General features: G+C 42.3%; 5 protein-coding genes, 3 long non-coding RNA genes and 2 pseudogenes across 9 annotated transcripts in view; 7 read left to right on the top strand and 3 right to left on the bottom strand.

The window, feature by feature from the left end:
- Positions 1-26,399: 26,399 nt before the first annotated feature.
- LOC110125401 (clathrin light chain A pseudogene) lies at positions 26,400-27,441 on the bottom strand (annotated as a pseudogene).
- Positions 27,442-39,578: 12,137 nt separating this feature from the next.
- On the top strand, positions 39,579-52,207 carry LOC110125400 (zinc finger protein 91-like). The gene is made up of 2 exons (XM_070463058.1): positions 39,579-39,703; positions 46,104-52,207. Exon 2 carries the CDS (start codon positions 46,710-46,712, stop codon positions 49,119-49,121), a length of 2,412 nt encoding a protein of 803 aa, XP_070319159.1. The 5' UTR covers positions 39,579-39,703; positions 46,104-46,709; the 3' UTR covers positions 49,122-52,207.
- Positions 52,208-55,781: 3,574 nt separating this feature from the next.
- On the top strand, positions 55,782-72,389 carry LOC139033637 (uncharacterized). Its single transcript, XR_011486164.1, has 3 exons — positions 55,782-55,877; positions 64,686-64,812; positions 67,535-72,389. It is a non-coding gene; the product is annotated as an uncharacterized lncRNA (long non-coding RNA).
- On the top strand, positions 57,591-58,448 carry LOC139033641 (histone H3.3A). The gene has a single exon (XM_070463089.1). It carries the CDS (start codon positions 57,693-57,695, stop codon positions 58,101-58,103), a length of 411 nt encoding a protein of 136 aa, XP_070319190.1. The 5' UTR covers positions 57,591-57,692; the 3' UTR covers positions 58,104-58,448.
- Positions 72,390-78,917: 6,528 nt separating the features above from the next.
- On the top strand, positions 78,918-96,680 carry LOC110121866 (zinc finger protein 665-like). The gene is made up of 4 exons (XM_070463060.1): positions 78,918-79,000; positions 83,033-83,118; positions 88,192-88,318; positions 93,611-96,680. Exons 2-4 carry the CDS (start codon positions 83,080-83,082, stop codon positions 95,365-95,367), a joined length of 1,923 nt encoding a protein of 640 aa, XP_070319161.1. The 5' UTR covers positions 78,918-79,000; positions 83,033-83,079; the 3' UTR covers positions 95,368-96,680.
- Positions 94,533-101,391, bottom strand: LOC139033638 (uncharacterized). The gene is made up of 2 exons (XR_011486165.1): positions 100,280-101,391; positions 94,533-94,684 (listed from the first exon to the last, which is right to left on the bottom strand). It is a non-coding gene; the product is annotated as an uncharacterized lncRNA (long non-coding RNA).
- On the top strand, positions 96,896-99,426 carry LOC110125405 (uncharacterized). Its single transcript, XR_002310044.2, has 2 exons — positions 96,896-98,365; positions 99,205-99,426. It is a non-coding gene; the product is annotated as an uncharacterized lncRNA (long non-coding RNA).
- An 11,846-nt stretch (positions 101,392-113,237) lies between the features above and the next one.
- LOC110125407 (glutaredoxin-1 pseudogene) lies at positions 113,238-114,054 on the top strand (annotated as a pseudogene).
- Positions 114,055-125,748: 11,694 nt separating this feature from the next.
- Positions 125,749-126,302, top strand: LOC139033633 (V-type proton ATPase subunit G 1). The gene has a single exon (XM_070463074.1). The coding sequence runs from the start codon at positions 125,822-125,824 to the stop codon at positions 126,176-126,178; it is 357 nt and encodes a 118-aa protein (XP_070319175.1). The 5' UTR covers positions 125,749-125,821; the 3' UTR covers positions 126,179-126,302.
- Positions 126,303-138,693: 12,391 nt separating this feature from the next.
- LOC110123532 (zinc finger protein 347-like) overlaps positions 138,694-144,179 on the bottom strand; it is a 10,832-nt gene continuing 5,346 nt past the window's right edge. For both annotated transcript variants that reach the window (XM_070463062.1, XM_070463063.1), the window contains exon 2: positions 138,694-142,312. In XM_070463062.1, the coding sequence (XP_070319163.1) occupies positions 140,904-142,312 (1,409 nt within the window). In that variant the 3' untranslated portion in view covers positions 138,694-140,903. The remainder of the gene's footprint in view (positions 142,313-144,179) is intronic.

Here is a 144,179-nt window from a genome sequence, read left to right as displayed (position 1 = left end):
AGATATACCAAGGAAGAAGATCAATGGGCTCTAAATGAGGGAGGAATAAAAGAAAAGGAGGGCTGGTGGAAGCTCCCAGACCAAAGACTCTTTGTCCCCAGCAATATAGCAATCCAGCTGGTAAAACAACATCATGAGACAACTCATTTAGGAAAAACTGTGCTGGAGAGTTACTGAGCCACTACTATTTCATTCCTAAGCTCCCAACCCTGTGTGCCCAGATCAGTGCTAGATGTGTGACTTGTGTGCAAAACAATGCCAGCCAAGGACCAAGACCCAACCCAGGGGTGCAGACAGTTGGGACACTGCCCTTTGAAGATCTAGAAGTGGACTTTACTGAAGTCAAGCCCTATAGGGGCTACAAGTATTTGTAGTATGGTAGTCCTTGTGGTAGTCTACACCTACTCGAGTTGGGCTGAAGCCTACCCCACACGCACTGAACAGGCACGAGAAGTGGCCAAGGCCTTACTAAGAGACATGATCCTGAGATATGGGCTGCCTCTCTCTCCATAGGGTCTGACAATGGGCCAGCTTTTGTGTCTGAGATAATCCAAACTTTATCCAGGACACTGGGAATCAAGTGGAAGCTTCACACTGCTTACAGGCCACAGAGATCAGAGAAAGTTGAACGCATGAATTGTACACTCAGGACTACATTACCTAAACTCAGTCAAGAGACCAGTTATCTTGGATCGACATGTTACCCCCAGCCTTACTCCAAGCCCGATGCACCCTGAGTCCTCAGGCTATTCTCCCTTTGAGATCTTATATGGGAGAACACCCCCAGTGATAGGAAAACTCAAGGGAAACCCCCAACAACTAGCTGACCTGGAGATGTCCCAACACCTCCAGGCCCTGGGAAAAGTCTTCCACCATATTGCCTGAGAAACCTTAGAAAGGACACCCATTCCTTTGGGCAATTGGGTTCATCCCTATCAGCCAGGAGATGAGGTATGGGTTAAAGATTGGAAAAAAGAACCACTTCAGCCAGTTTGGACAGGCCCTCACACGGTTGTCCTGGCAACCCCTACTGCTGTTAAAGTTATAGGCATCATCCCTTGGATCCACCACACCAGAGTCAAGAAGGCAGCAGCTTCCTGTAATGAGGACACCTGGAAAACAGTTTGGGACCCCGAAAATCCCCTCAAGGTCTGGTTCCAAGAACAATGGCACTCACACACAAAATATGCTGAGCCCTGCTCTAGTCACTTCAGAAGCTGACTAGTCCATGCAAGGCAGAAACTTGAGGATTCTTCAGCCTTGCTCCAGCCACACTCTGGCAGCTGGCTGGTCAACGCATGGCAGAAGCTTGAGGATCTGGCTATCAAAATATCAATGGATTTTCATTGTCAACCCTGGCCTCTATCCCTGATTGGTATTATTGCTGTGCTCTTTGCTACAGGACTAGCTTCAGTCACACCCCAGGACTGGGATTTGGGTCAGAAGCTGCGGTTAGCTGTCTGTTATCTCACTGTAGTGGGAAGCCTCATTCTTATTAGATGTCTCTTATGATCATTTCTCCCTACTAACTAAATTGCTCCACAGTATAGCTGACCCCCCTTCATGATAGGCTCAGTTGCTATAGCCATGACAACCCAAAGATGGGGAGAAAACCTTTTACTAGTGTTCAGTTATCTGTTATGTGCAGGCTGCTTTGCAGCCTTTTGGTGTCCCTTGCTGTAACAGATGGTGCCGTTCCTTATCCATCATGCACCTGTCAACATTACAGTCAACCCTTGGAAAATCGCTTACTTAACCATCAGCTAGAACAATGTATAGATAGCCAATCCTATAGGCCAATCACTTCAGCCAGGGAATCTAGTTGGTCCTGTAAGGCCACTAAAGATTTGGCTACTCTCTCAATGTCATCTGTGAAGTCCTTGGATAGTGTGGTGCTTGGTTTCTCGAGTACTGGTTTCTGCAACAAAACCACACAAATGAAATTTATATGACAAAGCCTGCAGTCACAAGGGATGACTTTTCAGATTATCTGAGAATCAATACTGCAGTGAAAACTTACAAATGTAGTGAATGCAGTAAAGTATATGAAGTTTTTGGCCTTCAGAAAAGTCAAACTGGAGGAAAACTGTGCTCTGAATGTATGGATTCTCACCAGTATGTATTTTCTCATGTTTTGTAAAAAACTGAATGCCTTCCAAAAGCCTTACCACATGCATTACGAGGGTAAGATTTCAATTCAGAATTACCTGAGGATTAGTTAGGTCTGAATACAGAATCAAGGCTTCGCCACATCTACCACACTCAGAGAGTTGGAAAACTCAGGTTTATTACGTCGGCGGGCCCAGAGGTTTTAACACTCTTAGCTTTGAGCCCTGAACAAAGGGGTTAGAGTTTTTCTACATGGACAGGCATGATTAAGTAGGTTTGCAGGGGCTAGGGCAATTGCAAAGAGCAGGACAAGGGTGAGAGAGATAAGCTCCAGTTCCTAGTACTGTAAGTCTCCACTTTCTGAGACCTACATGATGTACACTTTGCAAGGAGCAAGCTGAGTTACAAAGGCAGGAGGAGAAAGAGGTAAAATTTTAACTTTTCCTCTTCATTCCCCCCTCTTGATGCTTCTATCACTCATTGTAGAAAGCATCATCTCATGTTTGGTAGGACATTCAGAGCTCTCCATCGTTTAGGGGGGCTATATTGAGCTATTACCATTTGTAACTTTATGGATTCAATCCAAGAGGTTATGAACTGGGTAATTGCATTGAGAATACAAGGGCCAAACAAGAGCACCACAAAGAACATGAAGAGAGGACTGGTTAAAGGGAGAAGCCACGATGCCCAGCTCCAGATATTGTTCCAGTTACCCCAGGAATTTGCTAGTTCCTCTCTCCTTTTATGATTCATTCCCTTAGCTGTTGGGCCATGTCCCTGACTATTCCTGATTGGTTTACATAAAAGCAGCATTCTTCATTCAAGAAGAGGCAGAGTCCTCCCTGAGAATCAATACTGCAGTGAAAACTTACAAATGTAGTGAATGCAGTAAAGTATATGAAGTTTTTGGCCTTCAGAAAAGTCAAACTGGAGGAAAACTGTGGTAGATGTGGCGAAGCCTTGATTCTGTATTCAGACCTAACTAATCCTCAGGTAATTCTGAATTGAAATCTTACCCTCGTAATGCATGTGGTAAGGCTTTTGGAAGGCATTCAGTTTTTTACAAAACATGAGAAAATACATACTGGTGAGAATCCATACATTCAGAGCACAGTTAATCACTCCAGTGGAGGAAATCATATAATGTGTGTGGCCAGAATTTCGGTAATGGGCTAATCATCCCCATCATCAGAGAATTCATAATGCAGAGAAACCTTAAAAATATGAGTGTGGCAAATCCTTCAGGTGGCATTCAGGCGTCAAAAGACATCGGGTGACCCATACACCAGAAACCTTGCAAATGTAAGCAATGTGGCCAGGTTTCTTGTTTACACCTTAGGCTTCTCGAGAATATTCACACTAGATAAAAATTGTATCAATGTAATAAGTGTGTTGGGTTTTTAGAGAACAATCCGAAGTCAGGCTTCAGTAAAGAAGTCATTTTGGAGAGAAAGCTTACAAGTGACATGAGTATGTAAAACCTTTACTTGAGGTCACATCTCACCAACCATCAGATCATCCATACTAGAGAGAACCTTACCAGTGTAGAATATGTGGCAAGGCTTTTAGGTACTCCCTGTGTCTCAGTGTTCACCAAATGCTTTATACTTAGAAATGCAACTATTATGGCAGTTTTCACAATTACTGCTCACTCTTTAGGTATCTAAGAATATATATCCTGGAGATAAACCACACTAATATAATATTTGTGGAAAGAATTTTACCCAAACATCAAAGTTGGGAAAGATTCTGGAGCAAGGCTTTACAAATGCAGTGGAGGTGGAGAAAGTTTCAGCTTGAGATGAAGTATTAGACAGCAAGGCTCCATAGTAAAGAGGAGTCTTGAAATTGGATGGAGAAGAGCTTTCTGCAGGCTTCAGAGTGCACTTTCTGCAGACTTCAGAATATATGTCTTTCAGAGAAACCACACAGAAGTAATGTGCAAGCTAAAGCTTTAACCCAAAGATCAAAATGATGGAACGTGAGAGGTTTTATATGGAGGGCAAGCTTACACAGGTAATCAATTTTTTTCATGAGATATTCACACTTTGGGCATAATGAGGTGATTTATGCAGGTCAGAAACTACAGATACACTGAATTTGGAAACACATTTAAGAAAACGTATTTCCTCAAAATTCCACCCAAGATTTATATTGGGGAGAATCCTTAGAATTGTAATGACTTTCATAAAATTTTGGGACAGTTCTTACAACAGATCACATGAGATGATTCATTTTAGGAATAAATAAATCTTTAATTTTCCAACAATTAACCCACTGTGTTCTGGCAGTATAATTATGTTAAGTATGCTGAAACTTCATGACCTGTGGAAATGACCCCTAATCTTCAGTATGTATTTAATTACTTGAGTTTTCTTGAGAAGGCAGCATTATTTTTTATGCCATTTCCACAAGGTTTGAAAACTTAGAGAATTTCACGATGGTTTCTGCAAAGAAATCAGTAAGATGAGGGTCAGACTTCATTAGATGTGGTTCATTAATATCCATCTTTCATGGGTAAACAGGGACACTAAAATATCAAATTCAGTGGAGTGTGAATTAGGATCAGTGAGGGACTGTGAACCATGTCAAACCATGACATGACTCAGCATGCTCATTATGTTCAGGGTGCCCTTCTGTACACAGGCCACCATGGTAATAGGACTGAATGGTACCATCTGACCATGCAAAGAGCAGGCTGGACATTAAGGAACTTCAGCTTTTCATGGGAGGAGAGTTGACAGCTTACTGGGGACTGATTATATGGGAGAAATTGTACCAGAAAAAATGTTGGTCATTTTCTCCCTTGACTGGCAATTGCTGTTGCATATAAATGATTAATTGAAACTTATTCTTGGAAATTGAAGTGAGCTGTTTTCTCGAAAAAAATTGTAGTCAAAAGAACCAGAAAAGTATGAGTGTGTATCTGCTTCATCATTAACTGCTGCCATTTATGTTGTGCCTCTGTTTTGTTCAGAATGTAGCTTAAGTCTTGTGCTCTAATAAAATTTGTATCATTTTTCCATAACACTGAATAGATTTAAATGATATCTCTTTTTGATCTTGGAGCATTCTGAATTAAATTATTTATTTTTTATTATTCATTTATTATTGGTCGAATAGTTGTGGCTCACAGGATAATTCCACAGCATGTGGGAATTTCCCAGACCAGGGACTTCTCCCATGTCTCCTCCTTGGCAGGCGGATTCACCAAGGAAGCCCCAGAAATAGTTTAGAATCCACACTATATGATGGGAATTCTTTTTGCTTGACCTTCTAGAACTCACACCCAAAAAAAGGTGTCGTTTTCATTACAGGGGACTGGAATGCAAAAGTAGGAAGTCAAGAAATACCTGGAGTAACAAGCAAATTTGGCCTTGGAGTACAAAATGAAGCAGGGCAAAAGCTAACAGAGTTTTGCCAAGAGAACACACTGGTCATAGCAAACACCCTCTTCCAACAACACAAAGAGAAGACTCTACACATGGACATCACCAGATGGTCAATACCAAAATCAGATTGATTGTATTCTTTGCAGCCAAAGATGGAGAAGCTCTATACAGTCAGCAAAAACAAGACCGGGAGCTGACTGTGGCTCAGATTAAGAATTCCTTATTGCCAAATTCAGACTGAAATTGAAAAAAGTAGGGAAAACCATTAAAGCCTTCAGGTATGACCTAAATAAAATCCCTTATGATTATAGTGAAAGTGAGAAATATAGTTTTAAGGGACTAGATCTAATAGACAGAGTGCCTGAAGAATTATGGATGGAGGTTCGTGACATTGAACTGGAGGCAGGGATCAGGACCATCCCCAAGAAAAAGAAATGCAAAAAGCCAAAATTGTTGTCTGAGGAGGGCTTACAAACAGCCATTAAAAGAAGAGAAGCAAAAGGCAAAAGAGAAAAGGAAAGATATATCCATTTGAATGCAGAGTTCAAAAGAATAACAAGATGATACCATCCTCAGTGTTCAATGCAAAGAAATAGAGGAAAACAATAGAATGGGAAAGACTAGAGATCTTTTCAAGAAAATCAGAGATACCAAGGAATATTTTCATGCAAAGATGGGCACAATAAAGGACAGAAATGATATGGACCTAACAGAAGCAGAAGATATTAAGAGGTGGCAAGAATACACAGAACTATACAAAAAAGATCTTCATGACCCAGATAACCACGATGGTGTGATCACTCACCTAGAGTCAGACATCCTGGAATGTGAAGTCAAATGGGCCTTAGGAAGCATCACTACAAACAAAGCTAATGGAGGTGATGGAATTCCAGTTGAGCTATTTCAGAGTCTAAAACATGATGCTGTAAAAGTGCTGCACTCACTATGCCAGAAAATTTGGAAAACTCAGCATTGGCCATAGGACGGGGAAAGGTCTGTTTTCATTCCAAACCCAAAGAAAGACAATGCCAAAGTATGCTCAAAACTACTGCACAATTGCACTCATCTCACATGCTAGCAAAGTAATGCTCAAAATTCTCCAAGCCAGGCTTCAACAGTACGTGAACTGTGAACTTCCAGATGTTCAAGCTGGATTTAGAAAAGGCAGAGGAACCAGAGATCAAATTGCCAACATCTGTTGGATCATTGAAAAAGCAAGAGAGTTCCAGAAAAACATCTACTTCTGCTTTATTGACAATGCCAAAGCCTTTGACTGTGTGGATCACAACAAACTGGAAAATTCTTCAAGAGATGGGAATACCAGACTACCTGACCTGCCTCCTGAGAAATCTGTATGCAGGTCAAGAAGCAACAGTTAGAACTGGACATGGAACAACAGACTGTTCCAAATTGGGAAATGAGTACATCAAGGCTGAATATTGTCACCCTGCTCATTTAACGTATGTGCAGAGTACATCATGTGAAATGCCAGGCTGAATGAAGCACAAACTGGAATCAAGATTGCCGAGAGAAATATCAGTACCCTCAGATATGCAGGTAACACCACCCTTATGGCAGAAAGTGTAGAAGAACTAAAGAGTCTCTTGATGAAAGTAAAAGAGGAGAGCAAAAAAGTTGGCTTAAAACTCAACATTCAGAAAACTAAGATCATGTCATCTGGTCCCATCATTTAATCTCAAATAGATGGGGAAACAATGGAATCAGTGACAGATTTTATGTTTTGGGGCTCAAAAATCACTGTAGATGGTTCCTGCAGCCATGAAATTAAGAGATGCTTACTCCTTGGAAGAAAAGTTATGACCAATCTAGACAGGATATTAAAAAGCAGAGACATTACTTTGCCAACAAAGGTCCATCCGGTCAAGGCTATGGTTTTTCGAGTAGTCATGTATGGATGTGAGAGTTGGACTATAAAGAAAGTTGAGGGCTGAAGAATTGATGCTTTTGAACTGTGGTGTTGAAGAAAACTCTTGAGAGTCTCTTGGATTGCAAGGAGATCCAATCAGTCCATCCTAAAGGAAATCAGTCCTGAATAGTCATTGGAAGAACTGATGCTGAAGCTGAAACTCCAATACTTTGGCCACCGGTTGAGAAGAACTGACTCACTGGAGAATACCCTGATGGTTGGAAAGCTTGAAGGTGGGAGGAGAAGGGGAAGACAGAGGATGAACTGATTGGATGGCATCACCAACTTGATGCACATGAGTTTGGGTAAGCTCCAGGAGTTGGTGATGTGCCGGGGTCCAGCCTCGGCAGGATCCAGGGGGTACCCTCAGGATGAACGGCATCAGCGAGAGAGAGAGAGAAGACACGTGAGACCAGCCTTGATAGGGCCAAGTCTGCGAGGGAGAGAGAGAGAAAGAGAGAGAGAGAGAGTGACCAGACGGGGGTGTGCAGCAGAGTCTGGCAATGCTTTATTTTTTACCGTAGCTTTTATACCCTAAGTTAGTACATTTCTAAGGGGAAGATAGTTTAACATTACGTCAGCTTGTCCTTCACGAAACCAGGGTGTTTTCTGCATACTTCTTTGTTTATGAGGGTCTTGTACATTATCTTCTGGCCTTGGGGCCTATTAACATTTTATGCAGGTCAGGTGAATGTAAACCTATTTTCTGTTTCTATGGTGACCTTAACTGAAAGGTAGCAGTCTCATAGGGCAACAGTACAGAGTAGAAGTATAACCTTGTTAACACAAAAATTAATCCTTCTGCAGAAGTTGTCAGTTGCGTTTATCTAAGAAGTTTACCCCACACTGACTCTGCGACTTTGGTGAGGCAGCTTCTGCCTAGCACTCCTGGCTGACAATTAACAACCATCTCATTGTTACCACACTAGGGCTAAGTTCTTATTTCTCTAGATCTTTAACTATATTAACAATGGTTTCTATAACACAACCTTAGCACATTAAAAGCAAAAACACAGCAAGCAAATGTTAACCCAATAACCACCTTTAGAATAATTTTTCTTATGTTTTCTAATAGGACTCCTTCACCCCCCAAAAAGGCTCTATGTCTATTAGGGCCTTTATATGATCAGGTTCTTTATGCTGTTTTATGATTAGGGTATTATGAGCAGTCATGCATATTAGTACCAAGGGCATAAACGCATTTGCCAAACAAACTAAAATACCAGCAAAGGAGTTTAAATTAAAACACTCCTTTCACCCTGGATAATCTCATAAAATACCACCACCCGGGAAACTTATTGATTAAAGTTCTAAATTGATTCTTATTTGGAAAGAGATCAGGGAAGGCCTTCTGCCTGTGTCACAGTCTATGAGAGCAAGCATCAGAAAGACAGATATCATCTTTAAGGTGAGCGCCGGGGGCAGCTTTTCGGAATCCCTGAAAACCTGATCCGCCTTGCCTGTCAGGTTTTCTCCTCATGACCTTGTCATGGGTGGGATCTCGTGAGCTGGCCTTTTTGAAACCCCTGAAAACCTGATCCGCCTTGCCTGTCAGGTTTTCTCCCTCATGACCTTGTCATGGGTGGGATCTCGTGTGCCGGCTCCCGGCAGTGATGGACAGGGAAACCTGGTGTTCTGCAGTCCATGGGGTCGCAAAGAGTTGAACACAACTGAGCGACTGAACTGTACTGAAAAAGTAAATAATTTCCTTGCTAAAGACTATTAAGGGGGACACTCTCTACCCCCTTCCGACGTCTATGTCTGAGGCTTTCTCTGTCCCTGTTTATACTTTAATAAAACTCTGTTGCACAAAAGCTCTTGAGTGAATAAGCCTCGTCTGGGATCTTCAGGACAAGGTAAGAACACTCAGAGCTCTAGCCTCTCTGCTTTCTCAGTATACACATTTTCTGCTTTACTTTACTAACTCTACAAGTGTGCTTGTGTGAATGAATGACACACCCTGTGCAAAGCAAAGTGATGAGCCCTGCTCTGTGGTTTCGTGGTGCCTCGTAATGACTGAAGGCAGCCCCCAAAAGGGGAGCCTTGTCAGGGTTTATACCGACCTGCCAATGCCAAGAGACACCCAACATCCCTGTGAGGGGCGAGTGCCAGAGATGGACAAAGCATGTGGACTGAAAGTTGCTAGGAGCACATATGGAGCAAGGTGGAACTCTAGCTCCAGGAATGTCTCTAAGGCTAGAGGTCACTCTCTTGCCTGACTGCTTAAGGGGCCAGCGACCTGAAAGTGAGTCTTTGTCATGGCTGTGCCTCCTATCTATGTGGATAGAAGCACTGCTGGTGACCATGAGGTTTTTGAGGACACAGATCGGGAATTGCAGGATCTGGTCAGATTGGAAGTGCAATGGGCTTCTTCCTTCGGTAGTGGTAACTGTTAGTGGATCAGAGGAGGCTCTCTGGTGGCTTTTGTCTCAACTCCCTAGATATTCCTTTTGTGGAATCTGTGGGAATGAACTGGAAGGATTGGCCCTAGTAGCTTGAGGACAAAAATCACTTTTTCCTCACTGGCCAACCCTCCACCACCTCTTTTGCTATCACATATACTGGCGTGGTGACACTCAGAAGGGACATCTTGGTTGTTGTTCATCCCTTTATGACTCACCACTTCTACTGTGGTCAGGACTGTACTCAGGAATGTGCATGGGCACATGTAAGATGGATGCTTCCCCTAGTAGTCCTGGCTTGGGAAACATTCTGGGAAACTACTCTGGCAAATCAAAGAACGGTCTTGGTGGTAAGGAACTGAAAATCAGTCTGGGATGCCATCAGGTCTACCCCTAGTGCATCTCCACCCCCCTCGGTGGTAGAACTGGGAGGGACGAGTAAGACGCCTGCGTCAATAAGGGACAGACTAAGTCCGACCACGGAAGGAAAGCTTCAGTGGAGAGTCTGTCTCCAACCCCATCTAGAGCAGGGAGGGACGCCTCTGGTGGAAAGAAGCCACGGCTGTGGATGCTGCTTTTTTCTCTCTTACAGATGGGAGCTAACAGTTCCAGAACCACTCCTTTAAAATGTATTTTTAAAAACTGGGACAAGTTTGATCCCCAGAGTTTAAAAAAGACATGCCTGATCTTCTGTGATACTGAATGGCCACAGTATCCTTTGGAAGATGGGGAACACTGGCCTGTTGAAGGGTCTCTTAATTATGATACTGTTTTACAACTAGACCGGTTCTGTAGAAAACAAGAGAAATGGGTAGAAGTGCCATATGTGTTGCTCTTTATCTCTCTGCGAGACATGCCAGACTTATGTCCTAAGGGTGCAGATTTGGGTGTGAAACCTTCAGCTCCCTCCTGTCCTCTTACTTTGCCCCTGTATCTGGGGCTCCCAACTGAACAGGCTGAGAATCAGGGCACCCTTCCAGGAGGGGTTGCCTCAGTCTTGGTAGAAATTCAAACAGTACCAATTGCAGTCAAGACTATTTAGAGGATCCAAAAAGTACATAGAAGCCTTTATGGGACTAACTTTACTTTATGAGCTTACTTGGAGAGATGTAATATATGTCTTGGGACAGACACTGACTCCTGACTTGAAAACTTGAGTTTTGGGGGAAGCTACTACTTTTGGAGATGAATGGCTTGAACATGAGACAAGGGGAAAGAGGGAACATGAAATAGCTCTCCTTCCTACTAGGAGCCAAGCAGTTCCTATAACAGAGCCACTTTGTCAGATGTATTCTTGAAGGACTCAAGCAAGCACGTGCTAAGACTGGCATATGCTAAGTTGTTTGACATAGAACAGAGAGAGAAAGAAAGTCCTGGTAAATTCCTAGATAGACTAATGGGAAGCTCTCCACAAGTTTAGTGATGTTGATCTCGAAATTACAGAGTGGGAAATGATCTTAAAAGATAGATTTCTCACTCAGTCAGCTCCAGATATCTGCTGTAATTTATGAAAACAGGCATATGGACCAAATCAGTCTTTAGATAATCTGTTGCAACTGGCTCAGACGGTATATTATGGTAGAGAATACGAGGAGGAAAATAGGAGGAAAAAAGAACCAGGCAAAAGAGTGAAGCTCCAGCAATGGCTGTTCAATCTGCTCTGAAATAGCTTGAGAAAAATGCCCAGAGGGGTCCAGGTGGAAAGAGGTGGGCTTGTTATTACTATGGGAAGGAGTGGCATCTCAAGTGGGATTGCCACCAGCTCCATGTCCAGTCTGCAAGGGACCACACTGGAGAAGAGACTGCTCTCCCAGGTTTAGGTCCCAGGGGTCGGACTCTCAAGACAACCGGGACCGAAGGTGCCCAGGGGTCCCCACACAAGCTCCCAACCTATTAACACCTGAGGAACCCCGGGTATTAATAACTGTAGAGGGCCAATCAGTCGATTTTCTTTTGGACACCAGGGCAACTTTCTGCTCATTAAAGCCCCTGGTCTGCTTTCCTCCTGATCCACTACTGTAATGGGGCTGTCTGGACTAGCCAAATATTTTTCAATCATTGATTTGAAGGATGCTTTCTAGAGTTAAACCTATATTAAATCATCCTCTACCTATGACTTTAAGACAATTGAGAGGATTCTTGGGCATTACAGGCTATTGCCACATTTGGATTCTGGGTTATGGGGAACTTGCCCGGCCTTTATATAAACTTATAACGGACTCAGCAGGCCCAAACCAACAAGCTGGTTTGGTCCCTAGAGACTCAAAAGGCTTTTAAGTCTCTTTAAACTGCTCTCTTGCAGGCTGTCACTTTGAGCTTGCCCACAGGATCAGAGATTGTTACTGAAAAAAAAAAACAGGCTATGGCCACATGGCTTAAGGGTAATTGTTACTATTGTTTTGCTAATGCCTAAAGCTCATAAGTTTACTAATGGGTGAAATTTTACTGTACTGACTTCTCATGATGTAAGTGGGATCTTAAACTCTAAAGTTCAGAGCAACAATGCTCCATCTTTAAAGCTGCTGTAACTCAAGGGGTGTCAAAAGCTCTAGGAATAGAATATCACTTACACTGTTCCTGGAGACCCCAATCTTCAGAAAAAGTTGAAAAGGCTAATGACATTATTAAGAGGCATCTGTGTAAGCTAACTCAGGAAACACAAGACAGTTGGTTTAAAGTTTGACCCATAGCTTTAATGAGGGCTTGAACTGCCCCTAAGAAGGTACTGTCTCTATGACAGACTGTTTTTATGCACAGATCCTGAGACCTTAAAATTAACTATGTGACTCAGCTTTTAGCTTTTCAACAGACATTACCAGGAGGTTAACTCCTGACCCAGCCTTTGAGTCAAACTAGCCACTGTTTGAGCCAGGAACCAAGATGGGCCTGAGAATCTAGGTGGGCTTGCTTCTGCTGACTCCAAAAGTCCTGAGTCTGCCTTTGACCCTCAAGACAACACCTTCCTGTCCTGGACTCATTCCTATCCTGCATTCCACAATCTGTCTAATTGCTGGGTCTGCAGAGCACTTCTCTCCTCATCAATTGAAGTCTTCCCATGGTGGGTTTCTCTACTTCAAGGAAAGGATTTCTTCAACTCTGTGATGACATCTAACAAGCCTAAGATGGACTGGTATAACATATTGTGCCTTAACTATGGGCATAATGTGACTTTCAACTTTGATTATACATTACCTTGGTTTAATGATTATTTTGCTGCACATAAGAAAGTAAATGGGTCTATATCTGGTGGTTTTCTACCTGGTGTTTATCAAATATAGGATGAGGTCATATGGTTAACTCCTAAAAACGAATGCCTACTATCTAATGCTCCCATATGCAGGGAACAAATAGAGCCAACCCCAGAAGTTAGCCAACAACTTAATTATAATCATTAGAAACAATTGGGATTTTTTTTCTCAAGAAAAATCCTGTGTTTTCCAATCCCAGTTCAGGTCCTCCTTTTGCCTGGCCAGGCCCTGATTGGGACTGGATCCCTCAGTCACGCTGGCTTGTACCAAATAGGACCTACCGGATATGTGGCTCTTACCAATGGACGTGGCTTCCCCCTGGCTGGACAGGTGTCAGGGTCCGGGACCCGGTTGGAAAAGAATTTCCAGACACGAGACAGAATGAGAGAAGAATAAAGTTTATTAGAGTGGGAGACACTGTTAGAACAGCAGGCCAACTCAAGGGAGAACCAACGTTGAATGTTGAATGGGGGTCCTTAGTCCACTTTTATACCCAGGGTACAAGGAGTGGGATAGGGGTCTTGCAGGTCATTTGCTGACTGGATGAGGCACGTATACTGGGTGGGGGGAAGAGTAAGGCAAATACCTTCTCCCTATGGAGTAGGAGGGGAGACAGTTTATACTGTTCCATTAATAGTTACAACATGGGGGAGGGAAGGACGATAAGGGTCTGGTTTTTCCATTCCTGCATTCCAAGACCCTCCTTGGTTTTATCTGCTCTTTTGTCCTTGGGTCACCACATTCCTCCCTCTCTTTATTTTTAGGGCCAATTCTTTGGCCCCTTTTGATACCCTGCTCATGTCTAACTATCTACCTATTTCCCTTCTCAGGCATTTGGGAACCCAGTCTCAGGGGAAAAGGGGCGATGACCACTCTGGCTTCTTCAGGCTGTACAGGGGCATCATGGGGCTCTGGGTTCCCTTTGCCTGCTCTCTGTCAGGGTGCATTTACAGAGGGAGATGAGAGTCCATGGAATGATAAGGTTGTTTCAGCATTGTCTGGGTGTTGGCCAGGGAATATTCTTGTCAAACTATCACTTGGAGATTTGTTGTATTCTAGAAGAAACAAACTTAACAAGAAAGTTAAAGGTACATGGCCCAAAGATTAATAGAAATAGAAAAGCTGCTCAGGGGCTAGTAAGGAGAATCAGGACTACATTGGTTTGTGACATTAGTGTTTCTCTAGGTATGAGAAGATGCAAGAATTTGGGCTCATAAAATCTTTACCTGAAAACATCTGACTATCTGAAGGCCGGTTCTTCTGGGTTTTTCCCAGAGCACAGAGTGCCTTATTTCTGATCTCCACCCTGAACTCCTTTCAGGGGATGTTGAAGGTCAGCAGCTTGCAGTGGTCATGATGTAATCTTTGTAGAGGCAGCTGGCAAGTGCCAACTTCCAGTCAGCAGGGTCCCTTCACACATATTTGACCATGCTTTGGGGGCATTTCATGGCCATTGTGTCCCGTGGTGCTGGGAAGGCTCATTCCCAGGTCTAACGAAGATTCCATTGACAGGCCACTCAGTGTGCTGTTACTGGACCAGGCCTTGCGAGTAGCAAAAGTCTCTGGACCATACCTGTCTTACTAGCCTCTTGGTCCAGGAAAATATTCCCTCTTGCTTCTTCCTATATCTAGAGTTACATTATTACAATCATTGATAGCATATGGAACTGCATATCAACATTTTATCACAGGCTCAGTCACACATTTGGTAATGTAAGAAACAATCTTCTGAAACAAGTGACATAGAAAATAATATAGCTATAGCTAGCAGTTATTAGTAAGGTCATAAGTAAGAATGATAAGTCAAGAACTTTCATTAGGTAGAGCCCAGTATACCCCAGGTCATCTGACTTCATTTGTTAAATGACTATACCCTGGTGTTTGAACTGTGGTGTTGGAGAAGACTCTTGAGAGTCCCTTGGACTGCAAGGAGATCAAACCAGTCCATCCTAAAGGAAATCAGTCCTGAATGTTCATTGGAAGGAGTGATGTTGAAGCTGAAACTCCAATACTTGTTGGCCACCTGATGCGAAGAGCTGACTCATTTGAAAAGATCCTGATGCTGGGAAAGATTGAGGGCAGAAGGAGAAGGGGACAACAGAGGATAAGATGGTTGGATGGCATCATCGACTCAGTGGACATGAGTTTGGGTAAGTTCTGGGAGTTGGTGATGGACAGGGAGGCCTGGCATGCTGCGGTTCATGGGGTCGCAAAGAGTTGGACATGACTGAGCAACTGAACTGAACTGAACTGGTGTTAATCTCCTGGTTGTACATCATGGAGCATCTGATCTTTATCTGAAGATTGGTTACTGAGATAAGCTTTAGAAACAAACTTAGAGTGTCCTTTTTAATAACTTAATTAAATCTTTTAGCAATATAACATAACAAGGAACTATCTCAGAAGTGAGTCTTAGTAAACACTAGACCTTAATTTAACAAAACTAGAAACTTAGTTTAACAATTAACAAAGCTTAATATTCAGTGAAACATAATTTTTTCATTATGAGAGCATTAACCCTGTAGCCAGGGAAGGCTTTAACCCATCAAAAAAAAAAATGAGGTTTGTCAGGGAACTGGGAAAATCCAAGCGGCCATCTTTGGATTTCCCATAGCCCTGACTCTTTGATTATAGCTCTTGTTCACCCATTTTTAATGCCCAACTTAGGAGTAGACTGTTGCTGTGTTTTCAGGACATCAGGATAGCAAAAGTCTATCCGTGAGGGCTTATTTTTTTTTTTTTTGTAATTTCTAGGATATCTATATAAGTAACACCAGCCATAAAATATAATATGAAGCTGAAACTCAAATACTTTGGCCACCTCATGCGAAGAGTTGACTCATTGGAAAAGACCCTGATGCTGGAAGGGATTGGGGGCAGGAGGAGAAGGGGACGACAGAGGATGAGATGGCTGGATGGCATCACCAACTCGATGGACATGAGTTTGAGTAAACTCCGGAAGTTGGTGATGGACAGGGAGGCCTGGCGTGCTGCAAGAAGATTCATCACTCCTCCAACAATACTTCCCATGTAATTTAACATGTCAAATGAACTCAGGTAGTTTAATATCTCTCTTTGGGTTGTTTCAGGGGCCCTCTGAAGCATCCCAAAGTTAGCTAGAAGTCAAATGATTTAGGAAGTGTTTTCAATAAATATCAAAAGGGTTTATAACACTCAGTCAGATAGAATCATATAGATCACTGTGAAACAATATATTCACTTAGCCAAAGTAACAAAGAAGATTTCAAAGGTAAACATAGAACAGATCACTTCAGAGGTAAAGAAACTTAAAATCCATTATCAAAGGCAGTTCAACATCTCAAGAAAACTTGTATTTATGCACAAAACTCTTCCCTTGGGGTCCACTTTCCATAAAACCTTCTTATCACTTTCTGTACCCATTACTTTGTTCTCCCATCCTGAAACAGCCACCTGTAAGTCAGACCTACTTCCTTTTCCCTTCATAAAATGTAATTTCATTCCTCATACCTTCTTTACTGAAAACACACATCCTACTCTTCCTTAAGCAACCAAGAACTGACCTTTATATTAGCATTCTATAGATTGGTGAACATAAATACCAGTGATAATTTCTAAAAAAAAAAAAAAAAATTCTTATAGAGAACATCTCAGGATGGCATCAAACATTATTCATTAATAGTCCAAAATCTTTAGTTTCTCTGTAAGAGGAAGTTAGTGTTCAGTAATTAATGTTTCAAAATCTTATTTTATTTGGAAATGACCTAGCTATTCAATAAACTTTCATCACTTAGTTTAGCACAACCCTAGAAATTTCAGGTTACCAAAATCTAGAGAGGCTGTTTTAGACAGACATTTCTAAAGTATAATTATTCTTAATAGAGTTTATTTAAAAGCTCTTATCTCATTTACATTTTTTTGAAGTTTCTTCACTCAAGGTACTTTCCTTGCTGACAAACTTGTAACAGATATAACAATATAACAGTATTTAACTTATAATAAACCTAGGCACAATGAAAATATTATGCTTAATGTTAATGACTCTTCAGTTCAGTTCAGTTTAGTCGCTCAGTTGTGTCTGACTCTTTGCGACTCCATGAATTGCAGCACGCCAGGCCTCCCTGTCCATCACCAACTCCCGGAGTTTACTCAAACTCATGTCCATCGAGTTGGTGATGCCATCCATCCATCTCATCCTCTGTCGTCCCCTTCTCCTCCTGCCCCCAATCCCTTCCAGCATCAGGGTCTTTTCCAATGAGTCAACTCGTCGCATGAGGTGGCCAAAGTATTTGAGTTTCAGCTTCATCGTCAGTCCTTCCAATGAACACCCAGGACTGATCTCCTTTAGGATGGACTGGTTGGATCTCCTTGCAGTCCAAGGGACTCTCCAACACCACAATTGGTGTCTTCTCCAACACCACAGTTCAAAAGCATCAATTTTTTGGAGCTCAGCTTTCTTCACAGTCCAACTCTCACATCCATACATGACTACTGGAAAAACCATAGCCTTGACTAGACGGACCTTTGTTGGCAAAATTAATGTCTCTGCTTTTTAATATGCTGTCTAGGTTGGTCATAACTTTCCTTCCAAGGAGTAAGCATCTTTTAATTTCATGGCTGCAATCACCATCTGCAGTGATTTTGGAGTCCCCAAAAATAAAGTCTGACACTGTTTCCACTGTTTCCCCATCTATTTCCCATGAAGTGATGGGACCAGATACCATAATCTTAGTTTTCTGAATGTTGAGCTTTAAGCCAACTTTTTCACTCTCCTCTTTCACTTTTATCAAGAGGCTCTTTAGTTCGTCTGCACTTTCTGCCATAAGGGTGGTGTCATCTGCATACCTGAGGTTATTGATATTTCTCCCGTCAATCTTGATTCCAGCTTGTGCTTCTTTCAGCCCAGCGTTTCTCATGATGTACTCTGCATATAAGTTAAATAAGCAGGGTGACAATATACAGCCTTGACATACTCCTTTTCCTATTTGGAACCAGTCTGTTGTTCCATGTCCAGTTCTAACTGTTGCTTCCTGACCTGCATATAGGTTTCTCAAGAGGCAGGTCAGGTGGTCTGGTATGCCCATCTCTTTCAGAATTTTCCACAGTTTATTGTGATCCACACAGTCAAAGGCTTTGGCATAGTCAATAAAGCAGAAATAGATGTTTTTCTGGAGCTCTCTTGCTTTTTCGATGATCCAGCGGATGTTGGCAATTTGATCTCTGGTTCCTCTGCCTTTTCTAAAACCAGCTTGAACATCTGGAAGTTCACAGTCCATGTATTGCTGAAGCCTGGCTTGGAGAATTTTGAGCATTACTTTACTAGTGTGTGAGATGAGTGCAATTGTGCGGTAGTTTGAGCATTCTTTGGCATTGCCTTTCTTTGGGATTGGAATGAAAACGGACCTTTTCCAGTCCTGTGGCCACTGCTGAGTTTTCCAAATTTGCTGGCATATTGAGTGCAGCACTTTCACAGCATCATCTTTTAGGATTTGAAATAGCTCAACTGGAATTCTATCACCTCCGCTAGCTTTGTTCATAGTGATGCTTTCTAAGGTGTCTATATTCAATTAGCAAGCAAACATTAATACTAGATATTTAATATTGACTATTTCTCAGTTCACATGAATCTGATATTCATTTAGGTTAATTTCTCTTGTATTTAGAATTGTCTGATTTGTAAGCACTTACTTTTCTTTAGGCCAACTAAATTAGAACTCATTTACAACTTCATCAATATTAAAAAAAAAAAAAAAGCTAAAGACACACACTGAGGCATACATAAATCCAGATAGACAGACAGATCTCATAGTTTTCTGCTTGACATTAAACGTTTCCGTTTAAACGTTTGTTGCCCCCCCCCCCCCCCGCTTTTTTTTTTTTTTTTTTTTTGGCTTGAAGTTCTAATTTGCCCTAAGCTGAGGTCTCAGGCAAAATGGGCAATGTATTTCAAGGACATGGAAAGGGTTAACAACAAGCTTTTCCCTAGGAAGGCATTTTAACAAGCTAGTTGTTTTTAATTGCATATGCAAAAAGAACCGGTTTTGCAGTTTCCAAGAAAAAAAAATTTCATTTTAACCAGTTTTCTCCGGAGTCTAAAGAATATCATGGCCATCCTGTGTCAAAAAGTCATCTTTCCTTTCTGTAGTCATAGTTTTATAGCTAAAATATAGACCAAATAGTGCTCAAATTGACTCTGATATCAGGGGCAGATCAGCTGATAAAAATCTTGGATTGTCCCTCTGGTGGGAAGTGAGGTCTTTGTCCCATCAGAAGAATCTGAAGGGTTAAGGGAATTTGCAGGAGTGGGGGAAGCTTGTTCCTTCCCCACCCTGAGAAGGGAATTCTTTAGGATGTTTGGGAGTGGGGGAAGTCTGGTTCCCTCTCCACCTGAGAGATAAGCATAGTTAGAAGGGGATTCTTTAGAATGTTAGGAGAGTTTTGATCCTTCAGGCTTTTGAATATAGGAGAAAGACCTGGACCAAAGGGAACCTCAGAATCCTTTCCTAGAGATCATGTGGATATGAAAGGTCGAGTAGGGGTCATCTAGGAAATCTGATGGAGAGAGACAGAGGGGGACAGGAGACAGGGAGGCAACAGAAAGACATGGGACACGAGTCCCTCAAACCCGGATTCTGACTGAGGGCCACGAAGGACTGAATGTAAGGCAATTCTGAGTCCTCAGCCTGCTTTTGACAAAAGCTGGTGTGCCATTCAGAGGCCAGGTTTTTTTGGTGGGGTGGGGGGGGAATCCCCCAGTTTGTATTGTGGCCAGGCCTTTTGCAGGGTCAAAATTTTCCAGTTTCTGAGAATATAGCCAAGGGGTGAGTCTGAGAGAGGCTTTGAGGATGTACCAGAAGCCATCCTTTGCCTGTATGCCATGGACTGGGGGCACTGAGAGTCACCAACTGGCAAAAAGGCGTCCCTTTTTGTCTCAGTGATGTCTCCGTGCAACTAATGGCACAAAATGGCCAACCGTCCCAACAGTCGCATCCAACAGTGAGAGGTGACCCCTGAGAACTGTGCAGCTGAGGCACCATGTGACCCAGGCAGGGAAAGACAGAGATTCCTGGGAGCAACCAGGTGACTCACCATTTGGCGATTCCCTGAAACATGGAAGGCACTCTTGGGATGGCTCAGAGGCAACATCTTCAGTTCACTTCAGTTCAGTCGTTCAGTTATGTCTTTGTGACCCCATAGACTGCAGCACGCCAGGCCTCCCTGTTCATCACCAACTCCCAGAGTTTACTCAAACTCATGTCCATTGAGTCAGTGATGCCATCCAACCATCTCATCCTCTGTTGTCCCCTTCTCCTCTCACCTTCAATCTTTCCCAGCATCAGGGTCTTTTCAAATGAGTCAGCTCTTCGCATCAGGTGGCCAAAGTATTGGAGTTTCAGTTTCAACATCAGTCCTTCCAATGAATATTCAGGACTGATTTCCTTTAGGATGAACTGGTTGGATCTCCTTGCAGTCCAAGAGACTCTCAAGAGTCTTCTCCAACACCACAGTTCAAAAGCATCAATTCTTCAGCGCTCAGCTTTCTTCTATAGTCCAACTCTCACATCCATACATGACTACTGGAAAAACCATAGCCTTGACTATATGGACCTTTGTTGGCAAAGTAATGTCTCTGCTTTTTAATATGCTGTCTAGGTTGGTCATAACTTTCCTTCCAAGGAGTAAGCGTCTTTTTATTTCATGGCTGCAATCACCATCTGCAGTGATTTTGGAGCCCAAAAGAATAAACTCAGCCACTGTTTCCACTGTTTCTCCATCTATTTGCCATGAAGTGATGGGACCGGATGCCATGATCTTTGTTTTCTGAATGTTGAGCTTTAAGCCAACTTTTTCATTCTCCTCTTTCACTTTCATCAAGAGGCTCTTTAGTTCTCTTCACTTTCTGCCATAAGGGTGGTGTCATCTGCATATCTGAGGTTATTGATATTTCTCCCAGCAATCTTGATTCCAGCTTGTGTTTCATCCAGCCCAGTGTTTCTCATGATATACTCTGTATATACGTTAAATAAGCAAGGTGACAATGTACAGCCTTGACGTATTCCTTTTCCTATTTTGAGGCAACATCTAGGCTCCTGTAAATCAGTCCTGACTGAAAGGGAAAGAAGTGAAAGTGACAGGAAAGAAGTCTGAGGAATTTGCCTTACAATCCTATTGGGGAGGTGGTGGCCAGGGGGCGTTGGTCTCTGTTTTGCTTCAACCATTATGTGCCTTACACGGTGCCCAGAAGTTATCTTGCTGGCGGCGACCCTCATCCGACCCTGTGGCCCAATTCATTCCGTGTCCCCCTTATCCTCACATGGGAGTCTTCATGTGGCAGGCGCCCTAATGGCTTTTAAGTGCCTGACCCGTGCCCACACAATATTGGTTGGCCTAGTCCTCAGTTGGAAAGAAGACAAAGGAGAGACCCTCACCCGTTCGGGCGGCAGCTGCTTTTAGCCCACTGTGAGCAGTGGGGCCTTTGGAACACACCAGAGGGTAACCCTGGCCAGAGTTCCTCAGTTGCTTCCACAGCACTTGCCTGTTCGCAGAGGGTCCCTATGAGAAAGGAGAAGTGAGGAGGTGGGGAAGAGACCCCAAGGTCCCCATATGGGCCACCAAAAATGTCATGGTCTGGGCGCGGGTTGGAAAAGAATTTCCAGACATGAGACAGAATGAAAGAATAATAAAGTTTATTAGAGTGGGAGACACTGTTAGAACAGCAGGCCAGCTCAAGGGAGAACCGACGTTGAATGGGGGTCCTTAGTCCACTTTTATACCCAGGGTACAAGGAGTGGGATAGGGGTCTTGTGGGTCATTTGCTGATTGGATGAGGCACGTATACTGGGTGGGGGAAGAGTAAGGCAAATACCTCCTCCCTATGGGGTAGGAGGGGAGACAGGTTATACTGTTCCATTAATAGTTACAACATTGGGGATGGGAGTGAAGGATGATAAGGGTCTGGTTTTTCCATTCCTGCATTCCAAGACCCTCCTTGGTTATTTACTTGTTCGTCTTTGGGTCACAACATGGCTGGATAGGGAGATGTGCCCTAGGTCTAGCTTTTACCCTTGGCTTCATATTTTCAGAGCTTCCAGAGAAGCCTACTAATCTGCCAAACCTTAAAACTCACGGGGCAAAATATATATTTCACTGGTATGATTACCTGGCTGCAATAGTGGTTCCCTGACTTCACTTTCACTTTTATGCATTGGAGAAGGAAATGGCAAACCACTCCAGTGTTCTTGCCTGGAGAATCCCAAGGATGGGATCGCAGAGAGTCAGACACGACTGAAGTGACTTAGCAGTAGCTCTGGGAACTACAGATCAGATGTTATGCTAAGAGCTGATACTCTGGCTAACTTTCAGCCCTTAATGCTGAACAAATACAAATTAGAAAGGTGGTTTTACAAAACAGATTGGCCTTAGATATTCTAAGGGCTGCACAAGGAGGAACTTGTGCCATTATTTATACCCAATATGAGCACTAATGTTACTCACTTTACTAAACACATGAACAAGATGATTCAGGCTATGGATTCTCCTGAAGCCTCAGTCACCTCACTTTGGGAAACATTAACTAGCTCCCCATGGTGGAAAACTATCTTAATCATAATAATTCTAATTGTTCTGTTTTTACTGTTTGCTCCCTGCATCTGTAACTGTGTAACTGGATTTGTTTCTAACCATTTGAAAGCTTTTAAGTTACAAATGGTTGTCCAGGCTCCTATGAGTGCCACAGACTCCTCCAACTATTACTTGGGGCACTGGATCAGAGACCCTCAATATAAGGTTTCGGAGAATATGTTGCCTCAACAATTTAGGGGCAGTGCCCCATCACAGCAGGAAGTAGTTATGGAATGAAAACGATGCCCATACCCTTGGCAACATAATTCTCCTAAAAGAAAAGAGGGGAATGAAAGAGTCAATTCCTAGGCAGGTTGATAAGAAGTCTGGGGTCCCCGAGGAGGAGAAAGGGGTCTGGGGCTCTCAAGGAGGAGATAGGGGTCTGGAATTCTCAAGGAGGAGGAAAGGACAAACTTTTTTCCTCCCTCTACGTTCCTTAGTCTTAGTCACATAAAGTGGCTTTTTTTCTTTAAGCCTGGAACTGATGATTACACAACTCAGTTTAAACTCTGTACTAAGGATTATATAACAACAATGTATCCTGCTTGAGGACAGTTTCTCCTTCCTGAAAACCTTCTGACTAATCCTGATATTTTAGAATGTATATTATGGGAGTGGGTCTGGTAGGATCTTTCTATTGTTAAGTTCTAATCCTGTTATCCTAAAATGTAAATTGTGGGAGTGGGTCTGGTAAAATTTTCACAACTTGAGACATTCTTTTGATTTATTGTAATAACTAATTAAAAAGTATATATAGTTCCCTTGCTAAGACTAATGAGGGGGACACTCTCTGCCCCCTTCTGATGTCTATATCAGAGGCTTTCTCTGTCCCTTTCAGACTTTAATAAAATTCTGCTACACAAAAGCTCTTGAGTGATCAAGCCTGGTCCCTGGTCCCAAAGCTAAATCTTCTTCAGAGATCAAGAATCCTACACCATAAGCTATTACTGTGACCCAGGTTTAATGTCTAATTTACATTTCTTCCCTACCTTAGGCTATCAAATACATTAGTCTGTGGGTTATTTTGAGACCTGTAAGATTAAAATGTACATAAGACAATCACAGGGGACATAGTACGTGCCCTATAAATATGAACAAATTTCCATCAGGACATGAGTTCAGTCAGCTAATACACATAGAAATATTTATAAGTGGTGCAAAGTTGATAATTTTAGTGAAAATAAACTTTGTCTTCTCAAGACTTTCTATTTTACAGTCTGCTTTGTTGTCCACATCTGACAGAGCTTTCTGAAACAACAAAGAAAAGGAAGAAAATATATTCAAATTTTTAAACAAAGAATAAACTGCCTAATTACCATCAAATCCAGTAATTTGACGTTCCATTCCATTAAAGAAGTATTGACTTAAGTTAAATATATTATGATGTAAACAAGTTTTTCTCAAACGCATTTGAAGCTATGTCATCACAAGCATGGAACAGAAACACTTTTTATAAAGAAGAATGTAGTTCTCTTTACAGGAAATTTTTTCTCTCTTCTTTAATAATTTTTTAAACTTATTTTTGGCTGTGCTAGGTCTTCGTTATTGTGCTGGCTTTTCTCTCTTTGCTGTGAGCAGGGGCTATGAATTCTGTACATAAAATACATAAACCTGGCTGCGGCTTGGTTGGAGACAGGAGTCCTGCTGCTCCTTGTTTTGGTCAGTCCACAACATTCAATATCTTTTTTTTTTTTTTTTGGCTATGTTGATTTGCTTTTGCTGCACGTGGACTTTCTCTAGTTGGAGCCAGCAGGAGCTACTCTCTAGATGCTGTGTGCAGGCTTCTCACTGCTGTAGCTACTCTTGTTGCAGAACGCAGGCTTTAGAGCACAGGCTCAGTACTTGTGTTGCACAGGCTTGTTGCTCCTAGACACGTGGTATCCTCACAGACCAGTGATCAAACCCTTGTCCAGTGCTTTGGCAGGTGGATTCTTTACCACTGGACTACCAGGGAGGTGCCACTAAGTGTCTTTCAACTGAGGAAATCCGTGTCTTTCAACCAGGATTCTCTTGTATCTTTTAACGGGGGGGGGGAGGCGGGGAGGGGGGCTATGTAAATATAGTGCCAAATAAAATTTGGTGTCCTCAACAAATAACTGGGTGATCTGAAACCAGGAGTGAAAGTGAAGTCGCTCAGTCGTGTCCGACTCTTTGCGACCCGGTGGACTGTAGCCCACCAGGCTCCTCCCTCCATGGGATTCTCCAGGCAAGAATACTGGAGTGGGTTGCCATTTCCCCCAAACATCGATACCTGCTGAGGAGGAGGATGGGCCCAAGCGGCCCTTCCTGGTCTAACAAGGCCAGAATGTCCAAACCACAGAAAGCTGACTGCTTTACTCCGTCCTGCATTCCCCTCAGGGTGCACTGTCGCTGGGCCACTGCAGTGACTAATAACCTTTATCCTTGAAGAAGTGGAATATCAAGATATTTTTCTCCCTAAAAGTGTTAGTATGAAGTAGCCCTTTCTAAGAGTTGTGTGCTTTATATTCTAGCTTGTCATTCACACAAATCCAGCTCTTCTTTTCTTAAACGACTTCAATTAATTCTAATCTCAGGAATATTCCTGGGTCCAGCCACCATCCCACATCAACCCCCACCCCACCCCCACGACCGCCTCACATCAACCCTCACGCACCCCCCAGCCGTGCGGCCACACCAGATTTCAGCTTCCAGACCTCTGAATCGCTTCAGCCTCATCGCAGGAATCCTATTGTTAAGAGGCGACCTTCTTCGTTTCAAACGTAATTACCCGACAGAATTTTACGCTTTTACTTTAAAACTGTTACAGTTATTTAACTAATAAAGAAACTATGGTGCAACCCAAGACGTGTAAAACCCTCTGTGGGCGTGTGTGAGTGCTTAGTCGCTCAGTCGTGCCAGACTCCTTGGGACGCTATGGACTTGAGTCCGCCATGCTCCTGTCTATCGGATTCTCCAGGCAAGAACAGAAGTGGATGATCATACCCTCCTTCAGGGGATCTTCCCAGCCCAGGTCTCCTTCATTGCAGACGGATTCTTTTCCAGTCTGACCCACCAGAAAGCCCTCAAGTACTTCTCAACACTGACAAGATAACTCGGGAACCAAACGTAGAAGCGCGCGGGTATCCTCTTGGCCCCGCTCAGTCCAGCTGGCCCCTGCTCGGTCCATTTCGGCCCAGTTCGGCCTCGCTTGGCTCCGCCCCTCGCAACCCCAGACACAGGCGTGTCCTACGCCCCGCCCCTCACGCCCTAGACGCACGCCTGTCCTACGCCCCGCCCCTCACACGCCCAGAGGCAGGCGAGTGTCGTACGCTCCGCCCCTCGCTGGGCTTTCGTCTCGTACCTAGGGCAGAGGAGTCTGTTGCGTCTCTACACGACGCAGGCGAGTTTACAGCAAATTCCGAAGCCGACTCTTGGTAGGTGCGGTCGCCCTGGGAATCGTGAGGTGGTTTTATGTTTTATTTTTCTTAACCTGCGCCTGCGGTATCGCCCTCTCCTCCATATCCGTGGTCTCGGGTCACCTTGGACCTTCCTGTTCCCCTACCCGTTCCTCCACCCCAAGTCAATTCAGATGTGGCCGTGAGAGGCCCAGGGTGTGATTTCCTTTAGGTGTAAAATCCTGAGGTAACGCATATAGTGTACAAAATACCTAGTAATTTATAGGGGAAAAGTCATTTTGTTTATGACATGGCACCTGATAATTTTGTAAATATCTGAAAACACGTGTTCAGGAACTAGTTTATTTATTTATTTTTATTTCTTGGAACAGAAATTTATTCTCAGAATAATGCACAAAAGCATAGGTTGAGGCTGCCGTTGGGAGGCCTCCCATCCTTCCTCTGCCGCCACCTCCCCTCCTCTTTGAATGCCAGGGAGAGCACAGTTGAAGGAAACATGCAATCACAGTGATCAACTCTAAAGACAAAAGGTTTGGTCCAAAAGAAATCAACATAATTAATCCAGTTACCGTGAAGAGCTTCACTGAGTAGGATTAAGATGCTGCAGATGTAGTGTTTCACAGGGAGGCTCTTCAGTGCACCAGGGGGGCCTGCTTGAGGGAGATGAGGACAGAACGCATGCGGGAGACGTCTTTGGCCTGCTTGCTGGACTTGGGGTTAAAGTCACACAGCCGGGCCACCCGTTCCCACTCAGTGCCTGGGGACGACTCCTCAATGGCATTTACAAAGGCTTCTTCTGCTGCCCTGTTGTTGGCTTTTGTCTTCTGGAGCTGCTCGTCCTGCCTTGCATACCACTCGTCCAGCTCTTTATTGCTTTTTCTTTCCACTCCGCTTCCTGCTTCCGAGAATTGGCATCAAGGGCTTCCAAGCTTTGCTCGGTTTGCTCTTCTCTCCATTTACGGATACTTTCAGGCTCTGACTGCAGTCGATCCACTTGTGAAATAGCTGCGTAACTGTCTGTCCTCCCATTACTCTCCTGACAGCATTCTCCATTCATCAAGCCATTAACAGCATCTGGAACCCCCTGCGGCTCGCCGTAAGGCTGGTGTCCGGGGGCGCCGCCGTCCGGGATGGCGAAGGCCTAGTCGCTCTCGATGCCCGCAGTCTCGCTCTCCTGCTGCTACAAGAAGGCCGCATCAGGGTCCTCTTCGCCGGCCACTCCGTTCCCCAGGGCGGGACCGCCAGCGGGGACGCCGAACGGATCTAACTCAGCCATGGCGGGAAGTTCGACGGCACCGGCTTTCAGAGAAACACCAACCGAACAGCAGACACGGCGTCCGGCAGCGGCCGCTGTGCTTGCGCCTGCTATCAAACACAAGCTGGAGGAGGGAGAGCAGGAACTAGTTTAGAATTTCAGCTTTGGGACTGCTGGTGGAGCTGGAATTTTTTCTCACTGTTAGGGAGCCATATTACTGTCCCTTTCTGGTTTATATGACCAGGGTACTAAATCGACTACAACGGCCCTTCATTTTAGTAAATTATTTTCAGTGTTGCTACTTACTGGTATGAGCACTAGACTCAAAGAGAAATAGAAATCTTCTCTATGGTCAGTCTTGTCTGACTCTTTGGGATCCCATGGAGTGTAGCCGGCCAGGCTCCTCAGTCCATGGGATTTCCCAGGCAAGAATACTGGAGTGGGTTGCTATTTCCTAATGGTGGGGATGTTCCGACTCCCGGATGGATCCTCCTTTTCTTGCATCTCCTTCATTGGCAGGCGGATTTTTTACCACTGAGCCACCTGGGGAGCCCCTTTGGTCTGATACTAGTGTAGGCAGTTTTCTTTGAATTAAAGAAGTGGGTTTTGGTTGCATGTTTTCCAGTGATATGAAACCCAGTGGGGATAATGCTGACTTTTGGATTGCTGACAAGCGTGGTGAAAAGTGATGTATAATAGTAGGAAAATATCCTAAGAGACTGGAGAATTCCGAAGACATTTGAGGGATAATTTCAGATTTTGTGTATTTTAGGTTGACTGTCAGTGCTAGACTCAAGCCTGATATGATTACGTGGGGCAGGGGGCAAAGGAGCAGTTATCTTCAAGTAATGAGGCCCAGTTATTTGTGGGACTGTTGTAGGTGGAATATTGTCAGAGATAAGAAATGGGTTGAAAATGCTTCCAGCTAATAGAGCTTTGATGGAGTTGAGTAGGAGTGGGTTGTCTTCATTAATTAAAATTGGAGAAGGGAGGTTTTCCTAGAATTGGGATGATAACAGGAGTGCTGTACACAGTTGTATGGGATGTAGAGACAGGGTTATGAATAGGCTCAGGTCTTGGTTTGCAACATGTGGGCGGATTGAATAAAAGATCTGTAGAGTAGAAGCCTGTTGAGGAATGGTATTCCTGTTAATGGGAGACTTCATATGAGGGCTGTTGTGGGGAAATGCATTATTTCCAGCAGTTTATCTGCTCAGAGTGGAGGATACTGATTTTACTGTGGTTAGAGTGGCCAGAAGCTTTGGAATCTAAGGGGGTATAAAGGAGACCCCCCCCCAACATCCTTAAAGAACTGGGGTATCTTCCATTTAGCTCTGAGTGGGGGAGGACACTGGGCAGTGATATTGGGGCCTCTCTCTCTTTGTGACTTCTTCACTGAGCTCAATCCAACCAAATCTCAGGGGCCTAAACTTTGAGATGTCCCCAGTTGCTGGCAGGTTTTCCCAGGAGGATCAGCTTCTTGGTCTCTGTACTGAGTGCCCAGTGTCCTTGGAGTTGCAGCTTGTGTGTTTCTGTTGCAATGCCCATGCCCAGTGCTCTCTGCCGTGTAGCCCTATTGCTCAACTGCACATGAAAACTGGTGAAAATGGGAGAATTTGGAGGGGAGTGTTGGGTCTGCAGGAGAGTTGTGGGAAGCAGCAAGTGAGAGCTTCTGCTTGAGCCGCACACGTGGCGTATGGGTGTGTTCCAAGTTTAGTGGTGTGACCGAATTCAAGCTCACTCTGTCCCTCGTAAGACAGGCCAGTGCTTCAGAGTGACTGTCATGGTCCGTGCACAGCTTGAAAAAGGATTTCCAGACACGAGGCCGAAAGGGAAGAGAATAAAGTTTATTAGACTGGATGACAGTGTTAGCACAGTGGGTCAGCTCAAGGGAGAGTGGAATGCTTTCCCAGGCTTGCAGCCAAGTTTTATAGCCCTAAGACAGAAAATTGCTACTGGAATGGTGGCATTAGGTGATTGCTTATGATGCTGTTGTTCAGTTGCTCAGTCATGGCCCACACTTTGCAACCCCATGACTGCAACAAGCCAGGTTTCCCTGTCCTCCACCATCACCCCAGAACTTGCTCAAAATCTTGTGCATTGAGTCAGTTTTGCCATCTAACCATCTCATCCTCTGTCGTCCCCTCCTGCCTTCAGTCTTTACCAGCATCACGGCCTTTTCTAATGAGTCAGCTCTTCGCATCAAGTGGCTAAAGTATTGGAGTTTCAGCTTCAACATCAGTCCTTCTAATGAATATTCAGGACTGATTTCCTTTAGGATGGACTGGTTGGATCTTTTTGCAGTCCAAGGTACTCACAACAGTCTTCTCCAACATACAGTTCAAAAGCATCAATTCCTCGGCGCTCATCTTTCTGTATATCTCAACTCTCCTATCTGTATATGAATACTGGAGAAACTATATCTTTGACTATACTGACCTTTGTCGGCAGTATAATGACTCTGCTTTTTAATACTCTGTCTAGGTTTGTCATAGCTTTTCTTCCAGTGAGCAAGCATCTTTGAATTTCATGGCTGTGGTCACCATCTACAGTGATTTTGGAGCCAAGAAAATAAAGTCTGTCACTGTTTCCACGTTTCCCCTTTTATTTGCCATGAAGTCATGGGAACTGATGCAGTCAAATCAAAAAATGTTTTTAAAAAAGAACTCAGAAATGTGCGTTAGACGCTGAGTCTGTGGTTCTTTTGTTCTAACCAGTAGGTGGTTGAGCCTTTCTCTTGTGTGTCATGGGGGTCTGGGAGACTTCAGCTTTTCTATCAACAAGAGACAGAAGAGAAAGACATATATCATATGGTATCACTTATCTGTGGAATCTAAACAAAGGGTACAAATGAACTTCTCTACAAACAGGAATAGAGGTGCTGACATAGAAAACAAGGTATGGTTATCAGGGCATGAGAGGAGGTGGAATAAACTGGGAGATGTGGATTAACATACCTTTCACTTCATGTCACTACTATGCATAAAGTCAGTAAGTAATGAGGACCTACTAGATAGCACAGGGAATCCTACTAGATACTCTATAATGAGCTATATGGGGGAAAATGGGGAAAAGACCTTAAAAAGAATGGATATATGTATATGTATTCTGCTGTTCCCTCGCTCAGTGGTGTCCACCTGTTTGCACCCTGATGGACTGTGGTATGCCAGGCTTCCCTGTCCTTCACTGTCTCCTGGACTTTGCTCAAATTTATGTCCATTGAGTCAGTGATGCTATCCAACCATCCTCTGTCACCCCCTTCTCCTCTTGCCCTAAATCTTTCCAGCATCATGGTCTTTTCCAATGAGTCCGATATTTGCATCAATTGGCCAAAGTATTGGAGCTTCAGCATCAATCCTTCCAGTGAATATTCAGGGTTGATTTCCTTTAGGATTGACTGGTTGATCTCCTTGTTGTCCAAGGGACTCTCAAGAGTCTTCTCTATCACCACAATTCAAAAGCATCAATTCTGTGGTCAGCCTTGTTTATGGACCAGCTCTCACATCCCTACCTGTTACTGGAAAAATAACACTTTTGACATTAGGGACCTTCGTTGGCAAAGTGATGCCTTTGCTTTAAAATACACTGTCTACTTTTATGATACCTTTCCTCTCATGGAGCAGGCCGTCTTTTCATTTCCTGACTGCAGCCACCTTCAGCAGTGAGGCCCCGGCCGCCTCACCCTCCCACTGTCCCCACGCAGGCCTGACTTCTCTCCGGCCCGCGCCCCGGACCGCTGGGCTCCGCTCGGGCCCCGCCTCCAGGCCGTTCCGCTTTTTCACTGCGCGTGCGCACAGCGTCACACACCCGGAAGCGGAGAGCGGCGAGCGGAGGTGTCAGCGCAAAGTGAGTTTCTCTTTTTCTGGTCACGTCTTCCCCTCTGTAGTTGTCTTTCCTCTGTAATGTGGGTTGAGGGTCGCTACTGAATCGAAATCTTCGCGCCCATCCCACCACCTCCAGCAAATTCAGATGTTCCTGTGTGGCGAAGAGGCGCCTCCATTTTGCTTTAAATTCGCTGTGAAGCGGATGCCTGCCTTTGATCCCTGAGATGCTTCGTTTTGCACGTCATTGCTGCTGAAAACCAACTTCTGAGTTCACTGATCCCTCTGCCCTTCCTGCACCGCGTGAAATTCTCTTGGGCGATGTGGGTTTATTCGCTCCGAGGTCCCCAGGCTCGCGCTTTCGACCCCTGGAGGCCGCGCCGGCCCCCGCTCCCTGAGAGGCCCGGTTCTCTCCCCGGTCCTGGGATTCTGGAGAGCCCGCCTCCCTCCTGAGACTCCCAGCCGCTCAGTCGTCGCTTCTCCTCAGGCCGGTAGTTCTGCCCTTCAGGCATTCGAATTTGGCTCTTGCCGCTGGGGGCTTCTTATTCAGTCGCCATTCCTGCAAATAGGAGGCCAGGAGGGTCAGGAGAAGCAGAGACAGCGACTCCGAGAGAAATAGAAAATTGAAAATAGCATGAGGGAAAAGCGATGGCAATGAAGAGGATTGGTGAGGAACTTGCGAAGAGGTAGCAACAGGAAACAGCCTTGAAGGTAATGGTGGGTAAAGGAGAGACGTTTAGAGAAAAGCAGGGTCTCCGGAAAGTTAAAGGTGAACAACATATGGAGGTGGTGTTGTTGAGTCTGAGTCTTTGCGACCCCTGTATCTCCTAGAGTCAGCTCAAATTCATGTCCAGGGATGCTATCTAACCATCTCGTCCTCTGACGCCCCCTTCTATAGCCTTCAAGAGAGACGGGCTGTGAATTACCGGTCCCAAAGAGGGCGATAGGGGAGAGACAGTTCACACAGAGAGCTGACAAAGAGGATACAAGAGTTGGAACCTTGACCTGCAGACAGTATCATGCTGGCAGAGAAAGGGTACTACTAGTGAACAGAAACAGTGACAGACTTTATTTTCCTGGGCTCCAAAATCACTGCAGATGGTGACTGCAACTATTAGATTAAAAGATGCTTGCTCCTTGGTAGAAAAACCATGACCAACCTAGACAGCGTATTAAAAAGTAGAGACATTACTTTGCCGACAAAAGTCTATAGACAAAGCTATGGTTTTTCCAGTAGTTACGTGTGCATGTGAGAGTTGGACCATAAAGAAAGCTGAGCGCCAAAGGGTTGATGGTTTTGAACTGTGGTGTTGGAAAAGACTCTCGGGAGTCCCTTAGACTGCAAGGAGACCAAGCGGCTCAATTCTGATGGAAATCTGTCCTGAATTTTCATTGGAAGGGCTGATGCTCAAGCTGAAGGTTCAATACTTTGGGTTCCTGATGAGAACTACATCATTGGAAAAGACTGATGCTGGATAAGATTGAAGGTGGGAGGAGAAGGGGCCGGCATCACTGACTGGATAGACATGAGTTTGAGCAAACTCCGGGAGTTGGTGATGGACAGGGAAGACTGGCATGCCGCAGTCCATGGGATGCCAAAGAGTCTCACTTGACTGAGCAACTGAACTGAGTGATTGGAGGAGCTGAGAAAGAAAGTGAGCTGAAAGGAACCATTGCACTTGGAGGTGCCAGAGAGTTGGGAGGAAGGGAGGGCAGAGCTGGAGGAAGAAAGGGAGAAATATATGGAGATTTTGGATTATCAGGGAGGTTGGAGAGGAAAGCATCTTTATGGGGAACAGATGACAGAGAGAGGCCGGATAGGAGTCAGGGAAGAAGTAAGACAGGAGGACAGGCACAGCAGGAGAGCAGAGGGGAAGAGGAAGGGAGACAGAGAAAGAAATAGGGAAACAGATAAACCCAATGAAGTGGAAACAAGTAGTGTGCAGGTGGTGGTGGGGACTAGATCCAGAAGAGTGCTGAGTCAATTGGATAAAGAATTAAGATGTGATACATTGATTTTTAGCTTTACAGTCTAATAAATTTAAATCTTGCTCCTTTAAATTATACAAAGGGTGAGAATTGCAGTACTTCTGTCTATAAGGCTTGTGGTGGTTGTAATTATTTGTATTGAAAGGTAGCATCCATGTGCAGAGTCTGTTGAATTTGGGGGTAAGGCAGTGACTTGACTCTCAGAGGTGGGTCACCCGCTTCCCTTTTCCTGGTGTGGAGTAGAGGTTGTGGGAGAGGAGAAATGGTTAAAGAATTGACAGACTGTTACTACATGGTACCTTTTCAAGGAACTTTAAACGTGTTCTTAGTGATGGTTTTCCTTTTTGCTTTCTCCTTTGTTTACATTTAATTCTTTTTTTAGCTTGGGATAAAGATTAGTTCATTTCAATATTTGCTTTCTTGTAAACAGCTATTGACATCTGAAAAGATTTGGTGGTCTCCTGAAATTAGTTCATGTTATTCTTTTGGAAATTTGCTATATTATCCATTGATTTTTATTTTTTTCCACTTTGCATCAGAGTTTTTCAATGAAAAAATTTTTAATAAGCTGATTAACTTAGGTTTGTTTCACATTTATTTGAAGCCCATTTTCTGTCTTCTCTTTGTGTTATATCTTGGAAACATTTTTTGGTAACTAGTAAATAGTTGTAAACTATTTTGATGAGTACTTAGTAAGGATGTCAGTGATCCTTTTTATTGAATCAAGACCTAATTTAAGCAGTTAATATGATGGTCCATTTTCCTCTCTTTTATGTGATCCAGTAACTAGTGAGCTATGAGTTGATCTGATGATGCTTCCTCAGGTCCAGAAGCTGAGCAACAGTGAACCCTGAAATGATTGGCCAAATTGGGTGTGTGACTGTGTGTGGCAGTTTTTCTTGGAGGGAGTTCCCACTTGTTACTAGAATTTGAAATGAATCCCAGTTTTCCAGAATTCAAAGGACAACTGTAGGATGGAGGTGGGAACATAGGCTCAGAGTCAGAGAGACAGTCATGAGCCGTCTTCTATGAATAAGGGTCAATATGCAGGGAGGCCTCCCACCTCCGCTGGTTTCCCCATGTCCTCAGGGCAGCATGCTGACTCCTCAGGTGGCTCCACAGCCCTTTGTCATCCTCAGGTCGCTGCCAGGGTCTCCAGCCTCATCCTGGGAGTCGACCCCGTTCTCTTAGTCAGTCTGTCCTGCTCACATTCACTTAGTCCTTGTTCATAAACAGCAAAACCTTCTCTGTCTCAGATCTTAGGTTTTTCTCCTACCTTTGGTCATTAAATAGTGACCATGGCTCTCGCTCTTTCTGTTCCTTAGCCTCTAGGCCAGCGAGGTCTCCACTTTTTCTTCTGATATTCGCTGTCAAGTTAGCCACGTTTACTGCCTCTGTATCACTCTCATCAGAGATGCCCTTCTCCTTTAATTATTTGGAGTGGTTTCTGTTTTCTCTTCATGGAGGGTGCACTGTATTCCTGTTCCTCCCAGGATGCTTTCAGCATCTCACTCTCAGGGTGAGGACTAGGACTGTGGGTTGGTCACATACTTCTTATTCTAGCTCCACCTTACTGCAGCAGGGGTCAAAATAAAGCCTTCCCTGAATTTCTCCTTTGATCTCTTAACTAATGCTGTTGATTAAAGAGCCCAGGTTCTAGGTCAGTAACATACACCCAAGCGAACACACACATATGTAATGACATATTGTGCACCCATAAAAATGGCGATTTTTGTCACTTGTGTCAATTGGATGAATGTAGAAAACATTGTGCTAAGTGAATCAAGACAGACAGGGAAAGACTGATACTATATGTGCTTCCATTATGTGGAATGTGAAAAAGTGAAAACCACTAGTACCAGACAGTGGGATGGTGGTTATCTGGGGCTCGGAGGTGGGGAAGATGGGGAGATGTTGGTCAAAAGGTAGAGATTTGAGATGTAAAATGAGTACATACTGGGGAGGTATGTGCAGCATGCTGACTGTAGTTAATCCTGTGTTATGGAAATTTGACAGGAGAATAAAGTGTCGATGTTGTCACCACACACAAACCATGGGAATTTGAAGGTGATGGATGTGCTGGTTTGTGGTTAGTGATAAATATTTCACAGTGTACACATGTGTCACATGGACACAACGTGCATGGAATGTATACACAACACCTTCTTGATAGGCCGTTCTATGTCAGTAATGCTGGAAAAGAAGAAAGTGGGAGGTAGGTTGGACTTGACTCCTTGAGTGGTGTTCAACACAGGCTTCACATGAGATCATGAGGCATTTTGCCAGGGCATGTTTTGTACCCCTCCCCCATCAGACACGCTCCTCAGGATCTCGTGTGGGGCCTCGCCCCAGGAATGTGCACAGGCCGCAGATGATTCCGATCTGGATCCTGCATTGAGCACCAGGGCTCTTAGCCTCCACTTCTGAGACTGCAGATCAGACCCTGGGGGAGGGGAGGGTGCTCTGCTCTGAGTGGGGCTGGACCAGGGCCTGCTGTGTGACCTGAGGGGATCGTGGGGTGAGCGGAGGTGCCCCCTGCTGCTGTGTGCATGAGGCCTCACCAGGAGGGGAGTGTGATCCAAGGGAAAGTGTGGGAAAGTCCCGTGTTGGACTCTGTGTGGGAGTTGACTGTCCTGAGTCCCTCCTGAGACAGTGGGCACAGGGGACTGTCTGTTCCACATGGTGAGGGCTTCCCTGTGTGTGTGGTTGGGGCTCAGGAAAGGGGTGTGTTGACTCTAAGCATTAAATAACATGTTTTCCACCTTCTTGACACTCCTCTGAAGACTCGTGTTAGCTGAGGAAGAAGTCCAGAAGAGGAGGAAGGTGAAAGAAAACGTGTCAGGAATGGCTCTTTCTAAGGTAAGGTCATATTCTCAGTGGATTCTCACACTGCCTTCCTGAAATGCCCTTCTCTGGACTCGCTAATCGTGTCTGACTCTGGAGTATCCTCTCTGACTCCTATACATACGCACTTACCCGGAACCTTCCCTCAGCGTCTGTCGTCTCCACTTAGATCCCATGTCCCCATGACCCGGTGACCTGGCCCTTGTGAGGAGGCTCCCCTGGACACCGTCCTGGGCAGGGCTTCTCACCCACGGGTTGCAAATGGGGTCTCAGTGCTGTTGGGCAGCAGGGATTGCTTAGGGCCCATCTGGATGCTCTGTCTGCTCTCTGTCAACCGGGGTAAAGAAGCTGCACGTAGATGTGAGGTATTTATTAACATGCACAGTACGTGCTGGAATCTGGAAAAGAAGCCAATGAGAGGGAATCAGTCCTGACTTCTTATAGTACATTTAAAACTAAATTAGGACCTCCTTGAAAATTTTAAGTGTTTCGGAGTGAAATGGAAAGTTCAGAAACAGACCTCAGGGATAGAGAGTGTTTCATTACAGCGTCTAATTTAAACTATGAAATATAGTTTGCTGATGATTTATTCTTCCTTTTTGGCTGCACGATGCAGCTTGCAGAGTCTTAGTTCCTTGAGGAGGCATTGAACCTGAAACCCTGTGGTGGAAGTGCGAGATCTTAAACCCTGGACTGACAGGGAATTCCCCCAACTTTGCTAATCTTGATGGCAATATTTGCTCATGGAATAAAAAGATAAACTTTGGATTTTGTTAATAACTACATACCTATCATTAATGATAATATCATATTATTATATTTAAATATACTTTTCTGCTGTACTGGCTCCTCATTGCTTCAGTGGCTTTTACCTAGTTCTGGCGAGTGGGGGCCACTCTCTAGTTGTGGTGTGCGGGCTTCTCATTGTGGTGGCTTCTCTCATCTTGAAGCACAGGCTCTAGAGTGCGCTGGCTTCAGTAGTTTCACCTACTGGACTCTAGAGCTCTGGCTTAGAAATTGAGGCTCAGGGGCTTAGTTGCCCCTTGGCATGTGGGCTCTTACTGGTCCAGATAGCAAACCTGGGTCTCTTGCACTGGCCAGTGGATTCTTTACCACTGAGCCACCAGGGAAGCCCTTATATTATTTGTAAATACAGGTATTTTTATACTGATTAGAATAAATCTTCTGTATATTATTTTCTGCTTGTTTTTCATTTTTTTAAACTAGTATAAGATAATGTTGAGTATTTCCCTGGTGATACAGTGGATAACAATGTGCCTGCCAATGTACAGTGCACGGGTCCCATCCCAGGTCTAGGAAGATGCCTCAGAGCAACTAAGCCCATGCACCACAACTACTGAGTGTGAGCTCTGGAGCCTGGGAGCCATAACTACTGAAACCCACATACTCTAGACCCTGTCCTACAAAACAAGAGAAGCCACTGCAATAAGAAGCCTGTGCACTGTAGCTGCAAATACAGAAAGCCTCCTCACAGCAACAAAGGCCCAGGAAAACCAAAATAATTAACTTTTAAAAAATTAGAATGTGGACAAATTACTGAAGTACAATTGATTCATTTTTAATGTCCCAAAGATTATGAAATACATATGAATAAAAGCAAATGGGAGTATCATCCCAGAATGTGTCAAAAGGCATCTCCTTGAAGTAGGAAATGGCTACTCACTCCAATATTCTTGCCTGAAAATCCCGTGAATGAACAGAGGAGCATGGTGGGAAACCATGAGGTTGCAAAAATCTGACATGACTGAGTGACTAAGCAACAACAACCTCCACACACAGCAGAGTGAGCTCTGAAAAACAAATCTAAACCTCTGATTGACCTCCTGCAGATTCTTCAGTGACTTCCAGTTACTTTTGGAATAAAGTCCTAAATCCAAAGACCTTGTAGAAAGCAGCCTCTACCTGGCATCACCCCTCTTTGTTCCCTGTGTCCCAGTCAGACTGGCTGGTTTTCTGTTCACTAAATATCTTCCTGCCTCAGAGCCAGCACTCAAGCTGTTCTTTCTGCTTGCAGCACTCTTCCATTTCCCACTTTGCCAATCAAAGTGTTTCTTCTTCGTGGAGACCTTGTTTGATTTCTTGATGTACGTCAAGACTTTCCGATAAATCTTGTAGCATCAGGCCTGTTTCAGAGCACATATTGCAATAGTAATGTTAAAATTATGGATGTAATTGGGTGGCTGGCTGCTAGACCATAAGCTCCATTATGTTCACTACTGTATTCCCAGCTTGGGACCCAGACTTGACGCTCAGTAAATTTTGATTGAAAGATAAAAATAAACACAGTTCTTCCTTGTTTCAACCAGTTGTATGTTTACATTTGCATGCATGAGTGCATGGGTCTAATTCCATGCTTTTATTACAGAACATCATCTCATAAACATGTGTTATGCTTTGTAGCAGTTGCACTTGTATCTTAAGTGTTTTCCATTTCCTTAAGTTTTTTTCTACCTCATCACGTGAATGATGGAAATTGTAGTAAGAGTATTGACATTGTGTGGTTGGTGGGAAGAGGGGGTGACCCTGTACAGGTGACCATTTATCCTATAGTCATATCTGACTCTTTGCAACCCAGTGGGCCATAGCCCTTCAGGCTCCTCTGTTCCTGGAATTCTCCAGGCAAGAATATGGGAGTGGGTTGCCCTGCCCTCCTCCAGGGGGATCTTCCCCCCAGAGATATCAACACCATGTCCCCTGCATTGCAGGTAGATTCTTTACTGCTGAGCCTCAGGGCAACCCAGATACCTACTTATGATACTGCATATTATAGTGTTCCCTGTGCATTCAGAAGGAGGTAGATAGTAAATTAATTTGTGAATATTTTTCTGTCCATCTGTCATGTCCATCTTTCCTTGGCTGACAAAAGATCTGGGATTCTACAGCTCCATTGCACTTCAGCTTTCTTGAACTTATTTCAGGTATTCTCACGGAACTCTCTGTGGATGCACTTTTCTGCTCTGGTACTTAACTCACTGATTCCTTAGGTTCAGTTGTCAGTCCCAACAACCTTACCTCAGGTGCTGTTGCCTCATTTCTTAACTGTTTGATCTGCACGAATTCTTAGAATGAGTTTTCTCCCCAGTCAGATGGACACAGAGCTTCTCTAACATACTGTCATGTTGATGATAGGTTCATCTGTTTAAAGTCTTTAGAGTAATGCTTAGTGTGTCTGAAGTGCTGAAACACCTGTGTGATGTCATAATCATCACAGTGTGTGTTCTTTTAAAGCCGCTGTGGACTTTGTCATCTCTGAAGACAGCAGTCTCTTGCTGTAACTCATCTAGATAGTGAATGTTCCTCAGTGTGTACAGTGTAACACTTCTGCATAGACTACTCACTGTATGAGTTTTATTTGTATATTCTTCATGTGTTGTCCACACAAGTGACAAATTCATATTGATTGGAAGATGTCATAGTCTTATGAAACAACTTGGAAATTAGAGACCCACAGTTTGTTCCAAATAGCTTTTAATGGATCTATCAGAATATTACATTACCTGAATTGATCCTTACCCCTCTCACCTCTTCTCATTTCGTGTGAAAATAAGAATCCTCCTCACCACCTGTTAATGAAATGTGCTTTCATTTCAGACACAGTTGACCATCGAGGATGTGGACATTAAGTTCACTCCAGAGGAGTGGGAATGCCTCGACCCTGCTCAGAGGGCCTTGTACTGGGATGTGATGGAGGAGACCTACAGGAACCTGCTGTCTGTGGGTGAGGATCACTTCCCTGTGAAGTTGGAATCTGGTTTGGGGTATCTCTGCATTTTCCCTCTGTGTCTCTTGGGTGCCCCTGTAGTGCTTGACTAAGTTCATAGCCTTGTTGATTCAGACTTGAAAAAACTTTGTGATTGGCATCAGGAGTTTAAGCTCGTCCTTTCTTCAGGTGATCTGCGCACTGTGTGATACACAAGTTTTTCCACAGCTTGAGTATTTATAAAGCTGATTTCGAAGTTTAAAATATCCAATTCCCTGTTTTTTACACCTGTGTTCTTGGTTCACTAGTTCTTGGAAAGGAACTATGCATGCATACCTGTGTGCTCAGTTGCTACAATCGTGCCTAACTCTTTGCGACCCAGTAGCCCTCCTGGCTCCTTTGTCCATGGAATTCTCCCAGCAAGAGTATTGGAGTAGGTTCCCATGCCCTCGTGCAGGGGGATCTTCCCCCGAAGGGGTCAAACCCATGTCTCCTGGGTGGCAGGTGGATACTTTACCTTTGAGCCCTGGGGAAGCCCAGATATCTGCATATTATACTGTATATTATACTGTTTCCTGTGCATTCAGAAGGACACAGATAGTAAATTAATTTGTGAATATTTTTCTGTCTGTCCAAAATGTCCATCACTTCTTGGATGACAAAAGAGATGGGATTCTTCACCTGGCAATGCAGGAGGCACAGGGTCTAGGTCCTCTCTAAAGCAGGCCTCTGAGTTTGCTTCTAACCTGCCTGGACACTGCCCTGACTGTGAGTGCCCTGACTGCTTGATGTGAGTGCAAGGCTTGCAACACCAGAGATAAGATAAGGGACACATCTTGAGGTTGTCGAGCCCTTGGAGGTGCCCTGGCTTACTCAGCCCCAGGCTTAGCAACATTATAGGTTTTTTAGGACAAATAGCATTAACAGAAAAACAGATGTGCTATTTGCTCACAGATTGCTGATGATAACAGATAGCATCCTGGGATTTAAAGGGGAACCCCAAACTGCCTTCTTTGAAGTCTCACCCAAGACCCTAACACACTGCCTGGGACCTTTTCCCCACTTAGTCTCCAGATGGGCTGTCCTGGGACTTCGCAGCGCTGTTTGAGTTTTCAGAACCCAATTTGGTGATGTATCTTCTGCTGTTTCCACTTCTCTTTGCTTTTATTGTTAGCATATTGAAAGTGAGCTCGATAATTCTATGATAAGTATTTGTATTATTTATTTACAGAACAAGTCGCTAATTTTGTTAAGAAATCTTTGAACCTGAGACAAAAGTGACAACTTTTACAAAACTTTAATTGGCCCTGTGAGCAGTATTTGTGAGACAAAATGCCACTCTGTAAGAAGAAAGAGGTTAAGGTTGATGAAGTTTTTATTCCCTTATGTGAAGACTCGCCTTTCTACTAGTTAGCTGATACATGGGACGTCTTCACTGGATGGTGTGAGAATTGGAACCTTAAATTAAAGAGGGCTGTACCTTTAGAAGTTACTGGATGTTTGTGACTCTCACCCGTTGAGAAAGGATAAGAATCTGTCCTGCTGGATCCTGTCTGAATCCTTCTCTCTCCTGCCATGAGGTACATAAAATGAAAGGGAAACTCGCTCAGTCCTGTTGAATTCTTTGCAACCCCATGGAATATAGAGTCCATGGAATTCTGCAGGCCAGAATACTGGAGTGGTTTATCTTTTCCTTCAGGGGATCTTCCCAACCCAGGGATTGAACCTAGGTGTCCCCTTCATTGCAGGAGGATTCTTTACCAGCTGAGCCACCAGGGAAGTAACATGAGGTACATAAAGGTAAATTAAAATTGTCTGAAAAGAAGTTGCACCTGGAAACAGAATTGTGCAATTAGTGAGGATGATTGTCTATATATACAATGTCAAATTATATTTCAGCTGATTAGCTCCTCACTTTTTAAGTGGGCTGTCTGTTGAGCTGGCCCACAGCTCTAACAGTGTCTGCCACTGCCCTTTGTGTCTCCGTTATCTTTGTCCTGTTGTGGCCTTTAACCCTTCTCAACTCCTCTGTCTCCCTCTCCATCAGCTAGTCCCCTGATGGAGCTAACTTCCCCTGTCTCTCGGTGGTGGGTGGGGGGCAGCTTCCTCCACTGCTGTCCCCACTCTGGCAGATTTATTTATCCTTTCAGATTCTTCTGATCAAGTGAAGACCCCCATCTACCCAGAGTGACAATCCAAGATTTTCATCATCCATGTGCCCCTGTTATCACAGTCAATTTGAGAACTATTTGATCTGTATTTTAGATATAAAACTGTGACTATAGAAAAGGAGGATAATGTTTTTGACACAGGGATTGCTGTGATATTCTTTAGAGTCTGGAGAATACTGGTTAAAATGATTTTTTTTTTTTTTTAGAGTACAAACCATTTCTTTTTGCATATGGAATAAAAACAGCTAGCTTCTTAAAAAGCCCTGCCTACAGAAAATCTTGAAGTTAACCTTTACCAGTGATCCCAGATGACTCTAGTGGTAAAGAAGCTGCCTGCCAGTGTGAGAGATGTAGGAGTTGTGGATTCAATCCCTGGCTAGGGAAGATCCCCTGGAGGAGGCAATTGCAATCAACTCCAGTAGCATCAGAGAGACATTTTAAATCTGTCTGGATTTATGCATGTCTCAGTGTGTGTCTTTGATTTTGGATAATATTGCTGAGGTTTATTTGTAAATGAGCTCTTACTCAATTGGCTTTAAAAGAAAGTAAGCACTTAGCTTACCATCTTAGTGGTAAAGCATCCACCTGCCAGTGCAGAAGATGGGTTCAATCCCTGGTCTGGAAAGATCGCACATGCTGCAGAGCAACTAAGCCTGTGCAGCACCACCAATGAACCACCCATGCTCTAGCACTTGTGGTCCACAAGAGAAGTAACTACAATGAGAAGCTCGTGTACCACAACTCAAGAGTAGTCCCCGCTCAACACAAGGAGAGAAAGATGGATCGGCGACAATGATCTGTTGAAGCCAAAAATAACAAATAAAATTTTTTTAGAAACAGTAAGTGCATACAAATCAGGTCACATGAATTGAGAAATATTCAGTATTAAATATCTAGTATTAATGTTTGCTCATCTAATTAAGACATGTCTTCAGTCATCTACATTGTGTAATACTTCTATTGTATTACACTGAGGGATTTAGGACTATTGATGAGTATCCTGAGATGCTGTCTATAAGAAAGCAAATGTTTTTAGAAGCTATCACTGGTATTTTTGTTCACCAATCTAGAAAATGCTAATAGAAAGCACAGTTCATGGTTGCTTAAGGAAAGTAAGGTGGATGTTTTCAGTAAAAAAAGGTATGAGAAATGAAATTGAGTTTAGATGCTCATAGCAGTGAGTGGAAGTGAGCGGAAGCTGGAAGCAATGTCTTTGTTTCCCAGACCAAGAGTCCTCACCATTGGACCACAGCAGCCAACAGATAGGGTTAAGGTCCCTAATCTTGACTGCCTAGTCAAGAATGAATTCAGATGAAGAGGCACAAAATAAAGAGTAAAGGAAAAAGTTTATTGAAAGGAAACATAATGCGGAAAGGCGCATGGGCTAGCTCAGAGAGAGAGCCCCACCTTTGGGAAGTGTCAGTTCTTCAAAAAGGTACAGTTTTCCAGGTCTTCTTGTCCCTTTGGGCCAGTCACCTTCCTTTGTACCCTCTGGTTAATTTGTCTCAGCACTCTCCCCTGGGGTGCGGACGCATACCCTAGCCAAGATGAATCTCGAAGTGAAGGCTTCTGGGAGTTCCAAGACTCATTATGGCCTGGAATCATCCTCTGACTTGACCTCAACTAACCTTTCTGCACATGTGTAGTGTCTCCCTTAATAGACAGGGTTTTTTCCTTTCTTTGTCCTTGCCATGATTATTCCCTTGAGGTAAGAGACAAAGACTGGCTATTTACCCTGTTTTTGTTATAGATTCCTATAGATTCCTCAGCTGGAGGCTAGCTATCTCTTATCTCAGCAAATGCAGAGACGAGGAGACTGATTGTAGATATTCAACCTGTAGCCCATGTGAAAATTGTCTGAATCCTACATGAAAATTATATTTTATTAGGGAGAAAGATTAGGTTTGATTTACAAGTGGCTGTTTATAAATGAAAAAAGTGATTTAAGGGGGAAAAAAAGGAATGAGAGGTTTATGGAAATTGGATTCCAAGGAAAAAAGTCCCAAAGGGTAGTTTTTATATGATCTTTAGCAGTGTGTCGTTTGACTCCTGTTAATGTTGTTGCTTCACTTTGGGGAGCATGTAATGAGGTGTTTCAAAGGGATCTGTTTCCTCTTTGTCCCCCTTCTGTGCTGGAGTCCATGGGATGTCCACTTTTTGGTCCATGTAGAGCAACAGTAACACCTCCAGAGCCATAATCCTTGGAGCCAGCCTGGTTCTCTTCCTATTTGCTGCACTTAGGAGACCTCATTGGAAGAAGGGAAAAGACTGGCAGCTCTTCGATTGCATTTGGTGTCTCAGACCCTACACAGAGCTGCCTTCAACCTGTCTTCCTGTTCAGAGCCCTCAGCTATTCCTGTTGTTACTTCTTTTGCCACATCCTTCAGGGGTGTGTATAATAGGAATGTGGTTTGGATCTTCTATGATTGTAACTCAGGAAACCTGTAAGGACAGTGGACATTGAGGTCCTCTCTTGGATCCCCAGTCTTGTACGTGATGCATATATGAATCAGGCTGCATGTTCCCTCCTTGCTCATACTGTACAAAATGACCCATGCTCATCCACTGAAGCACATTTTCAGGACACGACCTGAATTGATATGTGGGGGGTGGTACCTCGGAAACCATTCATAGGTGAGATGGCTGAGTAAGGCTGTTAGTTACGCAGATCAGTTCATGTGTCTCACTTGACCTTATCTTTTTAAACTCCTAGAGTTTGTTGTAACCTTTTGTAATCTGCTCTGCCCAAGTGGGCCCTGGTGGTTAACATGTATGAATCTGTAGGTCTGGGTTTCAGTCCTGCTTGCTCATTCCTTTCATGTACCATGGGGTTGTGTACATGAACCCTGTGAATCCACTACCTTTATTTTAAAAATTGAGTTAATTCATGCTCTTAGGTGTCATAGAATTTTGACTGTTTTACTGGAAAAGTCAGAAGTTACTTTTTTTTTTTCCTGAACAATGTGGCAGAAGCGAACGTAGTTCACCATTCAGGGATGGAATCTGTAACCCTACAGTATAAGCACGTAATGCTATCCACTGGACCATCAAGAAATTTGTCTCAAAGGTTACTTTTGCATAAAATGTATATTTACTTCATGTCATGGTTATTGTGACATGTCCCTTTGTCTGCATTACATATTGTATATCGTTAGTTTATATTTCCTTCCCAAGAGTTTGTCTCTGACTCTAGTTAATAAGTTTTCGAATAATATTCCTTTTTTATAGCGGATTCTTTGCCTCTAAGCCATGAGGAAGTCCCCAAAGCTTGCTCTTTTACATGTATTTTGGAGCTCATGAACCGAGTAAGTTAAGGATTCTGTATAGATAGGCAATTGCTATATTGAATGACTGTTACTTAAGTAGAGAATTTTCATTTATTAATTCTTTGTGATTTAAAGATGATGGTCTTTATGTTTTACACAGTATAACTGACATGAACCACTTCTTGTTATAAAATGTCTGTATGTCTGTTTGCTTATAGATTTATAGGAGGTATTTAGAAAAGTGTTCTTTTTTGTAAAAATTATTTTAGGGAATTCCCTGACAGTCCAGTGGACAGCATTCAGCACTTTCACTGCAGTGATCCTGGGTTTATTCCATGGTCAAGGAAGTAAGATCTCATAAGCCCTGTGATGGGGAGTGAGGGGGTGGGTGGTGGAGCTGTTTTAACAGATTCTTTATTTTCACTATGCAGTGCTTGTTGAACTGTTGTCAACTGCCATTTATGTTTTACAATATTTGTTAGAATGCTTCCTTTGGATTATTTACCACTACAGGGTATTGCCTTTTTGATCCTTGCTGCTTAGTCCCTCTGAGTCCTGTCTGAGTCTTTGTGATCTCATGGAGTGTAACCTGCAATCTCCCCGTCCATGGATTGTTAGTGTTTTGTCTCCTCAATTATGAGACAGAAGTGTGTTTACTGCCAAGTAGAATGAGCTTTGAGGTCATGGTGGGAAAATACCTTTTCTTTTGTGACTTGACATGAGTTTGCATAAAATGAATATTTTCCTGATTGCATCTTTGAAACTTGGCTACGCTAAAATTAATTTGAATTATGTGTGATTACTTTTTTTGTTAACGAGTTCTATTTCTTTGTAAATGTTCCTTATATTTCTAAGTTCATCATCGGGAAGATTCTTAATTCTGTTCAGAATGGGTTGAGTTTTGGTATAATATGTGTTCAATATGAAAGAATTTATTTATGAATTGTAATTAATAGGATACCTATGGTTTATATCTTGTAGATGTGTCTCATATACATATGACCAAGAAATTACAAGCAAAAGGAAACAGTGGAAAAGGAGAAATTCTGCAAAGAGAGATGTTTAGAAGAACTGAAACCCATGAAACCAAAGATTTTTTCCTCAGGAAGATACAGGAAACTGTGCATGGTTTTGAGAGTCTGTGGACAGATGATGAAAGAAGTGACAATGGAATATCTATATCCCATAACAAAAATCTCACTGATGGAAAAGATCATCAGAGTAGAAATGATGCAGGAGATAAGCCTGTTGAAAGACTCGGATCAAGCTTTCATGAAGAATTGCAGATGCTTCAGTCTGAAGGGACGATTTTTGAGTGTAATCAAGTTGTGACAAATATTAACAGTAGCCCCTCAGGTTTGCCACCTCAGAGAACTCATAGTGTCCGCAAAGGCATTTGTCATAAACGTGAGAGTGCTGTTATGCATCCCTCAGAACAGGCCCCAGACCAGAAAGGACCCAAGAAAAAATCTTACAAAAGTAATGAGTGTGGCATAACCTTTCTTCAGCACTCAGAACTCACTAGACATCAAAGAATCCATACAGGAAGAAAACCATATAAATGTAACATATGTTGCAAGGCTTTTAATGATAATGTTGAGCCTTGTAGTTCATCAGAGAAATCATACTGGAGAGAAACCATATAAATGTGATGTCTGTGGCCACTGCTTTAAACAGAACACAGCGCTTCAAATTCATCTGAGAGTTCATACTGGAGAGAGACCATATAAATGTGATGTATGTGGCCACTGCTTTAAGCACAATGCACACCTTCAAAATCATGGGAGAACTCATACTGGAGAGAAACCATATACATGTGATGTGTGTGGAAAGGCCTTTACTCGAAAAGAAAGCTGTGCACTTCATCAGATCCTTCATACTGGAGAGAAACCATATAAATGTGATGTATGTGGCCATGGCTATACTCGAAAGTCACAACTTGGAATTCATCGGAGAGTTCATACTGGAGAGAAGCCATATACATGTGATGTGTGTGGAAAGGCCTTTTCTCGCAAGGAAGGATGTGCACTTCATCAGATCCTTCATACTGGAGAGAAACCATTTAAGTGTGATGTCTGTGGCCGCGGCTATATTCGAAAGTCACAACTTGAAATTCATCAGAGGGTTCACACTGGAGAGAAGCCATATAAATGTGATGTCTGTGGAAAGGCTTTTACTCGCAAAGAAAGCCATGCACTTCATCAGATCCTTCATACTGGAGAAAAACCATATAAATGTGATCTCTGTGGACAGGCCTTTACTCGCAAAGAAAGCCACACAGTTCATCAGATCCTTCATACTGGAGAGAAACCATATAAATGTGATGTATGTGGCCGTGGCTATACTCGAAGCAGACAACTTGCAATTCATTGGAGACTTCATACTGGAGAGAAACCATATAAATGTGATGTGTGTGGCCATGGCTATCCTCAAAAGTCACAACTTGTAATTCATCAGAGAATTCATACTGGAGAGACTCCTTATAAATGTGATGTATGTGGCTGTGGCTTTACTGGAAAGAGACAACTTAGAATTCATCAGAGTATTCATACTGAAGTGAAATCTTACAAATGTAACAATTGTGGCAAACGTTTTTTTGCACTGTTTTCCTTAAATAAACATCAAACAATTCAAACAGGTGAGAAAGCATGTAAATGTAATTTGTGTGGCAAAATGTTCAGTTCCAGGTGTTATTTAGCAGTTCATCAGAGAACTCATACTGGAGAAAAACCATATAAATGTGATGTGTGCGGAAAGGCCTTTACTCGCAAACAAAGCCGTTCACTTCATCAGATTCTTCATACTGGAGAGAAACCATATAAATGTGATGTGTGTGGCCATGGATATACTCGAAAGTCACGACTTGTAATTCATCACAGAGTTCATACTGGAGAGAACCCTTATAAATGTGATGTATGTGGCTGTGACTTGACTGGGAAGAGACAACTTAGAACTCATCGGAGAATTCATACTGAAGTGAAATCTTACAAATGTAACAGCTGTGGCAAAAGATTTTTTGCACTGTCATCCTTAAATAAACATCAGGCAGTTCCAACAGATGAGAAAGCATCCAAATGTAATTTGTGTGGCAAAATGTTCAGTTCTAGGTGTTACTTAGCAGTTCATCAGAGAACTCATACTGGAGAGAAACCATATAAATGTGATTTATGTGGCCATGGCTATCCTCGAAAGTCACAACTTGTAATTCATCAGAGAATACATACTGGAGAGAATCCTTATAAATGTGATGTTTGTGGCTGTGGTTTTACTGGAAAGAGACAACTTAGAACTCATCGGAGAATTCATACTGAAGTGAAATCTTACAAGTGTAACAACTGTGGCAAACGTTTTTTTGCACTGTCGTCCTTAAGTAAACATCAGGCAGTTCAAATAGATGAGAAAGCATGTAAATGTAATTTGTGTGGCAAAATGTTCAGTTCCAGGTGTTGCTTAGCAGTTCATCAGAGAATTCATATTGGAGAGAAACCATATAAATGTATTGTGTGTGGCTGTGGCTATACTCGAAAGTCACAACTTGGAATTCATCAGAAAGTTCATACCGGAGAGAAGCCATATAAATGTGATGTATGTGACTGTGAATTTACTGGAAAGAAACAACTTAGAACTCATCGGAGAATTCATACTGAGGTGAAATCTTACAAGTGTAACAGCTGTGGCAAACTTTTTTTTGCACTGTCATCATTAAATAAACATCAGGCAGTTCAATCAGATGAGACAGCATATAAATGTAATTTGTGTGGCAAAATGTTCAGTTCCAGGTGTTGTTTAGCAGTTCATCAAAGAAGTCATACTGGAGAGAAACCATATAAATGTGATGTGTGTGGAAAGGCCTTTACTCGAAAAGAAAGCCATGCACTTCATCAGATCCTTCATACTGGAGAGAAACCATATAAATGTGATGTATGTGGCCGTGGCTATACTCGAAAGTTCACAACTTGGAATTCATCAGAGAGTTCATACTGGAGAGAAACCATATAAATGTGATGTGTGTGGAAAGGCCTTTACTCGCAAAGAAAGCCATGCACTTCATCAGATCCTTCATACTGGAGAGAAACCATATAAATGTGATGTATGTGGCCGTGGTTATATTCGAAAGTCAAAGCTTGGAATTCATCAGAGAATTCATACTGGAGAGAATTCATATAAATGTGATGTATGTGGCCGTGGCTTTACCGGAAACAGACAACTTGGAATTCATCGGAGAATTCATACTGAAGTGAAACCTTTCAAATGTAACAGCTGTGACAAACGTTTTTTTACTCGGGCGTCCTTAAAAATACATGAAGTAGTTCATACAGATGAAAAAGCACGTAAATGTACTTTATGTGGCAAAGTCTTCAGTTCCAGGTGTTACCTTACAGTTCATCAGAGAACTCATACTGGAGAGAAACCATATAAATGTGATGTGTGTGGGCAGGCGTTTACTCGCAAAGAAAGCCATGCAGTTCATCAGATCCTCCATACTGGAGAGAAACCGTATAAATGTGATGTATGTGGCCGTGGCTATACTCGAAGCACACAACTCGCAGTTCATCAGAGAGTTCATACTGGAGAGAAACCATATAAATGTGATGTATGTGGCAAGGCCTTTAGAGTAAATGGCAGCCTTACATCTCATCGGAAAATTCATTGCCGAGAGAAACCATATAAATGTGATGTATGTGGCAAGGCCTTTAGTGTAAACGGAAGCCTTAGAACTCATCAGAAAATTCATACTGGAGAGAAACCATATAAATGCGATGTATGTGGCAAGGCCTTTAGAGTAAACGGGACCCTTACATCGCATCAGAAAATTCATACTGGAGAGAAACCGTATAAATGTGATGTATGTGGTAAGGCCTTTACTATAAACGGAAGCCTTACAACTCATCGGAAAATTCATACTGGAGAGAAACCATATAAATGTGATGTATGTGGCAAGGCCTTTAGTTTAAATGGAAGCCTCACATATCATCAGAAAATTCATTCCAACGAGAAACCATACAAATGTGATGTATGTGGCAAGGCCTTCAGAGTAAAAGGAAGCCTTACATCTCATCAGAAAATTCATACTGGATAGAAGGCATATAAATGTGATGCATGTGGCAAGGTCTTTAGTTTCAAATCAACCCTTGCATTTCATCAAAGAATTTATACTGCAGAGAAACGTTACAAATTAACAATGGTGACAGAGCTTTTAGTGGACAGTCATCCTTATCTCTCCATCAGGCAGTTCATACAGGAGAGAAAGCATAGAAATGTATCTTATGTGGCAAAGTCTTCAATTCCAGCTGTTACTTTGCAGTTCATTGGAGAACTCATATTTGAGAGAAACCATATAAATGTTTGTATGTGGCAAGGCCTTTAGTCAAACTGCAAACCTTGCAATTCATCAGAGAATTCATACTGGAGAGAAAGCATATGAATGGGTTGTCTGGCAAGGCCTTTAGTCATATTGGTAAGCTTGCAGTTTATCCAGAATTCATACTGGAGAGAAACCGTATAAATGTGTTGTGTGTGGCTGATGCTTTACTTGATGTGCACAACTTGGAATTCATCAGAGAATTCATACTGGAGAGAAAACATATAAATGTGATCTCAGTGTCAAGGCTTGTAATCTAAATGCAAACCTTACAGTTCATCAGAGAATTCATGTTGGAGAGAAACCTTACAATTGAAACAATGGTGACAAAGGTTTTAGTGCACAGCCAGTCTTAACTCACCATCAGGCAGTTCATACAGGAAAGAACGCATAGAAATGTGATGTATGTGGCCAATGGTTTACTTGAAATGACCATCATAAGAAGCATCAGATAATTCATAGTGGAGAAAACTGTTAAAAATGGGACAATTGTGAGAAGCATTTTAGTGCAACTGTAATGAATATGGCAAAGCCCCTAATCTGAGTTCAGGCCTTATAATTCATCAGAATTCATACTGTATAGAAAGCGTCAAGATGAATATGGCAAAGTTTGTAATTCACTTTCAGCTGTAACTGACCATTTGGCAGTTCATACAGCAGAGAAACCACATAAATGGGATTTTTACGATGAAGCCTGCAGTCACACAGAATGACTTTGCAGATCATCTGAGAGTCAGTGCAGTGAAAACTTCTAAATGTAGTGAATGAAGAAAGTATATGAAGTTTTGGGCCTTCAGAAAAGTCTGACTGGAGGAAAATTGCATGAATGTGGTAGATATGGTAAAGCTTTGAATCTATATTCAGACCTAACTGATCCTCAGGTAATTAATGTGAATTGAAATCTTACCCACATAGTGCATGTGGTAAGTCTTTTGGAAGGTGTTCATTTTTTACAAAACATGAGAAAATACCTACTGGCAAGAATCCATACATTCAGAGCAGTCAGTCCCTCCAGTGAAGGAAATCATAATGTCTGTGGCTAGGATTTCAATAACAGGCAGATCATTCCCTTCATCAGGAAAATTCATTATTCCTTCAGGTGCCATTCAGGCCTAAAGACATCAGGTGACACAAACTTGAGAGACCTTCCAAATGTTATCAATGTGGCCAGGGTTTTTGTTTACACCTTAAGCTTCTTGAGAATATTCACACTAGATAAAAACTGTATCATTGTAATAATAAATGTGTCAGTTTTTAGGCAACAATCTGAAGTCAGGCTTCAGTAAACAAGTCACTTTGGAGAGAAAGCTTACAAGTGACATGAGTATGTAAACCTTAACTCAGGATCACAACTCACCATCCATCAGATCATCCATACTAGAGAGAACCTTACCAGTGTAGAATATGTGGCAAGGCTTTTAGGTACTCCCTGTTATCTCAGTGTTCACCAAATACTTTATACTTAGAAATGCAAATATTATGGCAGTTGTGACAATTACTGCTCACTCTTTAGGAATCTAAGAACATATATGCTGGAGATAAACCACACTAATACAATGTTTGTGGAAAGCTATTGTGAAGAAACTTGAGTCAAAAGAACCAGAAAGTATGCGTGTGTATCTGTTTCATCATTGATTGCTGCCATTTCTGTTGTACCGTTGTTTTCTGCAGAATGTACCATAAGTCTTGTGCTCTAATAAAATTTGTATAATTTTTCCCATAACCCTGAATGGATGATGTTTCTTCCAACAACAGAGTTTTTGCCACCTCAGTACTTCATAACAGAAACTAGCAACACACCAAAGGCTCTCAAGGTTGAAAGAATGTAGAATTTCTTTTCATGATGAAATCAAGCAATAGATAATTTTGGGATTATATGCTAATAATTTGCACTTGAGTTATTCTTTCCACACTCTGTACATAATGGTGCAGTTATATTTCCTGAGTCCTCTTGTGCCGAAATGAAACTAATAGCATGTGCCTAATTTACATGAAGTGAAAATAGGAATAATAAATGTGCAAAAATTAGGAAATAAAAAACTTTGGAAATAAGGTTAAAAGTGATAGCTCTTTTTGAGCTGGGAGCATTCTGAAATAAATTATTTTTTATTATTCACTTGTTATTGGTCATATAGTTGTGGCTCACGGGATATCTACAAAGCATGTAGGAATTTCCCAGACCAGGGATCTGTCCCATGTCTCCTCCTTGGCAGGCGGATTCCTTACCACTGAGCACCAGGGAAGACCCGGAGATAGTTTAGAATCCACACTATATGATGGGAATTTTTTTGTTTGATAAACTAAAAATTTCATATATTCAGTCCCCAAAATGTTGGTTCTTGTTACTTTGCAGTCACTGAAAGAACAAGGTGGAACCAAACCCAAAGTTTGGTTTGAATATTGAGACAGATGAATCCATATGTTGAAGTCTTAGGAAAATGTTAACTGCTGAAGCTTTCTAGTTGAATCAAGGTACACTTCCAAGCTGTTCCGTTTAGTTGCTCAGTCGTGTCCGACTCTGCGACCCCATGGACTGCAGCATGCCAGGCTTCCCTGTCCATCACCAACTCTTGGAGCTTGCTCAAACTCATGGCCATCAAGTCGGTGGTGCCATCCAACCATCTCATCCTCTGACATCCCCTCCTCCTCCTGCCTTCAATTGTTCCCAGCATCAGAGTCTCTTCAAATGAGTCCGTTCTTCTCATCAGGTGGCCACAGTATTGGACTTTCAGAATCAGCATCAATCCTTCCAATGAATATTTAGGTCTGGTTTTCTTTAGGATGGACTCGTTGGATCTCCTTGCATTCCAAGGGACTCTCTCGAGTTTTCTTCAACACCACAGTTCAAAGCATCGTTCTTGGGCGCTCAGTGTTCTTTATAGTCCAAATCTCACATCCATAGATGACTACTGGAAAAATCATAGCTTTGACTAGGCAGATCTTTGTTGGCAAAGTAACATCTCTGCTTTTTAATAATGCTGTTTAAGTTGGTCATAACTTTTCTTCCAGGAAGCAAGCGTCTGTTAATTTCATGGCTGCAGTCACCATCTGCAGTGATTTTGGAGACGAGGAATATAAAGTTTGTCACTGTTTGCAATGTTTCCCCACCTGTTTGCGCTGAAGTGATGGGACCAGATGCCATGATCTTAGTTTTCTGAACGTTGAGTTTAAGCCAACTTTTTCACTCCTCTTTCACTTTTCATCAAAAGCCTCTTTAGTTCTTCGCTTTCTGACATAAGGCTGCTATCATCTGCATATCTGAGATTATTGATATTTCTCCTGGCATTTGGAGGAGGCAGTGGCAACGCGCTTCAGTACTCTTGCCTGGAAAATACCATGGACGGAGGAGCCTGTTAGGCTGCAGTCCATGGGGTCTCGAAGAGTTGGACACGACTGAGTGACTTCACTTTCACGCATTGGAGAAGGAATGGCTACCCATTACAGTGTTCTTGCCTGGAGAATCCCAGGGACGGGGGGGGGGGACGGACCTGGTGGGCTGCCGTCTGTGGGGTCACACAGTCGTACACGACTGAAGTGACTCACCTGCAGCAGCAGCTCCCAGCAATCTTGATTCCAGCTTGTGCTTCATCCACCCCAGGATTTCTCATGATGTACTCTGCATATAAGTTAAGTAAGCAGGGTGACAATATACAGTCTTCACATACTCCTTTCCCTATTTGAAACCAGTCTGTTGTTCCATGTCCAGTTCTAACTGTTGCTTCCTGGCCTGCATACAGATTTCTCAAGAGGCAGGTCAGGATGGTATTCCCATCTCTTTCAGAATTTTCCACAGTTTATTGTGATCCACACAATCAAAGGCTTTGGCATAGTCAATAAAGCAGAAGTAAATATTTTTCTGGAACTCTCTTGCTTTTACAATGATCCAACAGTTCAGTTCAATCGCTCAGTTGTGTCCGACTCTTTGTGACCCCATGAACCGCAGAACTCAGGGCCTCCCTTTACATCACCGACTCCCGGAGTTTACCCAAACTCATGTCTATGAGTCGGTAATGCCATCCAACCATCTCATCCTTTGTCATCCCCTTCTCCTGCCCTCAATCTTTCCCAGCATCAGGGTCTTTTCAAATGAGTCAGCTCTTAGCATCAGGTGGCCAGAGTATTGGGAGTTTCAGCTTCAACATCAGTCCTTCCAATGAACACCCAGGACTGAACTCGCAGTCCAAGGGACTGTCAAGATTCTCTATCACCACAATCTAAAAGCAATTCTTTGGTCAACTTTGTTTATGGACCGACTCTCACATCTCTACCTGCTACTGGAAAAACAATAGCTTTGACATTAGGGACCTTCGTTTGCAAAGTGATGCCTTTGCTTTAAAATACACTGCCTACTTTTATGATAACCTTTCCTCTCAAGGAGCAGGCCGTCTCTTCATTTCCTGACTGCAGCCACCTTCAGCAGTGAGGCCCCGGCCACTTCACCCTCCCATTGTCCCTATGCAGGCCTGACTTCTCTCAGTCACTCGCCCCTGACCGCTGGGCTCCGCTCGGCCCCGCCTCCAAGAAGCTCCGTCTTTTCACTGCGCGTGCACACAGCGTCACACACCCGGAAGCACAGAGCGGCGAGCGGAGGTCTCAACGCAAAGTGAATTTCTTTCTTGTCAAATTTTCTTCTGATAATTAGCTTTCCTCTGTAATGTGAGTTGAGGGTCGCTATTGAATCTAGATTCCCGCGGCCGTTCCACCACCCCCAGCAAATTCAGATGTTCCTGTGTGGCGAAGAGGCGCCTCCATTTTGCTTTAAAGTCGCTCTGAAGCGGATGCTTGCGTTTGGTCCCTGAGACGCTTCGTTTCGCACCTCTTTGCTGCTGAAAACCAATTTCTGAGTTCACTGACCCCTCTGCCCTTCCTGCACCACGTGAAATTCTCTTGGGCGATGTGGGTTTATTCGCTCCGCGGTCCCCAGGCTCGCGCTCTCGACCCCTGGAGGCCGCGCCGGCCCCCGCTCCCGGAGAGGCCCGGTTCTCTCCCCGGTCCTGGGATTCTGGAGAGCCCGTCCCGCTCCTGAGACCCCCCAGGCTCCCAGCCGCTCAGTCGTCGCTTCTTCTCAGGCCGGTAGTTCTGCCCCTCAGGCATTCCTTTCTTAGAGCGTTACCCCGACTCCGTGTGGGGGGAGGTGGCCTGGCCCAGCCACGTGACACCCATGGTTCTGTATCCCAAATACAACCCCCTGGAATTTGGCTCTTGCGGGTGGGTGCTTCTTATTCAGTCGCCATCCCTGCAAATAGGAGGCCAGGAGGGTCAGGAGAAGCAGAGAGAGAGACTCCGAGAGAATTAGAAATTGAAGAAAGCATGATGGAGAAACGATGGCAATGAAGAGGATTGGTGAGGAACTTGGGAAGAGATAGCAACATGAAAGAGCATAGGCCTTGAAGGTAACCGTGGTTTAAGGAGAGAAGTTTAGAGAAAATCAAGGTCTCCAGTATGTGTGCAACATAGGGAGGTGGTGTTGAGGCCAGGGATGCTATCTCACTATCTAATCCTCTGCCGCCCTTTTCTGTAGCCTTCAAGGAGGAGGGGCTGTAAATCTGCGGCCTCAAAGAGGGGAACAGGGGAGAGGCAGTTCACACGGAGACCCCGGAAAGGGGATACAAGTGTTGGAACCTTGATCTACAGACAATATCCTGCTGGCAGAGAAAGGGGACTACTAGTGAATGGAACCAGCGATGCACTTTATTTTCCTGGGCTCCAAAATCACTGCAGATGGTGACTGCAGCCATGAAATTAAAAGACACTTATTCCTTGAAAGAGAAGCTATGACCAACCTAGACAGCATATCAAAACGTAGAGACATTAATTTGCTGACAAAGGTTTATATAGTCAAAGCCATGGTTTTTCCAGTAAGGTATGTATGGATGTGAGAGTTGGATCATAAGGAAAGCTGAGCGAGGAGGAATTGATGCTTTTGAACTCTGGTGTTGGAGAAGACTCTTGAGAGTCCCTTGGACTGCAAGGAGATAAAAACCACTCAATCCTAATGGAAATCAATCCTGAATATTCGTTTGAAGAATTGATGCTGAGCTGAAGCTCGAATATTTTAGCCAGTTGATACAAAGAGCTGACTCTTTAGAAAAGACCCTGATGCTGGGAGAGACTGAAGGCGGGAGGAGAACGGGACGACAGAGGATGCGATGGTTGGATGGCATCATTGAGTGGGTGCATATGAGTTTGAGCAAACTCTGGGAGTTGGTGATGGATAGGGAAGCCTGGCATGCTACACTCCATGGGGTCGCAAAGAGTCCGACACGACTGAGCAATTGAACTGAACTGAATAATTCGAGGAGCTGAGAAAGAAATTGAGCTGAAAGAAAGCATTGCATTTGGAGGTACCAGAGAGTTGGGAGGAAGGGAGGGCAGAGATGGAGGAAGAAAGGCAAAATTACATGGAGATTTTAGATTATTAGGGAGATTGGAGAGTAAGCATCTTTATGGGGAACAGATGGCAGAGAGAGGCAGAATGGGAGTCAGGGAAGAACTAGACAGGAGGACAGGCACAGCAGGAGAGCAGAGGGGAGGAGGAAGGGAGATGGAGAAAGAAATAGGGAAACAGATAAACCCAATGAAGTGGAAACTAGTGTGCAGGTGGGGGAGGGGACTAGATCCAGAAGAGTGCTGAATCGATTGGATAAGGATTATTAAGTCATGATACATTGATTTTTAGCTTTACAGTCAAATAAATTTAAATCTTCTTCCTTTAAATTGTACAGAGGAAGATGAGAATTTCTAAACCGTCTGTAAGGCTTATGGGCTTATTTGTATTGAAGGATAAAATCCATGTGCAGAGTCTGTTGAACTGGGGGGTAAGGCAGTGACTTGACTCTCAGAGGTGGGTCACCTGCTTCCCTTTTCTGGTGTGGAGTACAGGTTGTGGGAGAGAAGTGGTACAAGAATTGACAGACTCTGTTACTACATTGTACCGTTTCAAGGAACTTTAAACATGTTCTTAGTGGTGGTTTTCCTTTTTGCTTTCTCCTTTGTTTACATTTAATTCTTTTTGTAGCTTGGGTTAAAGATTAGTTCATTTGGTACCTACTTTCTTGTCAACTATTTGCTTCTGATAAGCGCAGAGCAGTTTGGTGGTTCGTTGGAAGGGGTGCTTCCCCTGTCTCAGCTCCTGCGGCTCTTTGGGCAGCAGCGGCTGCGCGGTGGTCGGAGAAGCGGCCTATAACTTCTGCATTAGGTAAAAGAAAATGGCCCGAACCAAGCAGACTGCTCGTAAGTCAACGGGTGGGAAAGCGCCCCGCAAGCAGCTGGCCACCAAAGCGGCCAGGAAAAGCGCCCCCTCTACCGGCGGGGTGAAAAAACCTCATCGCTACAGGCCCGGGACTGTTGCGCTTCGAGAAATCCGTCGTTACCAGAAATCCACCGAGCTTCTGATCCGGAAACTGCCTTTCCAGAGGTTGGTGAGGGAGATCGCCCAGGATTTCAAAACCGACTTGAGGTTCCAGAGTGCCGCCATCGGCGCGCTGCAGGAGGCTAGCGAAGCGTACCTGGTGGGTTTGTTTGAAGATACTAATCTGTGTGCCATCCACGCTAAGAGAGTCACCATCATGCCCAAAGACATCCAATTGGCTCGCCGGATACGGGGAGAGAGAGCTTAAGTGAAGGCAGTTTTTATGGTGTTTTGTAGTAAATTCTGTAAAATACTTCGGTTTAATTTGTGACTTTTTTTGTAAGAAATTGTTTATAATATGTTGCATTTGTACTTAAGTCATTCCATCTTTCACTCAGGATGAATGCGAAAAGTGACTGTTCACAGACCTCAGTGATGTGAGCACTGTTGCTCAGGAGTGACAAGTTGCTAATATGCAGAAGGGATGGGTGATATTTCTTGCTTCTCATGATGCATGTTTCTGTATGTTAATGACTTGTTGGGTAGCTATTAAGGTACTAGAATTGATAAATGTGTACAGGGTCCTTTTGCAATAAAACTGGTTATGACTTGATCCAAGTGTTTAACAATTGGGGCTGTTAAGTCTGACCATACATCACTGTGATAGAATGTGGGCTTTTTCAAGGGTGAAGATACAAGTCTTAACCACAGTGTAACTTACAGTTTCCTTAAAAAAAAAAGTAAACCTGGCAGCTATAGAATACACTATGTGCATTTATAATAGCTATTTTATATATTGTAGTGTCAACATTTTTAAATTAAATGTTTTACATTGACATGTGGTGGGGAGTGTTGTCTTTAAGGTGTGTGTAATTTAGAGTTCGATTGGTTTTCTCCTGAGTAGACTGCACTTGTTTACGTAGCAAAATGCTTGGCGCGTTATACCTTGCATAAGTCCTCATTCTACCACATGTTAAACTAACCCTCTAGCTGATAATGCAAACACTAACGGGGAGGGGGATTTATTTATAAGGGCTCTAGACTATAATACAAGTTATTCACACCAGCATCGTCTGTTACTAATACAGTAGTTAGTGCAGCTTTTCTTTGTGTTGTGATTGGTCTCATAACTAGGTTGAACTTTTCTCTACCAAGAGGAAACAATACCGAACTTTTTTTCCTTGTGGGGTTTGTATTATAATTGTTAGGGTAAACTTGCTGTGGGGGAGGGACACAGCTTCAGCTTATGGAACCTCTGCCAGTTAAAATGGTGTTCATGTGGCATCGGTTCTGGGAAAATCACTTCATAGAGACGGCTTTCCAAGTGGTTTTAAAATTTATCCTTCTATTGAAGTTTTTAGGCCAATTATGTATGTTGACTAAATTTACAAATAAACTTGTTTATTCAACTAAGTGTCAAAAAAAAAAAAAGATTTCTTGGTCTCCTATAATTAGTTCAAGTCATTCTTTTCTAAATATGCTACATTAACAGTTTTTTCTTTCACTTTTAATCGACATTTTTCTATGAAAAAAATTTTAATAAGCTGATTAACTTTAGGTTTGTTACACATTTATTTGAGGCCCTTTTGCTGTCTTCTTTTTACATTATATCTTGGAAATGTTTTTTGATAACTAATAAATAGTTATAGACTGTTTTGATGAGTACTTAGTAAGGATGTCAGTGATCTTTTTTATTGAATCAAGACCTAATTTAAGCAGGTAGTATGATAGTCCATTTTCCTCTCTTTCATGTGGTCTGGTAACTAGTGAGCTATGAGTTGATCTGATGATATTTACTCAGGTCCAGAAGGTGAGCAACAGTGACCCCTGAAATGATTGGCCAAATTGGGTGTGTGACTATGTGTGGCAGTTCTTTGAGGGAGTTGCCACTTGTCATTAGAATTTGAAATGCATCAGTTTTCCACAATGCAACAAGGACAACAGTGGGATTGAGGCAGGAACATAAGCTCAGAGTCAGAATCATGAGCCGTCTTCTGTGAATAAAGATCAATGTGAAGCAATGCCTCCCACATCCGCTGGCTTCCCTGTGTCCTCAGGGCAGCATCCTGACTCCTCAGGTCACTGCCAGTGTCTCCAGCCTCATCCTGGGAGCCGACCCCATTCTCATGGTCAGTCTGTCCTGCTCACATTCACTTAGTCCTTGTTTTTAGACACTGAAACCTTCTCTGTCTCGGATCTTAGTTTTTTCTCCTACCTTTGGTCGTTACATCACTGTGGCTCTTGCTCTTTCTGTTCCTTCAGGTCTGGGCCAGAGAGGTCTCCGCATCTCCTTCTGATATTTGATGTGGCGTTAACCAGATTAACTGCCTCTATATTAATCACCTTCATCAGAGATGCCCTTCTCCTTTGATTATTTGGAATGTTTCCTCTTTTCCCTTCACTGAAGGATGTCCCATGTACCTTTTCCTCCCTGGATGCTTGGAGCATCTTACTCTGGGGGTGAGGACCGGGACTGTGGGTTGGGCTGAAGAATTCTCAGGGGAGTCAGAGAGGACAGGGTAGGTGATGATGGTTCCCATATCTGTTCTGGACATTTCAACTCTTAATTGATCCTTACCCCATGTGGTCACTTCATTACTCAAAAACAAAAAGATTGAAGAAACCTGAAAAGCCCGATAGATTTAGTGTCTTGAGGTATCACCTTGTTTTAGTCCGCAGTGTCACTGCTCACTGCAGCCCCCAGGTCTACTAAGCTCTGTCCACCCAGGGACCAGTTGCTATCTTGGACAGCAGCTCTGCCTTCCAGCAGTTCATGTGCTCATGTGCTCAGAGCAGGGTATGATGAGTTTACTGTATTTAGAGTGGCCAGAAGGTTTGGAAGTTAAGTGTATATGAAGGAGACACCTCCCCATCTGACAACCGCACACCCCCATAATGACCTGAAGTATCTGCCAGTTAGCTGTGAGCACAGAGAAAAGGAGCTAGTGAGATGGGACCTCTCTCTTGTGACTTCTTTACCAACCATCCCTCAACTGCATAAAGTCCGCAGCAGCTGACAGGTTTTCCCAAGAGAACCAAGTTCTTGTCTCCATTCTGAATGCTCAGTGTTCTTGGATTTACAGCTCGGGCAGGTTTCTGTTGCGATGCCCACGCCCAGTAGTCTCTGCTCTTTAGCCTTCTTGTTCAGCCGTGCCAGGAGAAGAGGCAGTGAATAGAGCGTCGGGTTAGCTGAGGTGCCCCCTTCTGCGATGTACATGAGGCCTTACCAGGAGGGGAGGGTGATGCCAGGGAAAGTGTGGGAAAGTGCCCGTGTTGTTCTCTGTGCTGGAGTTGACCATCCTGAGTCCCTCCTGAGACAGTGGGCACAGAGGACTGTCTGTTCCACGTGGTGAGGTCCTCCCTGTGTGTGTGGTTGGGACACAGGAAGGGGCTGTGTTGACTCTAAGCATTAAACAGCATGTTTTCCACTTTCTTGACACCCCTCTGAAGACTCCTGTTGCCTGAGGATGCCCAGAAGAGGAGGGAGGGGAAAAAGCAGGAGTCAGGAATGGCTGTTTCTCAGGTAAGAAATATTTCCTACCGTATTTTCAGTTGATTCTGTCTGTCCTTCCTGAAATACCTGTCTTTGGACTCGCTAATCGTGTCTGACTCTGGAGTGTCCTGTCTGACTCCTGTACACGCACACTCACCCAGGGCCTTCCCTCAGGGCCTGTCGTCTCCACTTAGATCCCATCTCCCCATGACCCGGTGACCTGGCCCTTGTGAGGAGGCTCCCCTGGGCACTGTCCTGGGCAGGGCTTCTCACCCACGGGTTGGAGACGGGGTCTCAGTGCTGTTGGGCAGCAGGGATTGCTTAGGGCCCATCTGGATGCAATGTCTGCTCTGTAAACCGGGGTAAGGAAGCTGCAGCTGGATGTCAGGTATTAACATGCACAGTATATTGTAAAATAGGGATAGAGGCCACTAAGGCGAAATCAGTTCTGACTTTGTGTAGTACATTTAAAAGTAATTGAGCCTCCTTGAAGTGTAGTACATTTAAAAGTAATTGAGCCTCCCTTGAAAATCTTACGAATTTGGGAATGGAATGGAAAGTTCAGAAAGAGACTTCGAGGCTAGGGTGTGTTTCATTATACCATCTAAATGAAACTATGAAATCAACATTTTTAAAAAATTTATTTTCTGGACACACGATGCAGCTAGTGGAGTCTTAGTTCCCTGAGTAGGAATTGAACCTGAAGCCCTGCAATAGAATATGAATACTTAACCACTTGACCTCCAGGAAATTCCCCAACTTTCCTAATCTCAATGCAATATTTTGTTCATGGAATAAAAAGATAAACTTTGGCTTTTGTTAATAACTGGATACCTAACTTTAAGGATTAAATCATTTTACTATTTTTTAAATATATTTATTTGTTGTACTGGCTCTTTATTGAGGCAGTGGCTTTTATCTAGTTCTGTGTGATGGCCACTCTCTAGTTGCAGTGTGCGGGCATTGTGGTGGCTTCTCTCATCTTGCAGCACAGGCTCTAGAGGAGGCTGGTTTCAGTAGTTTCACCTTCTGGGCTCTAGAGCCTGGCTCAGAAATTGAAGCTCATGGACTTAGTTACCCCTTGACATATGGGATCATACCGGAGCAGGAATCAAAGCCATGTCTCTTGTGCTGGTCAGTGGATTCTTTACCACTTTGCTACCAGGGAAGCCCTCATTATTATCTTTAAATATAGGTATGTTACAAAGATTGTAGTTGGAGTCTTTTGTATGTTACTTTATGCTTATACTACTTTTTATTATTTTGAACTAGTATAAAATAATGTTGAGGAGTCCTCCTAGTACAGTGGGGAAGAATGTGCCTGCCAAAGTAGGGTGCACCGTTCCACCCTATGTCCAGGAAGATCCCTCAAAGCAACTAAGCCCATGTGGCACAAATACTGAGCCTGTGCTCTAGAGCCCGGGACCATCACTCCTGAAGCCCGCACACTCTAGAGCCTGTGCTCCAAAACAAGAGAAAGCACTGCTTAGAAGCCCGTACACTGCAGCCTCAACTCGAGAAAGCCCGCTCACAGCAACGAAGACCCAGCATAACCAAAATAAATAAGCTTTAGGGAAGAAATAGAATGTTGACATACTTACTGAAGTGCAATTGATTCACTTTTAATGTCCCAGAGATGCAGAAATATACATGATTAAAATGTAAATGGGAGTGTCATCCCAGAATGTGTCAAAAGGCAACTGTTTCCAGAGAGAATGGCCACCCACTCCACTATTCTTGCCTGGGAAATCCTGTGGACAGAGGAGGCTGGCGCCTACAGTCCATGGGGTTGCAGACTTTGACACGACTGAGCAACTGATCAGCAACCTCCACACTCAGCCAAGTGAGCTCTTAAAAACCAATCTAAGTGTCTTAACTTTCCTCCGGCAGATTCTTCAGTGGCTTCCAGTAGCTTTTGGAATAAAGTCCTAAATCTATAGACCTTGCAGAACCTTTCAGAAATCAGCCTCTACCTGGCATCACCCCTCTTTATTCCCTACATTGCAGTCACACTGGCTGACTTTCTGTTCACTGACTATCTTCCTGCCTCAGAGTCAGCACACAGGCTGTTTTCTCTGCTTGCCTCACTTTTCTATTTCCCATGTTGCTAATCCTAAGTGTTTCTTCCTCACAGAGACCTTGTCTGACTTCTCGATGCAGGTCAAGACTTTCTGTTAAATCTTCCCTTAGCACCAGGCCTTTTTCAGAGCACTTATTACAATAGTAATATTAAAATTATGGCTGTAATTGGCTGACTGGCTGGCAGATTGTAAGCTCCACCATGTTCACTGCTGTATTCCAAGTTTGGGGCACAGAGTTGTTGCTCAGTAAATTTTGATTCAATGAAAGAAAAAACTATAAAGACCAGTCTTCCTTGTTTCAACCAGTTGTGTGTTTACATGTGCATGCATGAGTGCATGGTTATGTAACTCCATGGTTTTATTACAAAGCATCATGTCTTAAATATGTTTTATGCTTTGTAGCAGTTGTGCTTGTATCTTAAGTGTATTCCATGACCTTAAGTTTTTTCCACCTCATCACCTGATTGATGGAAATAGTAGTAAGATTATTGACATGTGGGTTCAGTGGGAGAGGGCGACCCTATACAGTGACTATTTATACTGTTCCATTACATTTCAGTTTTCTTTAACTTGTTTAAGGTATTTTCAGGGAACTCTTTGTGGATGCACTTTCCTGCTCTGTTACTTAGCTTTTTATTCTTTGTCAGACTTAACCACCTGACCTCAAGGGCTGTTGCCTCATTTTTTAACTTGTTGATGAGTGATTTCTTAGAGTGACTGAGTTTTGTCCCCAGAAGATGGACACAGATCTTTCTCTAATGTGGCTTTATGTTGATGACAAGATCATATGTGTAAAGTGCTTAGAATGATGTTTAGTGTGTAGGATGTGTTGAAACCCCTTATAGTCAGTGTGATAGTGTCATCATCTTCACATGTAAGATCTGGTGTTCTTTTAAAGCCACTGTGGACTTTGTTATCTCTAAAGATACCATTCTTGTTGTAACTCAGCTAGATATTAAATGTCACCCAATGTGTAAAATGTAACCCTTCTACAGGGGCAACTCATTGTTACAGGGGCAACTCATTGTTGAATGTTATTTGTATGTTTTTCCTGTATAGTCCACACAAATGACAAGTTCATGTCGATTGGAGTATATCATAGTCTTAAGAGAAAACAGGAAATTAGAGACCAACAGTGTGTTCCAAATAGCTTTTAATAGATCTATCAGAATATTACTTCCACTGAATTGATCCTTATCGCTCTCACTTATTCTCCTTTTGTGTAAAAATAAGAAGCCTCCTCAGCACCTGTTAGTGAAATGCGCTTTCATTTCAGACACAGTTGACCATCGAGGATGTGGACATCAGGTTCACTCCAGAGGAGTGGGAGTGCCTGGATCCTGCTCAGAGGGCCTTGTACTGGGATGTGATGGGGGAGACCTACAGGAACCTGCTGTCTGTGGGTGAGGATCACTTCCCTGTGAAGTTGGAATCTGGTTTGGGGTATCTCTGCGTTTTCCCTGTGTCTCTTGGGAGCCCCTGTTTTGCTTGACTGACTTCACAGCCTTGTAGATTCAGAGGTGGAAAAGCTTCGTGATTGGCATCAGGAGTATAAGCTTGTCCTTTCTTCAGGTGCTCTGCCCACTGTGATACACAAGGAGTTTTTCCACAGCTTGAGCATTTGTAAGTAACCCTGATTTCAAACTTTGAAATATCCAAATCGCTTTTCCTTCCCCTCTGTTCTTGGTTCACTAGTTCTTCGAAAGTAATTACATATCTGCATGTGTATGTGCTCAGTCACTCCAGTCATATCTGACTCTTTGGGACCCAATGACCATAGCTCTCTAGGCTCTTTTGTCTGTGGAATTCTCCAGACAAGAATACTGGAGTGGGTTGCCATCCCCTCATTCACGGGGGTCTTCCCCATGCAGGGAACGACTGCATATTCATGTATATTATGCTTTACCCTGTGCATTCAGAAGAAGGCTGATAGTAAATTAATTTGTGAAGAGTTTTTCTGTCTATAATGTTCTTACTTCTTGGCTGATAAAAGAGCTGGGATTCTACCCCTGCCATTTCAGGAGACAGGATTCAATCCCTGGTCTGGGAAGATCCCACATGTCACAGAGCAGTAAGCTAGTGTGCCACAGCTACTGAACCAGCACTCTAGAGACCAGAAGCTACAAGTACTGTGCCCACAGGGGACAGCTTCTGAAGGCCATGCACCCAAGAGAAGCCACAGCAAATGAGAAGTGGAGTACTGTAACTGGAGAGTAACCCCCACTTGCCAAACCTCGAGTAATGCCCAAGCAGCAATGAGCACTCACCATAACCAATATAAATAAATGAATAAACAGAAGTGTTGAAAGTAACATACATTTAGTTAAAAAGGAGAGGTTGGATTTTGGAAGAAGCCACAGTACATGGCATTTCTTCTGAGAAAGAATTTCTGTATCTGATCTGAATCTCACCTCTATTTTTGTAGCAGAGGAAGATCCCTGGATTGTGTAGAATGAGGTGCAAATGTCCGGAAACCAGATGAGTTGTAAGGTATCAACAGTGTGATCGGAGGTCAGATCTCACAAGGACAAGAGAAGAAGCCAGACCATTCATAGTGTTTGGGAAGCTCCAAACGGGAAGTTCTGTGAGAAAACAGATGTTTAGTGTTTGTGAACTCTAACAGGAGACTATTCTTCTCCCCAGCTTCCTCCTACATTCTTTAACGTGTGAAATGTATACCACCTTCCAGTGGTGCTGTGTCACCCAAAGACCCAAAGGCAGGGTCTTTTCTTTTTGGCTGTACTGGGTCTTTATTGCTTTGCATTCTTTTCTCAATTTGAGGTGAGCAGCAGCTACTCTCTAGTTGCAGGGCACATGGCTTATCATTGCAGTGGCTTCTCTTGCTGTGAAGCATGGGCTCTAGCCTGTCCATCACCAACTCCCAGAGCTTGTTTAAAGTCGTGTCCATCGAGTTGGTGATGCCATCGAACCATCTCATCCTCTGTCGTCCCCTTTTCCCACCTTCAGTCTTTCCCAGCTTGAGGGTCTGTTCCAGTGAGTCACTTCTTTGTGTTAGGTGGCCAAACTATTGGAGCTTCAGCTTCAGCATCAGTCCTTCCAATGGATATTCAGGACTGATTTCCTTTAGGATTGTCTGGTTTGATTCTCTGTCCAAGGGAATCTCAAAGAGTCTTCTCCAACACCACAGTTCAAAAGCATCAATTCTTCGGCGCTCAGCTTTCTTTATGGTCCAAATCTCACATCCATACGTGACTACTGGAAAAACCATGGCTTTGCCAAGAAAGGTCTGTCTAGTCAAAGCTATACTTGGACCTTTATTGGAAAAGTAATGTCTTTTCTTTTTAATATGCTGTCTAAACTGGGGATGGTCTTGATCACTGCCTCCTGTACAATGTAACGAACCTCAGTCCTTAGTTCTTTTGCACTCTATCAGATCTAATCCCTTGAATCTCTTTGTCACTTCCACTGTATAATCGTGAGGATTTGATTTAGGTCATACCTGAATGGTCTCATGGTTTTCCCTAGTTTTTTCAATTTAAGTTTGAATTTGGCAATAAGGAGTTCATGATCTGAGCCACAGTTCGCTCCCGGTCTTGTTTTTGCTGACCACATGTAGAGCGTCTCCTTCCTCGGCTGCACAGGATATAATCTATCTGATTTTGGTACTGACCATCTGGTGATGTCCATGTGTAAAGTCGTCTCTCCTGTTGTTGGAACAGGGTGTTTGCTGTGACCAGTGCCTTTTCTTGGCAAAACTCTGTTAGCTCTTGCCCTGCTTCATTCTGTACTCCAAGTCCAGACTTTCCTGTCACTCCAGGTATCTCCTGACTTCCTGCTTTTGCATTCCAGTCCCCTATGGTGCAAGGGAAATTCATTTTTAGTGTTAGTTCTCAAAGGTCTTGTAGGTCTTCATAGAACCTTTCAACTTCAGCTTCTTCGGTATTAATGGTTGGGGCATTGACTTGGATAACAGCTATTTTGAATGATTTGCCTTGGAAAGAACAGAGATCAATGCCTTTATTGTTTCTTATGTTTTAAAGATCATGTTTGGGAATATTCATAATTTTGTCAGGATGGGTATGAGTTTTGGTATGTGTTCAACATAAAATTATTTATTTATGAATTGTAATTAGTAGGATACCTGCAGTTCTTTGTATCTTGTAGATATGTCTCAAATGCATATGGTCAATAAATTACAAGGAACAAGAAACAGTGGAAAAGGAGAAATTACTCAAAAAGTGATGTTGGGAAGAGCTGAAAGCCATGAAATCAAAGATGACTTCCTCGGGAAGATACAGGAAGCTATGCATGATTTTGAGAGTCTGTGGACAGGTAATGAAAGAAATGACAAAGGAATGTCTATATCCCATAATAGAAATCTCACTGATAGAAGAGATCATCAGAGTAGAAATAATACAGGAAATAAGTCTGTTGAAAGGCGTGAATCAAGCTTTCAAGATGAATTGCAGATAGTTCAATCTGAAGGAACAATTTTTGAATGTAGTCAAGTTGTGACGAATATCAACAGTAGCGCCTCAGGTTTGCCACCTCAGAGAACTCGTAGTGTCCACAGAGGCATTTCTCATAAACATGAGAGTGCTGTCACGCATCCCTCAGAACAGGCACCAGACCAGGAAGCACACAAGAAAAACCCTAATAAGTGTGACCCAACCTTTCTTCAGGACTCAAAACTCCCTAGACAGGAAAGAATCCATATAAAAGGAAGGAAACCATATAAAAGTGACATATATGGCAAGGCCTTTAATGATATGCAACCCATGCAGTTCATCGGAGAAATAATACAGGAGAGAAACCATATAAATGTGATGTATTTGGCCACTGCTTTAAACAGAATATACACCTTCAAAATCAGTGGATAATTCACACTGGAGAGAAACCATATAAATGTGATGTGTGTGGCTGCTGCTTTAAACGAAATACATCTCTTCAAGTTCATCAAAGAGTTCATACTGGAGAGAGACCATATAAATGTAATGTTTATGGCCACTGCTTTAAACAGAATACACACCTTCAAAATCATCAGATAATTCACACTGGAGAGAAACCATATAAATGTGATGTGTGTGGAAAGGCCTTTAGTCGAAAAGCAAGGCGTACAGTTCATCAGACCCTTCATACTGGAGAGAAACCTATATACATGTGAAGTATGTGGCTGTGGCTATACTCGAAAGGAACGACTTGAAATTCATCAGGGAGTTCATACTAGAGAGAATCCATGTACATGTGGTATATGTGGAAAAGCATTTAGTGTAAATGCAAGCCTTGCAGTTCATCAGAAAATTCATATTGGAGAGAAGCCATATAAATATGATGTGTGTGGCAAGGCCTTTACTTGAAAATCAAGCCATACAGTTCATCAGACCCTTCATACTGGAGAGAAACCATATACATGTGAAGTATGTGGCCATGGCTATACTCAAAAGTCAAAACTTGTAATTCATTGGAGAGTTCATATTGGCGAGAAGCCATATAAATGTGATGTGTGTGGCAAGGCCTTTGGTGTAAATGCAGGCCTTTCAGTTCATCGAAGAATTCATACTGGAGAGAATCCTTATAAATGTGATGTATGTGGCCGTGGCTTTACTGAAAAGGGATATGTTAGAATTCATCAGAGAGTTCATACTAGGCAGAAACCTTACAAATATAACAATTGTGGCAAAAGTTTCAGTATACGGTCATCCTTAACTAAACATCAGGCAGTTCATACAGGAGAGAAAGCATGTAAATGTACTTTGTGTGACAGAGTCTTCAGTTCCAGGCATTACTTTGCAGTTCATCAGAGAACTCATACTGCACAGAGACCATGTAAATGTGATGTGTGTGGAAAGGCCTTTTCTCTTTCTCTCTCTCTAGTTGGAAAGCAAGCCATGCACTTCGTCAGATTCTTCATACTGGCGATAAACCATATAAATGTGATGTATGTGGCCATGGTTATAGTCGAAGCACACAACTTAAAATTCATCAGAGGGTTCACACTGGAGACAAACCATATCAATGTGATGGATGTGGCAAGGTCTTTAGTATAAATGGAAACCTTCCACTTGATTGGGAAATTCATACTGGAGAGAAACCTTACAAATGTAACAATTGTGACAAACATTTTAGTGCATCATCATCCTTAACTCACCATTAGGCAGTTCATATAAGAGAGAAAGCATAGAAATGTAATTTTGTGGAAGAGTCTTCAGTTCCAGCTCTTACTTTGCAGTTCATCAGAGAACTCATATTGGAGAGAGCCCATGTAAATGTATATGACAAGACATTTAATCAAACTGCAAAACTTGGAATTCATCAGAGAATTCATACTGGGGAGAAACCATGTAAATGTGATATGTGTTGCAAGGCTTTTAGTCATACTGGAAGCCTTGAAGTTCATCCTAGAATTCATTCTTGGGAGAAACTTTAGAAATGTAAAAATTATGACAAACATCTTAGTGAACAGTCAGCTTTAACTCACTGCCATGTAGGAGAGAAAGCATAGAAATGTGATGTATGTGGCGAGTGCTACATTTGAAACACTGTCTTAGAAGTCATCAGATAATTCTTAGTGGAGAAAAATGTATGGATGGAACATTGTGATAAACATTTAGTGCGAATGTAATGAGTGTGACAACACCTTTAATCTGAGTTCAGGCATTATAATTCATCAAAGAATTCATACTGTATAGAAAGCATACAAATGAAATGAATGTGGCAAAGCTTCTAGTGCTTGCTCAGCCTTAACTGACCGTTAGGTGGTTCCTAGAGGAGATAAACTACATAAATGTAATTTATGTGACAAACCCTTCAGTCACAAGGAATGACTTTGCAGATCGTCTGAGAATCCATGTCAATGAAACCTTACAAGTGTAGTAAATGCAGTAAAGTATATCAACTTTTTGACACTCAGAAAAGTCAAATGAAATGTGCAAGGTGTGGCAAAGCTTTGATTCTGTGTTCAGACGTAACTAACCATCAGGTAATTAATTAGAACTAATTCTTACCCACGTAGTGCGTGTTTTATGTGTTTTGGAAGACATTTGGTTTTTACAAAATTGATCCTGGTGAGAAGCTGTACATTTAGATCTCAGTCAGTCACTCCAGTCTAGATTGGAGGGGGTCATATAATGCGTGTGGCCAGAGCTTCAGTAATGGGCTGATCATTCCCATCATCAGATTATTCATAATATAGAGAGACCTTACAAGTGTACAAGGGTGGCAAATCCTTTACGTGGCAATCAGGCCTAAAAAGACATCAGGTGATCCATACTGGAGAGAATATCTGAATGCAATCAATGTGGCCAGGCTTTTCAGGTGTTTACACTTTTGGCTTCTTGAGAATATTCCCTAGGTAGATGCTGTATCAATGAAATGAATGCATCAGGGTTTTTAGACAATCTGAAGTTAGGATTCAGTAAAGAAGTCATTCTGGAGAGAAAGTTTACAAGTGACATGAGGGTGTAGAACCTTTACTCAGGGCTCACATCTCACCAACCATCAGATGATCCATCCTAGAGAGAACTTTCCAGTGTACAGAATGTGGCAAGGCCTCTCGGTACTGCTTCAGACTCAGGGTTCACCAAACACTTTACTTAGAAATGCAATGACTATGATCGTTGTCAAAATTGCCTCTCACTCTTTAGGTATCTGAAAATATATATTCTGGTATTAAATCACACAAATAGAGTATTTGTGAAAAGGATTTTACTCAAACGTCTAAGTTGGGGAACATAACTGGAGGAGTGCTTTACAAATGCAACGGGAGTGGAAAAAGTTTCACCTTGGATTGAAGTATTAGGTAAGAGTCCATAGTGAAGAGGAGTCTTGGAAATGGATGGGCAAGGGCTTTCTCTAGGGTTCAGAGTGCACTAGACTTCAGAATATATGTATTTCAGAGAAACCACACAAAATGTGCACACTGAAGCTTTAACCCAAAGATCAAAACTGTGAAACGTGAGTGGTTTTATATGGAGAGCAAGCTTGCACAGGTAATGAATATTGTGCAGTTTTTTTCCATCAAATATTCACTCCTTGGACATAATGAAGTGATTCATGCAAGTCAGAAACTGTACAGTTACACCAAATTTGGAAACACATTAAAGAAAACCATATTTCCTCAAGATTCCCCCCAAAATTCATATCAGGGAGAATCCGTACAGCTGTGATGAATTTGGTAAAATTTTCGACAGTTCTTACAACAGATCACATAAGAGATAATTCATTTTAGGAATAAATAAGTCCTTAGTTTTCCAACAATTAACCTACTATATTATTACAGATTAAGTATGTTTCTAACTTAATAACATGTGTGGAAATGACCCATTATCTTCAGTGTGTGTTTAATTACTTTAGTTTTCTTGAGAAGTTGACATTATTTTTTATGGCATTTCTGCAAGGTTTGAAAGCTTTTATAGCTTTCTTTGAGACTTTCATAATGGTCTCTGCAAAGAAATGAGTAAGATGAAGGGGCAGACTTCCTTAGCTGTGTTTCATTCATATCTGTCTTTCATGGGTAAACAGGGCCACTAAAATATAAAATGCAGTGGTGTGTGAATTAAAATAAGTGAGGGACAGAGAATCATATAAAAAGCTAAGACATCATTCTTAAAATGTTCAGGGTGCCCTTCCATAGATAGGCCACCTTGGGTTATAGGACTGAATGCTGTACCATTTGACCATGAAAAGGGTAGGCTAGACATTACAGGACTTGGGCTTTTCTTGGGAGGAGGGTTGACAGGTTATTGGGGACTGATTATGCGGGAGAAGTTATACCAGGGAAATGCTGGTCATTTTCTCCCTTAACTGGGAATTGCTGTTGTATATAAATGATCAGTGGAAACTTATTCTTTGAAATTGAAGAGAGCAATTTTCTTGAAGAAAATTTAGTAAAAAGGACCAGAAAAGTATGTGTGTGTATCTGCTTCAGATTAATTGCTGCCATTTACGTTGTGCCTCTGTTTTATTCAGAATGTATCATAAGTCTTGTGCTCTAATAAAGTTTGTATCATTTGTTCCATAACTCTGAATGGATCATGTTTCTTACAACTACAAAGCTTTTTTTTTTTTTTTTTTTTTTACAACTACAAAGCTTTATGCCATCTCAGTTCTTCATAACAGAAACTAGCAAGGTACCAAAGACTCTCCAAGGTTGAAAGAAGGTAGAAGAATTTCTTTTCATGATGAAATCAAAGAACAGACAATTTTGGGATTATATACTAATAATTGGCTCTTGAGTTATTCTCTCCACACTGTCCATAGTGGAGCAATTATATTTCCTGATGTCCTCTTTTGTGCCCAGATGAAACTAATAGCATGTGCCTAATTTACATGAGGTTATTGATATTTCTCCCGGCAGTCTTGATTCCAGCTTGTGCTTCTTCCAGCCCAGCGTTTCTCATGATGTACTCTACATATAAGTTAAATAAGCAGGGTGACAATATACAGCCTTGACGTACTCCTTTTCCTATTTGGAACCAGTCTGTTGTTCCATGTCCAGTTCTAACTTGCTTCCTGACCTGCATATAGGTTTCTCAAGAGGCAGGTCAGGTGGTCTGGTATGCCCATCTCTTTCAGAATTTTCCACAGTTTATTGTGATCTACACAGTCAAAGGCTTTGGCATTATCAATAAAGCAGAAATAGATGTTTTTCTGGAACGGTCTTGCTTTTTCGATGATCCAGCGGATGTTGGCAATTTGATCTCTGGTTCCTCTACCTTTTTTGAAACCAGCTTGAACACCTGGAGGAAGTTCATGGTTCACATCTAGTCAAGGCTATGGTTTTTCCAGTGGTCATGTATGGATGTAAGAGTTGGACTGTGAAGAAAGCTGAGTGCCGAAAAATTGATGCTTTTGAACTGTGGTGTTGGAGGAGACTCTTGAGAGTCCCCTGAACAAGGAGATCCAACCAGTCCCTCCTAAAGGAGATCAGTCCTGGGTGTTCACTGGAAGGACTGATGCTGAAGCTGAAACTCCCAATAGTTTGGCCTCCTCATGCGAGGAGTTGAATCATTGGAGAAGACCCTGATGCTGGGAGGGATTGGGGGCAGGACGAGAAGGGGACGACAAAGGATGAGATGGCTGGATGGCATCACCGACTCGATGGACATGAGTTTGAGTAAACTCCGGGAGTTGGTGATGGACAGGGAGGCCTGGCATGCTGTGATTCATGGGGTCGCAAAGAGTCAGACATGACTGAGCGACTGAACTGAACTGAATTTACATGAAGTGAAAATAAGAATAATAAATGGGCAAAAATTAGGAAATAAAAAACTTTGGAAATAAAGTTAAAAGTGATAGCTCTTTTTGAGCTTGGAGCATTCTGAAAGTTTTTTTTTTCTTTTTTTGATTATTTGTTTATCATTGGCCGAATAGTTGTGGCTCACAGGGTCAGTAACTCCACAGCATGTGGGAATTTCCCCAACCATGTCTCCTGCATTCGAGACATGCAACTGGAGTATTGGAGTCCCATGTTTCCTGCATTGGCAGGGAGATTGCTTACCACTGGGCCACCAGGAAAGCCGTGGAAATAATTAGAATCCACATTATGTGATGGGAATTTTTTTTTGTTTGAAAAACTGGAAATTTCTTATATTCAGTTCCCAATGTATTGGTTCTTGTTACTTTGCTGTCACCCACTGGAACAGGATGGAACCAACCCAAAGTTTGGTTTGGATATTGAGACAGATATAGCCATATGCTAAAATGTTATGAGAATGTTAACTGCTGAAGCTTTCTAGTGGGAACAGGGTAGACTTCCAAGCTGTTGGGGGAGAAAGCTTGACTAACAAGGAATGGTGACATTCGTGGAGTGTTAAGATGATTACTGATGGCAAGGAGGAGAAGGTACCTGCTCTGGTGAGTTACCACTTGGTATCAAAGGAAGGAGACCTTAGTCTTTTTTTCTCAGCCTGCCCAGAGAGGCAGCACAGGAAGCGGTGGTTTTTAAAGTCTAAAGGAGTCAGTAGTCAAACATCGGAAAAAACAGTGAGACTGTTTAAGAAAACACTGAATGTTTACTCATGCTATGAATTTGTTACATTCCTTTTCCTGCTGTACCCATATGTTCCATTGTTCTATACAGTTTTTGAAGATGGTAGTAGCTTACCATTTATCTATCTTACTAAACTAATTACTAGTTACTAATTACTGTCTCTTGCCTAAGGTATTTTTACAATAGCCTAATGAACATTAATGTTTGGAAATATTTATTAGGTAATAAATACTAAATAGAAGTCCAGTTTTCCAGAGGATATTAAAGTGCTGATGTCACATTATAGAAATAAGTAATATGCTCCATGGTTCATTGTCAGCTGTAGTAAAATTCCTGCTGTTTTTTTTTTTTTAACAATATTGTGATGGTTTTTGCCACACATCAACGTGAATCAGCTGTAGGCATACATAGGTTCCCTCCCTCCTAAACCCACTTCCCTCCCCAGCCCATCTCTCCAGGTCTTCACAGAGCAGTGGCTCTGGTGCCGTGTCATACATCAAACTCCCACTGTGTGTCTGTTCAGTATATGGTAATATACATGTTTGAGTGCTAGTCTCTCAAATCATGCTACCCTATTTCTTTTGTTTTCTCAATAGTTTTTCCTTAGCATTCTTTTTGTCTGTCCACATGTTTTGACCTAGATTTACTGTTTAATTTCTATTTCTTCCCTGCTTTATACTAACAAATACATTAGTCTATAGGTTATTTTGAGACTTGTAAGATTAAAATGCACATAAGGTAATGACAGGGGACATAGTACATGCCTTACAAATATGAAGAAAGTTTCTTTAGGACTTGAGTTCAGTCAGTTAATACATGTAGAAGTATTTATAAATAGTGCAAAGTTGATAATTTTGGTGAAAATAAACTTCTCAAGACTATATTTTACAGTCTTCTTTGTTGTCCACATCTGACAGCTTGCTGGAACAACAGAAGAAAGAAAATATATTACAATGTTTAAACAAAATGTAAACTACCTAATTACCATCAAATGATTATCTAGTAATTTGGCTGACATTCCCTTCTATTGAGGAAGTATTGATATAAGTATTATATATTATGATGTATACAAGTTTTTCTCAAAAATATTTGAAGCTATGTCATGAAAAGCATGGAACAGAAACACTTTTTATAGAGACGAATGCAGTTCTCATTAAAGGGCTTTTTTTTTTCTCTTTAATACTTTTTTAAAAAATTTTATATTTATTGGTTGTGCCAGGTCTTAGTTGTGGCATGTAAACTCTTACTTGCAGCATGTGGGATCTAGTTCCCTGACCAGGAATTGAACCCAGCCCCCTGCATTTGGAGCATGGAGTCTTAGCCACTGGACCACCAGGGAAGTCCCTCTTTAATAATTTTTAAATGTATTTCTGGCTGTGGTGGGTCATCATTGCTGCACTGGCTTTTCTCTCCTTGCAGTGAGCAGGGGCTATGAATTCTGTACATAAAATACATAAACTTGGCAGGGGCTTGCTTGCAGACAGGAGTCCTGACCCTCCTTGTTTTGGTCAGTGCACAGTACTCAATGTCTTTTCTGTTTCCCCCTGTGCTGATTTGCTTTTGCTGCACGTGGACTTTGTCTAGTTGCAGCCAGCAGGAGCTACTCTCTAGTTGCTGTGTGCAGGCTTCTCACTGCTGTAGCTACTCTTGTTGCAGAACGCAAGCTTTAGAGCACAGGCTCAGTACTTGTGTTATACAGGCTTGTTCCTCCTGTAAATGTGGTATCCTCCCAGACCAGGGATCAAACCCTTGTCCAGTGCATTGGCAGGTGGATTTTTTACCATTGGACCACCAGGGAGGTGCCACTAAGTGTCTTTCAACTGAGGAAATCCCAGTATCTTTCAACCAGGATTTGCGTGTATCTTTTAACTGGGGGGCTATGTATGTTAATATAGTGCCATATAAAATTTGGTGTCCTCAACCAATAACTGGGTGATCTGAAACCAGGAGAGAATCCCCCAAACTTATTTTGACCTGCTGAGGAGGATGATGGGCCCAAGCGGCCCTTCCTGGTCTACCAAGGCCAGAATGTCCAAAGCACAGAACCGTGCCTGCTTTTCTCCATCTTGCATTCCCCCAGGGTGCACTGTCGCTGGGCCACTGCAGTGACTGATAAGCTTTATCCTTGAAGAAATGGAATGTCAAGACATTTTTCTCCTTAGAACTGTTAGTATGAAGTAGCCCATTCTAAGAGTTGTGTGGTTTATATTCTAGCTTGTCATTCCCACACAAAGCTAGTTCTTATTTACTTAAACTGTTAAATAATTCTAATTCCTGGAATATTCCTGGGTCCAGCCACCACCCTACATTAACCCCCACCCCACTGCCACCTACCCCCAGCCCTGTGACCACACCAGGTTTTAGTTCCCAGGCCTCTGAATTGCTTCAGCCTCATGAGCAGGAAACCTTACTTTTGATGGTTATTATCCCACAGAATTTCCAGCTTTTATTTTGAAACTGTTACAGATAGTTACTGAAACTAATGATGAATCAGTGGTGGAACTCAAGACCTGAAACACTGTATGTGTGGTTCGTCACTCAGTCATGTTAACTCTTTGGGTCCCCATGAACTGGGGCCTGCCAACTTCCTCTGTCGATGGGTTTCTCCAGGCAAAAAGACAGGAGTGAGTTGCTGTGCCCTCCTCAAGGGGATGTTCCCACCCCAGGGAGTGGACCCAGACTCCTGCATTCTGGGTGGATTCCTTTAGCATCTGAGCCACCCGTGAAGCACCAAGTACTTCTAAACCCTGACAAAATGCCTCGGCAACCAAAGGATGGAACATGCTGGTATCTGCTCTGGCCCACTTGGGCCCGCCCCTCATGCCCAGAAGTGGAGTTTACAGCAAATGTTTTTTGTTTTTGGTACTGTTTTTTGTTTTTACAGTACTGTTTTTTGTTCTTTTTATCTTGTTAAACTGTGCCTCTGCTCCCTATCCATGGTCTCGAGTCACTTTGGACCTTCCTACTCATCCACCCGTTCCTCCACCCCAAGTAAATTTAGTGGTGGACATTAGAGGCCCAGGGTTTGAGTCCTTTCCATGTAAAATCCTGACACAAATAGTGCACAAAATACATAGTAGTTTATAGAGGGAAAGTAATTTTAATTAAAACATGACACTTTATAATTTTATAAATATCCTGTAACAAGTGTTCAGGAACTAGATTAGAATTTCGACTTTGGGGACTAGTGATAGAGCTGCAGTTTCTTCTCGAGTGTTAGGGAGGCTTATTACTGTCCTTTTCTGGTTTATATGACCAGAGTAATAAATTGACTACAAAGACTCTTCATTTTAGAAGATTATTTTCAGTAATGCTAGTTACTTGTATCAGCACTAGAATCATTGTATCAGCACTAGAGTGAAAGAGAAATATAGAATGGTCACTGTGCTCTGTCGCCTCTGACTCTGAAACCCCATGGAGCGTAGCCTGCCAGGCTCCGCTGTCCATGGGATTTTCCAAGCAAGAATCCTGGGGTGGGTTGCATTTCCTAATCCTGGGGATCTTCGACTCAGGGAGTGAAGCCCCATCTCTTGCATCTATTATTGGCAGGCAAATTCCCACTGAGCCACCTGGGGAGCCCCTATGGTCTGATACTAGTGTAGAAATTTTTCTTTGAATTAAGTGGGTTTTTGTTGGATGTTTTCCAGTCCAATGAAAGCCAGCGGGGAGAGGGCTGAATTTTGGATTGCTGACATGTGCTGTGGGTAGTGCTGTGTAATAGTGGCAAAAGATCCTAAGAGATTGGAGAATCTGAAGACATTTGAGGGATAATTTTACATTTTGTGCATTAAGGTTGATTGCCAGTGCTAGACTCAAGCCTGAGATGATCATGGGACGGGTGGGGCGAGGAGCAGTTATTGTTAAGTACCTCAGCCTTGTTGGGCTCTTGGCGACCCCATGGACTAAAGCAACCAGGCTTCCCATCCTTCTGCATCTCTTGGAGTGTGCTGAAACTTGTCCATCCAGTCGGTGATGCCATCCAACCATCTCGTCCTCTGTTGTCCCCTTCTCCTCCTTCCTTCAGTCTTTTCCAGCATCAGGGACTTCTCTGAGTCAGGTTTTCCCATCAGGTGGCCAAAGTACGGAGCTTCAGCTTCAGCCTCACTCCTTCCAGTGAACATTCAGGACTGATTTCCTTTAGGATTGACTGGTTTGATCTCTGTGCAGTCCAGGGGACCCTCAAGACTCTTCTCCAGCACCACAATCCAAAAGCATCAGTTCTATGCTGAGCCTTCTTTATGGACCAACTCACATCCCTACCTGACTACTGCCAAGAACCATAGCTTTGAGTATAGGGACCTTTGTTGGCAAAGTAATGCCTTTTGTTTCTAACACAGTGTCTGGTTTTTATCATAACTTTCCTTGCAAGGAGCAGGCCTGTTTTAATATTCTGACTGCAGTCAGCTTCAGAGGTGATTACAGTAATGAATTATTTCTCCCCGCCGCCCCGCCCACTGCGCCCGGAAGCCTATCCTCTGGCTCCCGCTGTCCCCCTGCGTGTTCGCTCAACGCCCCCGCCCCCGATGACCAGGTTCTCTGAGTCCCCGCCTCCAGGCCGCTCCGCTCTTTCACTGCGCGTGCGCGCAGCGTCCCGCAAACCCGGAAGTGAAGCGCGGCAAGTGACGGTCTCTCAGCTCAGCGTGAGTTTCTCTCTTTCTAATCATACCTGCGGCCTGCAGTCTCCTTTCCTCAGTATCCCGAGCCTCAGCTTCGCTAGTGACTCTAAATCCCTGCGCCCTTCCCACCATCCCCAGCAAGTTCAGACGTCTTGATGAGCGGCAAAGGGGCGCCTCCATTTTGTTTTAAAGTCGCTCTGAAGCCGCTTCCAGCTTTTCGTCCACAGAGACGCTGCGTTTCGCTCCTCTTTCCTGCTTCAAACCATGTACTGACCTCACTGATCCCTCTGCCCTTCCTACACCACATACAATTCTCTTCGGCGAGGTGGGTTTATTAGCTCCCCGGCCCCAGCCTCGTCCTCTTGGCACCTGGCCGCGCCGACCACCCCGCTCCCGGAGAGGCCGCCTTGTCTCCCGGGTCCTGGGATTCTGGAGAGCCCTCCCCGCTTCAGAGACCCCCTCCCTGCCAGCCCTTCTGTCCTCGCGTCTCCTCAGGCCGGCGTTTCTGCCCCACAGGCCTTGCCTTCCTAAGGACGTAGCCCTGACCCGTGTCGGGGGAGGTGACCTGCGACAGCCACGTGACACCCGAGGTTCTTACGTCCCAAATTCCCTCCGTTGCAGTTTGGCTCTTACGGGGGGGGGCCTCTTATTCAGTCGCCATCTCTGCAAATAGGAGGCTGGGGGGTGGTCAGAAGCAGTAAAAGCAGCGACTCCTAGAGAAATATTTAATTGAGAAAAGCATGAGGGAGAAGCGATGGCAATGAAGAGGATTGGTGAGGAGCTTGTGAAGAGACAACAGCATGAGAAGGAACCAGCCTTGAAGGTAGCGGTTAGGGGAAAAGTTTAGAGAAAAGCAGAATTTCCTGAGAGTTAAAGGTGAGCAAGGTAGGGAGGTGGTGGTGTTCAATCCGAGTCTTTACGACCCCTCTGTTTCCGAGTTTGGTCAGATTTGTGTCCGTTGAGTCCAGGGATGGTATCTCACCATCTCATCCTCTGCCGCCCCCTTCTATAGCCTTCAAGGGAGAGGGGCTGTAAATCAGGGGTCCCAAAGAGGGCGACAGTGGAGACGCAGTTCACACCGAGAGCCCGCAAAGGGGATACAAGTGTTGGGACCTTGACTTACAGAGCAATATCCTGCTGGGAGAGAAAGGGGACTCCTAGTGATTGGAGGAGCTGAGAAAGGAAACTGAGAGGAAGCGTAGCCACATGGGGGTGCCAGAGAGTTGGGAGGAAGGGCGGGCAGAGATGGAGGAAGAAAGGCAGAAATATGGGAGATTGAGGATCACCAGGGAGGTTGGATAGAAAGCATCTTAACGGGGAACACATGGCAGAGAGAGGCCGGATGGGAATCAGGGAAGAAGATGTGGAGGACAGGCACAGCAGGAGAGCAGAGGGGAAGAGGAAGGGAGACAAGAAAGAAGTAGGGAAACATAAACCAAATGAAGTGGAAACAAGTAGTGTGCAGGTGGGGGAGGGGACTAGATCCAGAAGAGTGCTGAGTCGATTGTAGAAGTCTATTATACAATGTATTATTAAGTCGTGATACATTGATTTTTGGCTTTAAAATCTACTAAGTTTAAAACATTCTTTTTTAAATTATACAGATGAAAATGATAATTGCAAAACTTACGTCTGTAAGGCTTGTGCATTTTGTAATTATCTGTATTAAAACATAACATATGCAAGGCTATAGAGGTGGGGGCTGCGGCAGTGACCTGATTCTCTCAGAGGTGAGTCATCCCCATCCCTTTTTATGGTGTGGAGTAGAGGTTAAGAGTCACGACGTAATTTAAGCAGTTAGTCTGATACTCCATCTGCCTCTCTTTTATGTGATCTCAACTAGTGAGCTGAGTTGATCTGATGATGCTTCCCTCAGGTCCAGAAGCTGAGCAACAGTGATCCCTGAAATGATTGACCAAATTGGGTGTGTGGCTGTTCTTGGAGTGACTGCCCAGTTAGTATTAGAATTTGAAATGGATCCCAGTTTTGCAAAATGAAAAATGACAATAGTAGGATGGAGGCAGGAGCATAGGCTCAGAGTCAGAGAGAATCATGAGCCGTCTTCTGTGAATAAAGGTCAATGTGAAGCAATGCCTCCCACCTCCGCTGGCTTCCCCGTGTCCTCAGAGCAGCATCCTGACTCCTCAGGTCGCTGCCAGTGTCTCCAGCCTCATCCTGGGAGCCGACCCCGTTCTCATGGTCAGTCTGTCCTGCTCACATTCACTTAGTCCTTGTTCATAGACACCAAAACCTTCTCTGTCTCAGGATCTTAGTTGCTACGTCTGCCTTTGGTCATTATATCACTGTTGCCCTTGCTCTTTCTGTTCCTTCAGGTCTAGGCCAGAGAGGTCTCCCCACCTCCTTCTGATATTCTCTGTCATGTTAACCAGGTTTACTGCCTCTATATTAATCACCTTCATCAGAGATGCCCTTCTCTTTTGATTATTTGGAATGTTTCCTCTTTTCCCTTCATTGAAGGATGCCCCTGTGTTCCTCTTCCTTCCAGGATGTGTGCAACATCTCTCTTACAACATGTCACAGGCTATGAATGTGTGTTTTGCTGAAGAATTCTCAGGGGAGACGGAGGTTACAGGGTGGGTGATGATGGTTCCCATATCTGTTCTAGACATTTCAACTCTAATTGATCCTTACCCCATGTGGAGACTTAATTACTCAAAGCAAAAAGATGTGAGAGTCCTAAAAAACCCGATAGATCTAGTGTCTTGAGGTGTCCCCATGTTTTAGTCTGCGATGTCACTGCTCACTGCAGCCCCCAAGTCTACTAAGCTCTGTCCATTCAGGGACCAGTTGCCATCTTGGACAGCAGCTTTGCCTTCCAGCAGTTCAGCTGCCCAGAGCAGCAGATGCTGAATTTCCTGTGGTTATCTTGCATTTAGCTGTGAGCAGGGAGAACAGGAGCCAGTGACTTTGAGGCCTGTCTCGTCTTGTGACTTCTTTATTGAACGTGCCTCTCTCAACTATATAACGTCCACAGTTGCTGACAGGTTTTCCCAGAGGACCAGGTTCTTTTTCTCCATATTCAGTGCCCAGTGTCCTTGGATTTACAGCTTGGGTGGATTTCTGTTGCAATACGCATGCCTAGTGGTCTCTGCTCTTTTTCAAACATGCATGGAGAAGAGGTAGAAAAATGGGAGAAGGTGAAGGGAAGCTTCGACAAGGTCTCCAGGAGGATTGTGAGAGCAAGAGTGGACCTTTTGATGAACCCAGTGAATGGGTGTGTGTCTGTGTGTGTGTCTGTGTGTGTGTGTGTGTGTGTGTGTGTGAAACAAGCGTTGTTGTGGGAGATGTTGGTCAAAAGGTACAGACTTTGAGTTGTAAAATGAGTGCGTCCTGGGGAGGTATGTGCAGCATGCTGACCGTAGTTAATCCTATTCTGTTACTGCATGCTGGGAATTTGTCAGGAGAGTACATCATCAGTGTTGTCACCACACACAGAACATGGGAATTTGGAGGTGATGGATGTGTTGGTTAGTGGATTGTGATAAATATTTCACAGTGTACACATGTGTCACATGGTCACAGGGTGTATGGTATGTATATACATAACCCTTTCATTAGTCGGTTCTCCCCCATCAGACACGCTCCTCAGGATCTCGTGTGGGGCCTCGCCCCAGGAATGTGCACAGAGCCGCAGATGATTCCAATCTGGATCCTGCATTGAGCACCAGGGCTCTTAGCCTTCACTTCTGAGACTGAGATTGGGCCCTGGGGGAGGGGAGGGCGCTCTGCTCTGAGTGGGGCTGGACCAAGGCCTGCTGTGTGACCTCAAGGGCATCGTGGGATCAGCGGAGGTGCCCCTGCTGCTGTGTATATGAGGCCTCACCAGGAGGGGAGAGTGATCCGAGGGAAAGTGTGGGAAAGTCCCATGTTGGTCTCTGTGTGGGAGTTGCCTGTCCTGAGTCCCTCCTGAGACAGTGGGCACAGAGGACTGTCTGTTCCTCATGGTGAGGGCTTCCCTGTGTGTGTGGTTGGGGCTCAGGAAGGGGGTGTGTTGACTCTAAGCATTAAACAGCATGTTTTCCACTTTCGTGATAGAACTGTGAAGACTCGTGTCACCTGAGGAAGAAGCCCAGAAGAGGAGGATGGTGAAAGAAAACGTGTCAGGAATGGCTCTTTCTTGGGTAAGGTCATATTCTCAGTGGGTTCTCAGCCTGTCCTTCCTGAAATGTCCTTCTCTGGACTCATTAATCGTGTCTGACTCTGGAGTGTCCTGTCTGACTCCTGTACATGCACACTCACCTGGGGCCTTCCCTCAGGGTCTGTCATCTCCACTTAGATCCCATCTCCCCATGACCTGGTGACCTGCCCCTTGTGAGGAGGCTCCCCGGGGCATGGTCCTGAGCAGGGCTTCTCACTCACGGTTGGAGACAGGGTCTCAGCACTGTTGGGCAGCAGGGATTGCTTAGGGCCCATCTGGATGTGCTGTCTGCTCTGTCAACCAGGGTAAAGAAGCTGCATGTGGAAGTCAGGTATTAGTGTGCACAATACTTGTTAAAATCTGGAAAAGAGGGAGAATCAGATCTGACTTTTCATAGTACATAAATGCTGGAGAGGGTGTGGAGAAAAGGGAACCCTCTTACACTGTTGGTGGGAATGCAAACTATACAGCCAGTATGGAGAACAGTGTGGAGATTCCTTAAAAAACTGGAAATAGAACTGCCATATGACCCAGCAATCTCACTGCTGGGCATACACACTGAGGAAACCAGAATTTAAATAGACACCCCAATGTTCATCACAGCACTGTTTATAATACCCAGGACATGGAAGCAACCTAGATGTCCATCAGCAGACGAATGGATAAGAAAGCTGTAGTACATATACACAATGGAATATTACTCAGCCATTAAAAAGAATACATTTGAATCAGTTCTAATGAGATGGATGAAACTGGAGCCTATTATACAGAGTGAAGTAAGCCAGAAAGAAAAACACCAATACAGTATACTAACACATATATATGAAATTTAGAAAGATGGTAACGATAACCCTATATGCAAGACAGCAAAAGAGACACAGATGTATAGAACAGTCTTTTGGACTCTGTGGGAGAAGGTGAGGGTGGGATGATTTGAGAGAATAGCATTGAAACATGTATATTATCATATGTGAAACAGATCACCAGTCCAGGTTTGATGCATGAGACAGGGTGCTCAGGGCTGGTGCACTGGAATGACCCAGAGGGATGGGATGGGGAGGGAGGTGGGAAGTGGGAGGGGTTTCAGGATGGGGAACACATGTACACCCATGGCTGATTCATGTGAATGTATGGCAAAAACCACCACAATATTGTAAAGTAATTAGCCTCCAATTAAAATAACTAAATTTTTAAAAAATAATAATAAATAAAACTAAATGCGATGGAACAGAATAAAGCCCAGAGATAAATCCACGAACCTATGGTCACCTTATCTTTGACAAAGGAGGCAAGGATATACAGTGGAAAAAAGACAACCTCTTTAACAAGTGGTGCTGGGAAAACTGGTCAACCACCTGTAAAAGAATGAAACTAGAACACTTTCTAACACCATACACAAAAATAAACTCAAAATGGATTAAAGATCTAAATGTAAGACCAGAAACTGTAAAACTCCTAGAGGAGAACATAGGCAAAACACTCTCCGACATAAATCACAGCAGGATCCTCTATGACCCACATCCCAGAATTTTAGAAACAAAAGCAAAAATAAACAAATGGGACCTAATGAAACTTAAAAGCTTTTGCACAACAAAGGAAACTATAAGCAAGGTGAAAAGACAGCCCTCAGATTGGGAGAAAATAATAGCAAACGAAGCGACAGACAAAGGATTAATCTCAAAAATACACAAGCAACTCCTCCAGCTCAACTCCAGAAAAATAAATGACCCAATCAAAAAATGGGCCAAAGAACTAAACAGACATTTCTCCAAGGAAGACATACAGATGGCTAAAAAACACATGAAACGATGCTCAACATCACTCATTATCAGAGAAATGCAAATCAAAACCACAATGAGGTACCATTACACGCCAGTCAGGATGGCTGCTATCCAAAAGTCTACAAGCAATAAATGCTGGAGAGGGTGTGGAGAAAAGGGGAACCCTCTTACACTGTTGGTGGGAATGCAAATTAGTACAGCCACTATGGAAAACAGTGTGGAGATTTCTTAAAAAGCTGGAAATAGAACTGCCATATGACCCAGCAATCCCACTCCTGGGCATACACACCGAGGAAACCAGATCTGAAAGAGACACGTGCACCCCAATGTTCATCGCAGCACTGTTTATAATAGCCAGGACATGGAAGCAACCTGGATGTTTCAAGAGGACAGCATCAAAACATGTATATTATCTAGGGTGAAACAGATCACCAGCCCAGGTTGGATGCATGAGACAAGTGCTCGGGCCTGGTGCACTGGGAAGACCCAGAGGGATCGGGTGGAGAGGGAGGTGGGAGGGGGGACTGGGATGGGGAATACATGTAAATCCATGGCTAATTCATTTCAATGTATGACAAAAACCACTGCAATGATGTAAAGTAATTAGCCTCCAACTAATAAAAATAAATGGAAAAAAAGAAAAAAAAAAAAACAGTGGAATTGTGGGACCTTAACCACTGGACTGTCAGGGAATTCCCCAACTTTCCTAATCTTAATTAAATATTTCATTAATGGAGTATAATAATAAATTTGTGATTGTGTACTTCATACACATACATAACTACATACCTCAAATTAAGGATAAAGTCACATTTTTAAAAAATACGTATTTATTTGTTGTACTGGGTCTTCGTTGCTTCAATGGCTTTTCCCTTGTTCTGTTGAGTGGTGGCCACTCTTGTTGTAGTGGGGGCTTCTCCTTGCATTAGCTTCTCTCATTTTTCAGCACAGGCTCTAGAGTGCACTGCTTCAGTAGTTTCACCTGCTGGGCTCGAGAGCTCTGGCTCAGGAATTGAGACTCAGGGACTTAGTTGCCCCTCAGCATGTGGGATCTTACCAGACCAGGCAACAACCCATGTCTCTTGCATTGGCCAGTGGGTTCTTTACCACTGAGCCACCAGGGAAGCTTTCATATTATTTTTAAACACAGGTATTTTATACACATTAGAATAAATCTTCTGTATATTATTTTCTGCTTGTATTACTTTTTATTTTTTTGAACTGGTATCCTTTTTATTTTTTTGAACTACAATAAGATAATGTTGAGGACTTCCCTGGTGTTACAGTGTATAAGAATGTGGCTGCTAATGTAAGGTGCACAGGTTCGATCCTAGATCTGGGAAGACGCCTCAGAGCAACTAAGCCCATGTACCACAACTACTGAGCCTGTGCTCTAGAGCCCAGGAGCCTTAACTCCTGAGCCCACACACTCTATAGAGCCTGTGCTCCCAAACAAGAGAAGCCACTGCAAGGAGAAGCTGGGTACTGCAGCTTCAACTAGAGAAAGCCTACTCACAGCAATGAAGGCCCAGCATAACCAAAACAAACACGCTTTAAAAAAGACATAGAATGCTGACAAACTTACTAACATACAACTGATTGATTTTTAATGTCCCAAAGATGCTGAAATACACGAGTAAAAGAAAATGGGAGTATCATCCCAGAATGTGTCAAAAGGCAACTCTTTGGAGTAGGAAATGGCCACCCTGGCAGGCTACCATGGGGTCGTAAATAGTCTGACACGACTGAGCAACTGAACAACAACAACCTTCACACACAACAGAGTGAGCTCTAAAAAACAAATCTAAACCTCTAACTTTCCTCCTACAGATTCTTCAGTGACTTCCAGTAGCTTTTGGAATAACGTCCTAAATCCATAGACCTTGTAGAAAGCAGCCTGTAGCTGGCATCAACCCTCTTTGTTCCCTGTGTCCCAGTCACACTGGCTGGTTTTCTGTTCAGTAAATATCTTCCTGCCTCAGAGCTGGCACTCAGGCTCTTCTCTCTGCTTGCAACACTCTTCCATTTCCCACCATTTCAGTACTAAGTGTTTCTTCCTCACGGAGACCTCGTCTGATTTCTTGATGTAGGTCAAGACTTTCTGATAAGTCTTCTCTTAGCACCAGGCCTGGTTCAGAGCACATATAACAATAGTAATGTTAAAATTATGAATGTAATTGGCTGACTGGCTGCTAGATTGTAAGCTCCATCACCTTCACTGCTGTATTCCCAGTTTGGGACACAGAGTTGATGCTCACTAAATTTTGATTGAATGAAAGAAAAAAATAAAGACAACTCTTCTTGTTTCAATCAATTGTGCGTTTCCATGTGCATGCATGAGTGCATGGATATGCAACTCTGGTTTTATTATAAAACATCATCTCATAAATATGCTTTATGCTTTGTAGCAGTTGCACTTGTATCTTAAGTGTATTCCATGACCTTAAGTGTTTCCTACCTCATCATATGAATGATGTAAATAGTAGTAAAATTATTGACATTGTGTGGATTAGCGGGGAGAGGGGGTGATTCTGTATAGTGACCGTTTTGCTGTTCCATTGCATTTCAGCTTCCTTGAACTTGTTTCCTGTATTCTCTGGGAACTCTCTGTGGATGGTCTTTTATGTTGTGTTACTTAACTCTGATTCCTTCGGTTCAGTTGTCTCTCCCAACCACCTGAGCTCAGGTGCTGTTGCCTCATTTCTTAACTGTTTGATCTGAGTGATTTCTTAGAGTGACAGAGTTTTCTCCCCAGTAAGGTGGACACAGATCTTTCTCTAACGTGCTGTTATGTTGATGACAAGTTCATATGGGTAAAGTCTTTAGAGTAACGCTTAGTGTGTATGAAGTGTTGAGACACCTCTTGTCAGTGTGATGATGACATCCTCATCACAATCTGTGTTCTTTTAAAGCCACTGTGGACTTTGTCATCTCTGAAGACACCAGTCTTGCTGTAGCTCATCTAGATAGTGAATGTCACTCAGGGTGTCGAACGTAACACTTCTGCATCAACAACCCACTGTTGATTGCAATTTGTTTGTTTTTCATGTCTTGTCCACACATATGACAAATTCATGTTGATTGGAGGATATCATCATCTTATGAAAAAACAGGAAATTAAATTAGAGACCACCAGTTTGCTCCATATAGATTTGCATGGATCTATCAGAATATTACTTCAGCTGAATTGACCTTACCTGTCTCACTTCTTCTCCTTCTCTGTGAAAATAAGAATCCTCCTCAGGGCCCGTTGGTGAAATGTGTTTTCATTTCAGGCACAGTTGACCTTCAAGGATGTGTTCATAGATTTCACTCCTGAGGAGTGGGAATGCCTGGACCCTGCCCAGAGGACCTTGTACAAGGACGTGATGGTGGAGACCCTCAGGAACCTGCTGTCTCTGGGTAAGGATCACTTTCTTCCGAAGTGGTGATATACTTTGGGATACTTACGTATGTTCCCTCTGTGTCTCTTGGGAGCCCCTGTTTTTCTTGACTGAGTTCAAAGCCTTGTTGACTCTCACATGTAAGGCTTTGTGATTGGCATCAGGAGTTCAAACTTGTCCTTTCTTCAGGTGACCTGCCCACTGTGTGATACACAAGGAGTTTTTCCACAGCTTGAGCATTTATAAAGCTGATTTCAAACTTGTGAAGGATCGACCCATGCCTCCTGTATTTGCAGGCATAGAGCCACCAGGATGTTAAGGAAATTAAATAAATATTTAGGCTTCAAGACAAAGCAGTGCATTCCTCTGACCTTCCTTCTAACCTGCCTGGACGCACCCTGACTGTGAATGCCCTGACTGCCTGCTCTGAGTGCAAGGCCTGTGGCACCATAAATAAGTTAGGGGACAAATCTTAAGTTTGTTCAGCCCATGGAGGGGCTCTGGCCAACCAAGCCCCAGGCTTAGCAGCATCCAAGTTTTATAAGACGAAACAAACAGCATTAAGATGAAACCAGAGCTGCTGTTTGCTCACAGATTGATGATGATGTCAGTTTGTGTCCTGGGATTATAAGCAGGAACCCCGAACTGCAATCTTTGAAGTCTCACCCATGGAGTGGACATGCTGCTTGGGACCTTTTCCCAATTGAGACTCCAGATGTGCTGTGTCCTGGGACTTCCCAGCGCTGTTTGAGTATGGATGTTGGTCGGAAGCCAATTTGATGATGTATCCTCTTTTGTTTCTATTTCTCTTTTCTTTTAATGGTAATATATTGAGAGTCAGCTAGATAATTCTCTGTTTGTGTTATGTATTATTTATTTGTATAGGGATTCCCTAGTTTCTCAGATGGTAAAGAGTCTGTGTGCAATGCAGGAGACCCATATTCGATTCCTGGGCTGGTAAGATCCCCTGTAGAAGGAAATGGCAACCCACTGCAGTATTCTTGCCTTGAAAATCCTATGGCCGGTTGCACCTGGTGGGCTACAGTTCGTGTGGTCGCTAAGAGTCAGACATGAGTGAACACCTTCACTTTCACTTTTTTCATTTGTATAGAACACATGGCTTATTTTGTTAACAAATCCTTTGAACCTGAGACGAAAGTGAAAACTTTTGGCAAAACATTAATTGGTGCTGTGAGCAGGATTTGTGAGACAAAATGCCACTCTTTAAGAAGAAAAGAGATTAAGATTGATGAAGTTTTTATTCTGAGATGGGAAGGTTCATCTTTACTCATTAGCTAATAAATGGGATGTATTCACTAGGTTATGTGAGAGTTGAGACCTTAAATTCAGTGGACTGAACCCTTAGAAGTTACTGAATGTTTGTGACTCTTGCCCCTTGAGAAAGGATAAGAATCTGCCCTGCTGGATGAGAGGCTGGATCCTCCTCTCTCCTACTGTGAAGTACATAAGGCTAACTTAAAATTGTCTGAAGAGAAACTACAAGTGGAAACAGAATTATGCGTTTAGTGAGGATGATTGTCCATGTTACAATGTCAAGTTATATTTTAGTTGATCAAATCTTCACTTTTTAAGTCGGCTGTTGATTGAGCCGGCCCACAGCTCCAATAGTGTCCCCCACTGCCCTTTCTCTCTCCATTCTCTGTCCTGTTGTGGCCTTTCACCCCTCTCAACCCCTCTGTCTCCCTCTCCATGAGCTGGTCCCCTTCTAACTGCCCCTGTCTCTCTGGGGGGAGGGGGAGCCCAGCTTCCCCGACTCCTACCCCCACTCAGTTTGAGCGACAATCCAAGATTTTTATCAGCCCATCTGTCCCTGTTATCACAGTCAATTTGAGCAGAATTTGGTCTGTATTTTAGCCATGAAACCATGACTATAGAAAGGAAAGTGGCTTTTTTGATACAGGATGGCCATGATATTCTTTAGACTCTGGAGAAAACATAACTCCTATGAGTCTACTGCCTTTATTTGAATAAATGGAATATTAGTGCTGTTAGGTTGCATAGAATATTGCCTCTTTTACAGGAAAGATCAGGAATTTTGGTGTTTTTTTTTTTTTTTTTTTTTTTTTTGGCTGCAGCATGCGACAGGCAGCTGGAATCTTAGTTCCCCATTCATGGATGGAATTTGCGCCCCCTACAGTGGAAGCATGGAGTCCTAGCCTTTAGAGCACCATAGCCTAGCCATTAGAGCAGGGAATTTCCCTCAAAGATTACTTTCGGGTTAAAAAATGTATTAACCTTTTGTTATGCTTATTGTGACATGTCCCTTTGTCTACTACATTATATCATGTATGTTCTTAATTTGCATTTTATTCCTGACAGTGTTGTCTCTGACTCTGGGTAATAAGTTTTCAAAGCATATTCCTTTCTTGTGATAAGAATACATTTTAAAAATAATTTATTTCTTATTCATTTTTGGCTGCGCTGGGTCTTTGTTGTGATTTGGGCTTCTCTCTACTTCTGGCAAGCAGGGCGTACTCTCTGGTTACAGTGCACAGGCTTCTCACTGCACTACCTTCTCTTGTTGCAGTGCATGGGCTCTAGGCGCCCAGGCTTCAGTAGTTACAGGTGCCAGGCTCTAGAGCATAGGTTTAGCTGCTCTGAGGCATGTGTAATCTCCCCAGACTAGCACTTGAACCTATGTGCCCTGCATTGGCAGGTGATTCTTTACCCCCGAGCCAACAGAGAACCCCAAAGCGTGTTCCTGTACATGTATGTTGGGGCCAGTGAACTAGATAAGGTTACTGTATAGATAGGGAATTGCTGTATTGAATGGCTATTGTGTAAGTAGAGAATATTTAATTTACTAATTTTTAAAATTTACAGATGATGGTCTTTCTGTGTGTATTATCCAGTGTAACTGGTATGAATTACTTGTTAATGTCATAAAATGGCCTATATGTCAATATACTGATAGATTTATAACAGATATTTATAAAAGTGTGTTTTGTTTTGGTTTTAAATCATACGAAGGAATTCCCTTGTGGTCCAGTGGCTAGAATTCAGCACTTTTAACTTCTTGGGCCTAGGTTCACTCCCTGGTCATGGAATTAAAATCCCACAAGGGATGTCGTATGACCAAAAAAAAGAAAATTGTTTTAAATGAATCCTTTATTTCCTAATGCTGTGTTTCTTGTGCAGTTGTAAACTGCCCTTTTGTTCTTTTTTTTGTTCCGTCACTAAGTCATGTTTGATACTTTGCAACCCCATCAACTACAGCATGCCAGGCTTCCCTGTCCTTCACTATTTCCCTGAGTTTGCTCAAACTCACGTCCATTGAGTCAGTGATGCCATCCAACCATCTCATCCTCTGTTGCCCCTTTTTCCTTCTGCCCTTGACCTTCCCCAGCATCAGGGTCTTTTCCAGTGAGTCAGCTCTTTGCATCAAGGAGTCTGATTTTGGAGCTTCAGCTTCAGCATCAGCCCTTCCAATGAATATTCAGGGTGACTTCCTTTAGGATTAACTGGTTTGATCTCCTTGCAGTCCAAGGGACTCTCAAGAGTCTTCTCCATCACCACAGTTCCAAAGCATCAATTCTTTGGCACTCAGCCTTTTTTATGGTTCAACTCTCACATCCATACATGATGACTGGAAAAACCATAGCTTTGACTCTGTGGACATTTGTTGGCAAAAGTGATGTCTCGGCTTTTTAATATGCTCTCTGGGTATGTCATAGCTTTTCTTCCAAGGAGTAAGCATCTTTTAATTTCATGGCTGCGGTCACCATCCATGGTGATTTTGGAGCCCAAGAAAATAAAATCTGGCACTGTTTCCACATTTTTCCCCATCTATTTGCCATCAAGTGATAGGACCAGATGCCATGGTCTTAGTGTTATGAATGTTGAGTTTTAAGCCAGCTTCTTTTTACTGTCCTCTTTCACTCCATCAAGAGGCTGTTTAATTCCTCTTTGCTCTCTGCCATTGAAGTGGATTCATGTGCATATCTGAGATTGTTGATACTTCTTCTGGCAATCTTGATTCCAGTTTGTGCTTCATCCAGCCTGGCATTTTGCATGATGTACTCTGCATATAAGTTAAATAAGCAGGGTGACAATATACAGCCTTGACATACTTCTTTCCCAATTTTGAACCAGTCAGTTGTTCCATGTCCAGTTCTAACTGTTGCTTCTTGTCCTGCATACAGGTTTCTCAGGAGACAGGTAAGTTGGGTATTCCCATCTCTTTAAGAAATTGCTCTTTAGTTTTTACATTATTCATTATTTAGTTTCTTTTGGATTATTTATCATTATAATATATTGTCTATTCTTTGCATGCATACTCAAGTCTTTCAGAGGTGTCTGACTCTTTGTGACCCCATGGACTGTAGCCTGCCAGGCTTCTCTGTCCATGGAATTTCCCAGGCAAGAACACTGGAGTGGGTTGTCATTTCTGTCTCCAGAGGATCATCCAGATCCAGGGATTGAACTCTATAGTCTTTTGCATCTCCTGAAGTGGCAGGCGGATTCTTTACCACTGAGCCACCTGCGAAGCCCTGTCTGTTCTTTAGCATGTAATTATGTAGAAGTATGTGTATATTGTGTATAATGTATTTTTTTTCTCCTCAATTATGAGACAGTAGTATGTTTACTACCTATTAGAGCCAAGTAGAGTGTGCTTTGGGGTCATGGTGTGATAATACCCTTTTCTTTGAGAGCTGACATAGATTTGAACTATATGAATGTTTTTGTCATTGTGTGTTTGAAACTAGCCTACTGTAAAATTAATTTGAATTACAGGTGATCACTCTTCTTTTTTTATTTTTCTAAATTTTATTTATTTATTTGGCTGTGCTGGGTCTTTGTTGCTGCATGAGCTTTTCTCTATTTGTGTAGAGCAGGTGGTACTCTATAGTTGTGGTGTGTGAGCCTCTCATTGCCTTGTCTTCTCTTATTTTGGAACACAGGCTCTAGGTTGTGATGGCTTGTGTAGTTGTAGCATATGGGCTCAATAGTTGTGGCTCCCAGGCTCCCAAGCATAGGCTTAATAGTTGTGGCTCATGGGCTTAGTTGCTCCACAGCATGTGGGATCTTCCCAGATCAGGGATTGAACCCATGTTTCCTGCATTGGCAGGCAGATTCTTTACCACTGAGCTACCAGGGAAGCCCGATTACTCTTTCTTTATTAAACACTGTTCATTTAGTGTTTCTTTTATTTTGAAAATCATCACTGGGAAGATTCATAATTCCATTTAGGATGGGTATTACTTTTGGTGTAAGATCATGTGTTCAACATGAAAGAATTTATTTATGAATTATAATTAATAGGATACCTATGGTTCTTTATATCTTGTAGGTATGTCTTATACACATAAAAGCCAGAAATTACCGACAAAAGCAAGCAGTGATAAAGGAGAAGTATTTCACACAGTGATGTTGGGAAGACCTGAAAGCCATGAAATCACAGATTTTTTCCTCAGAGAGGTCCAGGAGAATTTGCATGAATTTGAATGTCAGGGGAGAGATGATGAAAGAAATTACAAAGGAATGTCTATAACTATAACCCAGAACAAAAATCTCACTAATGAAAGTGATCGGCCCAGTAGAATTGCAGTGGGAGATAAGCCTGTTGAAAATAGGCATGGATCAAACTTTCAAGATGAACTGCAGATACTTCAACCTGAAGGGAAAACATTTGAATGTATTCAAGCTGTGAGGAGTATCAACAGTACCACCTCAGAATTACGACTTCAGAGAACTCCTAGTTTCTGCACCAGCATTTCTAATATATGTGAGAGTGCTGTTATGCACCCTTCAGTACTGGCACAAGATCAGGAAGCACAGAGGGGAAAACCGTACAAATGTACTGAGTGTGCCATGACCTTTGTTCAGGACTTGGAACTCACTGGACATCAAAGGATCCATAGAGGAGAGAAACCATATAAATGTGATGTATGTGGAAAGGCCTTGAGTCAAAATGCAAGACTTATAGTTCATCAGAGAATTCATACTGAAGAGAAACCATATAAATATTATGAATATAGCAAAGCTTTTAGTGCACATTCAATCTTTACTGACCATCAGGCAGTTCATACAGGAGAGAAACCATATAAATGTAGTTTATGTGGCAAAGCCTTCAGTCACATGTCTTATTTTACAGTTCACTGGGGAATTCATACTGGACACAAACCTTACATGTGTAATGAGTGTGGCAAAGCTTTTAGTGCACATTCAGACTTAACTAGACATCAAGCAGTTCATACAGGAGAGAAACCATATAAATGTGACATATGTGGAAAAGCCTTTAGTCAAAACGCAAGACTTACAGTTCATAGGAGAATTCATACTGGAGAGAAACCGTATAAATGTGATATATGTGGCCGGTGCTTTACTCGAAATGCACACCTTGGGATTCATCGAAGAATTCATACTGGAGAGAAACCATATAAATGTGATGAGTGTGGAAAAGCTTTTAGTGCCCATTCAGACTTAAGTAAACATCAAGCACTTCATACAGGAGAGAAACCATATAAATGTAATTTATGTGGCAAAGCCTTCAGTTACAGGTCTTATTTTACACTCCATTGGAGAATTCATACTGGAGAGAAACCATATCAGTGTGATGTATGTGGCCAGTGCTTTAGTCGAAATTCATACCTTAGGAATCATCGGAGAATTCATACTGGAGAGAAACCTTACAAATGTAATGAGTGTGGCAAAGCCTTCAGTCAGAGTTCAGGCCTTATAACTCATCAGAGAATTCATACTTTAGAGAAACCGTATAAATGTGATGAGTGTGGCAAAATTTTTAGTGCACAGCCAGACTTGACTAAACATCAAGCAGTTCACAAAGGAGAGAATCCATATAAATGTAATTTATGTGGCAAAGCCTTTAGGTACAGGGCTTCCTTTGCAGTTCATCACAGAACTCATACTGGAGAGAAACCATACAAATGTGATGAGTGTGGCAAAGCTTATAGTGCACGTTCAACCTTTATTTACCATCAAGCAATACATACAGGAGAGAAACCATATAAATGTAATTTGTGTGGCACAGCCTTCAGGTACAGGACTGACTTTTCAGTTCATCAAATAATTCATAATGGAGAGTAACCTTACAAATACCCTGAGTGTGGCTAGTCAGAGTTTAGTCCTCATAGTCAATCAGAGAGTTCATACAAAAGAGAAATCATGTAAATATGATATGTGTGGTCGGTGCCTTACTCAAATTGCACACCTTGGAATTCATTGGAGAATTCATAACTGGAGAAAAATCTCACAAATGTAATCAGTGGCAAAATCTTTAGTGCATGTTCAGCCTTAACTGACCATTAGGCAGTTCATAAAGGAGAGAAACCATAGACATGTAATTAATGTGCAAAGCCTTCAGTCACAGGAATCACTTTTCAGATCTTCTGAGAATCATACTACAGTGAAAACTTACAAATGTAATGAATGCAGTAAAGCATATCATCTGTTTGACCCTCAGAAAAGTCGCACTGGAGGAAAACCACACAAATGTGTTGTATGTGGCAAAGCTTTGATTCTATGTCCAGACTTAAGTAACCATCAGGTAATTAATTTCTGAATTGAGATCTTACCCACAGCATGAATGTGGCAGGTGTTTTGGAAGGCATTCATTTCTTACAAAGCAAGAGAAAATTCATTTTGGAGAGAAGCCATACATTTAAGAGTGCAGTCAATCTTAAGTGACCATAAGGTAACTCTTATGGAGGGAACCATATAAATGTAATGTGTGGCCGGGTCTTCAGTAACAGGTCTCCATTCACATCATGAGAGAATTCATAATGCAGAGACACCTTACAAACGTAAGGTAAGGAACATACTGGAACAGTACTTTACAAATGCAGTGGGGGTGGAAAAAGTTTCACCTTGAGTTGGATGCATTTGACAACAGGAGTCCATATTGAAGAGGAGTCATGGAAATGTGTGTGCAAGGGCTTTCTCCAGGCTCCAAGTGCACTAGACCTCAAATTGCATGTCTTTCAGAGAAACTACACAGATATATGTCCACGCTAAAACTTTAACCCAAAGTTCAAATCTGTGAAACATGAAAGGATTTATATTGGAGAGCAAGCTTGTACAGGTAATGAATTTTGTATAGTTTTTTTCATCAGATATTCACAGCTTGGGCATAAGGAGGTGATTTATGCAGATCAGAAACTGAACATATATACTGAATGTGAAAACACTTCTAAGAAAACCAGTATGTCTTCAAGATTCACCAAGAAATTCATATTGGGGAGAATCCTTATAGATGTAATGAATTTGCTAAGTTTATAGACCAGTTCTTATAGCAGACCACACATCAGACAATTCATATTAGGAATAAATAAATCTTTAGTTCTCCAACATTAACCTCCAATACTATTGCAGAATAATTGTATTAAATATGTTAAAACTTACGGCATGAGGGGTATATTAAATGTGTTGAAACTGAAGGACCTGTAGGAGGATAGCCCAGTATCTTCAGTGTATAAAGTATTTAATTCGTGGAGTTTTCTTGAGAAGGCCATATTACTATGACTTTTCCACAGTAGTTTGAAAACTTTCTATAGCTTTCTTACAGGCCTTTCATGATGGTCTCTGCAGAGGAATTAGTAAGATGAAGAGGCTAACCCGATTAAGTGTGGTTCATTCCTATCCATCTTTCCTGAGAAAACAGGGACACTGAATTATTCAATTCACTGGTGTGTGAATTGGCATCAGGTAAGGGCAGAGAATAATGTAAAACTGTGCCATAATTTATGCTTGTTATGTTCAGGGTGCCCTTCCATACACAGACCACAGTGTGTTGTAGGACTGGGTGCTATACCATCTGGGTGCTATACCATCGAGAGAGTAGTTATCTGACTGGAATTTAATCAAAAGAAATCAAATAGTATGTATATGTGTATGATTGACATTTAACTGCTGCCATTACCATTTGCTACTGTTTTATTCAGAATGTATCATGGATCTCCTCTTTTGATTCATAAAATGTAATCTCCACAACCCTGAATGAATCATGTTCTTCCCACAACAGGGTTTCATCCAACCTCAGTATTTTGTAACAGATGGTAACAATGCAATGTTAGGCTCTTGGGGCTGAAACAAACTATGAGAATTGCTTTCCACAATGGAACCAAAGAACATGCAATTTGGGAATTACATATTCATAATTTGCACTTGCATTACTCTTTCCACACTGCTTCAGAACATTCAGACAGCTGTAATTAAAATACCATAGCAGTGCATTTTCAGACTCAAAATATATTTAAATAGAAAAATTGTGGACTTCCCCAGCAGTCCAGTGGTTCAAACTCCCCCCTTCACTGCAGAGGGCACAGGTTTGATTCGTGGTCAGGGAAGTAAGATTCCGCAAGACGCCAGGCAGGGTCCCCCCTGCCCCCCCCCAAAAAGGTGCAAAAACTTGAACTTAGAGATTTTAAAGATCTAATTGAAGTTGAATGATTCATGAATCAGGCAGCATCCTATCTAGTTCATTCAGGGGTGCTCAAAGGAACTGTACAACATGGAAGGTTTCTGTAGGTAGAAACTGGATAGGACAAGAAAATTATTCACAAACACATTGCTTCCGGTCTGGTCTCCTGTGCAGGGGTGTGGGCAGGTGGAGGGTGTAGCCAGCATCTTGCCCTGCAGATTATTGCACTAGTGTCCTGGAAATTCCAGTCAGTGACTCCTGGTCACGTTTTTAAGCAGGCAGACACTGCAATGAAGTGTTGGTTTGCCCTCCTGGAGGCAGCGGCTCCACCTTGGGCCTGTCTCTTCTTTTTAACATGGCCTGAACCTTGCCATGCATCAGTGAGTGTGCCCTGTATGAATAGGTGTCTTCATGTCCTTTCTGTATTCCTTGATTGACATGAAGAGAAAATAAGCATATAGTTGTTTAGTCATGAAGTGTCCAACTCTGCGACCCATAGACTGTTGCCCGCCAGTCTCTGTGGAATTTTCCAGGCAAGAATGCTGGAGTGGGTTGCCATTTCCTCCTCCAGAGGATCTTCTTGACCCAGGGATCAAACCTGCATCTCCTGCATTGACAGGCAGACTCTTTACTGCTGAGCCAGCTGGGAAACCCCAAATAACAAAGGTGAGTCTTTAAATTTTAATGTTATATATTCTAATTCTAGCATCAAGGCTGGGAAATGAAAAATACCCATTTTTGAAATGTCATTTGTACCACCCTACCTGAAAGTGAGAGAGAAAGGCTTGTAGTTGGGAAATTATTTTAAATTTTCATTATGTAAACTTTTTACATTTGTTTTGAAAGACATGAAACAGTTTTTTCTTACAATCTTCAATTTTTTTTTATTTCCACATATAAATTTTCAGTAAAGATCACTCCAATGTAATGAGTTCCTTCACTCTTATGATAACTTCACAAACAGCCATGTGTATTAATTTCTCAGCCACTGAACAGCAAGGCAAGGCCATGAGACCAGTTTTGCCAAATACAGTGTGAGTGCAAGTAATGCATTACTCATCTGAATGACCAAATTTTTTTTTTTGAATGACCAAATTTTTCTGTGTTATAAATAAATCACCCAGGGAACTCCCTGGTGAACCAATGGTTTGATTTCTGTCCTTTCACTGCCCAGAGGGCCTGAGTTCAAGCTCTGGTCAGGGAACTAACATTCTGCAAGCTGCATGGCATGTCAAAAAAAAAAAAAAATCACTTAAGAAAGACCCTTTGTCAATCTCCAACTGGATTAATTGACCCAAATGTGGCCTAGCTATTGCTCCAAGCAATTACTGGTACTGTATCAGTGTAATTTTCTACCAGCCTGTAAATTCTTTTTTTAACTTATGTTCTGTTTAATGTGGGGATGATTCATTTCTTTATTTTTGGTTGTGCTGGGTCTTATTTGTTGGGCTCAGGGTTACTCTAGTGGTGCTTGGGCCTCATTGTGGTGACTTTTCTTGTTGCAGAGGCATGGATCTAGGTCATGTGGGCTCAGTAGTTGTGATGCTTGGACTTAGCTGCCCTGCAATATATGATGTCTTCCTGGACCAGGGAGCTAACCGTGTTCCCTGGGAAGTAGATTCCTAACCACTGGACCTACAGCGAAGTCTCTCATTGAATGTTGTATAAGCACCTGTGAGATCCATTGAGAGGAAGCTGAAACCATAAATAAATTCTCCCAGACTGAATTTTTTGTTCGTTTGTTTCGTTGGTTGTTTTAAATTATGGGGGTTCTTACAGTTAATCATTATATGTCTTTGTATTCACCTTTTAATTTGATCTTTTCAGAGATACAAGTAAAACTACAAGAAAGCTGTTTCTCTGTGTGTTTTGTATGAGTGCGCTAGGTCACTTCAGTCCTGTCTGACTCTTTGCGACCCTAAGGACTGTAGCCTCCCAGGCTCCTCTGCCCTTTTGTCTCCTGCACTGGCAGGCAGATTCTTTACTACCAGTGCCTCCTGGGAAGCCGAAAGCTGTTGCTAATGAGCTCTAAAAATGTCGCAGTTTAGAAGTTTCTCTTATTTAAAGGATCCACCATCTGGCTATTGAGTAGTAATAGCTCAACAGCCCCTCAAGGTGGTAAGACACAAGACACGTCACCACAAGAGGGTGCAAAGAATGCAGCCTTCAAAATACTCTAAGTGAAAGCCCTTGTACAAGTAGACAAAAGGAAGGTTAAAATAATGGCAGGGACTATTAACGGCTGGGACCCCTAATGACAAATTCCCCTGAGAGCTAGCCCAGTCTGTTTGACTGGCTGCCAAATATAACTGTGTGTACCTTCCAGACCAAGTTCTCAAAACAGAACAAAATGCCTAAAAAGATCGGGTAGAACATTGATATCACAAAGGTACAAGGAGAGAAATGCACGTTCCTCTTAGAAGGACTTAATCCTTTAGGGTCAGAATTCTGAAAAGATGTTTTACAAAACTGGCTTTCTCTAGCCAGTTTTGGAATGTCAAAAAGAGCTCCCGTGTTGGCCATTTTTAAAGCAGAATTTCCTTAGTATCCAGTTAAGTACCCCCAGTATAAATTCCATACCTCCATAAAGCTGGCTCAGGTTTGCTTGGAGGTTGGAGTCCTGATGTTTCTTGGTCAGTCCAGATCACTCGGTGTTTGTTTTTCTGCTGTGCTGGATCTTTTGCCTTGCATGGACTCTCTCTAGTGGCAGCAAATGGGGGCTACTCTGTAGTTGCTGTGTGCACGCTTCTCGTAGCTATGGCAGTGAGCCTACTGTAGCCCACTAGGCACTAGGAGAAAAAGTGAAGGTCACTCAGTCGTGTCGGACTCTTTGTGACCCCCATGGGCTGTAGCCCTCGGAGGAGCCTGGTGGGGTCACAAAGAGTCGGACATGACTGACGCTTTCACTTTTTCTCCTAGTTTTCAGATCTCCCAGTTACTGGTTGATGACCCTGAATTTTACTTGGCAGTGTATTAACGGACTTAGTTCAAACACAGAGTGGGACTTTCAAACTTATCTGGACTTGCTGAGGAGGTGGATGGGTCCATGAGGCGCTTACTGATGTACCAAGGTAGTATCTCCAAAGCACAGACTGGTGCCTGTTTCTCTCCATCCTGAATTCGCTTTAGGGTGCGCTGTCGCCGGGGCACTGTAGTGTCTAACGAGCTTGATCCTTGAAGAACTGGGATGTCAAGATACTTTTCTCCTTACAGGTGTTAGTAGGAAGTAGAAGTAGCCGGTTGTAAGAGTTCTGTTTCACATTCTAGCTTGTCGTCCCTACACAAATCCAGTTGTTTACTTAAACTGCTTAAATTAATTCTAATTGCAGGAATATCTGGGTTTCTGGGTCCAGCCACCACCCTATGTTAACCCCCAGCCCCGCCATCACCCTAGGTTTCAGTTCCCAGACCTCGGAATCCCTTCAGCCTCATCAGCAGGACTCCTGTTAAGAATAAACCTTACTTTACAGCGTAATGATCCCACAAAATTTTAAGTTTTTACTTTAAAACTGTTCTGTGACAGTTACCTAAACCAGGGAGGAATCAGTGGTGCAACACAAGACACGGAAGACCCTCAAGTACTTCTAAACCCAGACAAGCTATGTTGGGAACCAAACGGAAGAACTTGCACCCGCTCGGCCCCGCCCCTCTCGGCAGGAAGTTGGCGAGTGCCCTACGCCCCACCCTTCTCAGTGGCGCCTGCTCAGGCCCTGCCCGCCCGCCCCCCCGACCCCCCACCCCTCCACCACCCCGCTCCTCTCCCGCCTTTACCCAGGTCCATGAGTTTCCAGCAAGTTCATAAACCGTGACTGCTGAGCTGAGGTCACTGTGGGGAGCGTGAGGTACCTTTTTCTCCCCTAAACTGCGCCTGGGTGTCCCCTCCTCCATTTGCGAGGTTTTCGGACCGTCAAATTACCCTCACCTGCTCCTCCACACAGAGTAATTTCAGTTTTGGTCCTCAGAGGTCGGACTCATGTATGGATGTGAGTATGGATGTGAGAGTTGGCTACAAAGAAAGCTGAGCGCCTAAGAATTGATGCTTTTGAACTGTGGTGTTGGAGAAGACTCTTGAGAGTCCTTTGGACTACAAGGAGATCCAACCAATCCATCCTAAAGGAGATCAGTCCTGGGTGTTCATTGGAGGGACTGATGCTGAAGCTGAAACTCCAATACTTTGGCCACCTCATGCGAAGAGTTGACTCATTGGAGAAGACCCTGATGCTGGGAGGGATTGGGGGCAGGACGAGAAGGGAACAACAGAGGATGAGATGGCTGCATGGTGTCACTGACTCGATGGACATGAGTTTGAGTAAACTCCGGGAGTTGGTGATGGACAGGGAGGCCTGACGTGCTGCAATTCATGGGGTCACAAAGAGAGTTGGACATGACTGAGCGACTGAACTGAACTGAATTTACATGAAGTGAAAATAGGAATAATAAATGGGCAAAAATTAGGAAATAAAAAACTTTGGAAATAAAGGGTCCCAAACAGTCGGACATGACTGAGCGACTGTGTGATTGGTATTCTTGTTGCCTTATATAAAATTGGAAATTCAGCTTCAATTCATTAAGAAAAGTTTTAGCTGTTAATTTATGACTAAAAAAGATGTGTTTTTTTTGGACAGTGTACAACTACAGTATTCTTCAGACTCCAGAAAAGGTTGATTAAGATGAGAGTCTGGAAATTTTAAAAAAAAAATTTCATTTTGCATATGCAATTAGAGAAAGCTAACTTGATAAAACACTTTTTTCAGACCCTGAGGAAACAAAAACATGCCTCAGAAAAAGTTTGAGTTTGACATTTATCATGTCCTTGAAACACAAACACAGTCGGCTTTGCCTCGATCTTCAGCCTTGGGTTAACTGTAAAGGAAAAAAGGCTTTAACATTGAATGTATAATTTGGTTATAATCCATAAACTGATTACCTACTTTTGTATTCTTGTAAAACCAAGAGGGAGTCTAAAGATGTTTGGGTTTATTAAGCATACATGTTGTACCACTGAAGAAAAATTATACTATTAAAAAAGTCCGTGTTTTTTGAGGTTATCTTAAGTTTGCCAGTCAGAAAATGCTGGTGTAACATTTCAATCACTTGTTTCTTGGTTTTGTTAAAACTTTCAAGGGTTAAAAATTGTGATATGTAAAAATGATAAGCAAAGCATTTCAGTATGTAAAGCAAGTAGGATATATGTTGTCAACAAAGAGAAGTTATAAAGAATGAAGATATTTTTGTTGAGGAAAAATGATAATTTTGTCCTACAGTTTGTTTCTGGACAAAGATATAAAGGACAAATTTGTTTGGATCTAGAATGTGACAAAAGGTTTGTGAAAAGGAATTTTGGGAAAAAAATGTGTGTGTTGTCAGGATTAAGATTAGACTGACTTTAATTAGGTAAATGAATTTTGTTACTAACAGTAAACTGATGCAAGACTAAAGTTGGTTTTTCTCTCTGTTAAGAAAACAAAGTTCTCCTGGAATATTGATCTGATTTTGGTAACAGAGACTTCTAATGGAAAGTAATTTTTTGTTTCTAATCATACTTTTGACCCCCGCGTTCATGATGGAAAAATTGTCCAGGAAAGTTGTCACAGAGTGTAACTTCTCATGATGTGTAGCACTGCTGGCTTTAAGTGTACTGCTTAAAGCACATGTACAGTGTTTGTGTGACAATCAGTTATGAATGATAAAATGTATAGCATATAAAGCATTTCCCTATTAAGCTCCGAGTCTGTTCGTGATGTCTAATTAGTTTTCCCCCAAGGTGGACAACTAGGCAAATATATACATAAAAAGGAGGTCTAGCACTGAGGGATGTGGATGGACCCAGAGCACGCAAATAAACTACTGTGGCGGCGTTAGAAAAATACATCGATTATCATTACTGTCTATGGAAAGAGTTAACAACTTAAAAGGTGAAAATGAGGGAAGAAATATTGACATTGTGAGGTATGGAGAAGTCATTCTAGCCTATACAAGATTTAATTTAAACTTTAGACTAAACAAAACAGCCTGTTTGTGGCTTCTTAAACATACATTGTTCAATTCAGTTCAGTTGCTCAGTCATGTACGACTCTTTGTGACCCCAAGAATCGAAGCACGACAGGCCTCCCTGTCCATCACAAACTCCTGGAGTTTACTCAAACTCATGCCCATCGAGTCAGTGATGCCATCCAACCATCTCATCCTCTGTTGTCCCCTTCTCCTCCTGCCCCCAATCCCTCCCAGCATCAGGGTCTTTTCAACTCTTTGCATGAGGTGGCCAAAGTATTGGAGTTTCAGCTTCAGCATCAGTCCTTCCAATGAACACCCAGGACTGATCTCCTTTAGGATGGACTGGTTGGATCTCCTTGCAGTCCAAGGGACTCTCAAGAGTCTTCTCCAACACCATAGTTCAAAAGCATCAATTCTTTGTGCTCAGCTTTCTTCACAGTCCAACTCTCACATCCATACATGACCACTGGAAAAACCACAGCCTTGACTAGACGGACTTTTGTTGGCAAAGTAATGTCTCTTCTTCTTAATATGGTCATAACTTTCCTTCCAAGGAGTAAGCGTCTTTTAGTTTCATGGCTGCAATCACCATCTGCAGTGATTTTGGAGCCCAAAAAAATAAAGTCTGACATTGTTTCCACTGTTCCCCATCAATTTCCCACGAAGTGATGGGACCAGATGTCATGATATAGTTTCTGAATGTTGAGCTTTAAGCCAATTTTTTCACTCTCCTCTTTCACTTTCATCAAGAGGCTTTTTAGTTCCTCTTCACTTTCTGCCATAAGGGTGGTGTCATCTGCATATCTGAGATTATTGATATTTCTCCCGGCAATCTTGATTCATCTAGCCCAGCGTTTCTCATGATGTACTCTGCATATAAGTTAAATAAGCAAGGTGACAATATACAGCCTTGATGTACTCCTTTTCCTATTTGGAACCAGTCTGTTGTTCCATGTCCAGTTCTAACTGTTGCCTTGTAACCTGCATACAGGTTTCTCAAGAGGCAGGTCAGGTAGTCTTGTATGCCCATCTTTTTCAGAATTTTCCACAGTTTACTGTGATCCACACAGTCAAAGGCTTTGGCATAGTCAATAAAGCAGAAATAGATGTTTTTCTGGAACTCTCTTGCTTTTTCGATGATCCAGCGGATGTTGGCAATTTGATCTCTGGTTCCTCTGCCTTTTCTAAAACCAGCTTGAACATCTGGAAATTCACAGTTCACATATTGCTGAAGCCTGGCTTGGAGAATTTTGAGCATTACTTTACTAGCATGTGAGATGAGTGCAGTTGTGTGGTAGTTTGAGCATTCTTTGGGATTGCCTTTCTTTGGAATTGGAATGAAAACTCACCTTTTCCAGAGGGCATCAGAGGGCAGACACACTAAAACCATAATCACAGAAAACCCGCCAATCTGATCACAGGACCACAGCCTTGTTTAACTCAGTGAAACTAAGCCATGCTGTGTGGGGCCACCCAAGACAGACAGGTCATGGTGGAGAGGTCTGACAGAATGTGGTCCACTGGAGAAGGGAATGGAAAACCACTTCAGTATTCTTGCCATGAGAACCCCATGAACAGTATGAAAAGGCAAAATGATAGGATACTGAAAGAGGAACTCCCCGGGTCGGTAGGTGCCCAATATGCTACTGGAGATCAATGGGGAAATAACTCCAGAAAGAATGAAGGGATGGGGCCAAAGCAAAAACAATACCCAGTTGTGGATGTGACTGGTAATAGAAGCAAGGTCCGATGCTGTAAAGAGCAATATTGCATAGGAACCTGGAATGTTGTGTCCATGAATCAAGGCAAATTGGAAGTAGTCAAACAGGAGATGGCAAGAGTGAATGTCGAAATTCTAGGAATCAGCGAACTAAAATGGACTGGGAATGGGTGAATTTAACTCAGATGACCATTATATCTACTGTGGGCAAGAATACCTTAGAAGAAATGGAGTAGCCATCATGGTCAACAAAAGAGTCCGAAATGCAGTACTTGGATGCAATCTCAAAAACGACAGAATGATCTCTGTTCGTTTCCAAGGCAAACCATTCAATATCATGGTAATCCAAGCCTATGCCCCAACCAGTAATGCTGAAGAAGCTGAAGTTGAACAGTTCTATGAAGACCTACAAGACCTTTTAGAACTAATACCCAAAAAAAGATGTCCTTTTCATTATAGGGGACTGGAATGCAAAAGTAGGAAGTCAAGAAACACCTGGAGTAACAGGCAAATTTGGCTTTGGAGTACAGAATGAAGCAGGGCAAAGGCTAATAGAGTTTTGCCAAGAGAACGCATTGGTCATAGCAAACACCCTCTTCCAACAACACAAGAGAAGACTCTACACATGGACATCACCAGATGGTCAACACCGAAATCAGATTTGATTATATTCTTTGCAGCCAAAGATGGAGAAGCTCTATACAGTCAGCAAAAACAAGACCAGGAGCTGACTGTGGCTCATATCATGAACTCCTTATTGCCAAATTCAGATTTAAACTGAAGAAAGTAGGGAAAACCACTAGACCTTTCAGGTATGACCTAAATCAAATTCCTTATGACTATACAGTGGAAGTGAGAAATAGATTTAAGGGACCAGATCTGATAAACATACATTGTACATCTGCTTTAATCAGTAAGAAAAAAAAATTGTACAAAGGTGGGTTTTTATTATTATACTATTGTAATATATCTAGTAATTTTCAAATGTTTGTCCAGATACTATGAAAGTTTATTGCCTTTCCTGTTCTGTCCCGGTCCCCACTCAAGACTACGGAGTATCAAAAAGGGGGGATTGAAATGGAGCAGGACTCTATGATCCTTGCCCCCCACCATGTCTTCTGCCTGCCTTTTGCCTGTGGAAAACTTTAATCAAAGAATAAGTTTAATCAGAGAAGTGAGAAATGCTGAAACAAAGGAAAACAGTCTAAGGAGACTAAATAATAATAATGTAGTCATTAAGCATAGTCAAGGACCTTTAGTTCTTTCTCAAGGGCGGTAGGTAATGTTCTGAGCCATATCCTGGGAGCTGTCCTACAGATACCCCAGGTGGAGAAGGTAACTACATGAGGAGCAGACTGTACCCAGGACTTGAGTTGCCACAATTCCAAGAATTGATCGCAAAGAAATGGGAACAAATGCACCCCAGAACTAAAAGATTAACTGTGCCTAAAACAACCAGAATGATGCTAGTCAGACCAGTGATGACCAATTTGAAGACAACTGTTAGAGATGACTGTGATGTTTCTGTGTATTGCCCCTCACCCCGACCCTGCCTATAAATGCCCTCACCCCTTGCTTGTCGGGGGGGGGGGGAAGTTGGCCTTTGGACAAATGTCCACCACCCTCCTCCCATCCCCAGTTACCGGCATCTGAAATAAAGCAAACTTTCCTTTCCACTAACCTGGCCTGCATATTCACTCTTGAGCTGCAAACAACCAGACCCCCAACACGTACATTTCAGTAACAGCATTGCACGTGGATTCTTTACCAGCTGGACTACGTAGCTCAAATCAGGTTCCAAATCTGGAAGAGCATCACGTAAGGCCTCAGTCTGTTTGTAGCTAGACCCAGAACCTCAGTGTTCTGTACTTCAGCGTCTATTAAGTCGTTTATCTCAGTTATAGAGTTAATCTGTTTTTTTAGTTTTGTTAATATCATTTGGTCATAAGGGAGACTTCTTGTCCCTCAGGAAACAGTGGAGCCTAATTTAACTAGTAAGTCCCTTGAGTTAAAAGAGAGGTGACAGGCACAGAAATCGATGTGGAAACAACTGGCCACTGTTGGAACACAAAGGGAGTTCCTGGAAAGCGAGCCCTGTGTCGGTGCTGATGTTCCCATTATTTATTTTTACGGTTGTTAAGGTTTCCAGCCCTTTGGGTTAAGATGGAAAGGACTGCGCTGGTGTCCGAGGAATGCAATCTCGACCCCCACTTCAGTGACCTCCCCCCAAGCTTCAGCACTAGTTGCATGCACGGTGCTATAGGCAGAGGCCCTTGTGACCTCGGGGCCCCTCAGTGTTGGGGAACCATCCAAGGCCGAGGCCCCAGGGATCTCAGGTGTCTGGGGCATTCCCTCCTCCAGCTCCCTGGCTGTCTGTAAACGGGCGATTCCACCACCGTCTCTCCTCCAGTGCCCTTCTGCCCACACAGGGCACCCTGGGTTGGTCTGGGTACCTGTGGGCCTTGTGGTCCACCATGACCAGCTTGGCCTGCAAAGGCTGACCTGACCTCCCCTCCGGTGGTCTCTGAGTGGACAAAGCTACAACCATCATTTCAGCCCTTTGTGTATTTCTCTGGGAGCGTTCAGCCTTTTCAACCATGTCCCTATTATGAAAACTGAATAAGCCACTTGGAGCAAATCGCTCATAGGGGTCTGAGGACCAGCAGTTGCTTTTTGAATCTCGCTCCTGATGTCTGTGGCAGGATGAGCTATGAAATACATAGCCGAAAGGGCCTGTCCCTCTAGGGAGAAGCCATCCACACCCATATATATATATATATTGTCTATGCTCTGTCTTTGTTGCTGTGTGGGCTTTTCTCAGTATGGGATTCTCACTGCAGTGGCTTCTCTTGTTTCAGAGCACAGGCTCTAGGGCCTGGGCTTCGGTAGTTTCAGCTCCCAGGCTTAATTGCTCCATGACACATGGGATCTCCCTGGATCAGGGATCGAGCCCATGTGCCCTGCATTGGCACGTGGATTCTTTCCCAGTGAGCCACCAGAAAAGCCCCTGCTATTTTTTAAAAGCTTCTATCAACCTCTCATGAAATGCTTTCTGATTTTCATCTCACCCCTGTTGTACTACTTGCACTTTTTCATAACTGACAGATTTTACTGTAAGTGTTTTCATAACCTCGTTAAACAATCATGTAGTCACGGGTCTGCCTCAGGGACAGCGGCAGTGCCCCCTGCCCCCCGTGTGGCCCTCTTGGGCTCAGGCTGCCACTGGGTCAGCACGGACCCTAGCTGCCTGTGGGAGAGTAAAGTCTGCAAATCTCCCTTTGGATGAGATCAAAAGATCTCATTAACTGGGTAAACTCGGTCCTGGAAAGTTCAGTTCTCAGAAAAATGTATCAATCTATCTTCTGCTGACTTAGATGGACAAGGAGAAAGGCAGAGAAAGATGGACATGAAGAAAGGTGCTTCTCACAGAGGCGGAGGCATGGGGCAGTTGGTCGGTAACTTACACGCTGCAGGTGCTGTCTGGGCTGAGATTTGGTCCCTTGGGTAACTCGGGGTACAGAGAAGGAGCTCCTGAATATAGTGGGCAGTCTCCTCACCCTTGGGTGCCCTTGACTCTGGGCTAATGGCCTTGGCTGGAGCAGCGGCTGAGACAGGTCCTTGCCATTCACATCTCTAGAGCAGTAGTTAGCTATCCAGAAGTCATGGTCCTGTGTCCCATTTCACTGTGCAGTTTAGTCAGGATTTGTGCTTACAGCTTTAGATGTTATCCCTTCCAAGTAGTCTCTCAGCCAGGTGTGAGTGGCTGAGAAACTGTCCCAATGGAATAGTACAGAGTGTGTGTCCAGTGGCATTGACAGGGAGCTTTCGGGAACTAGTCTGGCTGCAAATTGGAAGCAAAGGGTCAGGGGAGGAGGGTAAATCCTGGAAGTTGATTTCCTTCAGTATCCTTGTGCAGGATGCTGAGACTACCTGATAAGAGGCATTTATCCAGCGTGGACACAGTTATTTAAATGATGTGTTTTTTTTTTTTTTTCTATTTCTAGAACATGTAATCCCCTGGTTATAGATTATGGGCATCTGATCTGCATCCAAAGATAGATTACACTGCTGAGCTTCAGACCCAAGCCTAGAATATCTTCCTAACAACTCAATTAAGCTTTACAAAAATATGACAAAAGCACTATTTAAAAAGTGAGTTTTAGACAGTAGATACTGATCTTAGACAAACTAGAATTTACTATCTATTAAAACTTAATTCCTTTCTTCTTAAATTACTCTCATTGGTCCCAAATGTAGCCAAGTTAAGATTAACTTGTTTGTAAAATAAGTCTGGTTAACTGATAACATAAACTTGTAAAATTTGTCCAGGAAAGTGAGTGTCTTGATCACTAAAAATTGTACAAAGTATACCCCAAGTGAAAACCAGATTTTAAAAATATTTATTTATTTAATTTGGCTGTGCTGGGTCTGAATTGCTGCTCGGACTTTCCCTATTTGCAGCAAGCAGGGGCTACTGTTTGCTGAGGTGCCCTGGCTTCTCACTGTGCAGTGGCTTCTCTTTTGCAGAGCATGGGCTCTAGGGCACGCGGGCTTCAGTAGCTGTGGCTCCTGGGCTCTAGAGCACAGGCTCAGTAGTTGTGGGTTGCACGGGCTTAGTTGCTCCACAGCATGTGGGATCTTCCCAGATCAGGGATCGAACCCACATCTCCTGTATTGGTAGGTGGATTCTTTACTGCAGAGCCTTCAGGAAAGCCCATGAGTTAATTTTCTTGCTGACAAACTTTACAACAAATATACCTACTGACTTTGAGTAAACCCGGGTACCATAAAAACATTGTGCTTAATAGTGATGTGTCTACGTGACACGTCTCTGTTAAATAACAAGCCAACAACAAACTTTAATATCAGATGTTAATTTAATACTAAATGTTTCTCAGGTCATATGAATCCGAAATCCATTTAGCTTAGTTTCTGTTATATTTAGAAATGTTTAATTTGTAAGCACTTTTTAAAAAGGCAGTTAAATAGAGCTCACCTACAAATTAACCTGAGCAATACATATATCCCAATAGAGATCTCATAGTTTCATTTTAAAACTTAGTTATAAAACAAGCATTGCAATGCAAAATTCACCAGCTTAGAGATCTTTGAGGACTTCCCTGGTGGTCCAGTAACTAAGACTCCATGCTTCCAATGGAGGGGCCCCAGGTTCCATTCCTAGATGGGAAACTAGATCCCACTTGCCACAACTAAGAGTCAGTGCAGCCAAATAAATAATAAATCAGTATTTATTTTTAAAAATACATAAATAACAGGTGGAATAGCTAAATTTACAGACTTGAGTTTTAACAGGGTTAGACTTAGAACATAGGAGAAAAATCCCCAAATTAAGAATGTAGATTGTCAGATCCTGTGAGCAGCACTCAGACAGTAAAATTTCTTCCTTCTCACATACCATCTACCCTGTCTCCTGCGCTAGTAACAAGATCCTTTCTGTGTCTCTAGACATCTATACCATCTTTCTATGGCAGCCTGTGCTGACTGAAAAGAAAAAAAAAGATAGGACACTTGTGAGGCTTACAAGCAGAGGGGGAGAGGGTGCAGCCCAGAGTAATTAGTGGGCTACAGTTTTATAATAAAAGGAGAAGTGGGAGGGGGAGAGTGTCCTTATCTCTCTCTTCTGCTTCCTCTTCTTGAGTTGTTCAGTTGCTCAGTCTCATGTCCGACTCTTTGAGACCCCATGGACTGCAGCACACCAGGCTTCCCTGTCCTTCACCATCTCCCGGAGCTTGCTCAAACTCATGTCCATTGAGTCAGTGATGCCATCCAACCATCTCATCCTCTGTCGCCCCCTTCTCCTCCTGCCTTCAATCTTTCCCAGCATCAGGGTCTTTTCTAATGAGTCAGTTCTTTGCATCAGGTGGCCAAAATATTGGAGCTTCAGCTTCAGTCCTTCCAATGAATATTTCAGGTTGATCTGCTTTAGGATTGACTGATTTGATCTTACTGCAGTCCTAGGGACTCTCAAGAGTCTTCTCCAACACCATCACTCAAAAGCATCCATTCTTCAACGTTCAGCCTTCTTTATGGCCCAACTCTCACAACCATACGGGACTACTGGAAAAACCATAGCTTTGACTAAATGGACCTCTGTGGGCAAAGTAATGTCTCTGCTGTTTAATATGCTGTCTAGGGTGGTCACAGTTTTATTTCCAAGGAGCAAGTTTTACTTTTAATTTCATGGCTGCAGTCACCATCTGCAGTGATTTTGGAGCCTAAGAAAATAAAGTCTCTCACTGTTTCCATTGTTTCCCCATCTATTTGCCATGAAGTGATGGGGCTGGATGCCATGATCTTAGTTTTTTGAATGTTGAATTTTAAGCCAGCTTTTTCACTCTCCTCTTTCACTTCAGTTCCTCTTCACTTTCTGCCATAAGGGTGATGTCATCTGCATATCTGAGGTTATTGATATTTCTCCCAGCAATCTTGATTCCAGCTTGTGCTTCATCCAGCCTGGCATTTTGCATGATGTATTCTGCATATAAGTTAAATAAGCAGAGTGACAATAAACAGCATTGATGTACTCCTTTGTACTCCTTTCCCAATTTGGAACCAGTCCATTGTTCCATGTTTGGTTCTAACTGTTGCTTCTTGACCTGCATACAGGTTTCTCAGGAGGCAGGTAAGGTAGTCTGGTATTCCCATCTCTTTAAGAATATTTCCACAATTTGTTGTGATCCACACAGTCAAAGGCTTTAGCATAGTCCATGAAGCAGAAGTAGATGTTTTTCTGACATTCTCTTGCTTTTTGGATGTTAGCAATTTGATCTCTGGTTCCTCTGCCTTTTCTAAATCCAGCTTGAATGTCTGGAAGTTCTTGGTTCATGTACTGTTGAAGCCTAGCTTGGAGAATTTTGAGCATTACTTTGCTAGCATCAACACTATGAAAAGGCAGAAAGATATGACACTGAAAGATGAACTCCCCAGGTTGGTAGATGCCCAGTGTTCTACTGGGAGAGAGCAGATAAATAGCTCCAAAGGTGTGAAGAGGCCGAGCCAAAGCAAAAACAACACCCAGTTATGGATGTCTCTGGTGGTGGAAGTAAAGTCCAATGCTGTAAAGAACAGTATTGCATAGGAACCTGGAATGTTAGGTCCATGAATCAAGGTAAATTGGAAGTGGTCAAACAGGAGATGGCAAGAATGAACATCAACATTTCTTAGGAATCAGTGACCTAAAATGGACCAGAATGGGTGAATTTAATTCAGATGACCATTATATCTACTACTGTGGGCAAGAATCCCTTAGAAGAAATGGAGTAGCCATCATAGTCAACAAAAGAGTCTGAAATGCAGTACTTGGATGCAATCTCAAAAACGACAGAATGATCTCTGTTCGTTTCCAAGGCAAACCATTCAACATCACAGTAATCCAAGTCTATGCCCCAACCACTAATGCCAAAGAAGCTGAAGTTGAACAGTTCTATGAAGACCTACAAGACTTTCTAGAACTAACACCAAAAAAAGATGTCCTTTTCATCATAGGGGACTGGAATGCAAAAGTAGGAAGTCAAGAGATACCTGGAGTAACAGGCAAGTTTGGCCTTGGAGTACAGAATGAAGAAGAGCAAAGCTAACATTTTGTTAAGAGGACACAATGATCATGGCAAACACCTGTCAACTACAAATTGGCACTTACCAAGAGCATTGCCAATGACTGAACAACAAAGGCATTTGCCATCTGCCTCTACGGAGACTGAACCCCATGCTGCTATAGCTGTTGACCTTCAACAACCCCTGAGGGAGTTCAGGGTGGAGTGAGGCACTCTATGCTCCAGGGAATCTGGTGGGACAGGTCTTTAGATAGTTGGATTTTTTTCCTAATGTTTTTAGGAACAGATTTTATGGTCTCAATCATTGCATCTCCTCCTATCTAGAGAAGCACTAAATCCCTTCATGGTGACATCATATCCTCATGACTAACAAAAAACCCTTTGTACAATAAGTGCTTCATACTGAACTTCCCATTCACCAAAACCTTCTATATTGACCTTCCCCACTGCCGCTTTGAAGCAGTCTCTCAGAGCTATCTGAGATGCCGCCTCCTGGGCTACAGTCCTCATTTTGCCCTCAATTTGTTTGGTGCCATCCTAAAATGTTCTCTCTCAGAAAGCAAATGTTTCAGAAATTATCACTGGTATCTATGTTCACCAATCTAAAAAATACTAATGTAAAAGTCAGTTCTTGGCAGTCGAGGTGTCCTCCCGGGGGAGGCAGCATGGCTCAAACGTTCATGAACAGCTAGGTCCAGTCTAGGAAGGTGGTCGTGTTCATCAAGCCCACCTGCCCCTACGGCAGAAGGACTCAGGAGCTCCTCAGCCAACTGCCCTTCAAACAAGAGCTTTTGGGATTTTTCGCTATCACTGACAACGGCGACACCAATGAGATTCAAGATTACTTGCAACAGCTCAAAGGAGCCAGAACGGTACTTCGGGTATTCATCGGTAAAGAGTGCATAGGTAGATGCACTGATTTAGTAAATATGCACGAGAGATGGGAACTGTTGAGACAGCTAAAGCAAACTGGAGCTCTTCTATAATTACAGAGCAGATCCAGGCTGATATCCCCCTTGAGGATTGGATGGCATTGCCGATCATGACAGCAGTTCCTGGAGGATGGACCTGGGGCAACTTTACCCAGTTACAGCAACTGTTTACTTAAAATTCTGAAATATGTTAATCTCAATAAAAAGAGATGGGAATTTGGGGAAGCCAAAAATAGCTTCTTTTGACTCAGTATTAAACAGACTTGTGGACTCTGGGAGAAGGCGAGGGTGGGATGTTTCAAGAGGACAGCATCGAAGCATGTATATTATCTAGGGTGAAACAGATCACCAGCCCAGGTTGGGTGCATGAGACAAGTGCTCGGGCCTGGTGCACTGGGAAGACCCAGAGGGATCGGGTGGAGAGGGAGGTGGGAGGGGGGACCGGGATGGGGAATACATGTAAATCCATGGCTAATTCATTTCAATGTATGACAAAAACCACTGCAATGATGTAAAGTAATTAGCCTCCAACTAATACAAATAAATGAAAAAAAAAAAAAACCAAAAATAAATAAATAAAAAATAAAAAAATAAAAATGGACCAACTTGCCAAAAAAAAAAAAAAGTCAATTCTTTGTTGCTTAAGGAAAGTTGGAAGTGTGTTTTTGGTAAAGAAGGTATGAGGAATGGAATTGCATTTTGTGAAGGGAAAAGAAAGTAAGCCTGACTTACAGGTGGCTTTTTAGGAGGCAAGAACAAAGTAATGGGTACAAAGAGTGATAGGGTTTCTGAAAAGTGAATCATGAGAAGAGAATTTTGTACATGGTTTAAAATAAGTGTAAAATAAATTTAATTAAGTTTGCCTTTTAAATAAAGTAAAATTTATTTAGCTTTGAATCTGTTTTCTGCCTGTTGCAAAAGTTGAGTTTAGCTTTTCTGTCTGTTAAGATGATACCTTTTCTTCAGATGGTGAACTGCCTTTGATAAAAGATTTAAGTTTTTTTTATCTCTTAAATGATGTGTTCTGAAATCTTCTATTGTTACTTTGGCTATGTGAATAGCTAGAGCTGACTCATTTGAAAAGACCCTCATGCTGGGAAAGATTGAGGGCAGGAGGAGAAGAGGACAACAGAGGATGAGATGGTTGGATGGCATCACCGACTCAATGGACATGAGTTTGGGTAAACTCCAGGAGTTGGTGATAGACAGGGAGGCCTGGCATGCTGTGGTTCATGGGGTCACAAAGAGTTGGACACGACTGAGCAACTGAATTTAACTGAACTGAACTGGTTGTTTCACAATGACCTATAATCCTATCTGACTGAGTGTTCTAAACCTTTTTGATATTTGTTGACAAAACTTCCTAAATCATTCTAATGAAGAAGATTTCTAGCTAACTTTGGGATGCTTCAGAGGGCCCCTGAAACATCCCAAAGAGAGATATTACACTAATTAGGTTCATTTTGTATACAGAATTACATGGGAAGTATTGTCAAGTGAGTAATAAGTCTTGGGTTATATTGTATGGTAAATGTTACTAATATAGATATTGTAGAAACTATATGGTGTTCCTAAAATTCTGATGTTTGGGTAAAATGTTATCAGGCATAATTCTAGTTACTATCTCAAAATATTGTCATAGCACTAACCAAGTTTTGCAAAAATGCTTGCTCTTCAAGAAGATTTATAAAAAGGACTTTTGATAAATACCAGTTTCTGAACTGGGTAAGGATTCTAATGAAAACCCTGATGAAGGACTGAAAGAACTGGCGAATATGCTTATAACTGTTATGGCTTGTATCTGAAAAATTATTGGTTTGAATATGTGTTGTCCAGGTGTAAGAAAAAAAACCTTCCCCTCAAACTAATTATGACAGTAATTTGGTAAAATTATATTTTATAAACAAATTGAAACATTTATCTTTTCTCTCTATCTGAACCCTCCAGAGATTGGAAACTCTTAGTTTCCAGTAACTTTATCAGATAAGTTAGGAAGGTTATCTCACTAACAGGTACAGAAATCTCAAGGAACTTTTGGAGACCTTGAGATGGGAGGAATTCACATAAATCTGTGATAAGCCTGTGGTTTGACTTTCCTAGCCCTAAAAGATTTATTTTAAAAGTTCAGTCTGAGACTGTATACAATTCTCAGCAATTCATGTTGAGGTTTGACAGAAAATAACAAAATTCTGTAAAGCAATTATCCTTCAATTAAAAAGTAAATAAATTTTTTAAAAACTCTCAACAAAGCAAAAAAGTCTATAATCAATTATGGTTATATAAATCATCAGGCCAAGTTTATTGAGACTGAACCTATATCACAAGTCTTAATTTGGTTATATTTGGTAAAAATGATGGTGATTTTAGGGAGAAAAAGATGTTTCAATGAATGTTAAATCCCAGTTTGTTAATGGAGGTCTGTATCTACTAAGACTCATTTCCTGGATAGTTCTTTGCTGTTCAGTTCAGTTCAGTCATTCAGTTGTGTCCGACTCTTTGCGACCCCATGAACCGCAGCACGCCAGGCCTCCCTGTCCATCATCAACTCCCGGAGTCTACCCAAACCCATGTCCATCGAGTCAATGATGCCATCCAACCATCTCATCCTCTGTTGTCCCCTTCTCCTCCTGCCCTCAATCTTTTCCAACATCAGGGTCTTTTCTAATGAGTCAGCTTTTCACATCAGGTGGCCAAAGTATTGGAGTTTCAGCTTCAACATCAGTCCCTCCAATGAACACCCAGGACTGATCTCCTTTAGGATGGACTGTTTGGATCTCCTTGCAGTCCAAGGGACTCTCAAGAGTCTTCTCCAACACCACAGTGCAACAGCATCAATCCTTCGGCACTCAGCTTTCTTTATACTCTCACAGCCATACATGACTACTGGAAAAACCATAGCCTTGACTAGACGGACCTTTGTTGACAAAGTAACGTATCTGCTTTTTAATATGCTGTCTAGGTTGGTCGTTAACTTTCCTTCCAAAAAAAAAGTGTTTTTTAATTTCATGGCTGCAATCACCATCTGCAGTGATTTTGGAGCCAAGAAAAATAAAGTCAGCCAGTGTTTCCAGTTTCCACTGTTTCCCCATGAAGTGATGGGACTGGATGCCATGATCTTAGTCTTCTGAATGTCGAGCTTTAAGCCAACTTTTTCACTCTCCTCTTTCACTTTCAAGAGGCTCTTTAGTTAGTTCTTCTTCACTTTCTGCCATAAGGGTGGTGTCATCTGCATATCTGAGGTTATTGATATTTCTCCCAGTAATCTTGATTCCAGCTTGTGCTTCTTCCAGCCCAGCATTTCTCATGATGTACTCTGCATGTAAGTTAAATAAGCAGGGTGACAATATACAGCCTTGACGTACTCCTTTTCCTATTTGGAAACAGTCTGTTGTTCCATGTCCAATTCTAACTGTTGCTTCCTGACCTGCATACAGGTTTCTCAAGAGGCAAGTCAGGTAGTCTGGTATTCCCATCTCTTTCAGAATTTTCCACAGTTTATTGTGATCCACACAGTAAAGGGCTTTGGGATAGTCAATAAAACAGAAATAGATGTTTTTCTGGAACTCTCTTGTTGACTTCGCAAGCTAAACAGTTTTATCACTGACTGGATCTGAAAACGCCACACATAAGGTACCACTAACTGAGAATTCAGCTTGTTTTTTATGGCCTTTAACAAGCACGACCGAGAGGAGCTACCCCATGTCCAAGGTAAGGAGCAGTGGCTGCGCTTTGCTGGAGCAGCTGTGAAGAGATACCCACGTCCAAGGTAAGAGAAACCCAAGTAAGATGGTAGGCACTGAGAGAGGGCATCAGAGGGCAGACAGACTGAAACCACAATCACAGACAACTAGCCAATCTGATCACACAGACCACAGCCTTGTCTAACTCAATGAAACTAAGCCATGCCATGTGGGGCCACCCAAGATGGATGGGTCATGGTGGAGAGGTCTGAAAGAATGTGGTCCACTGGAGAAGGGAATGGAAAACTACTTCAGTAATTCAGACTTGAGAACCCCATGAACAGTATGAAAAGGCAAAAAGATAGGACACTGAAAGATGAACTCCCCAGGTCGGTAGGTGCCCAATATGCTACTGGAGATCAGTGGAGAAATAACTCCAGAAAGAATGAAGGGATGGAGCCAAAGCAAAAACAACACCCAGTTGTGGATGGGACTGGTGATAGAAGCAAGGCTTCAATGCTGTAAAGAGCAATATTGCATAGGAACCTGGAATGTTAGGTCCATGAATCAAGGCAAATTGGAAGTGGTCAAACAGGAGATGGTAAGAGTGAATGACATTTTAGAAATCAGCAAACTAAGACGGACTGGAATGGGTGAATTTAACTCAGATGACCATTATATCTACTACTGTGGGCAGGAATCCCTTAGAATAAATGGAGTACCCATCATAGTCAACAAAAGAGTCCAAAATGCAGTAAGTACTTGGATGCCATCTCAAAAACAACAGAATAATCTCTGTTCGTTTCCAAAGCAAACCACTCAATATCATGGTAATCCAAGTCTAGGCCCCAACCAGTAATGCTAAAGAAGCTGAAGATGAACAGTCCTATGAAGACCTACAAGACCTTCTAGAACTAACACCCCAAAAAGATGTCCTTTTCATTATAGGGGACTGGAATGCAAAAGTAGGAAGTCAAGAAACACCTGGAGTAATAGGCAAACTTGGCCGTGGAGAACAGAATGAAGCAGGGCAAAGGCTAATGGAGCTCTGCCAAGAGTTTCTCTTTTAGTCCTCCATTAATAATGATGTGATTTCTAATAGATAATAAACTTTTGTTACACTAAAGTGCTTTATCCCTTACTCATGTTTCTCTTCTAAACCTCGGCAACCACAATCTTGTCCAATTATTTCAGTAGTTGGCACCAATTTATACTTGTTCTTGGCTAAAAAGAAATGTGTCTTCTCTATCAATCATAATGAACCACTCTTGCCTAAACAAATACAACTTCACCTTGGATAATCTCTCTTCTAGGATTATATTGTAACCAGTATACCTACATCTTATTTAAACATTCATTGGCAACACTGACCGATGAAATAAAACTAAAGACATGGTCTGGAGATATTGTGGGTTTGTTTCCAGACTACCACAACAAGAAGGCACTTATTACTGGGTCATGGTGGCGCTAGTGGTAAAGAACGGTTTGATCCCTAGGTCAGCACCATACCCTGGAGGACTGCATGGCAATTCACTCCAGTATTTTTGCCTGCAGAATCCCATGGACAGAGGAGCCTGGGGGCTACAGTCCATAGGGTCACAAAGAGTCAGGCATGACTGAAGCACCTTAGCACACATACATAGTGCATATAAAAGTTACATTTTCACTATTCTACAGGCTAAACTATGCAACAGAATTATGTCTTTTTAAAAAAAGTCTAAATACATTAATGAAATGTTTATTCCTTGTCTTTTTCTTCTGGGAGGCAGCCCACTGGACACAGATATTTAGTGGACTGGCCAAACAGTTTTGTTCAGGTTTTTCTTTTAAGTTCTTCCAACAGATCTTTGTTAATACACTGAGGTCATCCTAACTGACCAGCAGCATTTGACTGTTGTGGGCACAGAGCTGGTGGATAGCCCTACTCTCTCAGAATTACTATATGCAGAGAGTCCACCTGCACTTCGTCTGCTGCCTGAGGTGCCACCTCAGGGAGCCTCCCCTCAGCTGTTCCCCCAGAAATACAACTGCGACAAGGTGACTTTTCCCACGCTTTGTGCCTGCCTGCACCTCGGCCCTGTCAACTGCAACAAGAATTACTGTAGCCATGCCAACAACCTGGGCCACAGTGTAGCAACATGGTGAAGAGATCTTTGAGGTGAGACGTGGATTCAAGCTCCAATTCAGTCACTTCCTGGGATGGGGTGATTTTTGTTCCATTAAAGTTCCTTCATCTGGGAAACGAGAAAGAACATCAGTACTTATTTTGGAGTTCAAAGTCAAAAAGATAGCATGCAGAAAGCATTAAAACAGGGACTCTCAAATTGTGAAATAAAAGTGAATTTGAGTACAATTTGACATCAGGTATCAAGGAAAGTATTTCCGGTTGGGAACAAAGAACACATCTCACTTTCTCGGCAAGATCTTCGGGCTCTGAATGTGAACACAACACTGAGAAATGGCAGGATGGCTTGCAGGCATTTGGCACTGGAGACTATTTCCCTGTTACAAAATACAATTGAAATCCATACTCATTCCCTCCATTGTGTGCTTGTTCAACTCTACTCACTTCACTTTCAAGCACCTGAGCACAGCCAACTCCCAAATTAAGCATTTCATTTCACCATTTTGCCATTTCAGCTTTTTCATGGAAGTAAACCCCACTCCGAAAGAAACTCAGCTTCTTCATGTTTATGCTGCACCTACTTTGTACACGTCATGACACTTATGAGCATATTCAGGTCACGAAAGTTTAAAAACAACCCACTGATTCATATACACCTTGGTGTAAAGAGGACAGACAGCTTCTAGGAGCACCTGTTTATTTACCAGGTGGGATGCTGGCCAACCCATGAATCAATGAATAAGGCCAAAGAAATCTTTAACATTTACTTCTGAAGACCAGTGGGCCCTGACTGCAGGAGCCCCACAGGAATGGGGAAAACAAGAGACTTCACTCTTAACAGGTGCAAATGAAGCCTCATGCACACTGAGATGAAGCTGAGATGAAGGTCAAAACACAACTGTTTGCTAGGATCCTGGATGGTGAGACCTGCCTGCTGGTCTTGAAGGATCTCTGAGGGGTGGGGGGTGGGCTGTGGCTCACTGTGGGGACACAGATCCTGAGGGCAGAACTATGAGACAGCACTCATCTGCATGAGGTCTCCATCTTGGCCCAACACTGGCTCCACTCAGAACCTGTAGGCTACAGCAATGGGCCCCCTAAGGCCAAATGATGAAAGGGCCAAGATGCAGCCCTAACCATCAGCAGACAGGCTGTCCAAAGCCTTCATGTACACATGCCTTTCGACGTGACTTTACCCACAAAAGGGTCAAAACCCAGTTCTAACCACCACTGTGCAGGCACAAGCCTCGAGACCAGCCTCACCCAGCAGGGTTGTTGTTCAGTCGCTCAGTCATGTCTGACTCTTTGAAACCCCATGGACTGCAGCATGCCAGGCTTCCCTGTCTTTCACCATCTCCTGGAGTTTGCTCAAACTCATATCCATTGAATCAGTGATGTCATCCAACCATCTAGTCCTCTGTCGCCCCTTTCTCTTCCTGTCCTCAATCTTTCCCAGCATCAGGGTCATTTCCAATGAGTTGGCTCTTCACATCAGGGGGCAGACACCAAAAGCAAGAAAAGTGGAGTCCCACAACTTGCAAACTGAGTCCACAAATACGCGTGGAACACCACCCTGGGATCAGATGTCCTCTGGCCCTTGGATCGGGAGAAGGGTGCCTGGGATATCGCCTGCAGAGGGCCACACCTCCAAGGTCAAGAAACGTAACCATACTACCAGACAGATTACAATATAAATAGAAATTTACACAAAACGAGGTGACACAGGAATATGTCACAGAGGGAGGAACAAGACAAAACCCCAGAAGAACTAAGTAATGTGGAGATAGACAATCTACCTGAAAGAGTTCAAAGTAATGATAGTAAACATGATCAAAGAACCTGGGAGAAAAATGCACAACCTGAGAAATAAGAAGTATTTAATGAAGACTTAGAAAATATAACAACCAACCAACAGAACTGAAGAATATAGTAAATGAAATGAAAAAAAAAAAAAAAAAACCCAGAAACTAAAATGAATCAGAACAGGCTAAGTGAGGCAGAAAACACATCAGTGAGCTAGAAGAAAGTACTGAAAATCACCACTACTGAACAGAATAAAAAAGGATAAAAGGAGGACATTTTAAAAGACCTCTGGGACAACAAGTCACTAATATTTGCCCTGTAGGAGACCCAGAAGAATACAGGAAAGATCTCAGGAGGAGAAAACAGCTGAAACCACTCTAATCTGGTAAAGGAAACAGTCACCCAAGTCTAAGAAACACCAAGAGCCCATATCTAAATAAAAACTTCATAGTAAGGATAAGCCAAAAATCTGTAATAGATAAACAATCAAAATGCACATGAAAATACCCTCAACATCCTGAGACTGTCCACTGTGCCAGGCTTCTTGGAGCACCCATTTACACATTTACCCATTGATGCCCAATGCATCAATCATTCAATAAAGCTATTAGAGACTTCCCCAATCGTTCAGTGGTTAAGAATCCGCCTGTGAATGCAGAGGATACAGGTTCCATCCTTGGTCTGAGAAGATCCCACATGCCATTAACAGCATGTGCTGCAGCTACTGAGTCCATGCTTTAGAGCCTGTGAGCTGCAACTACTGAGCCCTCACTCCTACAGGCTGTGCTTCCCAACAAAAAAAGCCAACACCCATAGCAACTAGAGAAAGCTTACATGCAGCAACAAAGACCCAGCATAGCCAAAAATAAAAATAAAGCAAATTAGACCTTTATCTGATGCAATTTCTGCACATTACTGGAAGTTGGTCTAAAATGCACTGCTGTGCTATTTGGATTACAGTCATATGAATGTTCTGGTATAGAGTGTAGAGAGAGTAACTTTAGTTACAAATTATGACTATGTAACCCCCAAATTTTATGTTGTTTGATTCCATGGTAACAAGAAATTGTTCTAGATTTATTTAAACCTGAGAGCCTAATGGTGCCTTGTTAGCTGCTGTTATAAAGTACTGAAGTGAGATAAAACTGTGTTCATGGAATAAACACAATTCATCCAGGGTTAGGACACAAGTGTTTATATTTTATTCATGGAAACAGGAAACCTTGATACATTCAGAATGTAGTTCTTTGAATATAACAGTAGCAAATGGTAATGACAGCTGTTAAGTGTGATTCACACACATACACATATTATCCTGGTTCTGATCAAATTTGATGCTCAAAATAATTGCTCTGTGTCAGGGGACGTTCAACTTTAAGGGGTCCAATATGTTATTTTCTTCTTTTGTGTGCCGTTTCTCACGACTCTATATTCCTTATCAGTTCCTGGAAAACAGGAACGAGCAGAGCTGCACACAGTTCTCAGGACTGAGATCATGAGAAAGGGCACCTGCTTGGATTCCTTTCAGTGACTCCCTTCAGTGACCTTTTACTTAAAGGTAATCTATTCAGTTATGCCCCTCTTACTCAGGATATGGAATGCTTTCTGGCCCTTTGAAGATTGTTATTTGCTTGGCTTTGTTTTTGCTCAATTTTTTTTACTGCCTAAAGCTGCCTTGTATGAAGATATATAAACATGCATTTCTGCAAATAAAGCACCCTTGTTTCACTCGAGACTTGGGTCCCCTGCATCCTTCTTCTCGACTCCAGTCCCCAGGTCCCAGTCTACAAAGACCGTGACAAGTGGCACCTGAACAGGGACCTGGTGAAGCCCTTGGCAAGCAGACGGAGTGACTGTTAGGACCTACGGAGGTCGGTAAGTGTGGGGTTATGGGACAAACGGCTGGAAAGCCCCACCACTTTTCTACTTTACTTCATCATTTATTTAAGGTTCAAGGACTTTCGGTTTCACGTCAACAGATAGAGGCTTGTCTCCAAACAGTGGTTAAATAGAATCCCTGGTTCCCCGATGAAGGCAGTTTCCATTTAGAAATTTGGAACTAGGTTAAAGAAAATTTTGAACAAGCCACAAGACGGGGAGAAAATATTCCAATAAATTTCTGGCCCTTGTGGGCCCTCATTAAAGCCATGATCTTGCCAAGGCAATTCTAGCCCCCCTGATATTCATCAACAAGCAGAATGCTCATTATACAAATATAAATTAGATGATAAGACTTTACAGAAGGCCCAATTAGAGCAACATAAAATGTTTCAAAACTTTCCCACCATCCCTGCTCTGGCTGTCCCAAGCGCTCCTCCTCCTCCTCTTGTAACAGGGCACGAAACCGAAGGTCCCCTCAATTAGAGGACAAAATGAATCTGATGATGATTCTTCTGATGCTCTCTTTGACACTAAAGCCAACAATACTTTTTTTGATGACAATGATAAGCCCCTAACACACACTCATATTTATGAAAACAGACAATCCACTCATTCTCCTTCACAACAAAGGCTTTCTGATTTACTGGCTTTGCAATCTCGAGTCTCTGAGGCTGATGATCTTTTTGCCTTTCCTGTGTTAGGAAATGTTTATGCTCAAGGGCAACTAATACCTCAATATGAAGGCACTGATTTTTCTCACATGCAACAAATGAAAAAGGCTGTAACTATGTACGGCCCTCATTCACCTTTTACTAAAGAACTTCTAAATGCTATGGCATCTTCTATTGAAAATTTTATTCCTTATGATTGGCAAATTTTGATAAAAGCTCTTCTTAAACCAGAAAAATATATCTTCAGTGGATTAATGTGGTTTCACGATGTGACCCGAGATCATGCCAATTCTAATCTCAATCTCAATTCAAACTTCTACCGATTTCCAAATAGCTTTTCTGGAATATTTTGGAGAAATTTCATTTCATTATCCTTCTAACAAGCTCTGGAATTTCTTCAAAAATACTGAATTTATTATCTCTCACATTGTCACATCACAACCTATACCTCAAGCTGATGTTTTCTATATAGATGGGACTAAAAACACCAAAGCCTCATTCTGGTCTCTCAAAGAATATAAAGTCTTTTATACTAAATTTCACTCTGCTCAACAAAATGAATTATATGCTCTCATTCAGGTTATTCACCTACATTCTTATCCTATTAATATAGTTTCTGACTCCTTATATTCAGTTTTTGTATTAAGAAATATAGAAACTTCTACCATAAATTCTAATCAATCTATTATCCAACAACTTTTTCTTGAACTACAATCTATTATTAAGAACCACACTTCCCCCATTTATATTACCCATATTCAAACACATTCTTGTCTTCCTGGCCCTATGGCTCATGGCAATGAACAAGCTGATAAACTTGTCTCTTTTGCTACTCCTGAAGAGCAACATGCTCTATTACACAATAATGCTGGCTCATTACATCAAATTTGGAAAATTCCATACCAACATGCTAAAGAAATCATTAATAATTGCTCTACTTGTAGTCTTCGACCCATTGAACAAAGTATCAATCCTGGAGGATTACAACCCAATGAACTATGGCAAACGGATGTAACTCATTGCCCTGAACATTCTCCTCTTCCTTCTTACATATCTCCATTGATACAAATTCTTCTTTTATATCGGCCACACCTCCCAGAGGTTATAACCCACCTATTAACTTGTTTTACAATAGTGGGAACACCTAGTTCTATAAAAACAGACAATGGCCCTGCCTATATTTCTAGGCAATTCAAACAATTTTTACAATCATTTTCTATTAAACATATTACAGGTATTCCTTATAATCCACAAGCACAGGGCATAGTTGAACGAGCACATCACACACTGAAACTACAAACAAAAAAATTTAAAAAGGGGGAATACACAGGAACACTTCTATCTTCCTTATCTGTTATGGTCTTTACAGACTGGGACCTGGGGACTGGAGTCGATGAAAAGAAGGCAAAGAAAAGAAGGACATGGGGGACCCAAGTCTCGAGTGAAACAAGGGTACTTTATTTGCAGAAATGCATGCTTATATATCTTCAATAAAATGATTGCTGCTAAGTAGCTTCAGTGGTGTCTGACTCTGTGCGACCCCATAGACGGCAGCCCACCAGGCTCCCCCGTCCCTGGGATTCTCAAGGCAAGAATACTGGAGTGGGTTGCCATTTCCTTCTCCAAATAAAATGATTACTCAGCCATTAAGAATGAAATTCCAGACCCGAGGGGGAGATTCGGCTGAGCAGGCCGTCGTCTGCCGCCTCGGAGTCGCCTCCGCCGGCGCCGTCGCCATAGCCATGGCCAGTCAGTCGCAGGGCATCCAGCAGCTGCTCCAGGCGGAGAAACGGGCCGCCGAGAAGGTGTCCGAGGCCCGCAAGCGAAAGAACCGGAGGTTGAAGCAGGCCAAGGAAGAAGCCCAGGCTGAAATTGAACAGTACCGCCTGCAGAGGGAGAAGGAGTTCAAGGCCAAGGAAGCTGCGGCTCTGGGATCCCATGGCAGTTGCAGCACTGAAGTAGAGAAGGACACCCAGGAGAAGATGACCATCCTTCAGACCTACTTCCGGCAGAATAGGGATGAAGTCTTGGATAACCTCTTGGCCTTTGTCTGCGACATCCGGCCAGAAATCCATGAGAACTACCGCATAAATGGATAGAGGGAGAAGAAAAGTGCCTGTTCCGTGGATTGGCGTTTTGAATGCCTTCATGGAACGTGAGGTTTCATTTAGCAAGGCTTGAGTTATATCTTATGAAAAGGCATTAAATTATTTCTGTACATTATATAGTAGGTCCCTTCACTTTTTGCAGAATCGAAAACGTAGATTCTTTGTACAGGCTTAGAGCTTATCCAAAGATTGTATCTTTTTACCTCATATTTCTTAGAAATTTAGTGGATATATGTTGTGTGTTTTCTATGCCTTTTCACTCAAGCAGCATATTATCAACACTGACTTTTTCTTTCTTAGATAGTTTTTAAAAACCCAATTTTCTTAAGAAAGAAAGGGATTAAAATGTTTTTTTCCCTAAATCTTTCTTGAAGGTCAGGGGCTTTATCTATGAAAAAGTAGTAAATAGTTATTTGTGACCCACATGAAACAGCAGCCAGCCTTAAAATAGTCCTTTCCAGCCAAGGATTAGAATAATGGGTCCTAGTGTTGGGCTGCTCTTAGTTTCTCTTATTCAAACTTACTAGATGGTAGAGTTCACTAACTTGTTACATGTTACTACTTGGTGTACTGATATTGTACTGATAATCACTGAAAAGTAAAGACTGTTGCGTTCCCTCCTCAAAAAAAAAAAAAAGAATGAAATTCCATCAGTTGCAACAAAATGGATAGTCCTGTAAGTAAAAGGTCACTGAAGGGAGTCACTGAAGGGAATCCAAGCAGGTGCTCTTTCCCATGATCTCAGTCCTGAGAACTGCGTGCAGCTCTGCTCGTTCCTGTTTTCCAGGAACTGATAAGGAATAGAGAGTCCTTGAGAAACGGCACACAAAGAAGAAAATAACATATTGGATCCCTTAAAGTTGAACGTCCCCTGACAATTCCCCCTTTTTTATTTTTTCATAATTGGGGGTGACTGTAGATACTTTTGTGAAAAAGGCCCTGACCAATTGAGTTTGTTTAGTTTGAACAATTTTAGTTGAAAGGCATCGGTATACTACAAATATAATCACCAGGATAATTATCAGCATTATAGTTCCAGATCCAATACTATGTGTAATGCTTTGAAACCATCCTCGAGGGTCTAGCCCAGATAATTGATCAGCTAGCTGTTCAGCTAAGGTTTCCAAATTGTTGGAAGAGGGTAGACTCTTAGAGAAGGTTTCAAAGATTTCCTTTTGTAATAATTGTACATTTAAGGAAGCATTATCATGTATGTATTACCCCTGTAATACAAAATTGAGTAGAATTCCAGTCACATTTTAGTATAACTTGTTTTTGTAAATCTATTAATTGATCTCCAACCCATTGGATGGCTGTTTTTATTTCCTGTATTTCATCTTGAACTTCCTCATTTATCTGAGCCTGAGTGGTCCACATAGTATGAGCATCTTTAATCCAATTTTGAAAAAAGTCGTGTATTTGAATTGAGGTTTGTAAAGCAATGCCTGCAACAGTGGCAGTAGTACAGTTCAGTTCAGTCAGTCGCTCAATCATGTCTGACTCTTTGCAACCCCATGAATCGCAGCATGCCAGGCCTCCCTGTCCATCACCAACTCCCGGAGTCTACCCAAACCCATGTCCATCGAGTCGGTGATGCCATCCAGCCACCTCATCCTCTGTCGTCCCCTTCTCCTCCTGCCCCCAACCCCTCCCAGCATCAGGGTCTTTTTCAGTGAGTCAACTCTTCACATGAGGTAGCCAAAGTATTGGCATTTCAGCTTCAACCTAAGTCCTTCCAATGAACACCCAGGACTGATCTTTAGGATGGATTGGTTGGATCTTCTTGCAGTCCAAGGGACTCTCAAGTCTTCTCCAACACCACAGTTCAAAAGCATCAGTTCCTCGGTGTCCAACTCTCACATACATACATGACCACTGGAAAAACCATAGCCTTGACCAGACAGACATTTGTTGGCAAAGTAATGTCTCTGCTTCTTAATATACTATCTAGGTTGGTCATAACTTTCCTTCCAAGCAGTAAGTGTCTTTTAATTTCATGGCTGAAATCACCATCTGCAGTGATTTTGGAGCTCCCCAAAATAAAGTCTGACACTGTTTCCCCATCTATTTCCCATGAAGTGATGGGATCAGATGCCATGATCTTAGTTTTCTGAATGTTGAGCTTTAAGCCAACTTTTTCACTCTCCTCTTTCACTTTCATTAAGAGGTTTTTTAGTTCCTCTTCATTTTCTGCCATAAGGGTGGTGTCATCTGCATATCTGAGGTTATTGATATTTCTCCCAGCAAACTTGATTCCAGCTTGTGCTTCTTCCAGCCCAGCATTTCTCATGATGTACTCTGCATATAAGTTAAATAAGCAGGGTGACAATATACAGCCTTAACGTACTCATTTTCCTATTTGGAACCAGTCTGTTGGTCCATGTCCAGTTCTAACTGTTGCTTCCTGACATGCATATAGTTTCTCAAGAGGCAGGTCAGGTGGTCTGGTATTCCCACCTCTTTCAGCATTTTCCACAGTTTATTGTGATCCACACAGTCAAAGGCTTTGGCAGTTGTGCAAATAGCTATTAATCCCAAAATGCCAAGAATTAACTATCCAATGTATCATTTAGATTGTTGAAGTAATTTAGTAAGTAGCTTGGAGGCAAGGCCTGCCTGGGACCCTCTTCCCAGGGTCGTTGGAGATCTAATGGCAACCATAGATTATGTTGAGATGGAAGAAGGGGAATTGTTTTTCAAAGAAACAGAGGAATTAAGACAAGTATACAATTTGCAATCAGTACAAGTCACAGAACGTAAAGTCTTATTAAGCTGCAAGTTCCCTATAGCAAAAGGAAGGGGAAGAGAAGCTTTTATGAAATATGAATGATTATAACAAAAGGAATAGTTAGTATGCCTATGGCTGGTCCCCACAAAATATCCAGTCCAAGTTCCAAGTTCTTCGGTGCTCACAGCAAGTTTCCAGATGTCCCACTGTTCAGGCCCAATCTGTTTATTGAGGATGATTCGAGGGTAAGGGGGTGCCATTCCACTGTCAAGCCAGCCAAGAAGTCCTTTGTCATGGTAATGTTCCATCATAGTATTAGTAACCTTCTATGCTACTTGAGTAGCATAATCACATACAGTGCTGTTAATATCATCTGAGCAGTTAGACAACCACATACCATGGGGTCCCCAATCAACAATGGTGTAATTGGCCACAAACATTAATTTCCCTGATTTAGCTTGACATCTGTCCCAATGAACAGGAGTATATTTAAAGTTCTTATATGTAAACCCTTTGCATAATGATTTTTGTCCTTTTCCTAGAGTTTCAGTAGTGTTGACATGGTTCTCATAGAAAGAAAGGGCAGTAAATAGTCCAAGCAATGTCTGAAAGTTCTTCTTTGGAGGCAGAACGAAAGCCCATGTTTGTCAGCTAATGTTAATGCATAATTCTGTTGGACCCATGCATAGAGGAAGGACTTCATACCCTAGAGAAATCTTAATTAGTCTTTCTTCCTCAGGATGAGAGGGCCCCTCCAAGCTCCAAGGAGGAGGCATATGTACTGAGTCATTGGTGGATACGATCATTCCTTTATCTGTCCATTCTACAACCTGCAGTAAAGGGGGGTTGGGTATATAGGCCCAGTAAGTATGATTAATTAAGTATGATTAATTAATTCAGCTTGAGCAGGGGAAGCAAAAGCAAGCAAAGACAAGCATAGCAACAAAAATATTTTCTGGATTCCGAGGCATTCCCTGTTGAGAAACCAGATTTTCAGCTTGATTAGTAAGGGTTTTTATTTTTTTTTTAATCTTGTTATTGTGATAATTTGCCTCATTTCTTTCTAGTAAGGGTTTTTATTTGTCCCCAGGTAGGGAGATCATGGGAGAAGGCAATGACACCCCACTCCAGTACTCTTGCCTGGAAAATCCCATGGACTGAGGAGCCTGGTAGGCTGTAGTCCATGGGGTCCTGAAGAGTCGGACATGACTGAGTGACTTCACTTTCACTTTTCACTTTTATGCACTGGAGAAGGAAATGGCAACCCACTCCAGTGTTCTTGCCTGGAGAATCCCAGGGACGGGGTCGCACAGAGTCGGACACGACTGAAGTGACTTAGCAGCAGTAGCAGGGAGATCATGAGGTTGATGACGTCGAGGGCAGTGCTTCTTGGAGATTTTTAGAGCCGCCATGGGCCTGTATTGGAATTTTTTCCTCCTGGGGGTTGTGTCTTTTCGTCTCTGTTTTGAACACAGGCGGCTCCCCTGGGCAGATCTTCCGAAGAGGAAGCCAATTGAGTTCGTTGGATCCATCTGGAGAAATACAAGCATACCCCTTTCCCTGTAAGATTAATTTCCCAGATTTCCATTGCTTTAGTTAGCCCGTCTTGATACCAAATGGGCAGAGGAAGAGAGGTATCCTTCAATTCCTCGAAATGTTTTTCTGCTCTTGTCAAGATATCTCCTTGTGGTAAGTTTTAAAAATTTAAAACAAACAAAGCTGTATTAACAATAGTTATAGGATTAGAGAGTACATAGTGCTGAGATCTAGTAAAGTCTGCTCTGGATAAGGAAGATAGAAATGTTCCTGTGTATTCCCCCTTTTTAAAATTTTTTTATTTGTAGTTTCAGTGTGTGATGTGCTCGTTCAACTATGCCCTGTGCTTGTGGATTGTAAGGAATGCCTGTAATATGTTTAATATAGGCAGGGCCATTGTTTGTTTTTATAGAGTTGGGAGTTCCCATTATTGCAAAACAAGCTAATGGGTGGGTTATAACGTGCCGTGTAGCCTCACCTCGAAGAGGTGTGGCCCATTTAAAAGAAGAATTTGTATCGATACAGACATGTAGGAAAGAAGATGGAGAAAGTTCAGGGCAATGAGTTACATCCATTTGCCATAATTCATTGGGTTGTAATCCTCAAGGATTAACACCCTGTGCAATGGGTCGAAGATGTAGGGGTCTACAAGTAGAGCAATTATTAATGATTTCTTTAGCATGGCAGTATGGAATTTTCTAAATTTGGTGTAAGGAGCCAGCATTATTGTGCAATAGAGCATGTTGTTCCTCGGGAGTAGCAAAAGAAACAAGTTTATCAGCTTGTTCATTATCAAGTCACACATTATTGAGTCACAGGGCCGGTAAGGCAGGAAAGTGTTCAAATATGGGTAATGTAAATGGGGGAAGTGCAGTCCCTAAGAGACTGTAGTTTGAGAAAAAGTTGTTGAATAATAGGTTGATTGGAATTTATAATAGAGGTTTCTATATTTCCTAATATAAAAACTGAATATAAGGAGTCAGAAACTATATTAATGGGTAAGGATGTAGGTGAATAACTTGAATAAGAGCATATAATTCATTTTGTTGAGCAGAATGAAATTTAGTATAAAAGACTTTATATTTTTTGAGAGACCAGAATGAGGCTTTGGCGTTTTTAGTCTCATCTATATAGAAAACATCAGCTCAAAGTATAGGTTGTGATGTGACAATGCAAGAGATAATAGAAATTCCAGAGTTTGTAATAAGGATAATGAACTGAAATTTCTCTAAAATACTCCAGAAAGGCTATCTGGAAATCGGTAGAAGTTTGCAGTGCATTCTCGAATTGAGATTAATAGGTATTACAATTTTATGAGGCTCGGAGCCAGTTAGAGTCTTAGTTCTATTTCTCCCATTGATAAGTATTAGAGCAATCAAATCAAGATAGGGCATAAGTGACCTTGTCCCTCTAAATTGGGTATAGATCCATTCTAGCCGGTGTTCTTGTTGGGCAAGAAGTCCCATGGGGGAATGGAGAGAAGGGAGTATAAACAACTCGAGAGGTAATTCAAGTCTAATATGAGTAAGAAATTGTTTCTGCAATTTATTTTGTATTAAACGAGGGCTATTTAAATCGGGATCTCCTTTCAAAGTATTAAATAGATTAGTCAGTTGATAATTTGCAGTGCCTAAAGAGGGTCTAATCCAATTTATATTGCCTAAAAGTTTTTGAAAATCATTCAAGGTTGATAATTTATCAACATGAATCTGTGTTAGTTGGGGAGTAATACGTTGTCTATTAACAATAAATTTTAAGTAATGGTAAGGTGTAGAGGTTTGAATCTTTTCAGGGGCAATGATTAATCCAGAATCTTTTAAGTATTGTTGAGCTATGTCAAATATTTCTTGAGTTTATAAAACAGATGGAGCTGAATACAATATATCATCCATATAATGAATAACAAGAAATTTAGGAAACTGTTTTCTCATAGGTCCAACGGCTTTGGCTACATAATATTGACACATGGTGGGAGAATTCATCATTCCTTGAGGCAAAACAGTCCATTGATATAGTTTATGAGGCCTGATATGATTAGGATAAGGAAGAGAGAAAGCAAATCTCTCTTGGTCTAGAGGGTGTAAAGGTATAGTAAAAAAGCAATCTTGTAAATCTATAATAATAATATGCCAGTTTTGAGGAATAGTGGTAGGTGATGGAATTCCTGGTTGTAATGCACCCATAGGTTTCATAGATGCATTAACTTTTCTAAGATCTGTTAAAAGATGCCATTTGCCAGATTTCTTTTTTATTACAAAAATGGGAGAATTCCAAGGGGAATAAGATTCCTCAGTATGAGAAATATCAATAACCTCAGATATGCAGATGACACCACCCTTATGGCAGAAAGTGAAGAGGAACTAAAAAGCCTCTTGATGGAACTGAAGGAGGAGAGTGAAAAACCTGACGTAAAGCTCAACATTCAGAAAACTTAAGATCATGGCATCTGATCCCATCACTTCATGGGAAATAGATGGGGAAACAGTGGAAACAGTGTCACACTTTATTTTGGGGGCCTCCAAAATCACTGCAGATGGTGATTGCAGCCATGAAATTAAAAGACACTTACTCCTTGGAAGGAAAGTTATGACCAACCTGGATAGCATATTTAAAAGCAGAGACATTACTTTGCCAACAAAGGTCCATCTAGTCAGGCTATGGTTTTTCCAGTGGTCATATATGGATGTGAGAGTTGGATGGTAAAGAAAGCTGAGTGCCGCAGAATTGATGCTTTTGAACTGTGGTGTTGGAGAAGACTCTTGAGAGTCCCTTGGACTGCAAGAAGATCCAACTAATCCATCCTAAAGGAGATCAGTCCTGGGTGTTCATTGGAAGGACTGATGCTGAAGCTGAAACTCCAATACTTTGGCTACCTCATGTGAAGAGTTGACTCATTGGAAAAGACCCTAATGCTGGGAAGAATTGGGGGCAGGACGAGAAGGTGACGACAGAGGATGAGACGGCTGGATGGCCATCACTGACTCGATGGACATGGGTTTGGGTAGAGTCTGGGAGTTGGTGATGGACAGGGAGGCCTGGCGTGCTGCGATTCATGAGCTCGCAAAGCGTCGGACACAACTGAGCGACTGACCTGATTGCTCTGTCTAAATAGGCTCGTCATTTTTCCAAGTTATTTTAATAATTGTATTGTTTGTTAAATGAGCAGTGGCCCCTAGGAAAAATGTGGAATATATATTTGAGTTTGCCATTGCATAAGTAAATCTCTTCCTATTAAATTAAGGGGTGCATCTATCACATAAGGTCGTAATGTTGCAGGCTGGCCTTTTGGTCCCTCACATGGATATATTTGGACACTTTGATAAACCTCTTGTACTTTGGTTTGAGAAACTCCTGCAATTTGGCAAGAAATTCTCTGTATAGGCCAAGATTTGGGCCATAAATGTTTGGAAATAATAGTAATATTGGATCCAGTATCAAGAAGACCAGAAAATCTTTTGCCATTAATTTTGGTATTTATATTTGGTCATGCATATTCAGATACTATTGATGTCCATAAGGATTGTTTTTGATCTGTACTGCCAAATCCACCTGTCTGTATGTCATTAGAGGAGTTAATAGAAATGTAAGGTAAAAGAAGTAATTGGGCAATTTTGTCCCCCTTTTTGAATTGCCATAGTATCTGAGATGACATCATAATTTGAATTTCTCCCTTATAATCTGAATCAATTATTCCAGGGTGAACAGTAATTCCTTTAGAAGTCAAACTAGATCGGCCAAGTAAAAGGCCGAAGGTTTGTGGGAGTAGAAAGAGTATCCGCCTCATTAGTTTAAGTGGGACCTTACATACTTCTCAACTAGCTGCTAAGAATAGATAAAAAGAATACCTCAATGTAAGAGGTCTATTTGGCCCTTTCCCAAGACATACATCCTGAGATAACTTTGGCACAAGATTAGCCAGGGAGAACAGGTTCCAGACAATGTCTCTGGGCAAGATATACTGTTGCTGTGTAATCAGGGGTACAAGTCTTGAGAAACAGGTTCCCAGGCAAGATTTGTTACAATTATAATCATTAACATAGAGCCTAAGAAAAGCATTTCCATGAGTAAGACATTGTGCTGTGTAATCATTAGTTCTGGACCTAAAGAAAGGTCAGTTCTCAGGCAAGATACATTGTTGCACAAGGCTTAAGGAAAGCATGAGTGAGAATGTTTGCCTCCTCCTTACAGGGCCTTGGACTGCCTGCCTAAGCTTTAACTCTTTCATTTCCTCCTGCTTTTAGGAGAATATGGTTGCCAGGGAAAGGGGTGGAGAAATCGTTCTGTAACTTCTTCCTGCTGGGAAGGGGCACAGACCCTAAATTGTTGAGGCAACATATTCTCCTTATCCTCATATTGAGGGTCTCTGATCCAAAGGCCCTGAGTAATAGCTAGAGGAGGCAGTGGAAATTGAGGAGCATGAACAATCACTTGTAACTTAAATGCCTAAGCCACTTAGATACAAAGTTCATTATATAGTTACAGATATAAAAAGCAAACAGCAAGAATAAGATGACTACAATTATTACAGTCAAGATAGTTTTCCACCAAGGAGGGCTTTGTATTTGAGCTTCTATAGCATCAAATTGTCCTGTGTCCAGTTAACATTTCAAAAGTAATTTGGTTTTGGGGAGTGCCAGCTCGAGCATTAGAATTGGCATGATCTCGGGCCACATCATGAAACCACATTATCCACTGAAGATATTCTCCTGGTTTAAGAAGAGCCCTTATCAAAAGTCGCCAATCATAAGGAACAAAATTTCCAATAGAAGATGCCATAAAATTTAAAAGTTCCTTAGTAAAAGGTGAATGAGGGCCGTACATAGTTACAGCTTTTTTCATTTGTTGCATGTGAGAAAAATCAATGCCTTCGTATTGAGGTATTACTTCCCTTGGGCGTTAGTATTTCTCAAAACAGGAAAAGCAGAGAAACCATCAGCCTCAGAGATTCGAGACTGCAAAGCCAGTAACTCAGAAAGCCTTTGTCGTGAAGGAGAATGAGTGGATAGTATTTTTTCATAAATACAAGTGTGTGCCAAAGGCTTATCATTGTCATCAAGAAAAGTATTGTCAGCCTTAGTGTCAAAAAGAGCCTCAGAAGAATCATCATCAGGGTCATCTTGTTCTTGAATTGAGGGGACTTTCGGTTTTGTGCCCATTGCAAGACGAGGAGGAGGAGCACTTGGGTCAGCGCTGGTGGGAAAATTTTGAAATATTTTATGTTGTTCTAATTGGGCCTTTTGTAAAGTTTCATCATCTAATTCATATTCATGTAACAAGTGTTCTGTCTGTTGTCGAATATCAGAGGGGGGTGAGGCTAGAATTATCTTAAAATGGCAGAATCACAGCTTTAAAAAGATCCCATGAGGGCCAGAAAACTATTGGAATATTTTTCCCCCGTCTTCAGGCTCGTTTAACATTCTCTTTAATCTGGTTCCAAATTTCTAAATTGAAACTGCCTTCATCGGGGAACCAGGGATAATGTTCAACCACCGTTTGGAGACAAGCCTCTATTCGCTGACATGAAACCGAAACTCCTTGGACTTTAAGTGCGGGGAGCCGGCCTGCTCAAGGCCCAAAAAGGCCCTGGGAAAGCCTTGAAAGAGGCCATTCCCTGTCCCGCCACCCCATGATAAAGTAGTAAAACATTTGCTGGGTCTCCTTTGTTCTTCCTTGAGAAAAACATAGTAGTGACCTTCACTTAGTAGTTTATCTTGGAATGCCAAAAACAAGATGTAAGCTTCTGCAATCACTTAAGACAAAAAAATTGTATTGATGTGACAAACACCAGATGGCATTTTTTATGAACTATGTTTTCTGCTTGTACTAGTATAAAGGTAGCTGCTTTACTCAATAAAATCGCTGACTTGCCTAAAGAGCATTTCAGTCCTCTCGACCCCATTCTTTACTTTCAGCTCCTTTTTCTCAGGCTTCCATGTTGCTGCGGTCTAGACCTGTTCACATTGCCGGCTGGTACCAGCATTTAAGTAAATGATGAAGTCAAAAGTGGCGGGGCTTTCCAGTCATTTGTCCCATATCCCTGCACTTACCGACCTCTGTAGGTCCACAGTCACTCCGTCCGCTTGCCAAGGGCATTCTCCAGGTCCCTGTTTGGGCAAAAATTTGTCTTGGTCTTTACTGACTGGGACCTGGGGACTGGAGTTGACGAAAAGGCGAAAAAAGAAGGATGCGGGGGACCCAAGTCTCGAGTGAAACAAGGGTACTTTATTTGCAGAAACACATGCTTATATATCTTCAATAAAATGATTACTCAGCCATTAAGAATGAAATTCCATCAGTTGCAACAAAATGGATAGTCCTGTAAGTAAAAGGTCACTGAAGGAGTCACTGAAGGGAATCCAAGCAGGTGCCTTTCCCATGATCTCAGTCCTGAGAACTGCATGCAGCTCTGCTCATTCCTGTTTTCCAGGAACTGATAAGGAACAGAGAGTCCTTGAGAAACGGCACACAAAGGAAGAAAATGCAACATATTGGATCCCTTAAAGTTGAACATCCCGTGACAGTTATCCAGAGCAGACTTTACTAGATTCCAATGCAATATATTCTTTAATCCTATAACTATTGTTAATACAGCTTTATTTGTTTTAAATTTTTTAAACTTACCACAAGGAGATATTTTGACAAAAGCAGAAAAACATTTCGAGGCATTGAAGGATACCTCCCTTCCTCTGCCCATTTGGTATCAAGACGGGTTGACTAAACAATGGAAATCTGGAAAATTAATATTACAGAGAAAGGGGTACGCTTGTATTTCTCCAGATGGATCTAACGAAATCAGCTGGCTCCCTCTTCGGAAGATCCGTCCCAGGGGAGCTATAGGCATTCAACAAAGGAAGAAATGGCGAAATCCCCAGAAGGAGGAGTTTCTAGTACAAGCCATGGCGACTTTAAAAATTTCCAAGAAATGCTGCACTTGAGGTCATCGACCTTATGATCTCCCCACTTGGGGACACATAAAAACCCTTACTAATCAAGCTGAAAATCTGGTTTCTCAACAGGGAATGCCTCGGAATCCAGAAAATATTTTTGTCGCTATGCTTGCTTTTGCTTCCCCTGCTCAGGCTGACTTGATTAATCACACTTATTGGGCTTATATACCTAACCCCCCTTTATTGCAGGTTGTAGAATGGACAGATATAGGACCGATCATATCCACTAATGACTCAGTACATATGCCTCCTCCTTGGAGCTTGGAGGGGCCCTCTCATCCTGAGGAAGAAGGAAGACTAATTAACATTTCTCTAGGCTATGAAATCCTTCCTTTATGCATGGGCCCAGCAGAATTATGTATTAATGTTAGTCGACAAACGTGGGCTTTCATCCTGCCTCCAAAAAAGAACTTCCGCACATTGTTTGACTGTTTACTGCCCTGTCCTTTTATGAGAACCATGTCAATACTACCAAAACTCTAGGAAAAGGACAAAAGTTGGAATGTAAGAGGTTTACATATAAGGATTTTATTTAGACCCGTATAAGGACTTTAAATATACTCCTGTTTATTGAGATAGATGTCAAGCTAAATCAGGGAAATTAATGTTTGTGGCCAATTACACCATTGTTGATTGGGGACCCTATGGTATGTGGTTATCTAACTGCTCAGATGATATTAACAGTACTATGTGTGATTATGTTACTCAAGTAACATGGAAGATTACCAACAGTTCAATGGAACACTTCCATGACAAAGGACTCCTTGGCTGGCTTGACGGCAGAATGGCACCTCCTCGCCCTCAAATCGTCCTCAATAAACAGATTGGGCCTGAACAATGGGACATCTGGAAACTTGCTACAAACACTGAAAAACTTGGACTGGATATTTCACAGGGACCAGTCATAGTCATAGTAACTATTCCTTCTGTTATAATCATTCATATTTTATACAAGCTTGTGTTCCCCTTCCTTTTGTTATAGCCATAGGAAACTTACAATTTAATAAGACTTTACATTCTGTGACTTGTATAGATTGCAAATTGTATACTTGTCTTAATTCCTCTATTTCTCTAAAAAACGAATCCCTTTTGATTCTTCGATCTTGACATAGTCTGTGGTTGCCAGTAGATCTCCAACGACCCTGGAAAGAGGGTCCCATGGCAAGACTTGCCTCCCAGTTACTCACTAAATTACTCCAACGATCTAAGCGATTCATTGGATGGTTGATTCTTGGCATTTTGGGGTTAATAGCCATTTGCACCACTGCTGCTGTCACAGACATTGCTTTACAAACTTCAATTCAAACACAAAACTTTATTCAAAATTGGACTAAAGATGCTCATACTATATGGGTCACTCAGGTTCAGATAGATGAAAAAGTTCAAGATAAAATTCAGGAATTAAAAACAGCCATCCAATGGGTTGGAGATCAATTAATAGATTTACAAAACAAGTATTATTAAATTGTGATTGGAATTCTACTCAATTTTGTATCACTCCTGTTTGGTTCAACCATAGTGCTTACAATTGGGAACAAATCAAATTTCATTTGCAAGATATACATAATAATGCTTCCTTAAATGTACAATTGTTGCAAAAGTAAATACTTGAAACTTTCTCTAAGAGTCTACCCTCTTTCCAACAATTTGGACACCTTAGCTGAACAGCTAGCTGATCAATTATCTGGACTAGACCCTCGAGGATGGTTTCAAAGCATTACATATATTATTGGAACTGGAACTATAATGTTGATAATTATCCTGGTGATTATATCTGTAATATACCTATGCTTTCAACTAAATTTATTAAAACTAAACAAACTCAATTGGTCAGGGCCTTTTTCACAAAAGTATCTACAGTCACCCCCAATTATGAAAAAATTAAAAAGGGGGAATTGTCAGGGGACGTTCAACTTTAAGGGATCCAATATGTTGCATTTTCTTCTTTTGTGTGCCATTTCTCAAGGACTCTCTGTTCCTTATCAGTTCCTGGAAAATAGGAATGAGCAGAGCTGCACGCAGTTCTCAGGACTGAGATCATGAGAAAGGGCACCTGCTTGGATTCCTTTCAGTGACCTTTTACTTAAAGGTAATCTATTCAGTTATGCCCCTCTTACTCAGGATATGGAATGCTTTCTGGCCCTTTGAAGATTGTTATTTGCTTGGCTTTGTTTTTGCTCAATTTTTTTACTGCCTAAAGCTGCCTTGTATGAAGATATATAAACATGCGTTTCTGCAAATAAAGCACCCTTGTTTCACTCGAGACTTGGGTCCCCTGCGTCCTTCTTCTCGTCGACTCCAGTCCCCAGGTCCCGGTCTACAAAGACTGTGACAGCTCTGTCTTCAATTTCCACAAATAAGAGTAACTCTTCTTTAATCATACATACAACAGTTATTTCTATCCAATGGAGAACATGACCCTTTTCCTATGCATTGTTCCTAGCACACCATCAGTCCCTGGTAACTGTCCCTCTCCTCCTACGAAAAGCCCAGTCCTTTTAACATCTTGCCTACTCTGTTCAAGGTCAGTTGGTAGAACATTATCTTTTATAACAGGCTGGACTATGTACGGAAGGGCTTCCTGATCCTACTGACCATGATGAGTCATGTCCTAGGTTTACATTATTTTCCGCCCTCCCTGTTGCTAATTCACACACACTACTGAATTTCATAATTCAGGCTGTGTGTTTTTCCAGGAAACACGGATCTGAATGAATCGTATCTAATGAAGTCGGCCCCTTCATCTCACTGATTCCTTCCCAGAGACCATCATGAAACGCATGTAGCAAATGCGTTTGATCAATGTATTACCAAAGCCAAGCTCTTAGAGCTCACCACACAACAGGCCAATAAACTGAGAGACTACTTGTTGGGCAAGGAATAGTGACTTTATTCAGAAAGCCAGGAGACCAAAAAGATGGTGGACTACTGTCCCAAAGAATCAACTTTGCTGAGTTAGAATTCGGGTTTCTTTTACACGAAAAGATCTCTATAGCTTCTCTTCAAATATGGACTTACTGCAGTTGCTGAGTACCTGAACTGAAGTCATCAGAGAATACATATAGTGAAAAAGGTAAAGGATTTGCCACAACCACTGAGCCTGGGAAGTATGGCTCCACTATGTTCCTATCTTGTGACTTTTGGGTAAGATCCTTGCCACACACATTACATTGCTGTGTGTTTTCTCCAGGATAAATACTCTGATACTACTGGCGAGATGTGAGCTGTGAGGATAGGGTTTTTTTTTCACATTTGTGAAACTGGTGAGGAATCTTTCTAGAATGAATTCATGTTCTACCTGACATGTTCTAACCTGACTAATAAACACATATATATCTGGCTTCTATCCAGTATGAATTTTCTCATGAAGCCTAAGATGTTGCCACACTCATGATATTTGTATGGTTCCTCAGTAGTATGAATTCTCTGACCAACAGTAGGGTGTGAAGTTTGAACTTTGAATTTTGAAGACTTCTACCATATACCACATTCACATAAGTTTCTCTCATGTATGGATTTTCTGATGTTTAGTGAGTGCTGAGACCTGAGTAAAGGATTTTCCACACTCGAAACATTTGAAAGGTTTCTCTATATGTATTCTCCGATGACTTGTAAGGTGTGAATTTCGACTGAAGAACTTGCCACACTCATTACATCTGAAAGGTCTCTCTCCAGTATGAATTCTCCAATGAAGGCGAAGATGTGGTTTTTGACCGAAGACTTTTCCACACTCATCACATTTGTAAGGTTTCTCTCCAGTATGAACTGTCTGATGACTTAAAAGGACTGACTTTACACGAAAGGCCTTGCCACACTCATCACATTTGTAAGGTTTCTCTCCAGTATGAAATCTCTTATGACTTATGAACTGTGAAGGTTGACTAAAGTGCTTGCCACACTCATTACATTTGTAAGGTTTCTCTCCAGTATGAACCCTCTGATGACCAGCAAGGTGTGCATTTCGGCTGAAGACTTTGTCACATATATCACATTTAAATAATTTCTTTCCTGTATGAATTTTCTGATGTCTCCTGAGGTTTGAGCTGTCAGTAAAGGTTTTGCCACACTCATCACATTGGTAACTTCTCTTTCCTGCAGGGATATTCTGATGACTTCCAAGGAATGAATTCGGACCAAAGATTTTACCACATACATCACATTTATGTAAGTTTGCTCCCGAGTGGATTATCTGATGTCTAGCAAGGGTGGAGCTATCATTAAAGGTTTTGCCACACTCATTACATTTGTAACATTTCACTTCAGAATGAATTTTCAAATGACGTGCAAGCTGTGAACTTTGATCAAACAATTTGTCACATACTTCACATTTATGTGATTTCTCTCTTATATGGATGGCCTGATGTTTAATGAGGTATGAGCCCTTAAGATAGGCTTTCCCACACTCATCACATTTGTAAGGTTTTTCCCTGTGTGCTTTGAGGTCTTGTGTTATTACTGAAGGATTCATAAAATCATTCCCATATATATTAGAAACACTGGTTTGGACACAAGGAGGAATTCTTTGAAGTGGTGAAAATGAGAAACTGTTGTTGACAGACCTCTCAACTTCATTATATTCAGAAATTGTCCCGCCAGTTTGAAATATCTGCAGTTTATCTTGAAAGTTAAATCCAAGCCTGTTTCCAAAGGGCTTGATTCCTGCATCCTTTCTATCATGTGAATCTCTTCCATCAGGCACATTTCCATCAAGGCTTACAGGTGTTCCTTTGTAATTTCTTTTGTCATCTCTCCCCTGACACTCAATGTCACACATATTTTCCTGACTTTCCCAAAGATGAAAATGTTTGATTTCACAGCTTTCAGGTCTTCCCAGCATCAATGTTTGGAATGGTTCTCGTTTATCACTGTTCGCTTTGGGTTGTAAATGCTTGATCACATGTGTAGGAGAGATATCTACAAGATAAAAAGAACCATAGGTACCTGCTCACAATAATTCAAAAATAAATGTTTCATGTTGAATATCTATTACACCAAAAGTAATACACCAAGTTATGAAACACCACAATGATGACCTTAAGCTTTTAGAAACACTAAAGGAATAGAATTCTTAACATGAGAAAGCATGATAACATAAATTCACCATTAAAGTAGCCTAGTTTTAAAAACCATATGCCAAACACACTCACATTGGACAATCTTATGCCAACTCTCAAAAACAGAGTTATTTTCTACCAGGACCCCTAGGAACATATCAATCAACAGTTGTCTCAAATTGAAAAGAAAAATATTACACTATCATTGTATTCTGCATACTTACTGTACATAAATAAATTCTAAACAATATATTATATATTGTAACAGTAAATAATCCAAAACCAAGCTTACCCAATTAATAATTAACTATTCATAATTGGTTGTTTACAATTGAAAACAAATGAGAAAATGAAGAATATGACTAAAACAATTTTTTGGAAACAACATAGTTTTCTAAATCTGCTATAGAACTACGTACCCAAAAAGAAAAGGCATTTTACAATGTTAACAAGTAGTATGTGTCAGCTGTATTGCAGAATACACGCTAAAAGACCATCATCTGTAAATGACACATAAATTGAGACGTAAAATATTCACCAGTTTTCTAACAGCCAAGAACCAAAGCAATCCCTGCCTATGTTGTTGTTGTTCAGTCACTCAGTTGTGTTTGACTCTTTGCGACCCCGTGGACTGTACCCACAGGACTCCTCTGTCCATGGGATTTCCCAGGCAAGAATAATGGAGTGGGTTGCCATTTCCTTCTCCATGGGATCTTCCTGACTCAGGGATCAAACCTGCATCTTCTGCATTAGCAGGTGAATTCTTTACCACTGAGCCACCAAGGAAGGCTAATCTCTAGCCATGCACTATTCTTAATTACCTGGTTAAATGGCACCAAAATATAATAAATAAAAAGTGAGTGCTTTGTGTATTTATTGACTAGGGTCAGACACAGTATTGCTGAAAAATGTTGCAAGTGAAAAGCATACAAGGTATAATGTAGTTGAGGTTTGACAGAAAACAAAATTCTGTAAAGCAATTATCCTTCAATTAAAAAATAAATAAAAATTTAAAAAGATATAATGTAGATAAAGTCATATCATCAAGAACATGACAGAATATAGATATTACCTTTTTTAAACAAAAGTTAATTTTGAGTATTTACTATAAAACATGCACTACTGTAAGCCAACTGACAGCACTAATTTGCTTTAAAAGGCTTGAGGTAAATTAACATGTTTTTCTCTAATCAGAGCAGGAGACACACCCAATTGGCCCACAAAGTGGTAAGAGAACCAGGATATGAATCTGAACCTACAGACTGAGAAAACTTATTTGTAAACATGACCACCCACCAAAGGAACAGATTAGAAAATATTAAAAAAAAAATACAAGGAACTTAGAAAGAAAATATCAAGGAAGATACAAGACAGAAGTAGTCTCTTTAACTCTTATTCAGTCATCCCATCTTGAAATGGTTTGTGAGTTATCATGGATGCACAGAGTGATTGAGGTTATGTCCTGAGAAACTTTTCAACTGTGAATTTTGTAAGTTACAATGGAATGCTTATATTCAAGAAAAACATACACAATATTCCAGGATATTGTGTAGAATCTTATTAGCAGAAATCAGAAGGAACATCCAGGAAAAGCCTATCTAAACCTGGGTTCCTCTGCCAAGTATGATTAACCTCTCTATTGGACATTTACTTCGTTTCTTCTTCCACACATGTTCATCTCAAGATCGAGGAGTATCAAAGAAAAGGAGGGATTGAAACTGACTCTG

The sequence above is a fragment of the Odocoileus virginianus genome, unplaced genomic scaffold (genome assembly GCF_023699985.2).
Source record: "Odocoileus virginianus isolate 20LAN1187 ecotype Illinois unplaced genomic scaffold, Ovbor_1.2 Unplaced_Scaffold_24, whole genome shotgun sequence".
Classification (NCBI taxonomy): domain Eukaryota; kingdom Metazoa; phylum Chordata; class Mammalia; order Artiodactyla; family Cervidae; genus Odocoileus; species Odocoileus virginianus.
Note: the sequence above shows the minus strand (reverse complement) of the source record. Positions and strands in the feature narration are given on the sequence as shown.

Bases quoted from the DNA above. Each gene is read 5' to 3' on its own strand.
- LOC139033641 (XM_070463089.1), top strand. From the start codon at position 57,693: ATGGCCCGAACCAAGCAGACTGCTCGTAAGTCAACGGGTGGGAAAGCG.
- LOC139033633 (XM_070463074.1), top strand. From the start codon at position 125,822: ATGGCCAGTCAGTCGCAGGGCATCCAGCAGCTGCTCCAGGCGGAGAAA.
- LOC110121866 (XM_070463060.1), top strand. From the start codon at position 83,080: ATGGTGAAAGAAAACGTGTCAGGAATGGCTCTTTCTTGG. The intron at 83,119-88,191 runs GTAAGGTCATAT...TTTTCATTTCAG, and splicing joins CAGGAATGGCTCTTTCTTGG to GCACAGTTGACCTTCAAGGA. The intron at 88,319-93,610 runs GTAAGGATCACT...TATATCTTGTAG, and splicing joins CAGGAACCTGCTGTCTCTGG to GTATGTCTTATACACATAAA.
- LOC110125400 (XM_070463058.1), top strand. From the start codon at position 46,710: ATGATAATGTTGAGCCTTGTAGTTCATCAGAGAAATCATACTGGAGAG.